General features: G+C 39.5%; 1 protein-coding gene across 2 annotated transcripts; it reads left to right on the forward strand.

The window, feature by feature from the left end:
- Positions 1-15,531: 15,531 nt before the first annotated feature.
- On the forward strand, positions 15,532-111,112 carry unc13c (unc-13 homolog C (C. elegans)). Of its 2 annotated transcripts, XM_019278897.2 has the most exons (34): positions 15,532-16,117; positions 22,133-26,394; positions 34,397-34,419; positions 35,055-35,101; positions 36,111-36,189; positions 38,684-38,689; positions 38,885-38,956; positions 43,057-43,276; positions 44,793-45,020; positions 48,285-48,426; positions 50,171-50,340; positions 51,967-52,082; positions 52,392-52,555; positions 56,631-56,787; positions 57,273-57,341; positions 65,930-66,019; positions 66,980-67,108; positions 72,368-72,501; positions 74,469-74,554; positions 86,196-86,322; positions 87,758-87,854; positions 89,151-89,294; positions 89,531-89,608; positions 91,399-91,476; positions 93,219-93,245; positions 96,367-96,455; positions 96,815-96,952; positions 98,429-98,552; positions 99,076-99,135; positions 101,474-101,554; positions 104,051-104,198; positions 106,991-107,083; positions 108,440-108,599; positions 109,457-111,112. In XM_019278897.2, the coding sequence occupies exons 2-34, from the start codon at positions 22,326-22,328 to the stop codon at positions 109,740-109,742; spliced, it is 7,731 nt and encodes a 2,576-aa protein (XP_019134442.2). In that variant the 5' UTR covers positions 15,532-16,117; positions 22,133-22,325; the 3' UTR covers positions 109,743-111,112. The 2 variants fall into 2 exon arrangements, with proteins under 2 accessions (XP_019134442.2, XP_010730150.3); XM_010731848.3 differs by lacking the exon at positions 93,219-93,245.
- Positions 111,113-140,237: the final 29,125 nt, after the last annotated feature.

The raw sequence follows: 140,237 nt of genomic DNA on the forward strand, positions 1-140,237 counted from the left end.
GCTAGATTATCTATTTATGGTGCCAGTTAATATATTGTAGCTTTGTGAGCATTCTTTCCCCTGGGTCTGTTTGTGGAGGGCCTAGATGCACTTGAACACATTAGAGCATGACCGTACAATCAGTCACCTGCAAACAACATCAGCACTACACATTTACTCTGTTGAACCTGCAATTAATGTACTCTAAAGGTTGCTGTATGCAAGGAGAGAGTACAAAACTTTAGAGTAAAAAATGCAACTAAGATTCATCCATTTAATATATGTATTAATAAAATATCACCACCGCCTCCAGAGTTGATCAGGAGCAAATTTGGCATTGCCGCTGTGTCATCACAGAGCATTTTCACTCCAAAATGTACATAAATTAATATACAAATGTGAGGCAGCTCTTCTTCAACAACATGTTCATTAAAGTTAGCGTGAATTGGTTAGTCACTGACACATACGTAGGAAGGATGTTCTTTACTAAACCTGATTTTCATCGATTTTCAAGGATTTCAATTAAATACTTTAAGACATAAAGAATTAGGAGATTTGATTTACTGCATGTGGAAGGTCACTCCACAGGCCACAGTGAAACGTGCCCAGATTCCATTAAGCTTATTAGACATATGCAGAAAACATGTCAGCTGGATTGTTTAGTTAGCCTTCTATAGCCACTGGCCACTGTGATGGATTCAACCAAGTTCTAATTGATAGTACGGATTCTGAGGGTAAATGAAAGCATATTCAACTTAGGATCAATTGAAGCCATTGTGATGATTGAGTGAGCTGGTAAACTCCTTTTTTCCAAATTGCCAGAGCAGTGAGTGAGTGCGGTGCAATCAATTGATCAAAATTTCTGGGACATGCAGTAGTTGAAGTGGTGGTTATGTGAGAAGGCAGCCTATGACTAGTATTTGAGTGTAGTGGCACTTGACCACAACAGCAAGTTAACAATCAAAGTTTCTAAAAACAAAACAAACCAAACTTGGCCTGAAGAAAAAATGTATAAAAAATATATCATAAATATAGTAACCAATGTCATACAGCATAGTTTGTAGCTTTATATACACATACAATATAGAAAATAATTTCAGTACATGTTATAAAACTACTGAACACCACATGAGGATGGTGGTAAGTAGTTTCAAAGTTATTCTGTTTCGATTTCTATTTAGATAATCATTACAGATTTCCTTTGGTGAAATCAAGTTTAGTAATGGCTTCATGCATCAGTGGTTTTAATAAAATGCAAAGAAGTTCTCAAAGGATTATCATAATTTAGAGAGTTCCCATTTGCTTTCCTCATTCACAAAGTCTTTAACAGGGTTGGTTTGGAGTGAGAGCCTCACAGGCATCTTAATGTATCTTCCATCCTCAACGGCATACCGCGTCTATTTTGTTCGTTCATTTCTGCAACAATACACAAGAGCTTTAAGACGAGGCTTACAATTAGTAAATGTTAACAAGGGGAGGTTACATGTTCAATGAACAAGCTAATTGCTTTAACCTTATGAGGAGTGCCTCAGATCTCTTGTTGTGTGTTCTCCAGCAAATGAAAAAGCTGCTCTATTGCAGATTGATAACAGATTCTGACTTGTCAAAAAAGTCATTTTTGCTTGTTTAAAAAAACGGATAGAATGTGCAGGATGGAATATCAGGATTGTTAGGTTTAAGTGGGGATATTAGAAAAGAGTAGAATGTAAACATTTTTTTTTTATTTTATTATTATTATTATTATTTTTTAAAATAATAGTATTAAAGGTGAGCAGAGCGTGTCACTGGTGCTAAAGGCCTTTACCATTTCTGAGCAAACAAACAGAAAGCTCATCTGTGATTCCCCAACAGGCATTTTCAGTGCAAAAATACTGGCTGTGAATATGTGTGTATGTTGTGTGTGTGTGTGTGTGTGTGTGTGTGTGTGTGTGTGTGGGTGGGTGTGTGTGTGTGTGTGTGTGTGTGTGTGTGTGTGTTCATGAAGCCTATGGATGAAGTCCAGAGAGGCCATCTGTTACGATCTCAGCTCGCCTCTCCATTTCCATACCCCCGTTGTTAACCATGCTCCTCTGTTCATCTCTCAATAGCCTCACTAACTACTGCATGCCAATAAAAACAAATACAAACAGACACTCATTGCATATATATACATAGTAGCTCCAGGGGCAGTGCTCTGATCCCTTTATTACCATTTTAAAATCCCTTATTAATATTATAGAAAATAAAAAAAATGTATATTCAGTTTTCTCTAATTATTCGAACATTAACTCTAACAATAGCTTATATTACATCCTGCACATAATTTTCTGGTAGCTGAGAATGGCTGCATCTGGATATACTAGACTAGAGCCAGACCTACTCCTCTGGAGTAACAGAAACGGAAAGCCAATCCTGGACTTGCCAGGCAACGATATGCTAACAACCAACAGTACATATTCACCTAAACACATATTCACAAAGAAACTCGAGTCAGGTCTGCAGTTGCTTTTTTTGCAATTATTTTCAGTGATACCACATTTCATGGCAGGAAAAATAGTCTGCAAAAATTCTGATAGTCAATTGATAATTCTAAGTCACTTCTTAGGGCAAAATGCCAAATATAATTTGATTCCATATTGACCAATGTAACGATTTGCTGATTATGAACTGAATATCATCAATTTGACTCTAAATGTTTGATTAGTCCAGTTTAAATGGATGTTTAGACGTCTTTTGACCTTATTGTTACCTTGTTAATCACCACAGTTAATTTCCTGTTATTTGATTCTGCTTCTCCAATAGTGGTGGCAAACACAGATGAGTAGTTGTTTGGCTGTGTTCTTCGGGTAAGTTGTTATATACAGTATATAAATAGTATGTTCCTCTTACTTGTAGATATGTGATCGACTATGACAGTTGGCTTAGGTATCTCTGTTTCGTTGACTTAAATCATTCCTCCCTCACACCACACCTGCCTAATAACAAGCACACTCACTCTCTGAGCTTGTGTTTCTCTATAGCATCTTATTTGTGCCTGTAATTATAGGCCCCAGTAAAAATCACTGACCAGGAATGGTTCTGTAAATAACTGCAAAAAGTATTGTCACAGCAAAGTCAGTATAGAGATTAATAACACAAGTTCATACTGTAGAACTCCATGATAATTGCTCTTGGGGGAATTCAACTTTGTGTATGTGTGTGCATGTGTGTTATGTGTGTTTGAAGGAGAGAGAGGGGAAAGGCAGATCATGAATACAGGTAGGGCAGCTGCAAGTAAATCAAAGCAGAGGCACATTTATCACTGAGGCTGAAACATAATTAGCCTATTGTAGTGAGGGCAGACATATTCTCCAATGACAGACGTATGCGCTGACGTTTACAGCTTAATTCCAGTGAGGAACCATCCAGGAGCTTATTGTATATTATGAAACATCCTTCATCTACAATATACTACATGTACTTGTGCATGTTTTGTTTGTGAAGTACAGTATAGTACGTGTCTTTTTGTGCACTTCTGCATGCTTGCAGTATTGTGTGCGCTAATTGGACTTCTACTCTTGAGTAAGGTTATTCTTGCAAAAGTCAGGTCATTTTGGAGCTATATTGGAGTAAGCACTGCACATCGGGCATGTGGTACAGATGTTTAAGGTTAGAGTTAATCACTGACATGGATGTCAGTGGAAGGATCTCGCAAGGACACATCTACTATATGTGTATATGTGTACGTTTGCACTCACTCCTAATGAAGCGGTCTCATGGGTGTAGTGATCTCCCCAATGAAGGCTCTTCACTGTGTGGATAGCACAGATTAGAGAAGCCTCTCTGCTGCTGTGGTAGTTCATGAAAATTGCTGTTGAAGGAAGGAATCAGGAGAAATCAGCAGAGAGCATATCCAGTTGTTATTTTTGAGGAATAGATGTGACCTTATAAAACTAAAAAAGATGTTTCAGCTTTAAACCTAGCATACAGTACAGCTGTAGTTGCATATATGTATCCACTTTTATGTGGATAAAGGTGACCATGCCATTCATAGTGTTCGTAGCTTCTAATTCACACCAACCTTTTCTTATTTCTAAAGGTTATCCATCAACAATGACACACCAAAACAACAATCCACAATTTAAACTGGTTTTATTAGACGTGTATGCCACTTAAGCCAGAGAGTCTTTACACTGTTTATACCAATGTTAAACCATTTTAGCAATGCAAGCAGCTCTATAGAAGGCAAAGACTCAAGAACTAGTGGACAAATTGTTATGACATTTTGTACAGACACTCATTATCCCTAGAAGATGAATCTCATTGATTTTGTTGATCCTCTGACTTTTCTTCTAGTGCCAAAATAAGGTTGACTTTGGTGGTTCAGAGTGAAATATCTTGATTATTGGATGAACTGCCACAAAATAAGCTACAGAGCTTTAAGCTCCGTCAAGGTTTCTAATCACATTGGTGATCTCCTGACTTTTCCTCTAGAACCACCAACAAGTCAGTGTTTTCACTTATTCAGTGAAATATCACAACATCTACTAGATAGATACTTGATTCTCTGATGATTTTAATGACTTTAATTTGGTGATCTTCTGGCCTTTTCTTTACAGCATTACCTTGGCTGACATTTTGAAATATCTTAACTATTGGATGGATTGTTACATTTTAACATTTAACCCTTGACTTTTCATCTAGTGCCGTCATCTGGTTAAAATTTCAGTTTGCATAATTCTTTCTGTTTAGTGCTAATTAGCGATGTTACTGTACTATTAGAGCGGCTATTGACTTTTAGTGTTGCTAATTTATGAACTGATTGGATTCTAAAAAATAAATATAAAATGAAATGTCAGTGTTTTTACATTGTGATGTCAAAAATGTTTCTATGAATGGATCACCAGCACTGTCCTCCTCAAAAGGTGTGTGTGAAGAGGTGCTTTTATAAAGAAGTGTAGCCCTCCTGCAATTTTTTCACAATCCTAAATCTTGAAAATACAGACAAGCAAACCAGCAAGTTTCAAAGACAAACAGAAGTCCTACTGAGCTTGTGTTTCAAAATCAAAAATCCTCCAAAATGGTAGCAGTACAGGCCAGTCAGAGCATCAACAGTAACTGTTGACTAGAAAAACTTTGAAATCCTCAAACTGTATACGACACAATTCATCACACCCTAAAATTTAAGCTGAGAGTCAGCACTTTAACCCCAAAGTCATTGTTTCATTTCCGAATCCAGTAGGCTCTTCTGCAGCCAAAACGATGAAAAATGCCTTACTGTCCTGCTCTGCACTGTATATGAGTATATACACCATAAATAATCCCAGAAGAAGAATAACTCTCAGATATATTGTATATCTAACTTAAAAAATATCTCTGCACACACACACATAACCCTTAGTTTCTCTGTCCACCCATACCAACCGCGTTTCCATGACTTGTATGACCCTGTAATTGGAAATGTGTCTCTTGCTCAAGGCTAGAACAAACCTGACTGACACTAAGTGGCATTTTAAGCACCGGCCCCGAGAATTTTAGCTGATTTACTTGGGATTCAAAACTGGGGTCTATTTTATGAGTCCATCTCTTTAGCCTTGGACTATTACCCTACTACCCTGCTATTATTCTTCACGTCCTTTGGTTTCAGGCAAGACTCTTTATCATAGAAATGTGTTCACTCAACCACAAACATATGGAATAGAAATTCAGTGAGTAGCACGAGCTTTGAAATGGTAGCTGCTTAATGGCTGAATTCAGCATGCGTTACAGAGTCTAAAACAACGAAATTTGTGGTGTTTTGTAAATGTTTAAACAGTATATGTTGACTGTATCACAAACGTACATCTCTCTTCCTTTCGTCTCTTTCTCTCATGTTCTTGGTTGTTTTGAGGGAGTACCACTCTCAGCAGTAATACTGACTGATGCCACATCAGGCAGCGACAGGCACTACGGGGGCCCCAGCACATTTTGTGGCGCTTTTATCTCCCAGCATGCTTTGTGCTGTTGTTATCTGGCGTCTGCAGCCTGCTGTGGGAATAAACCGTAAACAGGAAGTGCTGCGCTGACACAGCCGTGGCGTTACTGCGGCATTGTAGAGAGCCTTTGCAGTGCTCAGAGCTAATTTTAAATGATAATCAGCTATCGTCTCTCTCATTGTTGAAGCATCAGGCATCCACACCTGGGCAACACTGTGTGAGTGAGAGTGTGAGAGAGAGAGCAAATAAAATATATGGCTGCACTATTGCACTGTGTGAATGCTGTTGTGCACAGTTTGGGATTTGGCAGGTGGTTGAACATGCCATCTGGTCTAACTATCCTATGAGCTGCAGTCAACAAACAGTTAAAATAACATTGTGTAACTTTTCTACCATAAAAGTACAGATTTTAAATAATAGGTCTGTAATTCACACTCTGCCTATGCCTGTTCTTGCACTATGTAACTTGTGTTCGATGTCCACCAGTTGTTCCGCTTCAACTCTCTGAGTTTTCTGATGGACAGTAAACAGCTGCAAACTGTAATGTTAGTAGACTTTGCTTGCTCTTGCTGTTAGCTAGTGTTAGTGTTAGCTGGGACTGTGAATCCAGAGCACTGGGGTGTTAATGTTTGTGCGACAAGGTGTTCAGGAGGAACCAGGAGGATTTCAGGCCCCAGATGCACGGGGAATGTTGATGAGGAGCGGAGCCAATGTTACGCCAGAACTGGAGCTGGGCAAGCAGAGAATTAAACCATCAGTTTCGATGGATATAATGGCAGAGAGGAAGAAACCAAAGAGGACATTAATGGAGAAAGGGGAAAGTGGCTGAGCGAGAAGCTGATGATCAAGAGTAAATCTGGGACTGACTTTTAGTCGTTGGCGAGAGCTTCGTGTAATAAATGAAAGTCAGCAGCAGAGCAAAACTGGGATTTTTTTTTTTGTTTTTTTTTTTGCTATGACTGTTGCACTTGCATGATTTGATAATATAATCATAACAAATATACATGTACAGCTGTACATATTTAAGATAGTGGGAGTGCACTCTGAACATACACTTGGTTACCATATTTTCAATATTTTGACAGTGTTTATCAACCTTGTGTTATGATGTTGAGTGTTTCCATGTGTCAGTTATATTCATCCTTACAGGGGTTTTGTAATTTTGCAGGGTTATGATTGTGCAGTGTATGGTAATATTGTGTGTGTTGTAGTGATGAGCTGAGCTGGGGAAACGAATGGAAATCAACAGGTTGTAACCTCTGGGCTTCTGAATGTGTGTGAGAGAGAGCAGGACACACGGACACAGACTGAGAGAGGGAGGGAGCAGTAGCTCCCAGCTCTGGGTGAGGCTGAATCATTAAGTGACACCACTACCCAGAGGTGAGGCTTGCTCACCCTAGCTGGTCACAAGTTCTCAAATATTACGTTCTTGTTCTGCGCCAAAGGGCCACTTCTCAAATTGAGTCTCGGGTCCTCATTTGTTAGGTCACTTCAAGCCAAATCAAGTCACACATTGAGCTTTGCCATCAAGTTAAATTGAACTGATATAAATTAAACTCTAGCGTAGGTTCAGTCAGGAACACTGTTCTTTCCCATATACTGTAAGCCTGCCGTTAATTTCTCTTCCCATCCTGCTATTCACTCCTCTTATGCACGCTCACTCCTATTTCCTTGCTGTTAGACCAGCTGGTCACATCTGTACAATAGAGCCACACACATGTATTGTTAACCTTTCACCTTCCTGCTGTCTTTTTAAAAAATCATTCTCCTGCTGCTGTAATGCATGCTCCTTTACCTCTCCATCTCCGTCCAGTCTTTGCAGATTCATTAGCTTCATTATTTCCTCCACCATCAGCCTCAACAGATTCATCAGCCACCATCATAAGTGTCTGGACTCTGCACCTGCTGCCCAGGGCCAATGCCCCCCAATCACAAAAGTCTTCTAAGCCCCAAGGACTTTTTCCTTATCGACTTTCTTTGTGAAAATAAGATGAAAAGGTCCATACCAGTCTCATGTCTGTTTATTTATTATTAAACTAGACAGAAGATGGTTAGCATAGCACAAAGACTAAAAACATGCGTTTCTTCCCACTACTGAAATCACACCTAAACTCCCTAATAAACACATTATGTGGTGTATTTAATCAAAATATCAAGTTGTGGCTTTGTGGAGTTATGTGCTGGACTATTTCAAATGCCTGGCTAGTCTCTGTTGGTTGCCTGGGAATGTGACAGTGATGAAGTCCCTTCTTTAATGGTCACATTTGTGAGTCAAGTATTCATCATATAGAATGACACAGAAATTCTGCTGCAATCAACAATGAGCGAGGACAGCTGAACATTTAGTTCTTTGTCATGACTCATCAGTATATTACGTGTTAAATGTGAGTAACTCTGGAAAAGATTACATCAGATTTTTGAATAAGTCAACAATTGTGCTAATATTGCTGCAGACATCAGATTGGATTATTCATGCTTGCTAGTGCTAGTTAAATAACAGTGTATACAGGAATGTTTTCTGGTGGTGACAGGTGTCAAACAACACCTCAATGTGTCAAACAACCAAGCCACATGGAGTTACCATCATTAATTGACCATTGCGCATTACAGTTTGACATATCATCTCCACCTCCAAACTGACGGCTTAACACAGTTAGTTAAGGTATAAACAGCATCAGTAATTGAGACAATTCTGCTAGGCAGCGTGAGCAGTAAGAATAATTACTTTGGTTCTAGCTGTGAAATATTCCATTAAAAAATGCCAGGGGTTTCAGAGGAGCAGGACAGTTTGTCGTCTGGGGCATGACATGTCTGTTTTTCAAGGATAAGCTCTTGGTCCATTAAGGATTTCAAGTGTTGAGCCTCACTCACTTTCTGAATACATGCCGGTTTACCTGCTGCAGTCAACAGCAACGATGATAATTAGCTCAGTGAAGCAGCACAATGGTACCGTACTGACAAATTGCTTTGCCACATCTAAATTCTGGTGGTATATATATGCAATTTAGATGTCAAACTACAGATTTTTTACACCTTCAGAATTATCAAAGAGCAGTTTGAACAAACCACATTGTGTCCTTATGAACACCTGAAGGCTTACATTGTGTTGTTTTGTACTTTCATTTAATTTAACTAGTAGCATGTTGCACAGAATGAGTTTATCATCATTGTTATTGGTGTTTTTTTTTTTGCACAGTTACTGTTGCAGCAGTAGCAGTACTTCTTCAGTCTTTTGCTTTCGATATCTAGAAAACCACATTATCTTAGCATTTTCGCTAGCTTGAACTTCTGTGTCAAACTTTTAATCGTGGGCACAGTTGAAACCCCAGAAACTAATATCAAGTTTATCTAATTCCTATCATATTTCAAAATGAGATTTTCCATGAATGCATACAGCTTAACAAATAAACACCAACCCTAAAGTGACAACTATAAGATATCTATTTGAGATATTTTTGTTTCAGTATTCTTTATTATCCACCTACATTATAATGACACAAAATTAAAAATGCCTGCTGTAGTAAATGTGATTAATTTTACATTTATAAATCCAAACTCTTTTCAATGTAAGCATGAACAACTAAGCCTCTTCAGGTATGACTTGCAAAGTTAAACAAGTGAGTGAGCAGGAATAAATAAGCACCAAATTGACTGCTTGAGTGAAAAATATGTAATAATTCTCATACAGTGAGATGATTTATGCCTGTGCAGATGTTTGAAGGGGTTGAAACCCAGCTTAAAACCACAATTATTTTTTTTATATCAAATTGCCACCTCTGTAATGCATATGGACTCATTTGGAGTCACTTCCATTAAGACCCATGACGGATTACAGCTTGTGTATTGTGATTGTGATACTAAATGGGCAGTTATGGCAAGCACTCAACATTTTTTTGGTTGGTGTACTGGATTTTCCCGGTTTCATATATACTAAAAATGACTTCTGAAAAATATACCCTCTAACTGATAGTGTGTCATTTATTGAGTATGGGACGTTAGCTGGTCCCTGTTGTGTGTAAAAGGTGTCTGGCAGAGCAGGGTTTTTTATCTGCAATGCAGCAGTTGGGTGAATTGAAGAGAGGACTCTGACTCTGCCAGGGACTTAAACACCCTCTGATTGATCCATTGCATCTCTCTTGACATCTTGTGAACCCAAAGACCACTCTCTTTCTCAAACTGTAGATTGGAATCCAGACAAGATGGTGGTGTTTTGTGAAACACAAAAAAGAATAAACACAGAAGTGCAAGAAATCCATATTTTCACAAACTGAAAAATCTTAACACAACCCTCTTCATCTTTATCTTGAACTTGACACCAAAACACTTACTTGTATTCAATGGACTATCAATGATTCCACAGAAGTACCCTTTATTAAAGCTTTGAGTACTTAGTGACACCTTATATGTGATTATCAGTCAGATGAAATTGCTTATCTTTCACTGTACATAGGTTTGGGGCAAATATTATAGAAAGAATAAAAAGAAAGGCCATCTTTTACATTCCCCAATGAGCATATTAGGTTGTCTCCATACATTTTTTTCTATAAACACTGAAATATTTCAACAACTATTTGATGGATTGCCACAAGATTTCTCTCAACTTTTCTTGTAGTGGCACAAATAGGTTGGAGTTTTTCCTTATCTAGCAAAAGAGGTCAAGGTTGATATTTGTGGTTTGGGGTAAAATGTCTCAACATCTATTGAATGATTTTCTATCACATTTAGTACAAACATTTTTGTCCCTGTCCTGTGATGAGCTGGCGACTTGTCCAGGGTGTACCCTGCCTCTCGCCTAAACTGAGCTTGGATAGGCTCCAGATCCACCGTGACTCTGATGAGGATAAGTGGTTAAAGAAAATGGATGGATGGATACATGTCTCCCTCAAGATTAAATTGTGATAATGCTGATGAGCCCTTCACTCTGCATCTACCATCATGACCAGGTTCAAATTCAATATTATGGTTTCTGACTAAATTCCTGCAAACTAATGGCACTCCAATAAGCTGTACTTTCTAATTATTTCTGCTAATTAACAAATGCTGGCATGCTGAGACACCAAACTGAGTTGGTGAATATGGAAAACATCACCTGCTTAATACCAACATGTTACCGTTGTCATAGTTTAATCTTGTTTCATTGCTGAGAAATTGTAACAAACTGACAAACAGTGATGGCCATGATCAACATAACTGAGATTTCTTATACAATAAGAATTTAATGGACCTTTTGAAACATGTTATTGGAGTTGCTTCAGGTGTGAATTTACTCGAGAACAATTTCAGACTTCATCAACACAGGATGGGTGACATTGATGGGTGTAAAAAATATTCCATCACCAACATTACTCTCTCGTCTTTTCAATTCACAACAATTCTTCTTTGTCATTCTGCAGACCCCCAGTTACAATATTAAACTCTCTGGTTCACCAGGTGCTCATATGATGAAAATGTGAATCCTCTCCTATAGTGCTGAAGGCAGCGTGAATTGATGCCAGCTGTGTGTCGACAGCTGTGTGATCTGAATCCACTCCTTTAATGTGCTCTCTCTCTTCTCAACATAAATGAAAAGATATTTTTCTTCAAGCTGATGGTCATGCGCTAGATTTAATGCTACATCAGCCCACGGCTATCTCTTTATGCTCCAATGGAAGGATTTTAACTACTAAAGGGCTATATAAAGGCCATCTGCCTATCTCATTGGTGCCAATTTTCTTGTGTTTCTGCCTTCAGAGGATAAAGGTTTGCCATGGGAGATGGCTGAATGATATTTTTGATTCCTCTGGATTAAGATGAAAGCTTTAACTCTTGTGCTATGGTGTTTCTTAAGCATGCAAATCATGTCTCTGCAAAGGTCACATGCACTCAGCAACTCAGTCTTTTGACACTTCTGCAGGTTCAGAAAACAAAACAAAAACATACAAATACTCACAAAAATTTATATATAGTATACTGACAAGACTAGCCTGAGGTATGACTCTCTGGCTCTGTGCTTTATGTGGAGCAGTGAGTTTAGCCAACAGATTAGGAAAGGGGGAACATCAACCTTTGGTAGAAAAAGATAATATAGGGCGAAGATTAATAGTAATAATATTTGCCAGAGGAGGAAAAAAGCAATACACAAATACAGTCTCATAAGAGAGAGAATGCAGAAACTTTTCAAACTGAAGTAAAAAATCAGTTTATATATTTGATCTGATCTCTCTGAGGCTTTGAGGGAATATGTTCAAAAGATTAATATCAGTTATGAAGGCAAACACAACAACATATTTAGCTTTCAGCCTTGACTTTGAAACAGCAAACAGGCTGTGCTCTGAGAGCGTTACTCCTCTCCATGCAGTGCATTGTAAGTCGAAAATAAATGTCTGAAATGCTGTGAGAGACAAGCTACAAGAGAAACCTTGTAATGTATGACCTATTTGCCAAAAGCCTTGCTGTAAAGTTCATAACTGACCTGAGCTGGGGAGAGATGAATAAGCTGTTATGGGTGTAATCTCTGTTTTGTTGGAGTTGAGCAGCTTTTTTTTTTAAAAAGAAATTCCTTCTTTTATCACAGTAAGGCAATTTTGAGTTATCTAGCTTTATTGGCTCATTGTGGTTACATAAGAGGTTCAATAGAACATTAGCGTAACATCAATAATACAGATTGAAATGACAAAATACAGAGAGCAAATACACAGAACAAGATTGGGCCAAGAATTGATCCCTGAGGAACACCACTAAAATAGCTACCGAGGAATCACAATCATTTGAGAAGTGTCAAAAATTTCTATTAGACAGATGTACTTTAGAGCTTATCCAGAAAGATCAATACTGTAAAACGCAGCACTAAAATTGAGTAGAACAGCATGTAACAGCCACCACCATCCATCTACTGAGGATGATTTATGACACAACAGATTGTAGAATTTAAATTGCTAATAACAGATAGGAATTAATTAATTAAGCACTATTTTTTATTCAGTGAATTCTGGATATAACTAGGAATAAAGATACAGTAGACCTATAGTCCTGAGGCAGTGAGAAATCTGTAAATCCTTTTTTATTTCAATAGAAGTGCAATGTTTTATCAATGAGGTTGGGGACACAGCAAGTAACAGGAGGGCTCTTCACATGTGGGCTTGGACCAATAGTGTCAATGACTCTTTTCAGAACAGATGGCAGCCCATTGTCAAATGGGCTAGAAGATGAGTTCATATGTGAAATAATTTAAATTGGGTTAAATTAACTCTGCACAACAGAAATCTACATTGCACTAAACATTGGTCACAAAATGCCATAATTTTAGATTGAATCACTGATTTTTAAAAGCATATTGGCTGCCTGGGAAAATATTCCTTACTTTTGTTTTTGGTTTCAGTCAGCTCACAGAAATAAACAGGTCAAACATTCCTTGATTCATAGTTGTACAAAGCCAGGAGCTATTGCTGGAATTAACAGATGCACCTCAAATTTGTTTCCCTTCTATCAGCACCGTGGCCTGGATGAACTTGTGTTTCAAATGATGCTATGGTAACTTAATTGGGAATGATTGACAACTGGAACAGACCTTGTTTTTGACAGCACATTAGAGTTTGAGGGTTAAGAAGCAATGCTCATTAAATCTGCTTACCTGGTCATCAGGGTGTACAGAGGTTGTTGTAGGTTACGCTCAGAATATTTTTCTGAAAAGCAGATTTACTGTAAAGGGTAGAAAATATTCCCTCATGTTAATCAAATCCACATATATGCATAAAAACAAAACAATAATAATCAGAGACATGGGTGTCTTTGATATGGATTGTGTCCAATTCAAAATAAAAACTAAACATTGTGGGTGATCACTGTCAAAAAGAGGGAACCAGAGAAATAAATGGATTATAGCTGTTACACAAGCTTGGAGAGGCGAGGGCTAGAGAGAGGAGAGGAGGGTGGGGGATGGAGGTGGAGGAGACCTCAGGAGTCTTGGCTAGCTGTCCCTTGGCAGCTGAAGGCACAAACAGTAGCAAGGATCTCAGAGAAAGCAGAAAATGGGAGAGTGAAATACACAAGCAGTGGATGAACAGTAGAGTAGTGGACCAACCATTGTAGTGTAGCTGATTTTTTAAACATATAACTTTTTACTGATAGGAAATGACTGTGACAGACAACACTGGGTGATAAGCTTTGTAATTGAAAGTCTACTATTTTGAAATACTTCGTAGCATTTTCAAGACACTACTAATTTACTAATTCACCCAAGTCTTAGATCACATTAGACTTGAACTGAACCATATCAAATGCTAAAATAAATCAACATTTGCTTTGCTTTGCTATCTTTGGCTGAACACAAGTGCACTGCAGTAATTGGAGGGGATCATTTCGGTCAGATTGCCTCTGAAACAGCTGAGGTTCAAACTTGCGGTTGCTTATATCGCCAGTAGGGGGCGTACAGCAGCCATACACGACACCAGCACCCCCCCCATCCCTCTCCCTTTTTCACGCGCTTGCGCACATTACCACATATCAGTACATCCCTACCTCTCTCCAATGTGACGGAGAGAGAGAGCGAGAGAGAAATGTGATTTCGCTTGGAGGCCAGACAATTAGTGGCTGTTGGAGGAACGCATGACACACATCTCAGCTGAAAAGAGGGAAGCAAGACTGACAGAGTGAGGCAGACTCACGCACACTCACGCACACGGGTGGAGGGGCTGAGAGATAAGAGGAGGAGAGAGATGGCTTTTATTTGAATGCTTAATCACCGCCAAGGCTTGAGGGGGGGCGGTGAAATAATGTGGACTATCATATCACACTTTACCTGCAATGTTTCCATTTCACTGTGTCCGTCTTCATTTGTCCCCTGTCAACATGATATTAAAGTCTCGATTAGCGAAATGTCACACAAGGACAAATTAAAGCAATTGGCTAAAATTGCCTCTCTTCCATTGCCCTGCCATTTTTTGGCGAGGTTAAGTGTATTTTCATTTCAAATAATTGTTTTTTTTTTTTTTCGTTATGACAGCTGTAAGAATTTAGTCACGTGCGTTTTCACGACGGAGTACATCGATGACTAATACACAACGCCAATGAGAAGTCATGTATGACGACATTTGAGCTGAGCGACGTAATTAGATGATGTGTGAGTGTACGCAAAGCTCGGATGCCGGTCTTCTTAGGTTAGCCGGGATTATAAAGTGTGTGTTTGACAGTAAAAGATGAAAGTGCGCTCCTCGTGCCCAGCAGGCATGCCCATAAACCTGTGCACGCGCGCATAAAAGCAGGGGCGCGTGCGCAGCAACGCGTGCACGAGAGCCTGGACGCAAAATTAAAGAAATACCCCCCCCACCCCCAACCCCTGAAACCTAACATTGTTCTTCAGTGTGGATCTGTGCTGTGCTCAAGGTTTATTGACCCTATTACATCACTCCATGTTTCTATCGGAATGTGTAGTTTTTTTTTTGCAGTGGTTGGATCACACAGTTATCCTACACACACACACACACACACACACACACACACACACACACATAAAATACCCCCAAACACACACAGTGTGTGTGTGTGTGAGTGAGTAAAAGAGAGAGAGAGAGAGAGAGAGAGAGAGAGAGAGAGAGAGAGTTTTGGTACAGGGGGAGGGATAGACATCCTCCAGCCAGCGAGCATAGCCTCAGTCTGGGCAGCCCAGAAGCAGCAGCAGCGCTGTCTGCCTCCCCATCAGCGCCACCACCACCCGTCTGCATCCCATTTTGGACTAGACGCCCCGTGCTGTGACACAGTCTACTAGCAGGGGCGTGTGTGCGTGCGTGCGTGCGTTTGCGTTTGCGTGTGTGAGTGTGCGTATGTGTGTGTGTGCGTGTGTGTCAAGCAAATAAAACCCAGCTTGCTGCATTAAAAGGCAGCATCTTTTTTAACACGAAGAGGGGAGCAGAGGTGCCAGTGACAGAGAGAGAGAGAGAGAAAGAGAGAAACAGAGAGGGAGTACAGCGAGGTGGCATGGAGGAGAGGTGTGTGTGTGTTTCTGCGCGGAGGCAGGGCAGTGGGATGTGGCGTCTGACGGACGTGGAGAGATGCTGTGAGCTCTGGTATTAGCAGGCAGCTGCGCACCGAGCCGCTCGCTCTCTCCCCTCCCTCCCCTCCCCAGCTGCCCTCCTCGTACCGACCATTCGCTGAAACCGGGGATTCGGCTCCACACGGCTCACTTGTGCTCACTGCCGCTGGCGTCCTGCGCGGGGATTTGACACAACCAGGTATGTGCAGCGGCGGAGCCCATTTGGGCGCTGGATGCGTTATTGCATGGCGGCGGGGCTGTGATGGGGGGTCTTGACTGTTTGACTTCATCCTATATCTTCTTGTTGCTTCCCTCCCCTTTCCTCTGTGGCCCTGTCAGTGGATTAATGAAACGTTATTTGGGAATGATGCGGTTAGATGGCATCATCTGTCGATGTAGATGGGGTGAAAATTCAAATAATGAAGGTGATATTTAATCGGTCTGTTGTTTATTCTAAAATCCACGTCCGATGCAAAACACAGCCGATTCCACAAATGTCCCATTGCTCTCATTCACACCTTCCCTATGTTGTTATGCATAACGCTCAACATGAACGCATGTGAGCAATGCTGTTGTTTCACACTGAGCAAATTGCGATGAGACTGCTTCTCGTCATGCCGGCCAAAAGAAATGGTAATATTTTGATTTATGAGGGAAGACAATCTGTTGTGATATTGGCTGGTTTCCTAAGGCTGCAGGCAGATATTTCACTGTTGGGAAATACATAGGTTAGGAGAAGGGAGGCAGAATGTAGCTGAGAATGGGCGTGAGGGCAATATGATCTGAGGATGCACACACCCTCACATGCTCATCCACCCCGCTGGTACCATTCGCTTGTCTCTCAGAGCAGCAAATGCATGCTTAAGAGCAACCATGCACGGAGACATGCATGTCGCACATGTGTATGTGTGTGTGTGTGTGTTTGTGCAGGCACGGCTGCACCCACAGAGGCACAGGCATGCACACACCCACATGTGCACTAATCCACACTCGGCCATAATCCATAATCATGTGTTCTGGAGACATGACGTAACACATGAGCATCTCTGATCTATGTGCATCCGTTTCTAAAGGTTTGCACAAAATATCCTTACTCTCACCTAGAGATGATAAGAGAATGAACAGCACATCACAGCATGTAGTAACCTATAATTGCTTGCAGCATAATAACCTCAAATTGGCATACTTGCGTTTTCATTAGGAGAAAAAGAGCAGATTGTACTATTGTGAGAAATAGGTTAGCATGCCTCCAGCTGACACTCATTTGTGGCAGATATTGTACAACTGTGAGGAAATGGAGTGTTTCAGAGCGCTCTGCTAATCTGATGCATTAAGACAAAAAAAAAAAAAAAAAATGGGGGAAATAGTTCCCTGGGTAATAATGCAGGGCCTGGGGAAGCAGTGGCTCAGAGCACAGGGAGTGGGTGTGGTTGAGGTGCTCCCCCCTTCTCTGGAGGTTTCTCTTGTCTGAGTCACAGAAGGGAGGGGCTCTACCTCAGGACCACAGGAATTCCCAGATTTTCTTCTGTCACAACTATTTTTCGGATGCACTTATCTGACTGAGCAAGCAGTTTGCAGAACAAGTTTACAAGATTCTAGACATGTAGTTAAAGAGTAAGTTACATACGTTTGAAGGTTCAGTGCCTTGCTCAATGGCACATAGTTTCTGAACTGTAAATGGTTGAACAAGCAGCTTATAAGGATGGAAAAAGAAACACGAAAATCTTGTATATGATTTCTCTGCCTCATAGAACATATAACATGCTCGATCACATCATGTTTATATCTAAAAGCCAATTATATTATGTGCCAGATTATATGATACAATAACCTCTATACCTATTATAGGGTCTGTTTCTCAGGGCAGAGGGTGTGTGTGAGAGGGCAGATGCAAATAAATGTCTCATCCTATTATAAAAGCCAATAGCTACTGTCCACTCCTCTCTACATAATGAGTTCTATTACACTGAATATGCTTATATCGTGCTTCAATTTGAACCCAACATGCAGTCTTATTTTCACATGCACATGTCACCGTGGCTCTAAATAAATGGTACCATTTCATTTGTAGCACCTTTGCTGCGGAGTCTGCTCACAGAGCCATTTCTTTGTAGATTATGGGGTCAAAATGATAAAACATGCACAAGTGGGATAAGGTGATCTAGTTATCTGTCATCCTTTTCTCTTAATTCTTGCATCATTACGCTCTAATGGGACGATACAGACGATACCTCGTGGGTATTATCAAGTCATTTGCGTATCAACTCTAGCTCTGGAAGAGGATGAATGCTTAATTTGTCAAACCTTAACATGGAGATGTCAGGTTGTTGGCTGTGTAAAGAGAAAGGCAGCTCCCTAATTGGTAATCAACACTCATTAAGCACTAGTACTCTTTTAGTGTGATTTGTCCAGACAGAGTGCAGTCACAGTGCTTTATATAAGTGATGTTCCAGTCACTGCTACACTGAACAGAGACATCCTAGATGCTGCAAGCCATGATTGTAGCCAAGTTTAGTTTAGTTTCATTAAATACATTACAACAATTGCGTTACAAGTGTATTAAGATAATTAGTCCAAATTAACAAGCAGTCATTGTTAGGTACATTTGTTGTAGGGTGTCATATGATAAAGCCATAATGGTTGAGTCATTCAACACGATGCAGCTTTAAAAAAAAGCTGAAAATGTTATACACAACTTACTTCTCTGAAGCAAGATCTATTTTTTTATATAATCATTAACAGAATCTGAACTTATAACTAAATGGATTATGAACTTTACAGAACTTGAAAAATTCCTATTCTAAGCAATAGAGACCCTCAAACCTTGAATGAAGATATGTTCAGGATGAGTGGACAGTAGACCCAAGAAGTAATTAAAGTATTTTGGATTTGCAATTCAAAGAAATAATTTAAGTACAATCTTGAAAACTGAGCCATGTATGGTTTATATCTTAAACCCAATTCTTGAATAAGAATATTCATAAAAAATTCAAAATATTTCTCCTGATCAAATAACATCAACAAACCACACTACGTATATACAATATTAATTTGTCCTTGCATTTGCAGCTATTAATAATGTAGTAAGCCTCTTTTATTTTTTCTTTCTTTTTTAAGCCACGCTAAAACCATTAGCTTGGCTCAAAGCCAGTTCCCCTATGTGCTCCTTAAGCTGCGATGTGTTAATTTTATGCAATGTTGTATGTTAAATGTTTTTTTTTTTTTTTTTAATTTTCCAACCACTTATATACCTTAAATTAGAAACAATTTTTCATAGTGTAACACATGATTTGGTCATGTTAGAGTACTGTTGTAAGCCATATCTGGTCAGCATACAGCACTCTACTGACAACCACAGAGGAAAAGGTTTTCAGTTGTGCATTAGCAGCAGAGTTCTGCAGCTTTAAGAGACTCAGCCTGTGCTAACCCAGAGACAACATCTCCTGCTATGTATCACCTCTGCGAACAGCAACAATAGTTTATTTGATCATACAGAAAAAGATCCAGCATTGCTGACCCAAGAGAAGGGCAAAACGTTGTTCATCTCAGCCTTGACAAACAAACCAGCCCTGCTTCAGAGCCATCCCCTGCTGCTGGCATACGGAGGCCAAAATCAGGATCTACTAACTATATAACATTGAAGAAAACAGTAGTTTGATGACAAAGTTGATCTTAATCCATTACTTGCTCTTTTTGGCTAAGAAAGGCTGGCAGTCGTAATGCTCATCAGCATATTCTTTGTTTTCGATCCATTTAATTTAATTTTTTTAATCTGCTATTGGTGTCACCCAAATGTCTAACTGAGTGGTAAATTCCTTTCAATTTGTCCTTATTGGATCCATTTTAACTTCCTCTACAGCCCATTGATATTTTTTCTTATGCTAATTCTCATGCCTACATTTAATTATCCTCATTATATTGTGTTATTCAAGTGTGTAGATAATATGTAGCATATATTAATTCATTATACAGTCATTTTGGTGTTTCTTTCCATACCCTATGTAAGAAATCACTGGGAAATTAACTCACTAATTTCAGATTGATTTATTATAAGAACTATTTCCCCAAAATGTATAATATTAATATTCTTGTCTTGTCTCTACAATCACAATGCTTATCAATCAGCAAAGCAGTGTGCAACCACGAAGACATTTTTAATTACTTTGTTTGAATAATTAGACATTTGCTCAGGTTAACGTTTGGAAGGGATATGCTAGAAATTAAGTGATGCCACCAAAATCTACTTAATAAGAATAATAACAGTGTAGGTTTACACAATAAGAAACCAACAAAAGGGAGAGAGAGAGAGAGAGAGAGAGAGAGGTGTAGACTGTCCACACAGTCCCGAGAAGAAGTTTAATCAGGCTTGAACAATTATTTTTGTATAGAAATGCCTACATGAACATACCATTGACAAAAATGGAATGTCATATAACATAAGTTCAAAAGTGAAACGGCCATCAGTCCCCTACCCCAACAACTACAGATGTCCTTGATCAAGGCACTTAACTCTTAGCTGCTCACCAACTGACACAAATTGGCTGTGGTTACACTGTGGCATCTCTCTTTTGCAATCCGAGTTTAAAATTCACATGAGACCTAAAATGTAAGTGAGAGTATTTGAGGCAATGTCAGGACATATTTAAAAAAATTCTGATTTGATTTATTTATGGGAGGGACAGTTTTAGGTCATGACCTATCAGTTGCAAAAAACTGCTCTTGGCTTAAAGTCAGTCTACAAGAGAGCTGAGTCATGAATCTCCTCATACAATAAGATAAACTGTAGTCCGTCTTTTCCTAATTGTGACAAATTTGGATGCTGTTAGTTTCTCATTTTCAAGACTCAAAACCATGCTGACCTGTTATGGCATAAAATTCTCTAGGAATATGAAATTTACATGTAAAAGACAGTTATGAAGTACAGTTAGTAGACTGCAGCTCGCTTATTAAAACTGGTACTATTTGAAATATGAAGTGTACAATACAGAATATATATATAGATATATATATATATATATATATATATAGATATAGATTATATAGACATCGATACATAAAGTTGTCCTTCACGAACGTTTCTGCCCCAGGCCTGCCCCAAACCTTATCCTGTGAAGTTAACAAGTACAGTAGTCAAGCTCCTGGATTCATTCCTTCATATGTGATTCTGGCAGAACTACAACTATGCTGGCAACCTATTTGCCTAATGCCTGGTCCTTCTTCAGAGCCCAGCCATAAAAGCTAACTGTGATGCTGTGTTTCACAGCTCATTTGAAGTGAGCATGTCTCTGTGGTCATGAGACTGTAGACACATCGAGCTCTAAACCCCAGAACTAATGCGAAGCAGCTGTCAGATCCTCTACACAACAAACATCCCTCTTTCAACTCAGTTGGCCAGCACAGCTCTCTAGAAAACACACACCTCTCAGACCCCTTCCAAGATAGTGAAGTTTTAACACTACTGCATCATTCAAGAAGTCTCTGGCCTCTTTTCCACAAGGAAAAGGTGGCCATTTTGTCCTCTTTGTAACTCAATAGTCTGTTGTACATACAGTATGCATTATGATACATGAACAGTTCAGGTGTTGAACCATTCCAATTAAATTAATTGGAACATTAAATGTATGACAACATAGGCCATTAACTTAATTAGTGAAAACATCTGCATCATCCTCATCACTGTAATTAATATATGGAAAACAGCCAATAAACACTGTCTTGTGCTTGAATCCAATTCTGGAAATTTGATATGTTGAGCCACTGAATGAAACCCAAATATCATCCAGGTACTTTAGCTTATCATGAATACACTGTTGAAGTGTAATCATGGTTTAGTTTGGCGTTTCACACACTCTGACAGGAGTATGGTAGTACTGAGACAATTAGAATAATTGGCTATTTGCTGCTGTAGAAGGTGGATACATCAATACAGGCAGCAGGCCTATTGACCTTGACTGACACACACACATCCATGAATGCACACACAGTCATATAGACATGTAATTGATTACCCCTCAAACCGCCTTACTTGCAACCCACAAAAATACAGTATACACACAACACTTTCTTTTGACATTATGCATGTTAAAGACATTTGTCCACCGTCTTGGTGATTACAAAGTAATAGCTCAGTATGGGTTCTTCCTGCTTGTGTTTAAATGAGATCTGTGAACCTGTAACCAAATTATAAATATTCTTATTTTTGTTTGTCTTTCAGAGAGATGTTCCTTTTCTGGAGGAAGGCCACTGGATTTAAAAGTATTAGTGAGCCTCTACGTGGACTGTGGTTTTAGTGATTGTGAGCTGGTCCCACTGTTGAGCACAGGTTGATTGTGCTTGGCCCACCACTGCAGTATTCTCAGCCAATTTCTTTCACTAGATGATAAAAACAGTCCACAGGATTGCCATCCATGGTTTCTGCCCTAATAAAGACTATATCATCCTACATTAATAAGATTTGCAAAGGAATGTTTACAAAGAAATTGGCAAACCCAATAAAGAAGAAAGAAAGAAGCGAAAATAAAGAGCCCAAATTGACTGCTGATTTGCAAGCACACAATCTAACTCTCTCTACCACACTGAAGACGACAGTTAAAAAGATTTCCAAATGCTCTTCGGCACGTAACATATCGCTTGAAGAAGACGACGGAAAGAACGACTGCTCATCCCTGTCACCCACTTTCAGTTATCGTGTAGCAATTGCAAATGGACTCCCAAAAAGCAGTCTTTTTTTAAATAATAATGAAAGTATCTTCACTGAGGTTCTTTCAGTTGATAGTAGTTACTCTGACTCCTTGAGTGAGACAAAACCTGTCAGGCGACTGGATGAGCATAAATCATACACCATGCCAGTAAGACGAAACAGGAAGAGCCTCATCAGTTTGGCTCCTTCTGATGGCAGTTCTGAGGGTGAACGAGTGGAGCGCTCCAGTCTACACACACTTAGGCTGGGTGCACTACGCAAGTTAAGAAAATGGAAGAAGAGTCAGGAATGTGTCTCTTCAGATTCCGAGGTGAGCAATTGGAGGAAAACCCTAGGCATCCGGAGCAAGTCCTTGGACCGTGCTGGGCGGCAGCAAAAGAGCTCGACCCTGGAGCCCGGCTCCTCCTCCACGGGTTGCATCAGTCAGACCCAGGATGTCATGGAGATGATCTTTAAGGAGCTTCAGGGGATCAGCCAGATAGAGACAGAACTGTCTGAGCTACGTGGCCATGTAAATGCCCTAAAAAGCTCCATTGATGAGATTTCCAGCAGTGTGGAAGTAGTTCAGAGTGAGATTGAGCAGCTTCGCTCAGGATTTGTCCAATCTAGAAGAGAAACACGGGATATTCATGACTACATAAAACAGATCAGCCACCAGGCCAATAATTCAACCTTGCGTTTCCTCAATGTTCCTGAAGAGAAGCCAGAGAAAACAGAGAGTCTAATATATAAAATACTAAAAGACAAAATGGGTTTCATTGATGCCCATAAAACAATTAAAATTGAGCTTGCTCATAGGTTAGGGCAACAAAGAGAATGTTCTAATGCAAAACCCCGCCCTATTATTGTTATTTTTTCAACAACCCAAGATAGGGATGTAGTCTTGAAAAAATGCTATAAACTTAAAGGAACAGGGATTACAGTTTCTACTGATAGCTTAACTCATGATGGAAAGGAGAGGAAAGACAAAACAATGTCTTCCTCACAAACCTATGAAAGCATGGATATAAAGGTCTCAGGAAAGGATAAAGTAGTGGAAAGTGATGACTGGGATTCAATGGACAGTGATAAAGAATTAGATGAATTAAGCAGAAATAAATATGCAATGGTTATTTCAAAGCCTGTACACAAGAGCAAATCAGAAAAGAGACGATCCCATGACCACAGCCGGTCAGGAGAGGAAGCAGGCTACTCAGGAGCAGTTCACTATGCTGATGACTCTTACTATGACCCGGACAAGCATGCAAAGGCTTACTACTCTGATTTGACCCCTGGTTGGCTTTCACAGAGTGACTATTCCACCCCTAAACTCAGCCGCTCTGAGTCTGACTGTTCAAAACTTTGCCAGTCATACTCAGAAGATTTTTCAGAGAGTCAATACTTTACACGGGCTAATGGCGGCTCCCTGCTGTCCTCTTCAGATCAGGAACTGTGGCAGAGAAAACAAGAAGACATGGCCTCCTCTTGGTATGCTAGCCCTAGTCACAATGAGAATCAAACGTTTGAACACAATGAGGTTGAGACTACAGAAACAATTGATAGTGGGGTAAGCAATGGACTTGTCTGCATGTCTGGGGACAGAAGCCACTACAGTGGCTCCCAACTCTCTTTGCAAGGTGATTTATCACCCTGGAAAGACTGGCATCATCTGGAACAGGGTGCCGACTCTGGCTTGGAAGCCTCCATAGAGGTTAGCAGTCCCTTTGACCCATCAACCATCCCTGGTTTCCCAGAAAATATCACTAAATGCCAGGAGGTTGATTTACAATTTGAAGGAGATGAGGAATTCATGATGCTTGACAGAGAACCCTCCCTACCACCTATAACCACCCACATTATTCCTCCCATCACAGAACGGGAGCCTGTCATCAAGACATCTGCCCGGCAGTCTAAGGAGGGATGTAAGCTGACCACAAAAGAAAGCACGAAAGTGTTGACTAAAGATGCTCCCAAAGCAGGTTCTAAAGTGACCCATAAACAAACTAAACTGGCCCCTAAAGAAGAAACCACCAAAACATTGCCAAAGGAAAGTTCCAAGGTATCTGTTAAGGCTTCCTCTAAAGTGACCTCTAAAGCAGCTCCAAAAGAGTCGCCTAAAGATATTCAGAAATCAACAGCTCTCAATCCTCAAGCCCTACCTAAAGAAATTCCTAAACCCGCACCTAAAGATGCCACCAAGCCCACTGTTAGAGAAGTATCTAAAGTCACATCTAAGGTAACTTCAAGTGAGGCTGCTAAAATCACTCCTAAAGTGACCCCAAAAGATAGCCCCATAATGACTCCTAAAGAAAGTCCTAAAGAGTCACCTAAAGAGAGCCCTAAATTAACCCCACTAGAGAGCCCTGCCTCAACCCCTAAAGACTCCCCTAAAGAATCCCCTAAAGAATCTCCTAAAGAATCACCTAAAGTCATTGCTAAAGAACACATACAAATTGCATCTAAAGAAGGTCCAAAAATTGTTGCTAAAGAGGTTGCCAAAGAGGCTTCAAAACTAACCCCAAAAGAGGCCCCAAAAGATATGCCCAAAGTAGCATCTAAGGAGACTGGTAAAGTACCGACTAAAGAAATTTCTAAGATTCCACCAAAAGAAGCCCCAAAGGTAGCCCCTAAAGAGAGTCCTAAGGTGCCCCTCAAAGAGACCCCTAAAGCTGCCTCAACAGAAGCCCCTAAAGAAGCACCCAAAGTAGCCTCTAAAGATGCCCCTAAGGAACCCCTAAAAACACTACCTAATGAGAAATTCCCTGAGCTGGATGTCAATCATAGCTTTCACCAGACCCAGAATAAGTCTTCAACTATGTACCGCAGTCAGAGTGAGATTCGAACAGAGAAGGTTGAGGAGGTTCCAAAGTCTTGGAGCAGCAGGCTCAGCATAGATCTCAGTGAGAAGTCCTTTGGTTTTGGTTTTGGCTCTACACTGCAGAGGGCCAAGTCAGCTCTGGAGGTTGTTTGGAAGTCTGGCTCACAGACTACTCCTGCTCCACCTGAGGAGCCCACCAACTCCTCTTCTTCATTTATGGGCCGTTTCCGCACATTGTCCACTTCCACTGTAAGTAACTCAAATACAGCAGACTTAGATGCCGGCACAGAGCCTGTCTTCTTCAAGGCAGAGGACAAAAAAACAAGTACAGAGGCAGAAGCTGAGGAACAACCAGTGGACAATGAGACCCACTATGTTGAAGTGATGGAGCAGGTACTAGCTAACTTGGAGAACAGAACTAATGCTAATGAGACAGAGGAGATAGATGAGCCTGCACAAGAGTGTGAGTCTTCTCAGGACTATGACGTGTCAGATGACATTGAGCCCTCTCAAGACAATGATGCTTCTCAGGATTTTGAGGCCTCTCAAGATTTTGAAGCCACAGAGGACTATGAGGCAAGTAAAGAGCCACATGTTCTGGAGTATGATTGCAGTTTGGATGAGCAGTATGATGAAGAGTACTGTGAGGACTATGAAAACCCACTCACTGAGGACACTGCTGAATATGATGCAATGGTGGAGTATGTGGATGTAGAGGAACCAGATGACGACAATGATATAACCGAAGAGATGGATGATGCTGATGAGGAGTTAGAGGAGGTAGAGGAAATAGCAGAGGAGGCCACCGAGGCAACTGCAAAGGATGAGCAACAGCAGGAGGATGAGAACAAAAATGTTACAGAGGAGAAGCCCATAGAGGCTCCACCCAAGAAACGTGTTCGACCCACATTCAAGGAGGCAGCACTGAGGGCCTACAGGAAACAGATGGCTGAACTGGAGCAGCAGATCCTGGCAGGGGGTATGACTCTCCTTTTTGTTTGTCACAGTGTCACTTTGACATCTTTGTACAAGGCTTAACATTGGCAATACATGGCAGGTCTAACTGTGTTTCTCTGTAAACATTTCTCAAAATAATAGTAACGGTAGCAGTAAGTAGTTGTCAAAACCACCTAGGACTATATCATTGTGTTTCAACATATTTACTACAAATTGTGAAAACTTAACATGACTTTACAAAAATCAACATCTCAGCTGCAGCTGTTTTGGAAAGTCTTGGTTTTGTTGGTGCACTGTTGGTCTATTCAAATTGCTGTCTGAGATTTGACAGCAAAGACAAACAACAAGCAAACATGGGCATCTGGAAAGGGCAATGTTAAATTACAATGTCATGTCTTGCACTAAGAAGATACAGTAATCAACTCTTCAGATGCTGGAGCATCCCTTTTACTTTATACAGTACTGAATATTAATTATTATTAGCTAAATTTTGTCTGTGATAAAAATTATAGCATGTTTTGGGAAATAGTAGGAAGTATGGTATAATATAGACATTTAATTAATGTTAACATACAAAAACATTGTTATGTGTTGTTCTGTGTTCCGAGTAGAAGTCTGAATTCTGACCGATTTCTTCTTTTGTGAAATCAAAACTGAATCTTGGTTTAATATTGTTGGATTTATGTGAACCTCAGGCTTTGATCCACTCAAAGAATCTCTCTTTGAATTGGTAATTTATTTTGAGTTGAAAAACTGAAGCGGGGTCTGAAGGTGGATGTCAGTGTTGTTTGTGGCATTGACTTTGTATTTATATTCCCATGACACAGTGCTAGAGTCTCTTGTGAGAACTGTGGTTCAAGGGATAAAACTGTCAAACATGTTTTCTGTAGGTTTATCATTTATCATTAAACTTTAATACACCTCAAAAGCTACACTAGGGCTGGCCTCCAAAACTACCATCAATTCGGCACAATGAATAAAAACATGAATACAGTCTGTCATTGGGTGTCATTGTGGTGGCACAGTTAAAGACAGTATGAACATATAGTCTGCATTTTGACTTACAACTGCGAATGTTCTTTATGTCACTGATGTTTTCACTTCACTGCCAGAATATTGGGCAATACTCTCATTTGTCTTTTTGTATCATGCGTACAGCCTCAATGTAGTAGCTCCCTTCAATCTAAATTATATATAGGTGATGGTCAAGGCTTACCCGCAGATATATAAATGGTTAAGATTGATTTATTGAAAGGAAAAGTTTTTCAACTGGAATGAAAAAAAGAGAGCAGGGGATTTCCACTCTTACTTAAAATGAAAAAGCTTTTGACCTACATATACAGTAGCTGCAACTGTAGTTCTCATGGTGAGGTAGGTACTGTAGTTCAGGGAATACAGGCTATACCTGAATACTGTGAGGCTGTGTGACACAAGTGTGCACACACCTTTTAAGTGGCCACATTCACCAACAACGCTGCAGAGAATAAACTGAGTATTGTTCTTTACTAAAAATTTCCTTCTCTGTCATATGGCTGTATGTGACCATGCATACCAATCTTCAGGACCAACAAACTGCTGCTCATATGAGGTATTAGTAGGGAAGATATAAAAGAAATTTAGTGGGAAAGATATAAATGACAGAACACATTACCATCAAAATTATTACCTTAGGCTTATATACACCGACATTAAATTCAGTTTACTTTTAGGTGTCTGTTAACTCATCCATGTCAACACGAGAATAAATCAGAAGCGATGCATCAATAATTCTAAAGCCCAACGGATTTTTGAGGCTAATACTAATATTGATATTTGAATATAAAAAGTCTGGTCCAAAACATGGGCATACATTTTTTTTTTTTAATCACACCTAACAACCAATACATACTAAGCAGGACATTTTACAACTAAAACCAAAATTGTCAGTGCTCTCTGGTGGATAATTTATGTAATGATGACATAAATCTATATGCCTTCAAAAAAATCTTTCTTTAAAGTTCATGTTATTTATTGATTGTGATTGTCCATTGTGATTCTTGGATATTGCTTTTGCTGGTCTAACAGGCGAGAAGAGTAAAGAATCAATCTGACTGTCTGACTCATTGACTGATTGACTAGCTTCTCATTGTTAAATCATGCATGTGCAGAGTTAGGCGTGTAATAGACTCCAGGCATATGACTCCAAATGAAAATGTGACCAGTTTGTCCTCAGTGTCTGATGGATTTTGGCTATTTTCTTCATCTTTCTATAAATGAGTTAGTGGCCTTGTCTCTAGCATTCTATGGTGTTTCTGTATTGATCCTTTCCGGTCCTGTGAACAGTGACCCATGAGGCCAGATGACTTACTGTAGCTATTGTTAGTTTTCGCTTACCCAACAGCGCAAACACATAGTGAGACAGGATGCTGAGATTAGGAGACGAAATAAAAAGCACAAGTGGCTATATATATAAAAAAGAAAGGGTAATGGTTGTTTACACTGATCTGGTGTGGAGTCCAATTTTTGGCTCCACATATTATATAGCAAAAAATCCAGCCTCGCTCACTTATCCTGTACATACAGTGATCTACTTGGCTGTTTAATTAATTTGTTTATACTTGCGTTCATAATAGAGATCAATATAAATACTGAAGCGTGCCACTACTGGACATTTTTGTGCTTATTATGTGGTAGCAAAGCTTAAAATCCTACACATGAGACTCAAATATCACTAAGTAGTTCATGCTCTAAATAGGATATTGTCTCACATTTTTGAAAAACTTACACCAAAAAAAATAAATAAAATACAGCTATAAATGAATGACCTGCTGTTTCCATTGTCATACGAAACACTCACAATGAATTAGTTTGACACAGAAAATAGTAGCCAATGCTACCTGACACAAACTCTGACAGTCTGCTCAGTTTTAAGCAATCCTTGAATGTTTCATTAACACAGACTTTCCTGACATTTTGCACAGTTTCACATGTTCTCTTTACTTATGGAAGCAATTGTTTATAATTCATTATACTCATGATGGAGACATAGCCATAGATAGAAGAGCAAACAAACCCCCTCTACCCATTAGCTTTATGCCTTCATCTCTTGTAGCTGATGTGTGCTCGTCATACTTGTGCTCTCAAGCGTGCTCGCTGGTCTGTGTTGGAGCTGTGAAGGGAGTCTCAGTAGTACTGCCACTCTTGCCAGGCCTGTCTTCAACTGGCTACAGCAGCGTCTGTATTCAGATGCTAATTCACACTCCCAAGGGCATTCTGTAACCAGGTCAGCCTTGCTTGGAATATTTATAGAGGTCTGCTGCTAGTGAAGTTTGCGGCTTGCTCCTGGGGGAGCAAAGGAGGTAGACCCTCTTTATGCTTAGTGCACCATTTCTCAAGAAAGTGTGGTTATGAAAAATGCAGATACAGGGATTGAAGAGTCTCTGCTGTTGTTTTAGGTGATCTCATGCAATTCAAAGTTCTGACTGATTTGATATCGCTGTGTTTAGCTGGCAGTTGTAAACAGGGAACGTCTCTCCTCCACAGTTCAGGCTCATAACTTGAAGGAGCTTTGATTCTAGTTTGAAACACATTATCTGGCTTTAGCCACTTAAAATACTGTACTCTTCTCGGATTGTTATAACATCCTCATTATTACCATGATTGCACCTTTTCCCATACACTTGCACTAAAATAATTTCACAATAACTCTTATATTAAGGCAATAGTTTTGCCTTTATTTGACAATTCAGTTTCCAAATGAATCAGTTGTATCTCTGATTAGACGAGGCGATAACTCATTTTACCCCAGTGCTCTATTTCTGGTTCATGCCCACAGGGTTTCTATTTTTGTGCTGAAATTGAACTAAATAAACCCTTTTAAATCAGCCTACAACAGCCTCAAACATTTAGTCATAGGTGAAAAAAACAAGACCCGAGGGGAACAGTTAGTGCTAATATTGCTCATATACTGTAGTTGTGTTGTGATGTTTTCTCCTATAGTAGGAAGTGGTCTGGTCATGTTGTTTGAGTCATCAGAGGGACAAATAGCTAAAAAGCACCCAGGATGTTCACCTCTCACTCTGAGCTACCACATTTCGTCATATCAACACTTGGAGAGGGCTGCAACCTCTCACTACACTCATCTCCCTCTGGTCTTTCTGTTTTATCATAAATCTTTTATCCCGTGAATAATATCGTTATTAATGAAGCAGCTTTCAAAGTGGCTAAGATATGATAAAATAAAATGCTATATTATATGTTATAAAGACAACAAATAGACATAAATGGTGCATGCTGTGAAAATTCTGTATTACACAATAAATAAATAAAACAAGACAAATAAGTTTATGAACACATGAATATAATGAAAAAGTGTTTCCAGTATTTCAAGACTCATCAAACAGCACATAAGAATAATCATATGTCTTATACTCAAGTAAAGTAGTTACTTTGTAGACATGTTACTTAATTAGAAGTGAAGTTACTTGTGCATCACTGCCTGACTGGTAATGGCCATGTGCAATCCTCAACAAAGATGGGACGGAAGAAAAATTGCCTCATTAGTTACTTCCATTGTCAGTTCTGGGAAAAAATCTGTTAGAATATATTATTTATTTTTTTATGTAAAAAAAATCCCTTACTTCTCAGTTTTAGCTAAGGTAGCATTAATAACTTGGCGCCATTTTTGCTAACGTATTAATTATCTTAAAACTCTTCTATCACTACATATAAACATGTATGACTGCAAACATTCATTCATGCTGATACAAAAGATGTGATGAACAGATAAGTCAAGAATCGTTGTTTCTGGAGCTGTAGTAGCTGATGAGTGTGCCATCTTCACTCCTTCACATCCTTCACATCTCTGTTGAGGGTTGTACTTGCTCAGTAGCAATCAGGGAAGTGACACTCATTGGTCACACCTGTTGGTCAACATCTTGGGTGTGTTTGAGTTGAGTCACGTAGAGTGCTTGGTAGGTAGGTAGAGTTTTTTCTACATGCTTGGAAGGCGAGGGTGAGGCGTGGGTGACTATTCATTTGGTTGTAAATCTGTAACTTCACTGCTAGGTGTCACTAAATCCTACACATTGGACCTATAATCTATGATGTGGTACAGTAATTCTAACCATAGCCCATTGGCTATGGCAAACATCCTTAATTTCAGTGGATTGTTCATTGGTATTGTGTTCACAAATTGCTAGGGATGTCCAGGTAAGACAGCACTTACACTTGCTAGGCTAGTGGGCGTACACATTCAGCACAGTGTCTCCTTTCCCTTTTCACACTTTTGATGCGAACACTAATAACACACAAAAAACACTTTGTTGCTTCTGCTAAAGATAACTAAAAAGCGTTTATGATTATGAAGCAATGACAAGTAATGTAACGTTAGCTAATACTGTTGGGTGATAGACCATTTTCACGGTAACATTACAAATTTTGAGAATAAAGGAAAAGCAGAGGTGTAAGTAATCACATCATTAATGGCTTTATTCCAAGGTGAAATAATTAAATGGAATTCGACATTTCTGGCATGAAAAACATCAGTTGGTAATGTGATTGTTTTCAGTCACTTAGTACAGCGCAATTTATTAGGGAATCGTTAACTAATTACATTTTAAAGTAACCTGAATTTGCCCAGTTTAGGCAACCAAAACTGGTTGACGTCATGGAAAGATTATAAATAAATCAGTGTTGACTGTTGGTAGCAGACACACGCCCTGGTCTCTAGGTAGAAGTGGAAGTGTTGAATGGCACTGTTGCAGCGCTACATGAAGGTCAAACTAATTCCTGACTTGGCACTGAATGGAAATGCGGGCCATATTAAGCAGTTTGAACAGGGAACAACAGCCAGCCAGAGCAAAGCTGCTTTTTTGCTGTTAATTGGTGTGCCTTTTATATTAGCACTAAACCCTTCCCTGCATTTTTGAGTAATCATTTTGACAAGTTGTTACGTAATGATAAGAAAGCAGGACATATAAATACTACTAAATATATATAGTTATTTGTCATTAACCTTTATGTGATTTAAAAAAAAAAAAATTAAATGTTTGTTGTGAGTTAGCTAATGGTATGGTAACATTATTCCTGGCATGACTTGAAACTTGGAAATATGGACTGGACTTTGGCTTTTCTGCTCTGGTGATCTTTGATCTAAGTATAACTTGTAAATTAAGAATGACAGGCAAAGATGGTCACACTTGTGGTGGCCAGTGCTTCAGCCAGCAAACTGGTGGTCGTGTCAGCCTCGACCCCATGTCCAGTCTCAACTGTCCTGCTACAATATTTAGATGTGAGAGATCCTGCTCCCCTTTATCATTTTGATTTCTTCTGTTTCTGGGAAACATCCCCATGCTCTCACAGTGTTGGACTGTGTTCATGATATACTTGTTCATTCAGCTGAATGCTGAAAACAGTTGGTTAAAACAAGCTTCTCAACATTGATTTCTTGATTTTTATAATGATTTTTGTACTGGAGGACAGAGGATTTTCATCTTTCGCTGTGTAAATTCACTGTGCGACAGTGCAACTTTGTGCCTGAATGTCCATCTAAGAACACATGTTCCTGTGTGTGTTGGAGCAAGAGTTAGCTGGTTATACTATCAGCCACGTGCAGGTTTTTCTGCTCCAGTGAGCTCTGATCTATGTGTGGTGTGTGACCATGCATGTCAACACCGAAATTCAGGATTTACTGCTACTGTTGATACCTCTACACTTTCCCTACACAGCACACACACGCACACTCTGGAGTTTCCTACCAATCAATTGTATTTTTGTTCCCCAGATTTAAGGCACCTGTGAAATTAGGTTTATATCAGCAGCCTATAGCCTATCTTTTTGGTCTGGCTTTATCTAGTGCAGCTGCAGACTTGCTGGTAGAGGAGATGGCTCTATCATGTGTAGCCGTGCTGAAAGTAGCTTAGCTGATCGCTGTCCATGGTACCCACTTGCAGCTTAGCTTCTCTTTGAGTGCTGTCTCTCTGTGGATGAGCAGATTTTGGTGTTGCCTCACCGAGTGACTATATATATATATATTGTACTTACACCAAAAGTGTACCGTCTCTACAAAAATCAACTGGTTGCAATTGGTTTCATGTTGACGAGAAAGCATTTTTAATGTTTTTAAAATATCAGTGACTCCATGAGGATCATCATCATGAAAAGATTTGCACTTGTGGTGAACGCTAATGGCACTCTAAAGCACTCTGGGTAATAGCATGAACCAAACCCTAGCCTATGTACTGTGTTTTCAATGAATGCACAGGTCCAGAATTATTGATATTTTAATGGCTATCAATTCATATTTTCATGGTGTGTGTATGTGTGTGTGTGTTTCTTTTAACTGGTGTCAACATTCAAGTGAAGAGACAAAACTAAATTTAATAGATTGCAGCAACATTTCAAAAAGAGGCTAATTTATCATTGTCTTATGCTGCATTAGAGATGCAGTAATGGCATGTGTCACCAGTGTGTCGTGTCGTTTTAATCTGAGCAGCAATTTGATCTTTCTCTAGTTAACAGCTGTTTTCTGTTTGTAGCACATTAGATCATGATTATGCTGCCATTTATCACCCATGGATCAATAGCACAGTAATTACACCTCTGCTTATGTAAAGGACTTGCCCTCTTCCAGTTCATCTCTAAAATGGCAATGTGATACCAACAGTTTATGCTTACCTAATGTCCCATGTCTCCATACCTATGACTGCTAACTGAAGTAATGTCATCAATCAGAGACTTAATTTTTAATCTATGCTGCACTGACTTAAAATATTCCACATGCACAGAATGACATTTAACCTTTAGCTGTGCGCTTTCTGTTGTATAACCGAGCTTTCTCTACTGGTTCTACTTTGTACAGTATCCCTCTGTTTGAAGCCATTCTCCCTGAGGCACATGTTGACTCGGTCTCCATTTCTGCATAAATTATTTGGCAAAACAGAATGGTGTCATCAGGCGGTAATAGCGTGCTAACTAAGTGTGTGTGTTTTCCAGAGAGCTGCCCTTTCCTAACACTTCACCCTCCTGTCATTTTCTCCTTTCAGACAGCAGTGCTTTGGACACACAGGTTTTAAGTCATTGTTTATCATCCACCATGTGAACACTTGTGATTTCCTTGCATGTGCATGTGTTTGTAAAAATGCTTTATGGTGTGATGAGTGTGGATTTTGGATTTGAAATAATACCTGAGTGTATCTGTGAGTGTGTGTGTGTGTGTTTGTTTCTCTGTAGATGAATTGAAGTGATATCTGTAGGTATAAAAGAGAATGCAGCATGTTCCTTTTAGCCCTCTTATCGTGACATTTTGTGATGGTTGTCCTTTTATTCCTCTGAGAAAGTGATTTGTGTTTCAAACTGACCATTTTGGTAAGTGAGGAGTGAGTGTTGCAACATAGGCAAATCTGGCCTGAAGCACCAAGAGCGGCAAAACTCTCAGTCTTGAGCCCACAAATTACATTGATGTGGAATAATTTGGTCTTTTGCCTGTAGTGCTTCCCTCCCTTCTCGCTGTGCTGTACTCCTCCTCTCCTATCATTTATCTTATCCTGGATTGACCTCCAAATGTACTGTACTTTCCCAAGTACATTATGTTATACTGTATGTTTCATTTGTTTTAATTTCGCTGCTGTTTGCTTTGTGTTTTGTTGTGTGCACTTGCCTTGTAGTTTCTCATTTTACAGTGTGTGCTTCTTCTCTCTGCAGCCTCGAAGTGTTTTGGATCCCAAAGTGCTCGGCTTGCAGTCTGGAGGGTGAGTTGTGGCTCACTTCCTGATCTGATCGGTTCACAATTACACAAATCGGAGCTGCTGCGCTATTTTGTACCTCCGCACTGAGGCACATGTAGCAGAAATATTGCAGACATGCTGATTCCCTGGCTGGCAGCCCCAGTTAAGTTCGTGAGTTCTTTGTTGTGTGCTATACCACAAAAAGAAGATGGATATACATGATCAAAACATCTGGAAACATATATATGAATGTATGAACGATAAATAATGAAATTCTAAATCTAAATTGAATGAAGCCAACTGTTGTCATATGAAGTCATGGGTGGAAAATGGCTAATAATCATATTTAGCCTCCATTAACCAGCATGGCTATGCCAACTGCAGCATGCATTAGGCATAAAGGCAGCAAGAGCCAGGGGCCCTATGGCGAGGGCCAGCACAGCTTGTCACGTTGTGTGTCTTCAGGGTTGTACCGCTGATGCCGCTGAGAGGGCTGACAGAAAAGCTTGAGGAGCTTTATCTGTGTGGAGGCACTGGAGTCTCCATGTCATGCTGAGGTCATTAAAGAGGCTTTGAGTGACAGTTGAGGTGATGCCACTGAGAGCCTCACGGGAAAGGAGCAAGACTGGTACACACAAGAGATTTGGAAGATGGAGAGAGCAAGTGAAGAGGAACTGAAGTGTTGTCCTGACAACTGAGAAAAAGTCCTCTTAAAGTTGGAGCGTGAGATCTGATGGTCAATATTCACAGTAAATCAAGGCATCATTGCAGCAATACATGTAATATGTAAATAACAGAGAGATGGGGAGTCTCTGGGAACAGCAGCAGCTGAGAGGGATTACACGAAGCTCCATTGTAGGTGGTCGACACCATGCGAAGTGAAGAGCAGGGGGTGGGACAGGTTAGGCAGGATGCATGATCCATGGTGTTTGCCGGCTGTGTAAATCAAGGCTCCCCTTTCACCGTAGTAATGTCTCCCCCAGCATGGCATTATTATGATATTAATACACCTTAAATCTGTCTGCTTCTCCAGGGCTGGCAGTATTCTTTATGGTATTGACAGCATGCCAGATTTACGCCGCAAGAGGACAGTGCCTCTTGTCCGAGACCTGGTGAGTCATCTGCCTCAACAAGGTTATGTGTGATTTATGTGAAATGTATCCGAGTGACCCCCCCACCCCATTACACCACATTGGTGGAATCCTACTCCGTGTGAGTATGGATCCCCGCTGAAGACAATAATAACTTTACTGTGAATCTGATGAAATGTGCTAGTGCTTTAGAGTGACAGTGTTTGTTTCTTATCATTATATAATATCATAGGGCTTGCACATCTGAGCATAGCCTTAATGTAATTTCTGCAATGATATTGTTAATTAAAACACAAGTTGATTTGTGATTTTAATTAAGTGTGTGATAGCACACGGTTGGAATTTAAAATACTTTCCTCGCATACATGGACTTGCTGTGTAATTTCCAACTGAAATGACTTTTATAAAATCACATAAACCTTCATTGTGATAAAAACAAGACTGTGAGGAGTTGATTGGTGATAAAAGCAACCACTTAAAACTCTGGCCATTTAGTGTACAGCGCTGCCTATTGGGAATTTTAAAAGTAACCTTAGCCGTAACTCTGTGGCTTGATTAATTAGCCTAGAGAGGGTGTTTAAGAGATAGCATCACAGTGATGTTCTCCCATTTGCTTTTATTGTAGCATAATGTGTCATAACATATCCCAGAGAGAGGCCTGTTGCAGTGCAGTCCACTTTAGCACAGTGCCACATGGTTAGTCTCTGCGAAAGACAACAGGCTGTTGTGATGAAAATGTCTGTTTATAACTGTTTGTCCTTTATGTGCTGCACAGTCTGTGTCTGTCTTGTGTACGTTTGTCTCCCATCTTCATGTATCTTAGACAAAAGGATGCAGAACTCTTAAACAAAGTTACTTAAAAACAACCTGTTTGATACTTCAGCAGTCTACTCTTGAAAAATTTTGAGATTCTTGTCAAATAATATGATTATGAAGGATGATGTCGTACACGTAGATGCTGATGAATGTTTATATCTCAGTGAACAACATGAGTTGATGCTGTATTTGTCCATATCTCTCATGAAATTAATAACCAACAATGTCTTGGTAAGTATGGGTTGTCGTTTTTTATTTTTTATTTTTTTGGATTTTGCGTGTATATTTTCCATTCCTACATAGACCCATAACAGCTATGGGTGATATTTTTCAGTGAGTTGTCAGATTTCAGCCTCGCCGATGCTTGGACATTTTTCTTCCTTTCTTTCTTTTTTCCTTTCTTTTTATTTTTTTGTTGCTCGGCAGGTGACGAAAAATTACATTTAACTTGAAATGTTGACAACTCAGCCCAAAAATATATCCGAGAGACTTCATTGACTTGTGATTTAACTGTGTGAGGCTTTTAAATCATGTAAAAGTGACACTGAGCAAGCCTTTTACACGTGGGATGAAGTCAGTAGTCAGCAAACGAATTGGTCCCCTTTTCATGCCTCTCCTTTGTCAATGTCCCCCATTTGCTGTGTGATTGCTTCAGGGCAGCAACAGCGTTTGATTGGAACAGACAGCAGGGTTCCCCCTTACTATGGCGGGATGCAAAAACATAAGCGAACAAAAAATGAAAGTCGAAACTGGATTCCCAAAGCATTGAACACTATATTGTAGCTTATGAGACAATATCTGGACATACAGGGTCATATTGTATTGCCCGTAGCATCCTCAGCAGTACTGGTGCATGTTGATAAACTTACATAAACACTCACAGTTCATGTAGAGGTCACGTTCCCTCTTACATTCTCCATGGCTTCCATGGATCTTTACCATAGCTGGGCTGTACAGACAAGGGGGTCGTGGTAAAGACTGATCCAATATTGTCAGCTGTCCATGTCTGCATTCCTCTATTACGTAACTTCCTCCACTATGGGATAAATGGTTTATCAATCTCTGGTCACCAAACTCAATGGATATTAATATAACATCTAATTTACATGTGTGTGTATATCTGTACGTCTGTGCGTGTGTGTTTCCTGTTTTGTGTTTGTGAGAGTGCCTTGTGTGGGCGTGTACTATTTAATGTTTCAGTACGTTTGTGAATGTCTGAGCACTTGCTTGTGTGTGTGTGTGTGTGTGTGTGTGTGTGTGTGTAAGAGAGAGAGAGGGTCGGTGTCGTGCAGTGCAGCTGGCTTCACCCATACGTGAGTGTGTGTGTCTTCAGTGTTTCTCTGTTTGTGTTAAACTAATGTGCAGAGCAGACAGCAGAAAATATGATCAAAGCTTCATCCAACAGAGAACTTAATATAAATGCCAAGCATGACTGCAGTTTAGTAACTTCCAGTGCATGAGTGGATAAAGAATCATGCAACGGCTGTGTAATCTCTCTTGATGGATAGTTGAATCTTTCTAGAGCTCTATGCCCTAATCAGCAGTCCTGCATGGCAGTTGAGACACCTATGCGCTCAGTATGGATAATACATACAATTCCTCTGCTGTTTGTACTTTCAGCATTCAACCTTCCGCTCCTCTTCTAATTCAATTACTTTCTTTCTTTCATTCTCTATTAATTGCCTTCTGGAAAACACAGGCTTTGGTAAGATAATGTTTCATCTGTGTTTGTGCATATATTAAGAGCAATAGATGTTCTGTCTCATCAAGTTTTTTCTGTAATTCATTTCTACTCAGGCTTTGTCTGCTCAAAAAAAAAAAAACTGCATTAAACTGCAGCTAAAATCTAAAAATCTCTCTTTTCTTTTTCTTCTTCTTCTTCTTCTACTACTTCTCTCAGACCCTCACTGCTCGAAAGGCAGGCATCTCGTTTGCTCTGGTGAACCGGTCCACCCTCAATAATGAGGACCTGGTGAGTATGAGTACTAACATACCTACAATGCCTGCATGGAAAATAATTGTCTGTTTATTTCAGACTCTTGGTGGGTAATGGGGCACAGGGTGGTTCTGTAGGGATGTGAGGTGCTAAACATGTGTTCTCATTATAGTTAAGGTGGTGTTTGAAGAGAAGGGCGCTGAGAGCCGGACATTCTTTTATAGCTGTGCTGTTTTCTGAAGCCGCTGTACTTCCAGGCCTGGGATCATGTTGCCAGGAACACGGGGTTCCAAAATGAAAATGAGCTGGATGCATTAGTTACTTATTTCTTTAGATCTATAAATGCCATGCCATCGTTTGTCTGTCTGCCTGTCTCTGTGTATAGTACATACCGTAGTTTATTAAATTAGTCTCTGTGGCCAACAGCTCAGTCCTGCTTCTTCAGTCAGATCATGTGGCTTAATTCAATAGATGGCCCCATCATTTCATTTAGACAACACCCTATGATTAACAACAAGCACTTGCATTGACGAAGACAGGGCTATAGAAAAAGGGTAGAAAGTCTCAGTCGATGGTGTGAGACACTTCTGTGTTGACCTCTAAAGCTCTCTCTGCATTAATTGATTGCAATTCTTCCCTCCCAGAGGGAAGACTGTGTTATAGGAGGCAAACAGCAGGGGAAAGCGGTTTCCCAACAAGGCAAATAAGCAGACAATTTCATATCCACCGATGTGCAACCAGGGGCTGCCTAAGCCTACAAGATTACACTGGGTTTAAATCTGCTGTGTACATCATGCACAAATATTTCACCTTTTCAAATGAGAGACGTGCCACTCAGTTTGTGCACACTGATTTGTGTACACGTCCCTATCACTTATCTATACCACATGCTTGACTTCGTCTTTGTGGTCCACATGCCCAGTTGTACTAAAGTGACATTGTCTTGATTGCTTACTAATAGCAATGGAGTTGATTAAAGGGGCTTTAGGGATGAACAACTCATGTCCCAGATGAGAGATGAAAGATGCTCTGTTCTAATTAGTGTACTGCTTCTTGGGCAAATTTGGAGATTGCTCCACAGCAGAAAGTAAGGAGTTGAACTTTAGGCATAGATGTCCAATAATCTGATTCAGGGTAAACATGGAAGAGCTAAGAGAGAGTTATAATTGGTGGTCGAGGGGAGTTGAGTTCCGAGCAAAGCTGCATATTGTGTGGTCTTGGTAAGTAGGACGAGCAGATGTCAGAGTTTTATCTGCTGCATTAAATCCAGGAGAGTGCTTTCCTGTGAGGACTGCGAGAGTACTCTGTAAATGACCATATGCTGTTTAAGAGTGTAGAGGAATTAGGGGAAGAGAAGAGAAAGAACAGAAGTGAAGGGTGAGAAAAGGAGGGAAATGATGAGAGGAGATCAGAGCTAAGACTGATTTGCCATCATGACCTCATGGCCCTGATGTCACTGATGAGGCAGCCATGTTAAACAATCAGCACTCTCCTCCCTGAAGAGATGTTTGAACCTGTTTAGAGTGCTTCCTTCTTTTATCCTCTTGCTGTCTCATGTCTGGCTCACCTCTTTCATTTTGTTTCTCTTTCGACTTAAGACGTTTTAATTTGATTCAATTGTCTTAGTCTGTCATTGCTGACATATACAAGTATCTCTCTCTCTCTTGATCATGTGCTCTTTTTGCATCATGTTTCCAATGTATCTGCTTTTTAGAGCAGAAAGGAACATTATGTGTGGCCTAGCTAACGACACGTGTGTCTGCTCAATGTTCTGAGCTGCATGTGATCTGAGCACCAAAGCCTTTTAACAGTGACTGTCAACATACATCCAAACTTACCTGCTTTGACAAAGACAGGGGCAAAGAGAGGAAGCCACGATCTGACACGGGTCAAGGACTGTCTGTAAATAAGATGTGATGCTGTGTTGCTCCGAGTCAGTTCAGCTATCATCACGCAGATTGTTAGCTTTAAAAATACACTACATTGATTTTAACTTGCTTACCTGTGACTTCTGTAAGTAATTCTGGGATAATTTTGTGAATGTTACCCGACAGAAAAGAACATTAGATTGAGTGTAAAATCTTGCAACTGACTAGATTTCATGCCAAGACAATGTTCTTTGTGAAAACACGGATTCTCTGTTAGGGCTGAGATGTTACAGTAGTTAAAGCAAAAGATTAGATGTGTCGAAGGCTGGAACAGGATGAAGGAGGATGGCAGTGTCAGTGAGGTGGTTGACAAGGACAATAGGTGGTGAAATTGGAAAGGAGGGGTGAAAGGAGGAGGAGAGATTAGATTCTTCTCTGTCATGTTGCTCTCAGGCAGAGGCTGCAGCTGTCAATCAATTCTAGCAGTGTCTTGCACAAAATCAGTAACCGGTGTTACCTCCCAGTGTAACACATGAGACTCACACATGCAGCACTCTTCCCACATCTGCCGCACAGTGTGACACATAGTGTCAGGACTGGGAATGATGAGACCAAAAAGAGAGAGATAGATAGAGAGAGAGATAGACAGAGAGAGACAGACAGAGAGGTGAATGTAAAAAGACAGAAACAGACTGTGTCAGTGGAAAAAGCTGAATCGTAAAATACTATTCACAAAGTGCTCAAAGAAAATGCCAAAGCTCAGCTAACATGCCCAGCACCATTCAGAACATTTAGTAGGCTGGTAAAATAGAGGCTGAAAAGATAGATATTTACCTGATAATTTAACTCACCGAAGAACGAAAACAGATATTGAGAGGTCTCTGAGATTTCCCACGCTCATAGAAATTTTGGCTCACTCAGCTCCTGCAGTTAGTATCAGACGGTTCAGTATTAAATTTAGTGAGGAGCAGGCTTCCGGGTGTGGCCCCGGTCTGGCTCGCATGTAAGTTGTGGATAAATCTCAGACATCTGCTTCATCTCATCGTTCTAAGATTAAAAGAGAAATCTCTCTGTCTCCCTCTATGTTTCATTAAAGGTCCTCCGGGGTTCAGCAAGCCTCTCTGTTGCATCAGCAAGGTTTCACAGTGTTAGATAGCCTTGTTGTCCTGTCATCTGGTGTCATTTAATCTTCCGTGTAAGTGTATGTGTGTGTATATTTGTGGGACCAAGTGAGTGGTGCAGTAGCCTTCGCTGTATAGTGCAGAGCTACTGTTCAGGTGTTAAAACTTTGGGGGCTGTCAGTAGAGAGAGGAGTGGAGGAGAAGGGTGGAGTGGAATGGAGAGCAAGTACCACTTGAAGATTTATTTAACCACCATACATCTCCCTCTCTTTCTCTGTCACTTTCTCTCTTGCCTGCTCTCCCTCTCTCTCAATCCGGATAATGCTCACTTTTAAAAACCTTATTTACAGCATCCATTGATTCTGCCTTCAAGAATTGGCAAGTCCCGGTCCGTTTTCCAGTCCTTGTGGATGGCAGGGCTGCTGCAGTAAAGCATTCAATTTGAAGAGGCTTCTGTTACACAGCAATCGGTCCAGACAGACCTCTAGTAGACTTAGTCAGTAAACCACTCCATGTGAACAAAGTCTGTGGGCTAAGGATGCTGTTAATCTAAGTTCAATGAGATGTAAGCGTGATTTACTCTCATACAGCTTATCCATGATAAGGTAATCAGAAAAGGATCAACAAAACCCCCTCTACGTTAAGCTCTTGGAATAATGTAATCCGTTCGATCGCTCGCCTTAATAAAAGAAGCTGAAGATTGCTGCACTTTTGATGAGTGATAACTGCAGCCAACTTACATAATTGCCAAGATTATTGTTATGCAAAAGTATATTTTAAATTTAACTCAGACTGCAGATCAATATGAATTAAGCCCACTGAAGCTGTTTCTGTTAAACTTCAAAACTTAAACTAGGACTTTATGTTATGACATTAGGCTATTGTGGTCCCTCAGCAGGAAGGCAAAAGTATTCCTGTTTTTTATTACTTATCTCAAGATGTATTCAACATTTCTGAAAAGCAATTTATGTACAAAGTTGTTTATTGACTTTTGGAGTTTTTATTAAATCTTTTTTCCTCAATCTCACGGTGCCTTGAGAATTTAACAACACATCCTCTGTTTCTGTTTCCCCCTATATTGTTCATCATTTTGTCATCATACCTTATTATTTCTTACACTTTCGCAATGCCTTTTATTTCTTTTCAGAAACTACATGTCTTCAAGAAGACTCTCCAGGCCTTGATCTATCCAATTTCATCCACAACACCCCATAACTTCGAGGTGTGGACGGCGACTGCACCCACCTACTGTCATGAGTGCGAGGGGCTGCTGTGGGGCATCGCCCGTCAGGGCATGCGCTGCTCTGAGTGTGGCGTTAAATGTCACGAAAAGTGCCAGGACCTGCTCAATGCAGATTGTTTACAAAGTAAGGAACAAGGTTCATTCTTTATTACTTTGATCTCCTGTTCACAGAGACTCAATCTCACTTGCCTTTGCGAGGAAAGTGCTGCACGGGTTTGTGTGAAAGTATGAATCGTGGCTTGAAGGGATAGCACCTCATACAACACCACTTCAAAAAACTATGCCACTAGTTACTGTGTTATCTACAGTAGACAGCATTCAGCATGCTCCCGAATTGGAGAAGCATATCGAAGGACAAAGGACTGCTATGGACTGGGTCAGCAGACACATGTGTTTTAGCCACATGAAAAAGGTCCACCTAAAGAAATCAGTATCTGTTTAAGTGTACAAATGACGCATGCGTATGGTGAGCATACTCTCACGGCTTTACAGTACCTTGCTGTCAGATCTGTGGCAGCTGTGCGTGGCACAGTTGTGCTTAGTTCTACAATTCTACGGTTGTGACACAATGTAGTACAGAGAGAAAGCTAAGATAAGATGAAGATTAGATAAAGCAGTTGTTTCTTTACATGACCAAAATACGTTTTTCTGCTGACCCTGTCCACAGCCGCACAGCTATCCTTATCATATCTAACATGTATTTAAATTTCTAGGCTGCATTCATGTTCATTTTGCTACATGTTTTTCCATAGTTCCATAGTGTATTTTGTGTTGCTGGCTAATAGACAAATTATAAATCAATGTTAAAATCTGTTAACATCCTGCTATTTCACAGTGCTAGTGTGCCACTTCATCTGCAATGTTTTAGTGTTACATATTTCTTCTCTATATTTCTATAAATACCAACACTATACTGTAAATCCTACACATGAATGCTCTTATAGGGATTTGTGTAATGCATATTGCATATCCCCTCACTCATTGCACTACGAGTGACATGGTGCGTTTACCTTCCTCACTTAGTCACAGGCACTCATTACATTCTCCAATCAGCTTTTCCAATCAGGCACAACCCTGTTGTTACAGTGTACACTAATAGGAACAATGTGACATGCAGGATTCAGGATGATCCTCACGGCAATCCTCACACACTCTAAGTGGATTAGCTGCACCCAGGCTCTTATGAAATGCAGTGTTTATAATAGTTTTATTCTAGCATAACTATGTTTTATAATTCAAACTGCGATTCATCTTTATCACATTTCAATCTGCACTCATGAAGACACTCTAGTTACATGACACTGTGATCAGATACAGAGAATTAACCGCCAGATGTGCTACTTTTGTCTTACAGACACACATAAATGAACACACACACATACACACAAACATTAACATTCATGAGTTCTTATCTTACGCACACGCTCATGCACTCACACACACACCCGTCATAGTGGCACATATTAGATGAGCTGCTAGATGCTGTAACACAGTGTTGTACTCTTCGATATTTAAAAGAAATAAAAGTTTGCTTACCACAGTCATTTGAAAAATAAGATACCGTACATATGATATCAGTGCCTTGGTATTAAATATGCAGACTACTTGGGCACAACACTCAAACTCTTTGTATGTTTCAGGGGCAGTGGAGAAGAGCTCCAAGCACGGGGCAGAGGACAAAACCCAGAATATTATCATGGCTATGAAGGAGCGTATGAAGATAAGGGAGAAGAACCGTCCTGAAGTGTTTGAGGTGATTCAGGAGATGTTCCACGTCACTAAAGAAGAATTCAACAGCCATCTGAAGACAGCCAAGCAGGCTGTGCTGGATGGGACCTCCAAGTGGTCTGCCAAAATCAACATCACAGGTCAGCTTGTGATTATATCTGTGATTATGTCAGAAAGGACATTGTTCAAAGCATCCATTGAAATATGAATTATTCATAAGACAGTCTGTCACTTATGATTTGGAGTTTTCATTAGCCCTCATTTTGAATCATCAATCAGCTAAATAGCGTTAAATGCTTTGCAAGTAGCGATGTATTGATACTGCTGCAGGCGACCCTTCACCTTTGGACCATGACTTATAACCCTTTGTTCAGGCCTCCAGTGCCAAATCCACAAAACTGCCATTACGAGTCAGGCTTATCTCAAATGACAAACACTATTATTCTAATTAGTATTTACTTATTATTAACCTCACAATCCTGGTCATTAACCTCTGACACTGAATCACAAGCAGCAGTGCACATGTGATTAGATGAATTGGATGAATCTTACAGAGATTTTGAATTTTTTGACTCGTGTGATATCTATCTACTATATCTACTCTACTCGACTCATATACCTAGATAACGACTGACATAATTTTAATATCACATTGAGTAGTTTTCATTAGCGCTCCGTGACATGTGTCCTTAATGAAAACAATATACAAGTTAAACAGTGGGAGAGCTTATCAGCTTGCAGCAATGCTTTCCAAATGTTAAACTGTGACACAGTAAATACAAAGCAACAGAGAAGCAGTAATGAAGAGGCAATAGTAACTATTAAAGTGGAAGAGTAGTTGCTGCAACTGCCAGAGATCTTTGTGTTTTTTCTATTTTTTTTTTGTGTGTGAAATGAACTCCCCTGTAGCTGCACATCAAGCTCTCTCAGAGCTGCCAATCATATTCCTGTGCCCGAGTGCAGTTTGACAGTACAGCATTTCACAGCACGTTCTGAAGGATTTTTTTTCTTTGATTAGGTGCATTTAACACCTCAGATTAAAAGGTTTCTCTTTTCAGAGTCTTAAAGGGAAAATGAATAGGAAGCAGTTCTTCCTTATCAAACATCTGTTGTCTCTGGTTACCATATTTTAGTTACAATAGAACTGAACCCCATATGTGCATCTCTAATATAATGTTATATATTTTGTTATATTTCACACAGTTATGTTTTATCACAAAACTTTACTTTATCCTACTTTTGAAAACCATAAACCTAAAAATAAGTCATCATCCTTGGGGATTGCAAGGCTTTATTTTCACATGGTACATGCTATCACTTATTTGCTGTGTCTCATTTTATTTCTAGTTAACTGGCAAAACGAAGGTCAGGAAGTTATCTTTGTAACCTCAACCTCAGACTTCAATCCATCTCTGTGGTAACTGTGCCAGGTCCAGCTCATTTATTGCTCACCTTGCGTTTCTCACAGTGTCAATACACCAGAGAGAAATAGAAACAGAGACGGAGGGAGACAAATAGAGAGAGAGATGGAACGGATGGGGAGGAAGAAGACTGTAAGAGAGGAAAAGGTGGAGAAAAGAGAGAGAGAGGAAAGAAGGGAGTGAGAACGACATTGGAAAGAGTCAGGGTTGCCTCGATCAATTTTCCAGGAGCTTATTGAACGTCCCATTTTAAAATGTAGTTATTGAGTTGTTATTTATTCACCATTTATTAGATGGACACCGACTGGCATTCACTCTGCAGCACTGACAGCGACCATGAGATATTCTGTGTTTGGTTAATGTGCTCACTACAAGGTCCGGCAGTGAATATGAAACTTGATCTGACATACAGTAGCTACTATAATAAGCTATTCAAAAATTTCAAAATATTATCACACAAACATGAAAGGTATATAAGTATATTACATTATTGTATGTATTATATACTATTTGTCTTCTTTTTCTTTTCTTTTTTAATTATATTATTTTCTTATAAAGCCTTGTGCAAACTCATCCTAATAGAGGTCAATGCATTAAATGGTAAAACAGTGTATACTTCACAAGTGTACTTCATCTGGTTATGCTTCTGGGTATGCTGGCTGATCTTATGTAATCAATATAAATCTTAAATTTTTCTTACTTTTTGTAATTCTTCTGTTATAGTGTATTTGCTGCTCCAGATGGGAGAGAAAACAAAGTGTCAAGTTTCTCTCTCTCTTTTTTTTTTTGTTGCTAGAAAAAGACAAAGTATACCAGGCAGTCATGTTGGTTATTTCCAACTTTTGTTACTTAAGAATTGCGAGAACATGAACCAAAATAGACTCAATAAAAGATTTAGGGATATAACTCAATAAAGGATTTGATAAGCAAAGCACTCAGAGCAGGGGGAATGCTCAAAACTCTGGAAGTCCGGGCAAAAAGCTGCCCTTAAAGAGGGGTGAGAACCGATAATTGTGCGCATTTTGACACATGTCGTTGCACTTGTTTGTACATACTGTAGGAAATGTGACAGAAATAGTTGTTTGCATACTTTTTCACCTCTGTACGTCAGACCGTCTTGAAAAGTTATAAAAATATTGGATGCAACATCCAATTCCAATATAGAAAGGTGTGTGGGTGGGGGTTTTAGATGCAGTTGGATACTTTGAGCACGATTTCAAGCATAATGACTCCTCTATATATATATTGCTGCCTCCTTTACTACAGAAGGCATTTGATCTTGATTACTACTGGAGCAACCAGGCCATGGCTCCTCAAACCTCTATATCCTGCCCACCAACTCCTATCAGCATTGAGCTGGGGGATATATATGTACCCTGAATTATTTAGACTGTCACTTATGCATATTTAATGCACCAGTGTCCTTTTTCCCTTTTATGGCGCTGTGAAATACTACTGTCTCTCCTTTTCTGCACCTTCCCTTTTGTGAGTAAGATTCTCAATCATGGATATTTATTTGAAACTTTAGAGGCTTAGCTCAGCATAGACATGTTGTAACAGTGGGCAGATACACAAGGGTGGGAACCTCATATAGACTGGATAGACAAACCATAGATATACTCAACCCTTCACATTCAGGCAAGAAATAAATCATGGGTGCTGTCAATGAACTGAGCTGTTTTTTGTTTTTTTTGCCTCAGCTTTTGGCAGGTGAAAGTTGTTGTAGGCAGTGATGAGGTCTTGATTCTTCTCAGCCAACTAGGTAGTAAGCAGTGAAATGAAACATAGAAATAGGTAAACCTCATCTAGCAATACTCTTTGATTATATTCTTGACTTAAAAAATAATGTAATATTATAATAAGTTCAGGACAAGGGACCTTCCATCTATGACATCACGTTTTCAAAAACCTCAGATGGTCAAATAAGTTGCTTGTGGTACATATGTGACTATTCACTTTTCTCCAACCCTGTCTTGTCTCCAGTCATGAGTGCACAGGGCCTACAGGCCAAGGACAAAACTGGCTCCAGTGACCCTTACGTCACCGTCCAGGTGGGCAAGACCAAACGCAGGACAAAGACCATCTTCGGCAACCTTAATCCAGTCTGGGATGAGAAGTTCAACTTGTGAGTGCTGTCTATTAATCTGACCTCTATCCAACCAGATAATCTCCGCTAAGATTAAAAAAATCATCTGTTCATCAAAGAAACTGGTGCTTACCTAATTGCTCAGGAAATTGCTATCAGTTATGACATGATAAACACCAGCTGCACTGCAGAGATTTTAGAGATGCATACTCGGCTAAAAAGAGCGATGGCATCTATCAGTATAGACAACACAGGTCTTTGCTCTTTAAATCCTTTAGCGCTTTACTGCTTTAGCAGAACGTGGATTCGCATTCTGAATGACCTCTCCATTGTGCTGACCAGGCTTCTGTCTGTCTGTTTTTAGCCAAGCTATTCTCCTTGCTCAGTACAGGTATGCAACAGCAACAGGAATATCACCACTCAATCTACCAGTTACTTATCAGCCCTGACCTTTTGTTATGCTCTTATTTTTTTCCCCACACAGCTGTAAATAATCTGTGTGTTTTCAGTCAGTTGGTAGGTTTTAAATATGACAAAAGGCATATTGTCAGTGTAATAAATGACTGTGAGTTTCCAGAAGAATAATTTAAACATTCAATTTAGAAAATGTCTAAAGTTGAAACATTTATGAATCCTGTGCGAGCCTAGCTATGCTTACCCCAACAAATCCTATTATTATATTATAAATCCTATTGTCTTTGTTTAGCAGAGTATCAGAACTCTGAAACTTAGAACCAGGTTGAAGAGGAAAAGGTAATTTTCTGTGCTGTAGAGCTCAACCTCGGTGCAAAATAGTATTTGCTGGCAGCAGTTGTTCTAGTTGAGGCACCTGGTTTCTGCATCAGGACAGTCCAAGTAGTAACACTGAGCAAAGATATACGAAACTTCTACAGTCATTTGTTAGATCTTTAGCTCTTCTGGACCTGCCTGCTTTAACAGTTATTAGTAATACTTTACTTTATAATAACTATTTATTAAGTAATAAAACTATTTAGGAACTAAATTGGAACGTGTGTAATACTAAGATTTTCTGTATGTGTGTGTCTGTGCATGCCAGGCTCCACACCTGTAATGAGACTCCAGTGGTGACTGTAATAAAACTCTTTCCCCTTACTACAGGGATGTAGATTAATAGAGCGATACATTACTGTGTGCTTGGCAGAGAGCAAAGTCCTGGACTAGTGCAGCAGCATCTGCAGCCAGTGCTTCACCCGGAAAAGGATTAGTTAAAAAATACTGCAGATACTGTTTTTCTGGCTGTCGCACCCAAGATGTCATTAGAACAAAATGTAATCTGTCGGTTTTAATTCCAGAGCCGAACAGTCTGACCCCCATCTGAAGCTAAGTGATTTGGCCACCTCTTTCTATTTAGCAGAGTCATTATTGCTAAGCGTCTGTCAGCTGCACTAATGCAAGGAGGACCAAAGAGATGGACATAAAGCTTTCACAAATAAATAATCCTTGCTATGAATGCAACAGTCATTGTCGAGAAACACTCTGCTCTTCTCTGACGATTTCAGCATGAATTGGGAGTGAGAGAAATGCAGAGTAAAGGTCATGCAGTATCTTGGTATAATTCTGCCTTTCAGGCAGAGACCCTTCTCGCACACTCACACATACACACCAATGTGCACAAATAAACACATTCTCTTAGAAGTATATTTACAGTACATTGCGCTCCGCTGAATACCCCAACCTGATGAGCTGTCCTTGAATATGTTGCTGCTGTTGATGTTGTTGTTGTCATTGTTCTGACTTGGCATAATCATCTTCCACGTTGCAGTGAATGTCACAATGCCACTGACCGCATCAAGGTACGTGTGTGGGACGAGGACGATGACATCAAATCACGGGTGAAGCAGCATTTCAAACGTGAGTCAGACGATTTCCTGGGCCAGACCATCATCGAGGTTCGCACTCTCAGTGGAGAGATGGACGTTTGGTACAATCTAGGTATGTTACCCATTGATTATGAGAGTCTTCTTACAAGAGATATTGATTAATTGAGGAACTATAATTGAAATCAGTCATTTAAAAAACAAACAAACAAGTAAACAGGACTAGGAATCTGACTACACTTTTGGTGCTGTAGTGCTGCAACCAATGATTTCTTTCATTATTGATTTTCTGTGTGTTATTGAAAAGATGGCATTCTCATATTTTTCTGAGGCATTGGCAATGGCCTAAATTAGCTCGGTTTGTCTTACAAAACAAAGAATCACAAGCTGGAGCCAGGGGATATTTTGCATTTTTGCTTGAAATATGACTGAAATAATGAAATGATCAAATTTGCTGATGCAAAATGTTATAGACACATATTTGTTGGTACCAAAAAAGAACAAATCTCTCTTAATATCTTTGTGTACACACTTTTGTACACATTCCCATTACAGTGTTTAACAGGATATGAGGATAAATGTATGCTCAGGTTGATACTGAGGCTGTTTATGCAGGGTCTTTCACTGTTTCCACTCTCATACACCACTGGTTTCTCCATACTGTATGAGGCTGAATGGCAGCATAATGGGAGCTCCCACTTCTGTTGAAGTATTATGACGGGTGGGTGCTGTCTTTGTTTGCCTCTCCAGCTAAAAGGAAGCAATTTGTGGTAATAGTGACCCTGTGCACTGTTGCTACTCGGTGCTTTTTAAATGTCCACAATGAATGTTTAAACAGGCCTTTGCTGGTGTGGGTGTCCACCCCTACAGCTGCTCTCCTCTCTAAGCCTCTTCAGTTCCTCTTCAGTCTGGGCTTTTGTGTTTACACCTCTCTGTTGCTTTGTCATGTTATTATTTTTCACTTGTCTCTTGACCAACTGAATGTAGAGGTGAATATCACCCATTTGACACATCAGAGATGAACCGTTTATGAGAGTGCAGAGGGGGATCATTTAAAATCGGTAACGAACCCCAGCAGCTGCGGAGTCATTAACTCTCAAACCTGTCAGGAATGTGCATGTGTGTGTGAGCATGTACACATACAGTATATGTGCATAATATTCATATTATGTTATTTATAATATTTGCATGCACAGAATAAACTTAATTACTCCAAACATACAGCCCATCATAACCAGTGATATTGATAGAGCATTTTCTATTATATTAAAAAGCTGTGAGTGTAGATATGATGTCATTTGACAGGGCATGATGTCATGTCGTTAATGTTACCTGTCATTAATGTTTTGTGGTTTATATGGTGTCATTAATGTCTTGTGTTTTTTTAGTGTTTTATGTGTCATTCTGTTATGGGCTGGTCAAGGACAGATTTCTACCACAGGGGACAATGTTGTTGTTCATTGAATTGTACATTCTTTCACTGAATGGTATAAGAATTATAGGAAACCTTTAATCAGTTAGTGTTCATCCACGATAAAGAGAACAGAGATGTTATTGTGTGTTTTTGGACCAGAGACTGTGTTGGAAAAGTTGAAGAATCAGTAAATACAGTATGTTAATTTAATTATAGTGTGTGTAAAATGTATAAAGTTAGCCGATATACTTAATACATGACTTGCAATTAGTAGTTACTTTTCTGTTAATTTCCTCTTGACTAATCAAGCATCGTTCTGTGTTACAGACAAAAGGACAGACAAGTCTGCGGTATCTGGTGCCATCAGACTCAAGATCAGTGTGGAGATGAAAGGGGAAGAGAATGTGGTTCCTCCTCACGGCCAATACACCTGTTTACATGAGGTGACCATCATATTGTGATTCAGCATTAGGAAAAACTTGTTCCCATTCAACTCCAATTGTCTTTGGGGAGCTAACCATTAAGTCGGCAAAGACAGTTATTAAAGAAGACATGATTTGTTGTGATTGCATTGGACAGCAGTCAATATTTATAGCATTGGAGAAAAAAGATGTTGGAGATTTCTCCAGCTGTGATAACAACTTCATTTGCTGGCGTACAGTGCATCACACAAGAAACGTCAGTTTTATTACTTGTTGTGACACTGTGCTTCATCATCGTAACCTGTTCTGTCTTATCTTTCAACCACTCAGAACCTGTTCCACTACTTGACCGAGGTGAAGAGCAACGGGGTAGTGAAGATCCCGCAGGTGAAAGGGGACGAGGCGTGGAAGGTCTACTTTGACGACGTGTCTCAGGAGATAGTGGATGAGTTTGCCATGAGATACGGAGTGGAGTCCATCTATCAGGCTATGACGTTAGTACCACCCTGATCTAAGGCCTTTTACCTAACCAATCTGTCATTGTCTCATTCGGCAGAGTGGAGGAGAGAAGGAGATGAGAGAAGGAGAGTAGAAGGAGAAGAGGAGTAGTAAAGATGTCTCCTCAGCAGAATCAGAGCTTGAAGGACTATCGAGCTCCTAAGTTTGATTGATTAATTGCTGGTCTCCTGGAAAAACTCAAAACCTGCCTTGGTGACATTGATCATGGACACACATAAAAAGTCTAATTTCCCTCTCTCTCTCTCTGTCTCTCTGATCTCCTGTGACCCAGTCCATCCATAAATGTCTCTATCTTTGTCTCCTTCACACGTGCGTCTTTGCATGTCATGCAAAGACGCACTAAAACATTAAAATCATTGAATATTGATCAAGGTCATGCAATGCCATGTTACACTGTGCAGTGTTGAGGCTACCCCTGCAGAAGTCTGCATCATGCATCTAACCTTACATGTATTGATCCACGACTCAAGCCTCTTTTTTTTGTCTTTATACTAAGTCCTGTGTACTTTACTCCAGGTGCAGGTGTTTCTCATATATAATCTTTATAGTGTCCCCTGCTGCTACCCCCTCAAGAAAATCATGAATTTAAAGTGGATGCAAAATGGGAGAGAACTTTGAGAACTTTTAAGATTTTTAGCTTTTACACTTTTTTCATAGACACTTCAGGCAATTCACTATATTCATCAGGACCTCTCTCCATTGTATATACAGCCTCGAGTTTGCTTTTTAAATCATGCAATATGCACTGATGAAATACTGACGTATGAGAATTTTCTACCTTTAAAACAATTTTTAAACCAAATTTAGACAGCGTTTTTTGTGTGCAAGTTATGCTTTATAACCCGCTGCACATCTGGGTCAAATACATATATTTTGAAATGAAAATAGTATTAGTTTTGCATTACACCCCTTATATCTGAAAGCATATGGCTTTTTATTGCATTTAATTCACTGACTAGTAATGAGTTAATCAGTATCTGTGGCATCACCACATTGTGATTGCAGCCTGAAATCACATCTTCAAACTGCACATTTTAAGCTCCTTCCCTTGTAGAATACGCTTGCTGGGCAGTCCCAGTAGCTGACTATGTAATTAGCTGCTGCTGTCGTAAATCAGATGCTAATTACACACAGATTGTGTTGGCAAATTGAATGAAAGGCACAGCTCACATTTGTGCTTTCATGTCCATAAATCTGACCACACGTGTCCCTGAGATGAATCTGTGCCGGGGAATTAAGTTTCTTATGGTCTTGATATAATTTGCTGGAGAAATGTTAAAACTTTAACCACATAAAATGTTCATACTGCTGGGTGCTTTGATGACCTGCAGAAAAATGAGACCACTGATTCTGTCAGTAGGTCTTAAGTTAGTATACCTTACCCTGTTTCTGATTTTTAGATTATTCCCGTTAGGCCCTGTAAACTCCCACTGTTCTGATCCCAGTGATCACACTTTGACCTCATATATTCCACAGCAACCTTTTTATGTATCCTCCCACTGGCTAACATGTTATTGGGTTTCTGCTGAGCTCTGAAAAGTTTAATTCAGCACATGAGTAAAGAGTGAATCTTACTATAACAGTGTGTATATAGCATAAGTGTTGTTGGCGCATTTGATTGTTTTAATGCTGCAAACTAGCGCAGAGTTGCTAGGTGACAGAGTGATGTCAGTGTGACACAGCATTGCAACATATAATGGACTATTGGGTTATTTTATCTACAGATAACTGAAGCACTAAGTAGTTATTTCCAGCTATCTCAGGTAGAGTTAATGCTTCAGGCTTGAACCTAATTTAAACTCAGTGTTTCTCATATCAGCGCTTATTATGCTTCATCAGGAATTTATGAAAGGCACATCCCTTCAGGTTTCTCCATCATAGAACCTTGACTCCCAGTCACTCCTGACGTGATGGCTGCATAAATCACAGAAGCTGGGAAGACACAGTCCCTCCTGTGCCCCCCAACAACAACCCCCAACATACCCCTCCCTCGTGTTCGTTTTTCTTCATCTCACTCTATCACTGCTCCCTACCTCCCATCCTCCCATCCTCCCATCCTTTCACTATTTCTCATCATCTTTTTCTCATTTCTCCAAGCTCCATACAGCCATAAGATATGTGTGCATAGTGCGTCTCATCCACTGGTAAAAAACAAGGCAGGGTAACACTGGGACATACAACATCTTCCTCTTGAAAACTGGCTCAGGAGATCTAGCTCAAAAAGCACCATGGGAATATAACGGATGCCATCATCACTCTCTTTGCTTGCCTAACCCCAAGTGCTCCTGGGTAATTTGGAGGCTGAAAGCAGAGTAATTAAATTGGCCTCCCGATGAGAACATATTTGTGTTTCTATTTGTGAATAGGTGTGTGTGTGTGTGTGTGTTTGTGTGTGTGTGTGCGCATGGGCTGCATTCAGGAGGGGGAGTAAATCTGTAATCATTACTGCACATAACTTTTCTAACACTTGGGCTTTATGAAGCAATGACTCACTGTGCAAGATGTTCTAGTTTCAAAATCTATACACTTCAAACTCAACATCCAGCTTCAAATATTTATTGAAAAAATATCATTATTTTCTCTAATATTATATCATGTCAAAATACCAAAAGCATATTTATATTATCCAACTGACAGTATCTTAAAGTTTTTTTTTTTTTTTTTATCTTTATAGCTCTGTTGATACAAAGCTCAGAAGATTATAGTGAAACTTTTTTTGTAGATTTCAGAATGAGCATTAAAAAACTGCACAGCCTTCATTTTCTGGCTTTAAGCTCTAAGGCATCTTTACTGTAAAAAACAATGCACCCAATCCATTCAGATGTTTGTTGCAATGAGTCATGTTGGAAGCTGAAAAGAAGCCCTTGCGTACATTATTGTCTGCTGCAAATACAGTATACTCTCTAGAAAAAACGTGAATTTTTATGTTCTGTATAAACGAGTATGGAGATGGCAGCCTCATCTCGATGTTCATTGTAAGTACCAGTGAATTATAATATAGGAGGCATTCCACACAGCTTGTGAAGCAGGAGCATGAAGTGTTAAAAGGAGCATATGCTCTTCAGTGAAGCAGAGATCCCTGCTCAAACCAGGTCTCTCAGGCTCTAGCACTTAATTACTGCTGGGTAGCGCTGTTGGAGATGTGTGTCTGTGTGTGCAGGTAAAGAGCGAAAGAGAGATCATTGCAAATATGTAGTGGAAATGGATGTGCCTCTCGCTGTCTGTAGTTTAAGGTTCAGTGAGTTAAAACACTTTCTGGAGACAGGAGAAAAGGAAACCAGATTTATTTAAACAGAAGATATCAAGTTTGAAACAGTAAAAGAGCCCCGCTTCAGTCCCTCTCCTGGGAATGATGACTTGTGTGATTTTAGCGCACTTCATAGTATTGAGATCTCGTTTGTGCTGCGTTGACATATGTGGATTCACCTCAGTGGAGAAGTGAAAGTAAGCATCCTGTGCTTGAGTTGGTCTCAGAGGTATTTGTTACAGAATGAAACAAACAAGCAAGTTTAATGGTACACAGTCAAATTTACATTTCTCACATCTTTTCCTCTGGATATGATTATATCTCAGCCTCTACACATAATCCCTCGGTTGACTTTCTCCATCCATTACTTTGCAGCCCTTGTCCTTAATTGTATGTGTGATACGGCTGTGATTTATGACATTGTTTGTTAGTCACTGAAGACATGCTTTTATTGCATGAACAGGACAGTGAAGTACTTATATACCAGCTTGGCCACCAGAAATAATTGTCCAGAACATTAAAAATATGTTCTCTGTTGAGCAGACAGAAGCTCAAAATAATAAAGAAATACTATACTGCAGGGTATCTGCTCACTTTAGATTTTTTACTGTAGTTGCAGTGCAAAGCAATAGATGAAGTTTGGGCTATTTCTTCAGCTATGTATTTCAAGGAAACGTGTTCTTTTTCATCTCTGTATAATTGTGGATTTTGAGGATTAGTGAAGAGCATGCCAATTACCTGATACGTTTTTCTGTCTGGAATTGCCTAGTTAATATGTATGCTATGTTTCTTCACCCCTGCAGGCATTTCTCCTGCCTGTCCGCTAAATACATGTGCCCCGGCGTGCCAGCAGTGATGAGCAACCTGCTTGCTAATATCAATGCCTACTTCGCCCACACCACCACCACCACCACAACCACTGCCTCCGCTTCTGACCGATTTGCTGCATCTAACTTTGGGGTAAGTGCACCTTTTATTGTCTTGTAGTCTGACATCCGCAGACATTACAGCAGTGATATAGAGCAATATAGTGCTAAATGAAAATGTGGGTTATCAGTGGTTTCCAGTTAGACTTAATTAACGTCTATTGCTGTCGTATAGTCTGCTACTGAACCCCTGACACTGCTACTTTTTGTCATCATACTCATTTAGAGTTATTTGTCTAAAGCGAGTTGCACACTTGAAATCAACAAAATCTCAAAGGTTGCCAGTGCTTTCTGATTGAACTTTTAATAAGCTAATGTTGTAGGGCATCAAATAATATTTTCAGGCAGGAAGCCGAGTCTGGCAATAGAGCTAAACCATTAAATTTTGTTCCAGGAAGTAAAAATGAGTCACTGCCGGCATAGCAATGCTACCAACCACGCAGTGTTGTAAATTTCTAGACACAATGCTTTGGGTGTGGTGACACTTTGGATTGAATTATGAAATTCTCATCCTGACAGAGGGAGAAATTTGTCAAATTACTGGACCAGCTGCATAACTCACTGAGGATCGACCTCTCGAAATATCGGGTATGTATGAACTTTTTGCAAGTGGTGTGTTGTTAAAACCACTTAAAAAGAAAGATCATTCCACATTAACATCATATAGATGGACTACATTTCCACTGGACATTGTTGCTCTGTTTTATACAGTGCAGGGGCAGTTTCCCTCTCTTTGACAGTGCAGTTTGCCATTTAATATGCTCTGTTTGGTATTTACATCATTTAAAACTGACTGCAAGCTTGACAGGACTGTTGCCACCTGGTTGATTTGAAATAGATTTCAAGGTTGATTCAACTCTGTTTACAGTACACTGTGTGCTTACTATATCTGGCTCAGAGCAGCGATCCATTTGCATTTCGATGTTAATGCCAAATGCGTGTCTGTTGCCCTCCAAATGTGGTTATTGACTGATCCTCTTCTTTCTTGGAGACAGTTCAGTTTTTTAGGCCTGATCGCCCCTTTTGAACCAGACTGTAATCACACAGGATTCACACTAATGAAACGGGATTAAGATAAGGTAAATGTCATTCTGAATGTGATGGTGTCATAGCAAGAATGACATTTGATAATGTCACATGAGCCACATTCATGTTCCCATAGTATTAACATAAACATATAGTTTATATATTTATGGTTTTCAGCTGTGATAACTTTGTGTAAAGTGTGATTTGGAAAATCAGATTATAGATCAATCCATATAAACAAAGAGTGATCTCATATCATGCATTGTTGTTCCAACAAAAACAAAAATGACTGACGCATTTCATTTCTAATTAAATGAATGAGGATGAAAAAGGATGAATATGAAATGCTTTTGCCGTTTTGCCAGTGGGGTAGCCAGGCACACAAATATCGATAATCAGCCTAAGGTGTCAAGGGGTCCATCAGCATCTCAAGAAATAGTGCTCCTCATAGTCTAATAAATAGACCATGTCATGATTGTCCAGCACTTTGTTTACCATGATGGTTTATGGATTTAGTACATTGGACGCCTTGTAAACATCTGTAAACTTGACCATGTACTCCCATGTTTCTATCTGTGGTTCATAACATCTATGGATTGATTTAATGTTTTATTTAATATAAAAACTAAGAACATATTGTTTCAAAAGAATTTCTAACAGCTACAGCCCAGAGAGTGCACTACATTATAAACACAATCATGTTTTTGTGACTAAGCTGTAGCATTCGGTGTCAGAACCGTCGTCATTAACTGCGAGCTACCTAACTGAATATACTGCAGCAAAAACCAAGGTGGTGCACTAAGGGCAGTGGAGAGAGGGAGCAACAGTTATAGGCCCCTGCTGCAATGAGGCAAGAGCCCTGTAGCTGATAAATATATATAATCATTGGGGTTGACCTTTTCTTTTTTCACTGTATGGCAAACTTGTTGATACTATGTTAGACAAGAGTTGTCAAATCTGAGGTCATTTTTGAGGTCTTAGTATTAAATTGGACATCATGTGTTTGTAACATTCTGTCTACCCCCACATGCTGCGGAAATATATTTTATATGTAAAACCAGTGAAATGACTTATTCTCCCACTGAGGCAATCACACAAGGTCTATTTGTTGTATGATGTAACTTCATTCTTCATATCTTCTGTGATTGTAACTGAAAAATGAGCAGCTGATGACATGGGTTAGCGGGCTTCACTGCACTGTTGTATATAGAGAATTTTCTGGTTGAGTTGTTACATCTATACCGGGTCTGTCAGTCATTTGATGCCTCAGTAGGCTACATGCTGTCTGTGTATGCAAAGCTCTGCCATTTAGCATGTCTTTCATGACAGGTTGTTTTGAACTTTTTCTTGTTGTTCATTTGATAGATATACTGTTCCTGCTCATTTGTGTACACATTTGAAACTAGAAGAGAAAAGGAGAGTGCGGTCCTCCAAGGGCAAGGCTAATAGTGCAGTTTTCTATGATATCCTAATCTGTAAGAGCAAGCACTATATATGTCTGTATTACAATTAACCTGTGCAAAGTTAACAAAAATGAAAAATTATTTGTGTATCTGCTCCAAATATTTAATGGACTCTGAAAAGACCTGTAGGTTTTCCTTAATCCTGCTGACAGACAGTATGTTTACTAGGACTAGATGTTACGATCCCTTGATAAATCAGCACAACTCTATTGATGGAGATGTCCTCTTGGGTTGGGGTCTGGTTTGGTGGGAAGACCGCCTGGTGCCTCCAGTATGACACATCATCAGTTGTGCACCCTGGCCTAATTAGGTGTTTCGGCCTTTTATCACAATACACCCTCACCCAAGGTTGGCCCACCACAGGCTGATCAGACCTGGGTGTGTGTTGCGCTGGAGGCTCCATGAGGTCACTTGGCAGTCCATATTGTCTCCTTCTGCTTCAACCACAGCCAGTGGCTGCTTCTTTCCACAGCAGTTGCGAGCTCCGTGCTGGTCTTCCAACCTCTTTTAGTAGCCTGAAGGTTGAACTGGCTACAAAGCCCCTGCAGCCCACTTCCACCGAACGCACGAATACATTCCACCGACAAATAAATAAATGGCATCAAAAACATAAATTCCTTGGTGAAAATAATATACTAACTACTACTATGTTAAATTAAAATAAATCTACAATTAAAATGAACAAAAATATAAATGTTTGTTTTTTGCATACTGTATTGTTACTTCTAATGAATAATGACTTAATTTAAAAGAACAATCAAAAACTTTGTTATCCTACACCAAAAGATATGATGAGGTGCAAATTATATCATATTGAACAGCCCAAAAAAAGATGAAATGAAGAAACTGGACTCAGGAATTCATCTCTAATTGCCAAAGATCTTCTACTCACAGGCCACTAAAGGTGCTGCTCTGTTCAGCTCAGGCAGATTGAAATCCTGACACACAGTACGCAATCTTCCAGAACAATCCCAGGAGAGCAAGTCCTGTTAGACACCACACACCACAGCCACACACTCATTTTCCTGATCGTGTACACACACATGTGCTCACATCCAGGTGCACCTGAGAAGCCACACACACACACACACACACACACACACACACACACACACACTTCTCCCCCAGATGGTGGCAGGACACAGTGAACTGTAACTGAAAGATGACCCTCTCACCTTTAATGCGACACAAAAGGCAATGTGTCGTTGAGTGGGTGATTGCTTTAGTTCCCCTGTTCTTTGCCACGGTTCGCTGTGTGAAGCCTCATGTGATTACAAAGACACACCTTGATAGCAGTAGACCCTGCTGTCTGCCTACAAAGAGAGAAAAAAAAGAAGATGAGAGAAGGACAGCAAGTAGATAGCAAGCCAGAGAGAGGAAGAGAGAGGACTTGAGGGAGACAGAGAATGAAGTTTCAAATAGTGAGGGAGCGATAAAGAGGATTTGGAAAAAAGTGATGTGGGTAAAACAAGCAGAGAGAGAGAGAGAGAGTGAGTTGGAGGAGATGGGAATTGGCCAAAGAGGAAGAGGGGTGGAGGGATAGAGAAGTGGGGTTGGAAAGAGAGGAGAAACAGATGAAAGATAAAAGGAGGCATGGTGGGTGTGTGATAGAGAAAAGGGGAGAGTGGTGTAGAGTAACGGAGAGATGGCCTCTTTTATTTTCAGATGGCCTGGCTGTCTGATGATGACACGTTCACAGAGAGCAGTCACAGAATATCACATTGGCTTCACCTGCCAGCATTGCCCTGCTGCTCTCTTGTCAAGCCTGCCACAGACCAGTGGTTCACGCACTCACACTCACACACACACACACACACACGCACACACACACACACACACACACACGGGCAGCTCATACTCCTTCTTTCATTCTCTCACTTTCTCAGTCGGTCCCACAGAGCCAGCCTGCCACTGTTGGACAGTAATAAGATTCAGTTCTAGCTACTCTACCCGTTCACCGTATGGATTTCCCTATAATGATATTCTGAGATAGATTGAATTTGCTTTTGTAAAACGGAGGGCTTGAATCAGCAGAGAGGTACCCGAGGTGCAGCTGCCACTCTGCATTTTGCTACATATGCGTTTCTTCTCTTTAAACTTTATTCTAACAGGCCTGATAAGCGTTGGCACCTTGTATAGCTAGTCTGTCCCAGCTGGGATTTACAGGTTTCTCTGGGTCAGACATAAAATCTCAGTGTTCGGAGCATGTTGCAAGGGATTTGGGCTGTTGGTATAGTTTGGACAGTTTGATATAAAGTGCTGTTTGTTCAGTAAGCACCCCTGGGAGTTGTGTGTTATTCTCCTAAAATAGAACTATGTGCAGTGGACCTTTAGAGAAAAGGTTACTTACTGTAATTTAAATAGCTGTTTGTTGCTTTATACCGTGCAGTAGTTCCTGTTACCTTCTGCAGTAAAAAACAACAATGACCATCGAAAAGTTGTTCCATACTGTACTTGTAGCTCTCCACAGCACGAGTGTGTCATTTTCAGTAACATTGAGCTGTTGGATGAAGCTGATGAAGCATCACATTTACAAAACATTACACTTTTAAGATACAGTAATAACCACAACGCTGCTATAGGATCAGAGAGATATACATGTCACGCTCACACACTATGGCACTACTAAGCACACACCCGGCCTCTATCATCCTCACATGGTAGGAAAGTGACATTTTCTAGTTTCTGGAGCAAGAGGATGTTTACAGGATAAAGCTGTATTTGCATCGTTGCAAATAATTTGGGTAATCTTGTTTTTTTGCAAAGCAAAAACTTTATAATCCAGTGCTAGCTGTTTTAATCTATGACAGTGTAAAAAGCCAAGCACAAGAGACAAACTATTATCACCTTTCAGAGTGCAAAAGATAAGAAACCCCTGTGTCAACTCTGATAGAGAAAAAATGTATTCAAAGGACACAAAACTCAAGTCAAAAATATGTAAAATTTTCTGTTACATGACGTTGCATTAAATCTAGAACGGTGGAACAGCAGAGATAGTTAAACAGCTTTGAACGGACTTTAAGAGAACCCCCTTTTTTTAACACAACATATACCCATTAACTGTCATTTATACCATAAAACTTCAATAGACACACAATCCTGCACACACAGACACAGCCTGTGCCATATGCCTTCACTCAGGATGGCCAGAGTTCAGGGTGACAAGTGCAGTGTTCCTGTGGCAGTTTGAGGTCCGGTGCCTGTCAGTGCATGACTGTTTTTCATCTCTTTTTCCACATCATTACTTGCACTCGCTCCACTTGTTGCCCCAGTATTTGACCAGCAACTTGTTTTTGCCATTAGGCTGCCTCTGTCATCTGCAAAGGAAATAAAAACATCATCTATTCAGATTTTAACCATCAACCCATTGTATATTGGGTATATACTGTACTTTATCCAGCATATACTGTGTAGAGGAATGCGCTGACCTTGTTTGATAATAAGTAGTCACTGCTTTGGCGTTGTGCACTCAGTGTAGGCACTGGCCCAACATAATATTCAATGTAGACTAGAACAAAGACAAAGAACTAAAAGCTCATCAGCATCACTCTCTTCGTCCCATCTCATAATGGACTTTCTGTCATCTTTGGAAGGCGGTGCTGATGTTGTCTCTACTTTTGGCTCAGAGATGGATGCTTTGCTTTTTTAGTATGCATGCCTGCTTCTGGGCAATAAATCTGTTTCTTCTCCCTTTTGTTTTTCCACTGATGAAGTTGAAGTTTCTCATTTCATCTTTGCTTATGCAGACAGAGTGCCTGTTAGAGGCAGTGCCCATGGCATGCCAATCAAACATTTTCCAACAAAAACAGACAAACACAGATGTCTGTTCAGTGTGCCATGGCTGTCTGTTCTTTGTTTGAAATTATTTGGAGATGTTTGGTTAGATTCAAAATATTTAATCTATGTTTGTTTGTGTTTGATGAAGTTTGATCGGTTTGCTATGCTTTCAAATGGACAATTACCCCAACAGTCAGCATATGGTACGCATATCCATATGAACACAGCTCACACATGCCCAGTATTAGAGGTAAACTCACTGGACCAGCTCTGTATTTGTTCTTATATTGCCCACAAGGCACATGCATTTCAAAATGTGTGTATATATGAAAGGTGTGTTTAGTGTACATACTGTAACCCCCTGTTTTTATTTATATTTTTTTAGTTGTGTAATCTTTTTCAGTAGCCTGTAGTACTGCTCCGGTGTGACTCCACTGAAAACCAGACCATTTTCCAGCTCACTATAAAAAATAAAAAAAAATCCCCAGTGTTGTCTTCTTCATTTAAATTTAAATAAATATTAAATATGTTTAAATATGCCTTGCTGTTTTAAGTATTTTGAGTGTTTTACAGTAGATATCCTCTTTACCCTCCATTTTAAGGTCAGCTTTTAAATCAGCTGTTTGTTTAGTCTTGTTTGTTCTGTGCGCCATGGGCAGCTAGTTTTCGAATAAGGCAGTTGCCTGTTGGAAGATGTTTGATTGGTGTGCTATGGGCTATAGACAAGGTTTTACACCACTGTCACTACTTGTAAACTAAAGCACTGGATTCACTATCTATCTATGTTGGTCAGCAAAAGTGAGTTTACCATTTCATGCTGTTTTTAAACTATTTAAGTATCCCATACTTGGTTTCCAGCCTGATGCTGTGATTGTAATACAGATAAATTCCTTTCAGGGGCTTCTTGCCTTACACAGAAACAAATGACAAAATGACTCATTGTTAACTAGATTGTTGTTAATAATTAATTCACTTCTGTGCCCCCTTTCCACCTGTAATCAAAACAGGCTTGAAATATCAAATTAGATTGGTATCTGAGATCATAACATTTTGCATGTAGACATTTGGTTTTTATGAGGAACCCACCTACCTGATTTGCAGCAACCATAATGAGTGTCAGTGAGCTCTTGACTTTACTTGATTTAAATCACTGTAATTACACCGCTAGATTACCTTTCGATGTCAAAGAATCCACTAATTAACAGATCTAAAATACCACACTGTAAAGTTTATTCCATTTATATATATGGGACATGTTTTAAGATTTTATTGTGCTTACAATTTGAATTAAACATTTAATTTCCAAACCAAGTAGACTCAGTGGATCAGACTCCCACTATCACTGAAATTCAGTTCGGCAGTAGTGAATTTTGCACAGTGTTTTTCCAGTACAATTTCAGCTCTTCATGGGTGATTTTGCTCTTCTAGATAAAAGTGTTAATGCCCATATTGGAAAAGCAAGCACAGATTAGGTTGACATTACTTGAGGAATGCAGGAACCTTAGTGGATTAGCTGTCTTTCTTTTTCAGAGTTACTTTTTTAGCAACAAAATCACACCACGGTCTTAATTATATTCACTCTATAAAAGTTGCAGTTGCAGTTCCTACATAGAAAACAAGATAAAACATTCTGTGTTTTATCTGTTCCAGCACAGTGCTTTCAAAAGGTATACAACAGCATTCAAGGTTGCAGTGGAAGCTATAGAATCCATGTTTCAAATAGACTGATTGTTTCACTTGTTCCTGAAGGCTACATATTATATATGTGAGGTTATTGTAAGAGAAATATCCCTGTCAGCAGAGAGAGAAAGGGTAGTGACTGATGCACCCAATGCTGTGAATGAGACGGGTGGTGGTACAGTAGCTTCAAAAACATCTTTGCCTGTAATTGAAGGTTTTAAATTTAAACTAAATATAATATTTCATCTAGAAATAAACTATGAAATACTCCAACAACTATATACTTCATAGAAATGGCAGTCATGCCAGCTGTATTTTGTCTGAAGCAAAAAAACCCACTTTCCATTTTCTTTCCTTTTTTTTTCATCAGCAGCCAAATATAGTATAACTGGTCCAGATTTGCTTATGCAGAATATGTGTCAAGCTTGTTCACCTGGAGGCTGTTTACCTTTACCTTTATTGGGGACTACACATTCACCTCTACAGTAAACTAGACCGTTCCTACTAATTAGTAAGCTCTCAGTGGAGTGCTAACAGTCTGTAAGCATTAAAAGGCTAACTATATATATTTTTGTTTGTTTCCAGGTTGTGCAACAATTATTCTTAAAAACTCAACTGTCCATTTTGTGTTTTTTGCTTCTTGTTTAAAAAACAAAACAGCCATCTTGAATCATTTATCAACCCAATAAGAAATCCTCTACGCTGCTCACGTCCAAACGATGTCAGAGTTTTTTTTCTAATGCTGATCGGCCTTGATCTTAGATAGACCTTGTGCTGTCAAGCTGACAGGCTGCTGTGAAGATTTGGCTCTATTTCCTGAATCTCTGTCGTGCATTTATTGACAAGGTAGAGGAGGGATAGAAAACAGGCAACATTTTATTAGAGCACTGAGAAAGTAGGAGAAGTAGGATAATGTATGGGGCAGTGATGCCTTTCCTCAGGGCTGTCAGGGCTTTATATGCTCCCCGTCACGGTGTTCTGCACTGCCTGATGACTTCATGGCCCCGAAATAGAGGTTTTCATCAACAGAGACCTCCCTTGTCCACTAAACGATTAGACAGACAGTCATTTCGTTATGATTGCTGGGCGTTGCTCTGTAATCAATTTCAATGTTTTGGCCTAAGCGATGTGGTGTGGTGGGTGTTTGGAGGGGGATGGCGGTCGTGGTGTTAAAAGGCTGCTTTCAACAAGATGTCCTCTCTCTGTCTCTGTCTCTCTATATTCATCCAGGATAATTTCCCAGCAGGAAACCCAGAGCGTCTCCAAGATCTAAAGTCCACTGTTGATCTGCTGACCAGCATCACCTTCTTCAGGATGAAGGTAGCTTGTGTGCATATGTGTGTGTAGGTTGTACAGTATGAGTGAAGTACAATTTGAAAGAAAGAGGGCGGGGAGTTTGTCAAATTTAAGACAAATTGAAAGAAACATAAATGTTCAAATAAATGATGATGGAGCACCACACGGACTAACCTTTGTAGATGTCTAACATATGTGTAATTCATAACCAGTATTCAATTACAAACATAAACCCTCATTGATTTTAGCTACGTGTCATTTAGGTGAAATCAATTCAAAGTCATAATTCTGAAAACCTGCCCCTCCCTGCACCACAAACCATTCAAAGACAAACGATTTATTGTTGCTGATGCAATGGGGTTGTGTTTGTGTAATGTGTGTTGACCTGCAAACTACAGTAAGCCTCTTTGTTTAAAATGCTTCCAGCTATGTCTTGTTCGCTCTCCCTTCCTCTCTCTCCCCCAACAGTATGCCTCGTCTTGACTTCTCTTCCGCTATATAAAAAGCTCGGCTCCATTCAAGCTGTCTTTTGGCGCGAGTGGGGGGTGTAGTGCTGGAGCACTGAGGCATAGCTAAGATGGCAGCTGTGGGCAAAGGAATGAAAACTGTCACTTTAGGTTTTCAAAGCTTTCACTCTGTGCCATGCCCATGCTGAGCTTTGCTCTGTATACACACACAGGAGCTACAGTGTTACCATACGATATACTGCGCACACACCTAAATGTCAGTCTGGGCACTTGTCAATTATGATATACATAATTCATGTAAGAAGGTTGCCCTTTTTTCCACAAGGAAGTGATATCTTGGAATGTAATATGATATCACCACATTATCACTCCCCTGATACATGATTCTGTACATAGAAATCCATTTAAGACACAATTACTGTCATTGATTTGGATGATTTTATATAGTCTTCACAGCCATGAGAACACCCTCCTGAAAGCATACATTTTAATCGTGTGTGTATTTGTGTGTGTGCAGGTACAAGAGCTCCAGAGTCCACCAAGAGCCAGTATGGTGGTGAAGGACTGTGTGAAAGCATGCCTGGACTCCACATACAAATACATTTTTGATAACTGTCATGAACTATACAACCAACTCCTCGACCAGGTAAACAACTTTCAGATCTTTTCGACTGTCAGTACTAATCAAACTTCAGCTTGTTAAAGTCAGGTCTCTGCTTCTGCACAGGCTCACATGTAGATTCTCAAACCGACAGGTGCTGACTAATAACAGAGCACACTTATATGCCATGCTCAAAGTGAATAACTGCCACGTGTTGAGATCTCTGCATTCGTCACACAGATTTAGTGATGCACACACTAATGTGACACACTGCAATGTGTCACTGTATGACTTTATTTAGTTCAGTGTAATCATAGACAAACAAGATTTGCCTCAAATACACTTTGAGCAAGAAAGTTACTGTACTGTAGGTGTGCGTGCATTTGTTTGTGTCAAGAAAGATGAAGAAGGTGCTGGGTTATAAGGTGAGGATAGTGTCGCTGTGGCACCTATGCACGGCTACTTGCTTGGTTGTGGGTTCGGTCAAGTCAAGTTCCTTTGGATTTTTCCTAAACTCACCACTCATCAGACGAGCCTTGTATTTCTTTTTAAAGAAGAGAGAACAGGAAGGCACACTCTGCTCTGAGAGTTTTACATCTGATGTCCGGTCTTGAAGAATGATGTGTTTTGTTAGTTGGGCTAAATCCTGTCCGAGTGCTTATCGCTCATCTCCTTGCCTACTTTAAAAAACTGGTCTGTGACTGAAGCAATCGACATTTCTACATCATATAGCAAATGTTGAAAAGCTGAATATTGATGTAAACAGTGGTTGTAAAAATGTATTTGTTCGCCCCTGTTTTAATATATTGGCCTCCAGTTCAGCTTTAGTGTTCTTTTGTTTCCTAACCATAACCCAGCCCACTATTGGCCCATCAAGAGTAAACAAACACTCAACATGATATTATATAAAGAGCATTTCTAACAGAAGGGTTCATATTTATGGATTGCTCACAGGATAATGCAGACTAATAAAATTTAAGCTGATGTGTTTATTATTATTGCAAAGGCTTTTTGGTAACACTTTCAAATCTCGATCTGATGAATAAACACTGTGTGAGTAAGAGCTGCTAACCTTTAATGAGAGTAACTCACAGCATACCTGCTCTTCTTATTCATGCAATTACATTTAATCTGCAAACTCGCTACTCAACATCTGGTAATTAGTCTGGCAGATAGGCATTAACTAGATAGGTGAAGCCTTCAGGAACTTAGTACTTGCATCATTATCTTAAAAATTAAGCTGTTTAATTGATGTAGGAAAACACCTGAAGCACCTTAATTACCATCAGTCCATGAAAAGCCAATAGGATTGAATATAGTTGTAACTTATCTAACTCCTAATTCATTTGTAAGAATTTTAAGGTAAAAACCAGAACCGGCATCCCCTCTCACCTCATGCCTTTATCACGAATCACCTTCATCCTGTCATAAACCTGATATTGCACCTTCCCTTTCAGCTTTAGTGTGCTTTGTATTGATGAGGAACCACACCAGAAAATATAAATTCAAGCCAGCATGGCTGGAAATCAATAGCCTCTATATCATGACTGACATTTACCTTACAATAAAAATGTATACTGCTTCTATTGCAAACTTTACATGAAGGACTTCAACCTTCTAAGAAAGAGAGAGTGAACCACACCGTCTCATCTGTTTAGGGTTGTATTGCCTCAAATGTCCAGATGGATAATGTATGAGCACAAAATGCCTCAGTGTGGACAATATACAGAAATTGCCATGGCAGTATCTTGCCATACTGTCTCCTCTTGTAAGAATGTATCACTAGCATGCCCTGAGCAGCTGCAGGCATGTTCTCATAGACTTAATTACACTTTCAAGAAACAGCATTACCCAGTCCACAGTTATGGTTTGCTTCCACAAACCAAAGTAGATTTACATGTGCTAGTTTACTTGCTTTGGCCAAGCCCAAGTAATAACCGTGCAACAGGCAGCTCCGCCTGATTATTTTACGGTTTACTTCCCATGGAGAATGGCCTCTACGCCACACAAGATAATGTCTTTTAAGATAATGGACGCAATCCGCTCAAACGTTGAATAATAAGCTTCTTTGTTTAAACAGCCTGAGGGGTTGTAAGCAATTACCAAACTGGAGAGATAGACACTTTCCTAATTACATCTTCGTCCACCACAGTTTCACAATTGACAGCTTCTCTATCAATGTTTCCTTCACGGCAGAAGAAAAAGGCTTCACCCCAAAGCAAATCTCACTGTGACTATAAATTATTATGTTGCACATGCACTAGGTAGCCTTTGACTCAGCGGACACAACATATTACAGACCCCAATTCTCAAGTTGCTAACATTGACTAAGTGCGGCGACACAAGAGCTGACACGGTGGCCAGGCAGGCAGTGAAATATCCCGGTTACAACAAGACATCTTGCATAACGTAACAACAAAGCTCTCTGCTTCTGCCGGGGCGTAAAACAAATAGGGGGAGGAGGGACAGGAGGAATCTAGCTGAACAGTCCCTTAAGTCCTGGCAGAAAAGGGAGGATTTTGAGAAGAAAAGCAAAGGGGAAATGGAAATGGAAAGAGGGCAAAATGAAAAACAACAATAATTTTCTTTCAGGTTCAGGAATGTGGAGTAGAAATAAGGTGCACAGACCAGAAAGGCTAACATACACATGCATCTATGAAAGAAATATACATATATATGCACATGCATTATGCAGATATTAATGCATAAGTAGACAGATGATTAGAAGATATGTGGTTTTTGAAGAGGTTGGCCATCTTTGACAGACATACACAGGCAGTGATCCACTGTGCAGGAAAGCAGCAGAGGAGCTACAAGACCACTCCACTTCTTACTGAGCAAGCAATTCAAATTGATTCGATAAGTATCTCTCTCACTGACATTATCACATATTTGCCAACAATACCCAAGTGGTCGATTTAAATGTGTTTGAAGAAGACGCTGTTTGTTTTCAGAATGTGTGTCCATACCTACAATGTGCACAAATGCAACCTACTTTCACTAAGCCTTCAAACGCATTGCAACAGCTTCAGTGCTGCCCACAGCTATTTTCTCTCGGGAGTTTGATCACATTTTCTGAGAACATCCTTCAGTCAGAGACTCTGTAATTTACGTCACATTGTGAGAATTGATGAGGCGCCAGTTGTATCCTAATGCTGATTTAACCCACACAGAGACCAAAAGTGCTAAACAATAAACATAACTACCCCCTAGAGAAGTGATAGGCTGCTATGAATATTGGTGTCCCCGCCACCCTATTTGCTGGAAGTAGTGGAACTGCACTGCACTCTCAGTTCAGCACGGTGTTCACCTCCTAGTACAGCTGAGAGTGAAGCCCATGGGTGTGTTGTTAACTGTAAAAAGACAGCAGGCTACTTAATCACCTTTAACAATGTGTTTGTACCTGCTTGAGGTGAATACAGATGAGCAAAGGGAGTCTAAACTAGTTTTAGTAGGATGCATACTGCATCGTATTTAGTAGGCATGACACAACCTTCAGTGTCCTTCATACAATCATACAGCTATGCATGCACACACAGACACATGGTACATGCAGAGACAAGTTTTGCATAGCTGTCTCACCTCCTGCAGAGATATGTTTCATTATTCATGCCTTCACCGAAATTTACTTTGCTGCATGTAGTAGCATATCGCTCTCTGATGGTCCAGTCTTCTCATACCAGGCCATACTTTTTGAAATAAGCATCATTATTCGAATATTATAAACTATGAGTTATGGGATAAATTGATTGCAGGCCTAAACTCATACATTGTTCATTTTCTTTTCACTGGTAATCACTTGTTAACCTCTCAATACTTTGAATTTTATGATTAATGGACCAAGCAAAGCTGTCTTTCGTGCTGCTTGCCTTAATTTATTATCACACAGACCAACGATGCTTCACATCTCAGCCATCTCATACTGTAGATGACTCTATTGGGTACATGTGAACCCAGGTTAATATGCATTCAGCTGATTGAAGTGCCAACACAGTCGTTGAGTTAATATTCTGTACATATAAAGCTCAGACTGACTCCCTGTTGCCTCCATATTGAAAACCTGTGCATTTTTTATGTTTTGCTGCATAGCATGTAAGTGAATATTCAAATTTGAAATTCATGAGCATATGATCAGTTTGATGCCTGGGAGTGAACCTCCCATGGACGGTAGTAGACTCTGTTTTCATGACAGCGATAGACTTAACATTTACATCCCCAGACCCAAATGAAGTAGTGAACCCTGAGTTCACACGATCGACTGTCACAGCCATCTGTAAGCCCTGTCTGTGTTTCTTGTTCCTGAGATTAAATTCTGTAGCTCCTCCGGCTGCAAAGTCGGCAAGACATGTAGCAGCATTACATCCCTTGCATCACCAGATATTTAAAACAAGAAGTACAGGTTGATTATTAAAGGAATTGATTAGATTCTAAGGGCGGTATTTTATTAATGGACTCATTTTGGATTTCCATTTCCCCAGATCTCACTACAACATCATCTCTTTGTGCTGCACCAAAGTCAATACGCTTAAGGTTGTTAAATAATTCAAACTAAATTATTCAATAACTGATTTGAACATGTTTCATTTTTAACACAATTTTCTATTCATCGAACAGTCAGTTACTTGTACATACAAAAATGAGAGAATGTGTATTACATCCTCTTGGGGGGATATGTCCCCCATAGTATAGTCCACAGTATATTTGTCAGTGTGCATAAGCACATATATGTTTGCATTTAATTATGTCTGATATGTATGATACAGATCTGTCAGTTTGTTCCAGTATCTGCACACTGCGCTTGTGGCCTTGCTCATTTTCTATGGAACCTGTTCATCGCAAAATGAAAGACTGACAGTCCTTGCTGACTGGAGATCAGTGTGGGGATCAGTGCACTCAGTGTGGGGTGAAACAGATGGTAGAGTCAGTGAGAGGTTTTAGATTCAACACCTTTCACCCCAGGACAGCCACAGAGATTTCTGCAACAGACTTGGATGCACACTGACATCTACACAAATACATTACTGCACATATTAATAACACTTTTATTTAAGATTTCAGTCACGGTTGATTTGGCGACAACAACAGAAACTGCTGTGATCATATGACATATTATGACATGTAATACAGAAATATATAAATGTATTGAAGTCTAGTGAGTACAACAACCATCTTTACAATCCCAGGCGTCTTATTATTTTGTCCTAATCCCAGAATTCAAATTGTCTTATTGTCCTGTCTCTACGGCTTCCTCAACACAATCAAACTGTCTTCTGACTTTCACCATCCTGATTTCCTTCTCTGCAGAGCCGTAAGCTGGACATTTCACGAGAGGAGCAGGGTCCATCGATAAAGAACCTGGAATTCTGGCCAAAACTCATCACTCTCATGGTGTCTGTAATCGATGAAGACCGGACAGCTTACACCCCAGTCATTAACCAGTATGTACTCCTTTATTATACCACACATATTTTTTGTCCATTAAGCTAATTTTTAATCTAATCAAATGACCCATTTGATTAAATATTTACTTCATTGTTTAGTATTTAGTATATTATTTTTTTTACCTTATTCATTTATTTAGCCTAATTAAGGCCAGTTCTGACTTTATTACTCATCCCACAAATGAAGGAGAGATTTTTTTTCTCATTTCTTTTTTTGAGAATGAGTGAAACCCATCATTTGAAAAATGTATTTACTGATTGAGACATGAATCAGTGCAGTTTTGCACAAGAGGGCTGTGAGGCAGCTTTATTTGTAAAAAAAAAAAAAATGAGGAAAAAAAAATGCTTTATTTGTATTGTGAACCATATTATGGTGAGATAAAAGGAGAACATAGTGTCGCAGAATTATGTAACAGATGAAAGATTTGTTTGAAGAAAAAAGACATAGAGAACTTTTTGTTGTGATAGTGTTGAGGGCTGCAAGAGGTGTAAGATGTTGTGTATGTGTGTCCTTACGATGATCTGGTTAATACAATCAAACAAATTACACCACCTGAAGAAAATGGAATGGAGCTTTATGAGAAATAAGATTAAGCGTGTTTTTTCTTTTTGTCTTGCGCATACATACATATCCTTTCACATTTTCCTCCCCCTTTTTTCTTTTCTACTTCCTCTTGCTGATTTACAACGCTTATTAGGACTCTGTTTATGCCCTGAGCTTCCTCTCCTACAATGTCTAATGATAGATTTGCAATATTTATGCTCATTCCCTCCATATTCCCCCAGTCAAGTTCCAGAGTGACAGCAACTCTGCCGCTTTTTCAAGATAAACCCAGGAATGGACTTGTTACTTTTAAATAATGGGTACTGCTGCCAGGAGAAAACAAAATGTTGCACCGTTTCTCTGTGCTGAGAATATTTACTTGAGAATCTAGCCTGAAATATTTTTGAGCCAACTGATGGAATTTATTTTATGATTGGAATTATAAAAAATGGATGCAGCATTTGTTTTTAAATCTAAAAGGATAAAAAGGTTTAGAAATTATTTCCAGAAATACTCATCATGCTCATTGTAAACCACATAACATCATTTATTTCACCTCATAGAAGAAGACTGTAAGCCATAGATGCACCGTATCTGCACTCATTTTTGCCATGAAGTGTTTTTATTGTCTGCCGCGCCTGCAGTACAGCATGTCGGTGCATGATGAGACTGAAAAATAACAGAGGTCTAGAGAGATTGTGAGAGTGATAGAGATGAAAGTGGGAGCAATTGTTTCTGGGGTTTTTTCTTTTTTTTCTTCTCTCCAGTTGCCAGTGGGAGCACTCCTCCAAGTCTCAGTGTTTGTTCTTTCATAAAAGAATGTGCTGAAGGTTGGGAGAGAAAAGAGAAAAGTCTGTGTGTGTGTGTGTGTGTGTTGCTGGAGTGTCCGGACTGAGCAAATGATTACTGTTTCAATAGAAATCATCGGACAAAATGTGTTTGTTGTTGGAAACAGGGCGGTCTCCTGCAAAAGTAAAACATTTCCAGATAAATTGACCTTCCTCAGGCCTTGGCTCCCGTCATCTATAAATGTCCTCCCGTCACTGTCTGAAGATACGGATAATTAAACCATTGACATTTCACATTCAAGCTTTGAATGAAAATCTATAGGCATTCCAAAGAGCAGATTACTTACCAAACAGATTGCCACCCCGTCTCTCTTCTTTGCTGTGTCATTTCCTCTTCCGTTTTTTTTTTCTCATCTTTAAATCCTGTGCATGAATCTTCATTTCGCACCTATTCAACCAGGTTTGGAAATGATGGGACATTATTAGATTATGAGATTCACCAACCATGTCTTTTTGCACATCTGTTAAGTCCTCTGTTAGAGATTGAGGCTGGGCCAAGCCATCAGGCCACCCAGTCGAGCGTGTCATTATACGGAAATGAGTCTGATTGGAATCCGTTTCAATTCCACCAGGTTTCCGCAGGAGCTGAGTGTGGGCAAGATCAGCTCTGAGATCATGTGGAACCTCTTCGCCCAGGACATGAAGTATGCAATGGAAGGTCAGTAATGCTGCTGAACAGACAATTATCTTTTGCTTGATGGTGTGTGGGTGTGCATAGATGTGTATGTTGTGGTGCATTCCGCTTCCTTTTGGGGGGAAAAAAGTCTGCATAATGTAAATCATTACATTTTAGGTTGAAGACTTGATTTAAGGTTAGAGTAAGGATGGATTCAGCTAAGAAATGGTTAGATATAGAGTTAAGATAAGTCAGAATGTCATGTCAGTGTAATATCCTCTGAAGTGATGGAAATACAACTGTGTGTCTGTGTGTGTCGGTATGTGTGTAAAAAGGGATGAAGATAAATTATTTAAATTGATTGAGTGCTGATGAAGAATTATGGATAGCACTTTACAGCACAACAACATCCAAATAGTTCCCACTGATGTGTAACTACTTCTTAGCTACACACTAAATTAGCAGTTAGTTCTAATTGGTTGCTCTCTCCATCCTGTGTGACTGCTCAGGAATAAGTGTTGAGCATTGTACCTCTTTGTGTCTGAGTGCTGTTTATTGGCTGGTATCACAGTGTTGTTTATCGGACGTGTTTGGCTGTGGTCAGCTCTACTGCCTATCTCGATTACACTTCCGCAGTTTCACTATCTATTGATCATTATAGAGAAACTGGAACTTTTAATCGAGATTTTGATCAATGCCATAATCAAAAACAGATGAGGTGCTCAGGTTTGTGCGGTGTGTGTGTGTGTGGTATGTATCTAAGTCAGTGTGCTCCTGTACTGTAGTATCTACGTATGTGTCCAATTAAAGAATAGACAGTCAGACTTTTTAATTATTTATGGATCATTTAAAGCTGTTTTTTTTTTGTGAAGTGATTTACAATTCAGCACTTGAGCCACAAAGGGGTAAAAAAAGAAAATCTTAATCCTAAATTTTACCATAATAATTTCATAGTACAGCATAATCATTTTCCAGATTCTTACTATGTCCTAACATCCTTACATTAGACAAACTGTATATTGCTATATTACAGCAAATACAGTAAATATTCTACATAATATAACTCACATTTACTGTTTTGTAATCTTCAATATTTAGCATGTATTATATAGTAAATGTAAGTGCAAGAAGTGTTTTTCCAGCAACATTCACAAGAGATTTGTGATCGCAGATCTACTCTGCTGGCAGGAAGACAGATGTGCCTCATTTTAACATCATTTTGAATTCAATCCTCCTCTATCTCCAGCTGACCTCCCAAGAGGCAGCAGATGCCTCCTGGAGGTTATTGAGCTAGCTGTTTTTTTTTTTTTGTTGTTGTTGTTTTTTTAAAAGGGGGGCTTCTGAATCAAACCCCCAGGCTATTGAGATATATGATGGGAAGGTGAAATGCTTAGGAAGTTAATGGACTGTGATCAATGACTGTCTGGACAAAATACATGTTCGCTGTGTAGGAGTTTGTATTTGATTTGGGTGGAGAAGATAGCCGCACTACAACATTTCATTTCACACCATATCTTTCCTGGTCCAGGTTGAACCTGCTAACCTTCTTTATGCTGAACTAGATACTGTCGAGGTTGAGATCTTTGCTGCTTAAATGATGATAGAGGAGGTAGAGAGAAGAGGTAGAGAAAGCCTATTGAGGTCCAAGGCTGTGAATGCTCTTTAGATTATGAGAAAAAGAAAAAAAAACAGAGAAGGAAAGCAAAGCAAAGGCGCTTATTGGTGATTTATCCTCATCTACACAGTACATACCCACTGATTTCTCTGTGCTAAGCCATCTTGAGTTGCTATGGCGACCAGGTGCCAAGTGAAGATACTGCAGACCTGTAGCACACACAAGCACATTGCAAGCATATAGGCTCTATAGATCCTGAGGTATGTGGTGGTTTTAAATGTAATCTGCTTTTGGGGGTACAGATTGCATATGAACTATATGCATATAAATGTGGCCATCCATCAGATTTTAATGAGACATGTATATTCATAGGTGCGCACAGGCGGATGTATATTTCTTTGCTGAGATAGGCCTTATGAGCAGCTATAAAGCAGCAAGAAGATGACTGGATTATGTGAAGTGAAGTTTGTTAAATCACTCATCCTAACTGTTTTTAACGTGTGCAATATTCTTGAGACAAATATGATACCTTGCAAGACTATCAGTAGCCTCTATCTTACATCGGTGGGTTTTGTTAAAGTTCCAGATTTTCAGACTTCCTTCTGTCACAAATGAGATGTTGTTACTTGTTACGTGATCTCCTTCCTCTTTCCTAAAGAATAAAAGCATGGAAATGATTCATCTATCACCTTGTTTCATTATCTGGCCGTGCAGTACTCTCTGCAGCTGTGTCTCTGTTTTGACTGAAAGAACAGTGACAGTATACTGTATGTTGTACCGTGTGGTCAGATGAGGCAAACAATCCACTGACATCTGTAAACTAAGTGCAGAGGATTTTAGTAATCTGGTTCGAGAAATTAAAACAGTCCAAAGTGTTCTGATGATGACAGAAATAAAGGAAAAAGCTAAAGCTAAAAAATGGGTTTTAAAAATCAGCAATTATTGTCTTAGCTATTATCACAAACAAGGCCAGAGCTGGAAAACACTAAAAGCTGAGCTTTATCTGCAACATCTTTACTATGAATGTGAATAATGCATAATCATTCTCAAAAATCACACAAAAAAATAACATGGGGTTGTTTTTACTGCAGCACTATGAGCATATCTGGGACATATGATGGTGCTTTTCCACCAGAGAATAGCATATTGTCAGTGTATAATGTGGAAGGGTATAAAATGCTTTTTGAAGAGACACATTTTCATCTTAAATAAATACGGACAGTGCGTCATCAGCATAAAAATTCACACTGCAGTCAATTAGAGGCATACAAATGATGTTTATTATGATTATTTTTAGATGACAACAAATGTAACCATAATGGAGCACTTTGTATTTCTATCCTAGTTTTAGGAGCAAAGATTTAACACTACCTTCTTGTGAACAAACAAATCAGTACTAAGGGATTATGATTTTTTAAATGATTGCAGAGTTTCTGCTTAACAGTTTTATAATAAAATACGAATCTTTAGAAACAAGTATTTTATAGAAGATAATAATAAATATATCAATAAAGAGACAGAGAATGGTGGATCTGTGTGTGGCATGTGACCACCTAGGGTGTTACTGCTGCTGTCACAGCACGTTGTGTGCGTGAGTGTGTTTGCCTGAGGGTGTCCGCGTTACAGAAGGAGACAAAAATCATGAGTCCCTTCAGTCACATATACCCTCTTTCTCACTCCTTGAGCCTAAAACCTCTTCCCCTGCTTTGCCTCTTCTTGTCAGTACATCACTGGCCGCCCACAGCGACACGTGCCAGGAGGGGGACATGACTGTCATGTTCCTCAAAGGAGCACTTTGTGAATTATTGCTCATTTCTTGCTGGTCCTGGCTGTCGGAGTTCTAGGTTTGGTTTGGTGGAGACAGGCTAGCAGTTAAATAAAGGAGTCTGACAGCTAATAAACCTCGTAACATTGTGGTGCAAACATGCACATTGTAAACCACATAATGTGTTTTACTGTATAGATTGTAAAACCACATAAAAAAACAGATGGTGCCAGTTGAAACTTGGAAAGGAGAGCACACTTTTATTGATTTCCCCATGTGTATTACTCACACTTAATATCCCAAGTATGTGAGTCGAGTGTGTTTTTGTTGCAGGATATGATGATGATGTGCATCTTTAAAATGCTTGGATGTGTGATACGCTGACATTAATATCTGACTATCCTGTCCAATTAACATTACAGAGTGCCTCATAATACATTGCTGCTGTGCAACTTTACTTTTACAAGTGGATGGTGTTCGTGTGAATCACATTATCAAAAAACATTTTTATAGTTTAAAATGCTCTTTATAGCTAAATGGAAATATTAGCCTGCTTGTCGTGATTTACCATTGTTAATAAAAAAATATATATGTCACATAGTAGAGTAGATATAGTGTGTGTGTTTTCACTTTAAATCAAATTGGGCCTCACTAGCTCACATGCTGCACTCGATGGCAAGTCTTTCTACTCACAGGGAGATAGAAGTGCAGCTAATGAATTCTCCATCATTTGATAGAGATCTTTTGATCTTCAATTGATAACACTGACACGCAGAATGAAATGTGCAGTGTAAGCCAATGCTACCCAAATGGAAAAGTAAATAATTACTTTTACTGGCCTAAAAATGCATGTATCTGGCACATCTAAACATTTGTGTCTTTGGTCTTGGTCTAGATACATGGGGCTACAAAAGAGAGAGAAAAAGAAGAAGTGAGAACACATTGGATTTAATTACTTATAATTGCTCACTGCTTTCTACAAAAATCGGTCACAACATCATTCAGCTGCACATCCATGACGAGAAACTGCAGGAGGAACACTAGAAATTGATTGTTTTGGTTGGGTCGTCTTTGATTTCATGTTTTTCATCCAGCATGTAAGAAAATTACTAACGGGCACGCAAGTGTGACATTTCCTGTCTCCACAATCAGATACCGTCAGTGTGTGTGTGTGTCTATGTGTGTGAAATAATCAGTAAAAAAGTTGTTGAAAAGTGCAACCTCACATTTATAATCTCTGCACATTGTACACACATTCATCATGTAGTGTGTATGTACCTATTCCCTCATGCAGTGGTATGTACACAAAGCCTGTCCAATTTGCTGCCCATTTTTCTCATTCAGATAAATGGAAGTAACTCACAGTGACCTGTTTACATAAGAAGGCATGCAGAACTGGCAGGGCAGCTGACAGAGACACCCTGAAGGAGGCGGGCCAGCATGTTCTGTTTTGTCGGCCTGTGTTTCTCCACGTTTGTCTGTGCGTGCAGGCATGCTTGTTTGTGCGCTCGTGCAGCCGCGTATTTGTGGAGGTATTCAGTTGCGCACGTCAGTAAAAAAGAATGAATGGGAATAAAAGAGGAATGTGTGTGTGTAGCGGCGTCTGTGCACACACGTGAATGTGAATTACCTAATGAAGTCTTTGATGCATTCTCTGCTTCCTGCTTGGAGGCCTCCGGTGCCAGTGCTGGTGCAGAAATGGATGCTGCTAATTTTAGCATCTCTGTGAGAATCTCTGAATGTGCAAGAGGGAGAGAGAAAGAGTTGACAGAAGGAGGTAGAGCTAAAGACTAAAAGAGAGAAGATAAAATAAGAAACAGAAAAGGAGGAGGATGTGAATGACACAATGGCTATAGCTGATATCACTGTCAGATTGATAAACACTCAAAAGAGCACTCAGTGATTCAGTGACCACTGACAGACAGAGTCACATGCTATTTAAAGTTCAGATTCAAATAAATCAGCCGTCAGGTGGTGGGGAGCCAGCTCACTGAACCTCACATAAGTTAAACAGAACAGATAAAAGAGGAGGAGATCTCCCATTTCACTAGAATCAAAAGTGTGACTTATTAAAGGGTAAGCGTCAATAACGTCACTGGGTTTACCATCAAACAAGGATTCCTTATCAAGAGGAGAAAAACTAGTGCTGCTACTTGTGGGATAAAGTTCTGCAGTACAGTACATGCTGTATATCCACTGTATCGCTGTTTAATGGCTGTGGTCTCTGGAGCATGTCATTAAAGATCCAATGCTCCAGCAGCCCATTAACTCATCTTCAGCCTGTTGGAACAGCTTCACTCCATAGAATATTTTAATTGAATTTGAATTAATGTACCTTTTCAACAGGAGATTTGTTTCCACAGAAAGACATTGTTTACGGGGCTGGGACGTGGCTAAAGGCTGCGTACTGTCCTGCAGTGTGATTTTAATAAGCTAGTCTCTTCTCCAACTCTTAGTGTCTAATACTTTTTGTGCAATTTTCAGTACAGTGCTGCCCACTCAATCCTGATCTTTCTGTGCCTCAGCTAACCGCATCTGACTTTTTATATTGATGGAGGTTATTTAGCGCTGAGTGAGCGATGCAGGTAGTGCATTTATTTCATGCATGCAGATGTCATAAATTCTTAATAAATTCTCTCCATCAAATGTAATAACTTTGGTCAGTCCCATTTAAAAAAAGATTATCTTGTGGTTTCCATCTGTTGGAAATGATTTTGTGCTACATATGAGTCCTGTAAATTCTCTCTCGTAAAGAAATCCTTGTACAATATGTTATTTTAGTGTTTTTTTTAATAAAGCTGATAAAAATAAATATTGATTATGAACATATATAAAATATATTATAAAAATACAATTCACTTTACTGAACCAGGGTGGACTCTTACGTCAAGATTCAAGAATACTTTACTTGTCCCAAGGGAAATTTGTCTTGGACATAAAGGCAGCCACATAAAAATACATAAAAATATAGTGCAGTGACAGACATAGCACTAAAGTGCATGCATACATTAGTAAGTCATACATTTGGCTGTGTCCTAACACATTAAATGTTTGAGTCACATCAATAGGAATTAGTGTCTCTGTGGGCTCTGGTGTTAGACCAGAGCTGTGTCAGTAGGGCCCTGCGATACATCTTAGGAGGCCCTTTGACAGAACTGGGTCAGAAGCCAAGATGAAGGAATTATGTCACAGAGAGAACTATACTGGCCTGGCTGCCATTCTGATCCTCTAGCCTTTTGTCTCAAGCAAATCTGTCTAACCACACACTCCTATAGATATATTCACTGAATAATAATTAGAAGATGGAAATGCTGTGGTGAGCTGCTGCAGTTCATCATAATATCCACGGCATTTAAATCAATGAGGCAGAGAGTGAGTGAGTCTCCTGTGAGTCTGTCTGTCCCTGTGGGCTGAGTCAGACAAGATGACATCCCCACCAGGGACCTTGAGCCTACTCCTCCCTCAGGACAGCCCACACTGTTTACCACCAGCAGGGCACAAAGGCATACATGAACATAGAACGCTGTGTGTGCACACAAGCAAGAAAAATGTAACACACAGAAATGGACACACAGAGGGCTCTATTTAAATGACCTGATTGTAATGTGAGGTAATATGCATACAGAGCACATTCATGCACATTTGATACTTTTGTTTATATATGGTCGTATATATATATATTGGCAAGAAAGCAAAGAATAAAGTAGATTATGAATAGGATGGGTGTGGCGATTAATCATTAGCCAGTAACATTATCTATTAAGCAGCTGTGCTAATCACAATAACCCATAATGAAAATGTCTGACTAAATGAAGAAGAGAGGTCAGTCTGGCCTCTCCGGGCTTGTTGTCTAGGAAGTAGAGAGTGGCAAGGTATGGATGTACAGTGCCACAAGCCATTTGTGTAATTGCATAAACAGAGAATTGACCATTATACAGTAATGCAGTTTGGAAGACAGGCACTTAAATAGATGAAGTGTAAGTTGTCCCTTCATCACTATAACCAAAACAATTACAGTCTACTTCATAGTCATAATTCTGCTGCATCACATCAGATGGCAGTGAACAATTGCAACAATCACACCTGTTGTTGGATTTTTTTTAAAGTATAGATGTGGGAAAATGAGGGAGGAGGGATCTCAGTGATGCAGAGAAAAAAACTATTTTTTTTATTGAAGTGTGTGCATCCAACGCAGGATGTTAATGTCAGCGTCATCCATGGTTTGCAGTGCATAAAACCAGTGAAACACAGGCTTATGATGTGATGTGCAAAGAAGCCTGTCATGTTGTTAATCTTGTGCATCAATAATGAAAACTGCAAATGAAGCTCATATATGGATGATAAACAATGACAATTTTTTTGTTCATTACAGACCAGAACGCTTTGTGGTACCGTATTTGTATGCAACTACTGTATTCGCTCTTCAATCAGCCATACAAAATGATAAAACATATGTCATTGTACCTCTGCATGTTCTTTGTGGCACCACAGGAATTGCACATGCATACACATTATGTTTAATGCTTTTGTATTTTTTTAATGTTACAATCCATGTAACACCATGAAGAGGCTCCAGGAGGTTGCATGAACAGCATAAATAAATATAAACTGACTTACCTTCTAAAATGACAGATTGCCCGTTCGAAAACTCTGACACTTCAGCTTTACAAAATAATTACTGTTGTGGCGTGAAATTCTCCAATGAATGCTACATTAATCATACTGAAGTTCGGCAGCCTGTAATTAATTTGAGGAGGCCTTGATTGTGTTTGAAAACACAAGAAATGTCTATTACCTTCCAACATTTTAGTTGAACTTCTTAGATATAAGAAAGAAAAAAATAGATGACTCATTCCGACGTCAGGCATCTTCTGTTTGTTTTATTGCAGTATTTTTTAAAACAACGCCCCTTGTGGAGTCCGTCACAGTGGAACCAGTGAATAGAAAATTATATCATTTTCATTCATCAGTATGAAAAGAAGCACAGAATTTTGAAAGCCAAAAACTTTGCAAGACTTTTTTAAATCTCTGTTAGATATTTTTATTTCTATCTTCATACCACAAATTTTGAAGCTTGAAAGAAATGTTAATACAGAATATTGGCACTGACAATTATCCATTCCATTCAGTAAATAAATTCAGTCACAAATAATATTGACATATTTTGCGTGTATTTAAGAGTAATGCACTGAGCAATGTTGCTCTAAGATACTTAAAGAAATTTAGTTGAATGAATGAATGAATTTTGAAGTTCTCGTGACCTCTGTTGGCCCTGACCCTCACTCTAGTGCCACCATCAGGACATTTCCACTTTTAGGCAAGGAAAAACAAATGTCAGAGAATATCAGTTAACTCCAGAGCATTCACTTTTTTCTAAAGGCACAGGAAGTACAAACTTACTACTTTTAGCTCTTTTGCTCTCTAAGTACAATACGAACAGACCTATTTCATACTAGTTTTACTTCACCTTGTAAATGAATTTATCTGTAGAAAAACAAAGCACTGACTGGTGACTCTACTCAGATGCACCAAACTTGTTCTTTTCACTCATGCGCCTATATTGTCTTTGGATTTAAAGATGGATTCATGCAAGTTGTTGAAACCTTCTAGTCAAGGTAACATCAACAAATTCTTACTTTTGGCAGTAGAAACAAATTGAACATGTATGTAAACAGGATATATGTACATGATTTAACACACACACACACTGCAAACACTCACACATAGCAAGCTAGCACATTCTGTCTGACAGCACCAAACAAAACACCTGCTGACCTCTGCTTTTCTGTCTCCAAACTGACCTCCATCTGCTTCCTTTAGGTGACTGTGAGTGTGTGACAGTGAGGGTGTGTATATGTGCAGTCAGAGCTTAGGGCAGAAAGGCTGACAAACTGTGATTGTGTGTGGGTCGATCCTGTATGTATATAAGCTGCCTTGCAGTGCCAGCTCTGTTATTAAAGCGCCACTGCCACAGTGGATCCCTCTGTTCAGATATTACGCAGCCTCTGCAGCCGAATAACTGTGGGTCTTCTATAGTAAAACAACCTTGATTCAATATTCACAATCTTTAAACCACCTGCTCCTTCTATGACAGATTGAATCCAGGCGAAATCTTAAATCTATCAGCAGTTTCAACCTTTAAAACCACTGGGGCCATGAAGGTTACATGTAGATGAAAATAACTGTAAAGTGCTTATTTACAACATTAAATAATTGGATTTATGAAAATATGTTCAAATCTATATGTGCAAGATGAACAAAGGCATTATCTGTATGAGTTCAACAAATCTCGCAAATCTTTGCAATACAGTTCCCACAGTCTTGCCAGAGCTGTGCATTTTCTGCTAATGAATGTTCTATTTATGACTCTGTTACCTACAGTATGTGTTAAGCCATGGTGGCCATGGCAACTATCTACATACGTCTTATACTGTATTATACAGTACAGTATCTTCACACCCACTCTCTATCTGCTATACTGACAGATTTTCTCAAGAGACCAATAATGTCAAACCTTTAAATGAAATTTGCTGAAACACTATTCTGTCCCATCTAGTTATGCAGTTACCTCAAACCTTAAGACAGTGGTGTATACTATATATATACAAAATTGTAAGTTAATGCTAATTCAACCACATAAATGCTGAAAAAAAATATATCACAGCCTCCCTTTGTCATTTTAATGAAATTTAACCTCACTTTGTTCATTATTCATTTGTATATTATTCACAGGTAAATATGTTAATTATAAATATGTAAATATTTTCCTCTGAGCTTAAAGAAGAGTGTAGCCTGGCAGGCGTTGCACTATTCATCAGAGTAAGCGCTGAGGTTCTTATCAGGATTAAGGCACGACAGCCTGGGTGCAATGCGTGGATTTAAACATGTCTTTGATGTGACATGAATGTATGTATCTTTTATTTGCCAAGAGTGTGTGAATATGTGTGTCTTTTGCATTTCTGCTTCACCATTTAGAAGCACCTGCTGTGAAATTCAAAATACATTTTCCCTGCTTCTTTAAATTTCCAGCATCTTTAGCCCTGTGGAAGATTTGTGTCCAGATAGGGCCAAGTCTCAGTACGGTAAAGTTTTGAATGTCATGTGGATGGATAAAAGCAGATTGTGTTGTGCCAGAGACTGTTCAGAAAGTTGTTATAATTCATCTTTGGTGAAACCAGACTGACGATTTAGCACCAACAAAAAGAGGAGATATCTGTGTTGCCAGATCTTGCGAAATTAGAAGTTAATTTTCTAGTGATTTGTCTGTCTGAAAATGACATTTTAGTGCCAAAATGTTCTAAAGATATGTGACTTGTGAATAATGGGTCCATCAGTGACTGTGGGGTGAAAGAATCGGTTATAATCTATAAGTCAGACCTGTGACTAGTCTCTCCCACGTGACACAGATACGCTAAATGACATTTCAGTGTCGTTTCTAAACCATCTCTTGCCTAACTACAGCCTCATAGAGCTGCTGCCATGGCTTTACCCTCTTACAGAGCCTTTGCTCTTATCTTGCATGCAATGTTGACACACTTGCTAGCCTTTGATCTATATTCTGTTTTATATATTACGCAATGATGGTTTCCTTTATTTTATTTTCATCATACTACAAGTGTGCCCATAATCCTCTATGTTGCCATGATATTTCCTCTATGCTGTTTCTTTTCTTTCTTCAGGAATGTAGCAAAGACAATTTAGTTTACCCACCATTGCAGAATTCTCTTTTTTATGATCCTCTTGCTGTTTTTACTTCATTGATTTCCATCAAATCATCACATCCATTTCTCCTCCGGGGGATCCCATGGAAACGTTTAATTGTTCTGATTTACAGTGACTAAATGACTCAACAGCCATGTCAGCTGACATGAAAGCCTATTCCCATTTTCGCTTTCGTTTGTTTCCAGTCATTCAAGGACTTTCTTTCTGTTAAGGGGGGATGGACACGTTTGCAGGCTCAGTTTTATTTTCTTATTCTTTGATAGCTCGAGGCTGTACATAATTGAGCCTGTTAAGATTAAAAGTAACCACTCCCACCCAGGTCTTTTTTATCCTTATTAAGATATCTGCACATTTCTATCAGTGAGTGTCAGTATGTGTCAGTGCTTGTGTTTGTGTGTTCTTTGCAGGAAGGAGCTGTTCTAAGAAACTGAGGTGCATGCAACAAATTCACTATATTATAGACTGAAAATTAGATGCTGCCATGCTGCCCTTCAATTTCACACAGGTGTTCAGAGTGTTTGACCTCCGTTGATTTACATATGATAACATGTTTGCTTCTCATGTTTTTATTTGCATTACAGAACATGATAAGCAACGCCTATGCAAAAGTACTGAATACATGAATCTTCACTTCAAAGTCAAATGGTTCCACAACGAGTACGTCCGTGACCTGCCGGCCTTCAAGGGTGTTTCGCCCGAGTATTCACTGTAAGTGTCCTCTCATTTTTACACATATGCACAGTACATGCAGAGACACAGACAAATGCATAGAGCTTTACATTATGTTATGATCAAAAGTATGTAGATGGACCTCTATTAACAATTAGTTGGTTATATTACTTAACACTGAGTGTTTATTTCTGTGGCTAATCATAACCCAGTTTGTGCTATTGGTGAAACAAAAAATGAAAATCCTTATAATAAAGTCACGTCAATTTTATTTACATAAATGGGAGAAAAGGAGGGACCCGTGTATTGATCTCTGTGGAACTCCACATGAATCTGTTTTGTAAGCTGATGTAATATTTTTCTATACCAAAACGATTTACAGCATCTTGAATAAAAGGAGAAACATTCTGTAATGCTAAGTCTCAGTCATGGTATCTACGATCAATTTCTGGTTCAGACTGAATCTGTAAAACTGTCATGTTCGTATAATCTGTGCTGGCAGTCTTTAAACAAGTTGATCATAAACTGTTTTGAATGAGGAAACAAATTCATAACCTAAAAGGATGCGTTAGTTCTTCTTTTCACGTATTCTCTTCATCTTTTCCATTGTGCATGCATAATCGTGCAGAAAAGCAGGGATAGCTGCAATATAAACGTGAAATGCAAGCAAGGAACGCAATGCCCTCTCTCATCCTGCCAGTCTATCAGAGTAATGACTCTCCCTCCCCGTCTCCAACACTGTCACTCAAACACCATCTCTAGCAGGATTGATTCTTCCAGAGGCATACACATCATACAAGCACACACTTTCACACACACTTTCTCACACACTTTCTCACACACACACACACACACACACACACACACAGTCATTCTCTTCTGTCTGCCTGTCTCTCTTCTCTTTCTCTGTCGCCACGCCCACCTTATTTATTGGCTTTCCCTCCTGTAGCCGATGCCCTTAGCCAGAGTACAAAGCAGTTTGGGGGGGACATCCGTTGCTCGGAGGACAAACTCAGGCACTATATTAAACAAGGAAATGGCAAAGTGAAACAGACAGTACAGCATTATTATTCAGCTAACAAATGTACTTCCTTACCCGACTCATCTGTCCCGGCCTGTCCTGTCCTCTGCTGTCCTCTGTCTGAGCCTCATAGTCTAATCTGTCCACAAACTGAAACCCGATACCATTGCCTGCATGAATTGCAGCTTTGGCCAAAACCCACACTGAACTCTGTTAGGTCTTTTCAGGATACCTTTTTAAATGTAACACAATCTATTTTCATTGATCTCCCATAAATTCTGTGGTTTTCCCTAAAATGTTTAAATAGATAAAAAGCCTTGGTCCTAGGATTGTTCGAATAATCAACATTGACTCATCTGGTGCCCCAGACAGATGAGATGAACCAAATGCTAAAAAAAAATACTTTTAACTATGATTTGAACCTTCAGTAAAAGAGTGCTTTTTCTTTTTTAGGTGGTTCGAGCCATTCGTCATTCAGTGGCTTGATGAGAACGAGGACGTTGCTATGGATTTCCTGAATGGAGCACTGGAAAGGGACAAGAAAGATGGAGTGAGTATACCACTAAAGGTTTTTTTTATATTTAACCTACCAATCCACTTAAGACCTCTTTCTTATTCACAGGAACAGACTGAACATAGCTCTTGATGAAAGAGGGTGTAGTGGATAAAGGCCTTTAACACAAAAGTAAAAAGCACTCCTCTCTCAGAGAAATCACCAGCAGATGAATGAAATTCCAATTATAAATTGATAAAAAAAGGAAGCAAAGAGGAAGCAAAATATGATTTTGAGGGAGGTAAAAGTCATAGAGGCAATAATGAGAGGAAATGGAAATGTGTGTTTGGCCCAGAAATAATTGCAAGTAATAATATTGAGTGTATTATTTTACTTCTATATGTATTTTTGTTCATGTGTGTTCATTTGTATCTGAAAAAAGACATGCATGTGTTTTATGTCATCTCTTGCAGCTAAACACATAAAAGTACTATGCATTGGTACAGCTAAATTTAAACAAAGTTTAAGTTAAACAGTAAAGCTTTTTTATTTCAATTAAACTCATACTTACTTCAAGACAGTATAATACTTTTAAAGCCACTAAGATAAGATGTACTACACTAGTACTGAATACACAAAGTGTACATTTGTATAATATCTTCTGTGGTTCTGTATCACCTTTTCAACTCAATCTCCTCATGAGCTTGAATACTACAAACTTAGAGAGAGAAAAGGGGAGACATGAAGTTTTAATTTTGTAGAGGTTTGTCAGTCTGGCAGGGTCTAAACAAAAGACATGGTGCTTCAAGTGCAGGATCCATTTTTAAGTAATACAGTCTGACTATGTGGTCTGTTTAGTTACACAGTTTATTATCTCCCTAAAGGTCACGTTCACTCTGGTTCACTGTAAGTTGTTGATTGCCATTCGCTGAAAAGTCTAACTCAAAATGTGCAACGACAATGTTAAAAGATAAAACCATCTTGACTTTAACACATGAAACATATGGAGAGCTTTTGAATAAATGCAGGAATTCAAAAGCGTTCAAGAAACTACTCCACATAGGGTGTCATTAGTGCACTTAAGCAGTTACTGAGCATTCACGCATCAAGGGTTAACGGTACATCAACCTGCTAGGGTCATTAGCTCTAAGTGGTCTAGATTCTTGCTCTGAGTGATGTGGTTATGGAGCAACTGGTACATTATTCGAATGTTGTCTGCACTGTCTGAAATAATGTCTCACGATAATGAGCTTAATATCTGAGATTCTACATCTGTCTCTTTCTCCTCACTTTTCTTCCTACTCCTCCATCATACTCCCTTCCCTCACGCCCTTCCCCTCTTTCCTGCAACAGTTCCAGCAAACTTCAGAGCACGCCCTATTTTCCTGTTCGGTGGTGGATGTATTCACTCAACTAAACCAGAGTTTTGAGATCATCAAGAAGCTGGAGTGTCCAAACCCACAAGCTCTGGCTCACTTCATGTGCCGCTTTGCGAAGGTCAGATTCAGTGAAAGTTCCCTCTCAAGCGAATCCTGAATACTCCTGTGGGGAGTAATAACTCACAGTTAAAGAGTTTGCCATTGATCTAAGGAGACTCTGTGGTCTATTTGTTCTATTTGATATTATCTTGTTATTAGGTTGTGACTGCTTTAATTCTTTTTCAGTGAGTCGCAGAAATTCAATGATAGAACAGCAAACAAACTGTAATTATAAAACTGTCTCTCTCCCTACAGACTATCAACAAAGTTCTTCTGCAATATGCCGCAATCATATCCAAGGACTTTCCTTTGCATTTGAGTAAGGAGAACGTGGTAAGTTCCCACTCAAAGTCTGTAAATGTTAACAGCAAAGGCTGGTCAAAATGCAAATATGGTAACTCAGGTAATGGTGTTTCCATGATAACTGTCTCTAACAGCGGTTTGTATGGAGACCAGGTGGAACACATTTCAGACAGCAGCCCTGTCTGTTGAACCCTGCCCTGTCTTCTGTAATGCTCTTAAGAGTGTCTTTATTAAACCCCATGCAATTATTCACACTCACAGCTCATAGCTGATAGGGAAAAAATCATTGGTATTTTCTGTCCATTGTTTAATGTGACAGATGACTAAATGCCGTCTTCTGAGTATCCTAATTATCCACGCAGGTCTTTGTAGTTGAAGTGAGAGATAACACGCAGGGTATGGCAGATGTTTCTTTACAGTGTTGACAGGCTCATTACAATTGGCCAAGAGAAAACATGAAACGTCCTTCCTCCCAGAGACAGGACTGAACAGACAGATGATGAAAAAAGGCAGACGGAGTTGCAGAGCAGCAATATTACATTAAATTTAACCAGATCTCTAATTTGCTACATATACAGCATATGGCCTAAATCATAGCCATCTGTACCAGAAACATAAAGTTTGTCTGTCTTTGCCACCAACACACTGAAACATACATTAAGAGAGGGCAGTGTTATTTTAAACTCAAAAATCAAATCATTACATGCAAATCTCTGCCATAATGTGGAAATGAGCTGTTAAAAGTTTGCTCTTGTTTGCTTTAAGGATAAGTCTAAAGGGGTAAAAGTATACAATATTTACCATAAAAAACACCATGATAATATGGTGATATCATGAAAAATGCTTTTCAAAGAGAAAAACCAATCATCTTAAGAATCCAGATTTTTCTTTGTGATACTAATAATATTTGCAGACAGACGTGTTAGCTTAGCATCATCCTACTCAAACACTATTAACCCACTAAATATTGTAAATGGTAAATAGCTGTCTTTTTTCACTCTTTGGTATCTGCAGCCAGCCTCTCGTTATAACATATCCAGTGAAATTGCTAGCAAACCAAACCCTTTATTCTCTATGTTTCACCCTCTTTCAAGTTGGTAATATGTAGCTGAGGAAAATTTCCATTGTTCTTCAGATCCAATCACTCCAATACAAATGTGTTCATAAATCTAGTTGACTCATTATGTGTTGCCGCAGAGACGCTATTGGCTGCTTTGCGGATTCAAAGACACCAATCATCCTTTGTCTGTGGGGTGCAGAGTGATTATTTTAGTACCACCCATTACCACTGTCATAATTTTGGGGTGTTGTATGTTTGTCAGTTGTTTTTTGGGCCGATAATGAACATAATATGTGAGTGAAAACTGAAGTATTATTCATAGTCTCCATATAAAGCAGTGTGATTAATGTCTGTCATCTGTTAAACTTGTTGTGGAGCTGAGAATCGATAATGCCTGACATATTCAGTGCAGATATTTCTCTCCCTCTTGTATTATGTATTGCATTTCCCAGCTGGCTGTCGACGATGTGTTGAAACCTTGCATCTTTGTATAGATGATGTGTCAGGAAATCAAAACTGATGGGTTTGACAGTTTTTACCCATTTGACGTTTTGCAATGTGTTTTCAATTATATGGGCCAGTCTCAAGCTCACAAACTGTCACGGCACAGTGTCAATAGCTGTAAAAAAAAAAAAAAAAATAGGACATTGAATGTAGGATGTCACCAACATTAAATATATATTTGATGTTCTTGTCACACATACATCATACATGGACAACACAAAACAACCTAGTTATATTTATTCTTGTACTTTCACAGCCCTGCATCATCCTCAACAACATTCAGCAGCTCCGTGTCCAACTGGAGAAGATGTTTGAGTCCATGGGTGGCAAACAGGTCTGTGCATTCCTGTGTAATAAGTGTATATGTCTGCTATGCCTGTGTCAAGTCTTGAGGTAATTCACTTTCAGTTGAGATTGTCAATACTTTAGCAGCATATAAATTATTACATGCAATACTGCATTGATCTTTGTCCTACCACTGGAAGGTCAAACCAGGGGTGTATTTAGTCATCTGGGGGCCCAAGGCAAACCCAGTCATTCGGGCCCTCCACATTCTCGTACCTGGTAACATAACGTAACTAAATGCATTTCTACAAGTGCTGAATTTTAGTTAAATTTTGACAAAAGGTGAGTAAATAATTCAGGCCACTCTGCTTTTGAAATCTGTTACAATTTTTGACAGCTTAATTCACTAATAATATTTATCATCAAACAAAGATTTTGAATCAACTAAACAGTGTGAATTTGTGAAAATTATCCTATTTCCTGAGCTAGATAAAGTCCTTAAAATCTTTCTTGAGGATTATTATCCAACAAGTTAATCATCTCATCGCTTTTACTGTAATTGATAAGAACATTAATCAGAATTAAATATAGTTTACTATTTCAACCGCTTTAATACTCTTCATGATGAAAAGCGCCACTTGTGTCACTCTCCATTTCGTCTCCTCCTCGGCTGACACTGACAGCAGTGCTACTACTGGCAAGAGCGCCTGGTTCTTGCTGTTGTCGAGTACCTAGATTCGGTGTCATTATGAAAAAGGTTGACGCTTTTTGTAGTTTTGATAAAAACTGTTTACTTTCCTCTCGCCTTCTCCTCTTCTCCGCTCCACTGGGATAACTCTGCTTTATTTTTCTCGACTCAAAACCGCGCCAACAAGTTTGTTTTGGTACCGTCTTCCTGAATCAAGCCTGCACATGCGCATTAACATGGAATAGTCCATTGCATGAAAAGGGAGGGAGGAGCTGTCAAAACGATTATGATAGATTAAGCATTTTTATGGATTTTTAAGCGCGCGAATTAACACTAAAACAATATTAATTGCTTTAAATCGAAGAAACCTTTATTAATCAGTTTTTATGAGATGTCTGCGGGCCCCTGGAAATCCTAGGGCCCCAGGTAATTGCCTGTGTTTGCCTAATGGTAAGTCCGCCCCTGGGTCAAACCACAAGGTTAGCTGAAGAACAGCTTCCCCGGGGTTTCAACGGAGTCAGTGTTTTGCTAAAAAACACTTCAACACCGATGCCTGATATTATGGAGGCTTAAACCTCCATGCTCAGATCGGCACTCTGCTGTGAAATAAATGCTTTGTCACGATTATGTAAATGATTATTTCAGATGACCTTTCATATGAAAGTGAATTGACCTCAACAGTGATGTGCTGTAATCCTTCCCTTAGTTCTGTACTTCAGCATCTAATAGACTAACCTGACATGTAGTTCAGTTTGCTAATATCAACTTTTCAACTCCTGCCTCTACTACTATTCCTACTACAACTTTGTTTGTGTCCCCATCATAATTTGCCCACTTCTAATCCCCCTTGTGTTTAACACGTGTGTAAATATTGAGTTAAAACCCTATAAGTCTGTGTGTTGGATTTGAACATGATTTTTTTCCCCTGTCAACCTGTCAGTCTGGCAGTCTAACCTGAGAAGCAGCAGCTTCGGCTTCTTATGACTTACACGCATGTTTCTCTTCAATATCTAATGCCTGTCTTGCCTTGCGTTTTGTCTCCTGTCGTTGTGTCTTCTGTTTCCCCCCCGTTTCCTTTCTGTGCTCTCTCTCTCTGTCTCCAGGAGGAGGGGGTTGTGTCCTTCTGTAAGGTGTGTGCAATAGGACTCGTCAACACCCCTTCCCACCATATACCAAATGATACGAGAAAAACCACGCCCCCTCCCCCTTTGCCTCCCTGCCACCCCTCACGCTCCTATGCTTCTCACCCCACCCCCAACCCCTCCAGCCGCATGTGCCACAGAGCATACGGAATCTGAATTACCCATCACGCCTCTGGACAGGCTGCTCAAGCTCACCATCCCTAGCGCTCTGGGGATAGTGGCTCAACCCACCCGATCCCATCTTTATTTTTAGCTTGCTTTTTTTTTTCCTTCTGCCACTTCTCTATCCATGGCTAATTTCGAAGTGCGATATTTACTTTAGTTTGTTGTCCCCTCCTTTTTCCCCAAAGCAAAGAGCAGACTCAGAGGCTCACCAAGTGGTTGGCTGTGGTTTTGATCATATCTATCCATTCCCCAGGCTGCAGCCACAAAATGCTTCAGACAGGATTTTTCAGGCTGTGCTTAATGAGCTTCTCAAACACTTACAAATGTCTCCAGCTGTGCCCTCAGCTCAAGGTGCTGCTACCTCCCCACCAGTTAGCAGATCTAGACGTGGATCATTACCAGGCCATTATTGTCGGAAGAATAACGACACCAGAAGTCTTTACACCCTGTCAGAAAGTAAAGTTATGGATATTCATTGTTAATGGACAATCAGGCATATCTTTGTCTTATCTGCAAGTCATTTCTCTTGAATACTAATTATACAGCTAAGGTGTATTTCAGGTGAAAGTTTTCCCCATAGTTTCCTCTTTGCACAGTAGCCTTTTCATTACAGAATATGTCCCTATCAGCAATTAACTGCCAGAGAGCCAATGCAATTACCAAGTGCAGTTATCATAGCATTACCAATAACAGAGATTAGCAATAATCTTCTTCAATGCCCACATTTATACAATAGTCATGGAGTGAATCCCCAGATTGGTATCAGGCTTTATTTTGAGAGCTGGCCCTGTTTGTTAATATGCTTTTCTTACTTTAGAAATGGTGGTTTATTAAACCTTTATTTACTTGCCAATGTTTAGGACAAAGTTTGTTTCAGACTAACAGCCTGCCAATGAGTAGATATTGTATTGTTGAAACAGGCAAAGCTGGGCTGCTGTTGATAGGCCGTCAGCCAGGAAAGAGTTTGTACACTCTGAATGTTCATCTGTGTTAAATGAAACTAACTACCATGGCGGAGTGGGGTGCTCCAAAATTTGGGTTTCCTTTTGCATAAAGTTGAATTACCATACTGACAAATGTCTTTAATTACTGAATACATGTGTAAGAATTTCTTGTAGTGTTGTTGTTAGCAGTCAGTATACATTTATATATATAATGACATTTATCATTTTTTTTCTCGACATTATATCCTATTTGCAGGCTAATTCTAGACATTATCTTTAACCTGACATTTCAAAAGATGAATCTTTGATATTTTCAAACTACAATACTCCCTCACTTGGCAAGTCAAACAAATGTCTGTGACTACCTTTGAATGGAGCCCTTTCTGACAAGATCACAGTCTTCAGGTAGACATTTGAGTATCAGGAACCACGCAAAGTCAGAATGGAATTTTCTCCTCTCATGAGGTGACAGGTGTCTTGGTTGATCTAACAGCCAAGTGAATTTCCTGTGCCAGCATTCCCATTAGGACACTGTTCTTGGGAAAAAAAAAAAAGAATCTCAATTTCAGAGACTGCCAAGCTGCAGATTAGAGGCTTAGACTTTCCGTAGGCCAAGGGGAACTGATAAAAGACCAACAGTATTTTTCTGCTATCACTTGAAAATATGTTATCTGTTATTCAAACAGTAAAAAAACAACTCCAACCTCAATGGGCAATTCTTTCTGTGACAGAAAAATCTCACATGCTGCAGTCCTTTTCATTCATTCAGGTGACAGCAGTATGAACACGTGCGCATATGAACAAGCATACACACATGTATACAAATATGTCCCATTTGTCTCGCAGATAGAGGCATGTCTGCAGAATAGCAATGTCTATAAAAGGTGAAACATCCGCTTCCCAGCTGAGCCATCCGCCATTAAAATGTGTGAGATGAGCGGCTCTATGGCTAAGCTTATCGGGTCTAATGTAACGATCTGTTATGCATGTGGTGCGGTGCCTGGCCTCACGCATCCATCTCAGGCACTGAGTCTCAGCGACATGTGTTCTCCACCCCCATCCAAAACATCAATATTTGGACATTTGTACATGGCGGACATGATTCATAAGAATTAAGGCAGACATACATAGATGCACTCATACATGTTACTGACACATAAATACACACACACATACACACAGCACTGCACAAATATCCCATATCCACTCATCCATTTTCTCAGAATATGCCCAAAACCACAAACACACACAAACACAGACATCTGCACAACCATCACATGCACATGCATAAATATGGCACTGCAGAAACCCAACACATGCCATGCATGGGCATATAATCCTGTGAATCAATTTTTGCAAATGTGTTTGTGTGGGCTGGTATTGAAAATTGTTCATTGCAAGCCATGTCTGACTTGTAATTATATCGTACTGTAGATATTCAGGCACATTATAGATGAAAAGTATAGTCACACCTATAGAATAAACAAATGCAGAAAAGTTGCAATCAATCTTGTAGCGTAACCAACAAATGATCGATGGTTTGCCCTGCAGCAACCATTTTCTTCTTGAATATTAAAAATAGGATTTCAGAATCAGAACCTTTATAGATTCATGACAGTAGGTTTTTGTTAAAATGTTGAGGCTGCCTGACAGCATATCCTCTCCACTGTAACTTTTGTAGTAGTGCACAAAAATGTTCCCTTTTGAGAGACCACTAGCCGGCTGTTTCTTTGCTGACACCATGTCTCATGACTCGGCAAGCAGTCATCATTGCAGCGTTGGGAGGTGAGCCGTCCATTTGTATTCAGAACATCGCTCGGCACAGATGGCAGGCAGAATGAGTGGGCTGCCACCAGCGAGGCAGGTTATTCCTGTGCCTGTCGTCCCCACTACCCCCCTAAAACCGCCACCCCAGTTGAGGCAGAGATTCAGAGGTCTAGTCAATGTGGTCTAGTATATGAAATGTAATGATGTAGTAACTGTCTGTCTTTTACTGACAGTTGGATGCAGAGGCCAGTGATCTGCTAAAGGAACTGCAGAATAAACTCAACACGGTGCTGGATGAACTCAGCGGAGTGTTTGGCTCCAGGTGAGCATTAGCGTGACTTAATGTGTGTGTTTCTGTGGGATAATTTTCATTAAGGTTAACATCTCTATGTCTTGTTCTGTGAAAGAGATTGTGCTAAAAGACAGGCAGTTTTGTTATTGACAGGCAAGTACTCAAAATATAATTGACTGGAGTTCATGCTGTGCACCATGCTCAGTGAGCACAGCAAGTTGCTAAACGTTTCAGCTTGAACAAAAGACACCCCTCTCTTAACACCTTTTCAATAATGTAATAGGACCAGCAGGGGTGAGCTAGCACCTTCTCAAAGTTGAGTTGCTGATGCAGCCTAAAATATGAACCTGGTAACAAGGATTTCAAGGATTGTTGTTTTCATCATACAGTTTCAAACCTGTGATCGAGGACTGTGTGAAGCAGATGAACCAGGAGCTGGTTCAGATGAAAGGTTCGGCCAAAGGAAGCAACGCTGCCATGGATGCAGAGACTGTCCTCCGGCCTCTCATGGATCTTCTGGATAAAAAGTAGGTATACACTGAATGCAACCTTAAAGTTTAAACTCTAATCTTACATATTTCTTTAAACTACTCACAGTTGTCTTTGCAGGGTGTAGCAGTGGGGTCCAATTATTTCAGTCATATCACCAATGATTAAAACATTTCCTCTTCCTCTTCACTCAAACTGGTTAAACATTGAATACATTTTAGCGTTTTCCTACAGTACCCACTTGTTCATGCCCAGTCCTCTTAAAACTAAGGACAATGTCCAACTGGACAAAGTGGGAAACTGCCAACGGCCCCAGGCCACAAGGAGCACCAAAAGTCCTAGATTTACTGCATGCTAATTGGTTTTGGTTACTTAATTAATGGCAATGTGTTAGAGACTACTGAAGTACAGTATGAGTTATGGTGAATCCTGCATTACTACCTAATGTTGACCCTGTCAAAATAGTTTTAGCTTTATTGTTCTAATTGAAGCAACAGGTACAAAGTGCATTGAGATTGTAAATGAGCTGTCAGTAGGGGTCCAACAGCATTTTTTCCACCTAGAGACCCCTAACAGGTAAATCCAGCCATGTGTGCCGCTCAAGTACCAGCTTTTACAAAAGTGACTTCATGGAGAATTTTGTACAATTGTGATTATAGTTCTCAAAGTAATGAATGTAGAATAGGAAATCCTTTTTTGTACAACTTGTTCTATTCACTATTTCTATGTTTGGGTTTGTTTTAGCCCCTTGCAATATTGTTCATTCCTGAATGAGAAAGTAAGCTCTATAAAACTGCAATTATACAGTAACAATGTTTCTGAACAAATTAGTTTTTATATCGTACATATAAATGAATTGATTATTCTTTTATCTGCTATATCTGTTATATTAAATGTGTCAGTAACTAACTAATGACACAGAGTACAATGTTTTTGGACAGAGCAGGACTACTTGTGTATTGTAATGATGATGCCATGACTCAGTAGTTCAACTTCCACTCATGATGAGTTTTTTCAGTTCCATTTTATTTCCATTTCTAATTCCAGTTTTGTTTTGATAAATGAATACAAAATCAAATTGCCTAATAAAATGGATACAGTGCAGCAGTATAATAATCACTATTATTTTGCATTATATGTGAATGTCTATTAATTCGCCCTCAGGAGTGTATTTACTTCTGTGGCATTCTTGAAAGAATAGTGATGATATGGTTCAGCTGAGCCTCGAGAATTGCTCTCAACCATTTGTCAAAGCGACATTGAGGCCAATGGAGTATTACAGGGAATCCTCTTAATGATATGGAAATACCAAATCCTTCCTCCTGTCTCTGAAACCCTGCTTGCACAAAAGGGTAAGATTAAAGAGTAAAGCTGCAGCATTTATTCTATGAATCCCAGGTGTTTTTCTTTATTTAATCATATTATTCATGAAGATGTCATCACTTGGAGCTTCACTTCAGCTTGTTGGTTAAGACTGTTGACCTGACGAATGCTCTTCTTTTGCCCCTTTGCAGTTTGATGTTGTTTGCCAAGATCTGTGAAAAGACTGTGCTGAAACGAGTCCTCAAAGAGCTATGGAAAATAGTGCTGAACACCATCGAGAGAACAATTGTTTTGCCTCCACTGAATGACCAGAGTGTGAGTTTGATTACCTGTCTCTTTCTCTTTTTTGTTACTCTTTTCATCTCTCTGCCTGCCCTCCACCTCCCTCCTCTCCTCCACCTGTCTCTCTCTTATTTCCTCCATCTGTTCAGCAATCTCCCTCATAACACTCAATTTACTGTACAGGAGATGAAACAACATGGCATCTCTAAATCTTCACACACGTGGAGTGAATATTTTAGTACAGTTAATCCTTGTGTAAGAGCCAGGTTGACATTTTTCATCTTGGAAATATCTCATTTCCGAGATGGAAACATGAAAGTGCAGTCTAATGCCGTCATGTCAAGCAAGTTTTTAAGCATTTTCCTCTCTTGGCCGCTTGTGAAACACAATGATAGTATGATGAGTTAATGTTAAAGATTTTTCCTATTCATCCTATATTAATTACTTAATTACAATTACACAATTGTTTTTATATTTACTGTATCTATTGAGTATTTCCAAGTTTATTTTCCATGTGTATTTTGCCATAACAATATAATGTTTATCTCTCCAACAGCAAGGAGCTCAGATGATCTTCAATGCTGCCAAGGACTTGGGACAGCTGTCAAAACTGAAGGTAATTTTTGGATGAACCCAAGGCGGGGTGTTGCTAATCTCAGCACACAAATGCTATAATGTTGGATTCCAGAGGGATTTCTCAAAGCTAAGCCTACTTGTTGTCATCTCAGTAAAACATGCATAATGCTTACACATACACTGAGATCTTTGATTATGCTAGCCTTGGATTATGTACTGTATTATAGTGTAGCGTAAACAGCACAACTGAGGTATTACAGATAATACAGATATACATAGACTAAATGCTCTTCAAGAAACTCACTATACAGCATAGAAATCATAGAAATCTGTATTAGCCTCCACACTCCACACAAACCTTTTGTATTAAAATATACCAGTAGAGTGAGTTAGCACCTGAACCAAATTGTGGTCCCGGATTTATTTTATCTCCACATTTGGATATATGGATTTTGTCACTTGGAAGCATGAATATATTGTGGGCTTTTGTATTGTACAGTATCACTCAGTGCAACACTATCCAGGCCGTTATCTAATTGCTGATGTGCTGATGACCCAAGAAAGTTCAGTCCTTGGAGCTCTGTGTAGTGAGGTGTTGGAACAGATCAGTGGTTGCACTGTGGTTTCACTGACAACTGTGGCATGATGATAGTTCAGAGAGGTATTTTAGCCCAAAGTCATACAGGGCATGCTCCTCAATATTTATGTGTGAATGTTTACCTGTGGGCGGCACAGTGGGGCAGTGGTTAGCACTGACAGAGGGTTCCTGGTTCGAACTGTCTTGCTTTGTCGAGATAATGGATGGATGGATGGATGGATGGATGGATGGATGGATGGATGGATGGATGGATGCATGGATGGATGGATGGATGGATGTTTACTTGTTAGTTTGTTCATACCCTGGTTTGTGTTGTGTGTTGTGTGTGTCAGATGTCCTTTGAGGGAACTCCTAGATCAGTACACAGATGGGTGTGTCTTCCTCCTTCTTCCTTATGATGAAATAATGAATTTTTTTTCAAAAGAAAATTAAATTATCCTTTTTTATATATATATATATAGTCCAGTATATAAATTCTCTTTTTGATTTTTTACTCAAGTTAATTATAACTGCTTTGCCGTTTGGTTACAATTAATCACATCCTTACTCACTTATCATTATGTAATATATTATTAAAATATGTATGTAACCTCACTACAGGGGCTACATATAAAATTAATCTGTCAAATCACTTTTTTTCTTTACTTTTTTCAATTACCTTTGACCCATGTAACGGCATGGATTCATGGAACAGCAGAGTTAGTCTGGCTGATATGTTATTATGTAAATAAACAGTATTGTGGCCACCACTTTCATTCGCTTCACAAATCATGTGGTCATTTCAGGGCTGCACTAATCTGCCCAAGAAAATATGTTACAAAGGAGCACTTGTAGAGCTTAATTTCCGTTAACCCTGTAAAGGTAGTTGGAATATTTATTTATTTTAAAGAATATACAATTCTTGATGTATGAGTAATAAAAAACCGTGTCGAAAATTGGGAATAAAATGAACTGAATCCAAAGAAGAGGTCTTTCTTTTCATCAAATAACAAGCACACTGTCCATCATGGGTTTTCATTAGAGAGAAGTATTTCTTCCAGCCTGCAGCCTCTAGTTATTTTGGGGCTCATCACATTGTTTTCACGGAATGGAGAGATTACTGGACCTGAGTCAATACAAATCAAGCAGGCCCAGTCCAATTTTGGCATCAAAAACAGACAACATCTTAGCACAGATGTTGATTAAAGCGCTTTTCGTCTCACACCAGCCTTTTAAAATTAGTTTAAAACAGATTTGTCGCAGATTAAATCTCATATTCTGAATACAAAAGACCTATCAGTGTATTTCATCTGCAGCCTCTAATTTGATGGATGAGATGTGCATTTTCACAGTACTGCACGATGTACACGCCTCTTCTAGTGTTGGGTGCTGATTAAATCTTGGCAACCAATACATAAATTTACAGACTTGTGTACTTTTCACACACGGGTGGCCAGATGCATGTAGCAGTGTTTGCATCTGTGATTTAGTTTCCCTTAAAATATGAATGCCATATTTCAATATACTATTATAGAAATACTTTGGAAATAAGGCAATGCCAGAAGTTATTTACTGTAATCAATTCACAGATGAGAAAAATATCAATTATAATTGACAAAAAAACATTTTTTATAATTAAAATAGATAGAGCTTGTCCTAGACAGCGAGGCACAGACACTCTGCTGTTATTGGTACTGTTCTCTAAGGTGAAAATTGTCTTGAAGTTCCTATCATCTAAAAGCGACTTGTGTTCATGTTTTGCCAGCTGTAAAGTGCTTGACTTGATCTGATATCCTTCCAGGAACATGTCATTCGAGAGGAAGCAAGAAGTCTGACTCCACGACAGTGTGCAGCCATGGACCTTGTGCTTCCCACCATCAAGGTGAGTTTTATGTTGATTATTCTGTTCACTGTACAGCAAGACTAAATCTGACCTTTAAAAAAGATAAGAGAGCCTCATAAGACACAGCGGGGCAGAAATTTGCAAATTGAGCTAAATGAAATTGAAACCAAAGACACTCGGGTCACTCAGGTCTTGGTGTAATATATTCTGCATCTATGAGCTGGTCAAAGCAGACACCTTACAGCACAGGTATGTCTCAAATGGGAAAAAAACATGCTATATTGTGTGCCTGTGTATTTTTATTTCAGTGTCATCAGATTAAAATGGAAAAAGAATAATGTTTCTCCCTGTCACCTCACAAATTTCAAAAGAGACTTATATTATGTGATAGTATGATTTGTTCTCTCTTTTCTATCTCCTTGATGTTTCTTTAAGAAACATGTAGTTGCAAAAAGATAAACCCAATTAAAGTGCTTTCAGCATGCTTGAAAAAAAAATCTATTATATTTTTAAAAACACATGACAAAATGATAGTCTGGACTCCTCTGAGGAGACATAATTAATATCCAGAAAATGGAAAGATTCCCAAAACCTCTCAGCAAAAGAAAGTGTGAAACTCAGCATTCTTAATTAACCACACAACTGTTTGTTGTAAAGGGATATGAGACCAAGCCTCAGTTCTACAGGGACAAGAGGAGAGTTATAGTGAGGTGCCACTGGGGGAACACTGCATCGTAAAGTGCTGAGAAAACTAATGGATTCTTCTGTCTCTAAGGAAACTAGCTGCAGGTTTAGATCAATCATGTTGTTGAATTCCTTTCATCAGTATTCCAATGAGAACAGTCAATTAACACAGTTTGGTAATGCCTAGGGAAATTTGGCCGATCAGATCAAGAAGTGCTACGCATTACTGGCATCATGTTTTTCACATTGCAAGAACAACATCTTTAAACCTGTAATTATGAGATGCGTTCAAGTAGAACCAAATATACAGTATGTATAGACTACTTCAAACATATATGATTAACTATAAGTAATAGACTAGTACGTCCAATTATTATTATTATTATACCCCAAAGGTACACACTTTAGTATAGAGCCAAACATACATTAATGCACTAAAAGGGGCAGATGCCTTCAGATTCACACAAGCAATTATTATAAAGTCTACTTAGGAAATAAACCACAATATGTAGATATACCACAGTGGGTCTACTTGAATAGAGTGCATCTAGTGATTATCCCAATGAACATATTTCATCCAGACTGAACTTTGAACCTGGGGAAACTAATGGGTGGGATAATGGGTAAATGCACTCTCCCATGGAGGACTTCCTATGTGATAAAGATGGCATGCAGTCAGTTTTACTAATTCCCAATAATGCACCATTTGTTCCTTTCTTTAAACTCTGACCTTTGAGTAATTGTAGCAGAAAGGCAGTTGTTTGTTTTTTCACCAAATCCAGCTTTGTTGTTCAGGACTACAATGGACTCCACATGTTCAGAAGAGATGCCATTTTTTGCTTCAAGAGTGTATGAAAAACAAAAGTTCATTTGTGACAGAATTTATATTCATAAGATTTCTTTGCTTTAGGCTACATTCTGGATTGATTATATGTATTTTCCCATTTAGTTTGTGCGATTTTATTTTCTTTCTCTTGATAAACTCCACCCATGACTCACCCACAGCATGCTGGATTATGTATAGTTCATGAGAGGCACGTGGCGGTCAAATGTTGTGGCTCATGAGTCATTAGCAAGGCAGAAAACTGTGCCTCCTACTATACTGAGTCACAGTCACACAAGTCATCCACCCTCTAGGGGTGTCATTCTATGTTTGATGATATGGCTCAAATATCACCTTGCAGCTATATATAATGTGTTGATGTTATCTCTATCTAGGTTTTTCCGGCACGTCTTAGGATATAAGATTAGTCTGTATCAATTTCTTAACTTAGACCACCACAACAGACCCTACACTATCTCTGCAAACAAACAAAACGTGAGCATTGTTCCTGTAATGTAATGTAATAATTCATGTGTTACAGAAGAGAACAAGCAAAGCACAAAAGAATAAAGTCTATAGAGGGTTTGAAAATGTGTCTCCAAGTGCTTATATTCATCCCCAGTTCTTTTTAGCAACTCCTCCTTTCTTAATAAGATCTGTCCATGGCCACCCTCCCACCTTCCACATGTGGGAGTGGTGACAGCACTTGAAAAGAATGCAAAGTCTGTCCTCAGCTCTCAGGCTTATCAGCACAAATGGGCATTAACCATCCAAGCATGGGTTTCGAGTTTAAATGCATAGTAATTAGCTACAAAAATGGCTATTACTGCTGTCTCTTGTCTGGTCTCTTCATGTGTCTGCTCCTCCTTGTAAAATGCATACTGTCTATATAATCCCAGGCTACTCTCTCGGCCAACTGTAACCTACTGTTACTTAAAGAGATCGCCATCATGTTCAAAGTTATTCAGCGTTTCTGTTTACCTAAGAGAATTATAAATCTGCGCAATTCTTTCCTTTTATTTTTGCAGCAATACTTCCATGCTGGAGGAAACGGGCTGAAGAAAACCTTCCTGGAAAAGAGCCCTGATATGAAGTCTCTCAAATATGCTCTCAGCCTTTACACTCAACCTACAGATGCCTTGATCAAGAAATATATATGCACCCAAACCTCTCAAGGTAAGGAGCTCGCCCAGGACATGCCCAATTAGGTTTCAGTAAAGGTAGTCAAATTTCTTCACTAATCAAAAAATGCTGTTTTCTGTGAGCATAAAAAGTGTACTTACAGACTAAAAGAAAGCTGCATGGAAGGCAAGAAATGTAAGCAAAACCAAGTGATGGTAAAATATGCTTAGATAGTGAAAGTAGCTGGAATGGTGTGGGGGGAAAATGCACAGACTGTGGATACTATTGTACTTTAGCAGCTTCTCCAGATGCTAGTTAGTGAACATTTTCTAATTAAACTAGATAAACTCTGGTACTTTACATGTCTGCAGCATTTCTCTGCTTTAACCATATACTCCTGGTAACAAAGCTTTGTTACTACTAAATCATTTACTGCTTCTGTTGGTATTTAGAATTAATTGAAAATGATGTGGCTCCATTCGTGGCTCATTTTAACCTTCTCTTTGTTCTGTTTTACCATCAGTCTCATCTTCCCTTACTTTAGTACGTGCATTCTGGGGAGCTCTCTCTCTGCGTCGCTTTGTTTTCTTTAGGCTTATATGAGCAGTGGATATTGCAGTAATGGCATTATTGCCCTCACTGTGTGAGTCATTTGTCTCTTTCACTGTAAATACATTTTTAAAAACAGAACAAAACAAATGAGCAAAATTGTCTATGACCTCTTCACCCCATACCCCGACTGGCTTAAGGGCTCCCACGCTCATTAGGAACACATGAAACACTATTATGATAAAATTAGCGGATGTGTATGTGTGTAATAATGTGTCTTTCCCTCTGTCTCTCTGTCTCTCTCTCTCTCTCCGTCATGAGCGACCCACTTTTATGTTGTTGTTTCAGTCATCTGTCTCTGTATTGAACTTTTTTTCCCCCGTCTCTCACCCTGTAACAAGGCAGAAACACCTTCAGGTGTCCAGAGAGATTTGTGTGGGAATTCAGACCAGTGGGGCGTTTGAGCTTTAAGCTCCTGGTTACCTCAGTGTGTTCAGCCTTGCAGAACGCTGCACAGGCAGGCGGCAGGAAACAGAATGGCAACGGAAGAAGAAAACAGCTCTAGTCAGCCAGCAGGCCCAACTAGCATTCTCTCTCTCACTGACTGGCAGATGGGCATCATTTCACTGCGTGCTATTTTGAGATTACCCAATGTGTTTTTTTTTCTCTTCCTCACTCACCCCATCTCTTCACCCCTCTGATTTCACACCATGTTTTTGTTCCCTATCTGAGGTGGTCTAATGTGGTGTCTATAAGTGGATGTAGTGAGGTGGTTGATGTGCATTAGGTCAGTAAACAGTGTGGAGATGCTCGATGTAGCACAGTGGACAGCGGCTTCATTAATCAACAACCCCTGTGCTCTGGCAGCGACACATTTAGACCACGACATGCACTAGTCTATTTCTGCCCAAGTGTGCTCTCTGAAGCATACATGTGTCTTTCTGTCAGTTGGGGATTTGGCTGAGGTTGTATAGATGCTTCGTGCTTCAGTAGAAATACAACCCAAATATGGATAAGTTATCTGTTGATTAGTTGTGCATGTGGATGAAGGGTAACATCTTGGTTGTTTAAAAACAGCAGAGGATCAATTCAATGAATAAAAAACCGCAACTCTGCAACAGTTAATACCTCCTTTTACTTCCATTTTTCTCACTTGATCCTCCTCAGTACCACCTTTGTTTTATCGACTAATGCATTCCTTTATCTTCCTTATGTACCATTAATCTTATTCGCACTCTGCTCTCCTATGTCCCTCAAGCTGCCCCATTCAGTGCCAGTGTACATGCCTGTTTATTTTTTCATAAAGGCACTATCAGAGTCTCATCTCTGACTCTGATCAAAAACATACAATGTCTATTTATTTCTTTATTTATTTATCACATTATATCAGTCGATAGCTGAAGTACATTTGCATTTCCCACAAGTCCAGGGCTTAATTGTGTAGCAGCAATGTTCCTCCTCCAGCCTCTCAGGGCATCATTACAATAAATCAGAAGGCTTGTTTCTTCATCACAGCTATAATGGACACTGCATGTTTGGCACATATTGATAAGCTATTGGATCAATGCAAATGCCCCTTCATCAGCCACACCAGCACCTGCCTTCAGTGTTCAACATCTGCTTGTCCTGAACTCAACACAGGCACAAGGCAGCTGAAATGGGCAGGACTTCTTACATCAGGTCGAAGTGAGACACATGGTCAGCAATCAATTCTAATTGTTTCCTGGCAACAGCATATCCCTATGCGATTGAAACCTGGCGTAAGTACGCAGGGTTTGATGACCAAAAGGGTGTTTCCTCCTTTACGTGCCAGTGTTTGCTGCTTTGTTTTGTATTTCTGTCAAGTTGAACAGTTTGATGATTTCATCGTGTAGAACATTATTTATTTAGTGATCCCTTCACACCATTCGCCTCCTCTAAACCAGGGAGATTATTTCATGTTTCTTTTTTGTATCTTTTTCCTCTTGTTTAGCCCCAAGCTAAAGGAAACTCTGGCTGTGCATGCTACTGGGCTGCTATGGGGGTGAAATCATGTCTATTCCCCTACTGTTTTTTATGGGGGGTTAGTATTTTTCAGCTCTGACACACTGAGAAGTGTTTATACACCACTTTTTGGATCACTTCCTTGGTACCTCACCTACAGAAAAAGCTGCACCCACAGTTTTGGATTCTGTCCTTTCATCCTCTCTCTTTTGTTCGCTTCTGATCTCTCTGTTTCTCTCCTTGGCTCCCTCTCTGCCACTCCTCTGATTTTCATTATGCCTCTTTTTAATTCTCTTGTTTTGGTGTGTCTCCAGGTCAGTCATCCAATGGATCGGTGGGGGAGGTGTCGATGCAAGTGAATCTCATCTCTCACCCTGGCACTGGAGAGCACAAAGTCAGCGTGAAGGGTAAGATTTTCCTATACTCAGACCTGCTTTTTTTGTCATTTCTATTTACACGTGTTCACACTTGAAAACATTTAAAGACTCACCATGGACAGCGCATGGTGGTAATCTTATTTGTCTGATGGTACTGCTGGCTCCTGATCAGCAGTACTGGAGTTGTATCTCTCTTTGGGGAAAAAAAAAATAAAGAAATGAACATCTGAAAAATTGCAGATGAGATCATTACAGTCAAGTAATTATACAAAAACAACAACCACAACTGGGGCTGTACTGTAGTGTTTTTCTGTTCTTGTCTAATAAAAAAAAAGGCCTAGTGTCATTTATACAGTAGATCTGACGCATCTGAAACGGATTGAAATATCCAAACTATTTGATGGATTGCCATGAAATTTTGCAGAGATATTCATGTTCTCCAGAGGGTAAACCCTACTGACTTTGGTGATGTGGTTATAAAAGACCAGTGTGTAGTATTTAGTGCCATCTAGTGGTGTAGTTGTTGATTGCAACTCTGTTGTCTCACCCTCTCCTTCGTACCATGAAAAAGAAACTACAGTGGCCACGAAAACGCTGTTGGAAACATGGTGGCATCACTATATATAAGGCTCATTCTAACGTAACAATAACATAATGATTCTTATTTTAAGCTGATTATACACTAATGAATACTATATTTCATACATATTTTTAGAGAAAGATGTTCATAGCTGCAATGTTACCTATCCCGGTTCTGCAGTAGCACCATATTGATTACAGCTGGCAGTCAGAATGTAAAATGACCATGTGACTGTCAGTTAGGTTACCATGGCAATCATATATGCAGTTTTCTATTCAAGGAAAAACCATTATTACACGACGAAGAGCTGCAGTTGAGCTTTTTTTCTGTGTTCCACACTTGTCCATTTCTGTTCCCAGAATTACTTTTGGCAACCACCACAGAAGAAAATTAAAAATAAATGAATAAAAAAGATTCAGCTTCATGGTCTGTTGAAACCACTGTGCCAATCTCTGTCTCTTTAATGGTGGATTTATTTATGTTGTTTTTTGTTTTGTTTTTTAAGGGGTCTGAAAATGCATTCTTGCAGTTTGAATCATTGACACTGACACCCAGAGATGTTTACCGTTAATGATCCAGATAAGAGGAAATGTTTCTGCTATCAAATTCTGTTGTACTCCCTCTGACGCTATCTCAGCATAATATGACATTTTCTACATTTAGCCGGCCCTCTGTGGCAATAAGATAAACACACTTCTAAAAGTAGAAACCAATTGTGCCAGGAATGTATTAAAAAAAAAAAACAGTATTTAACATCTATATCTATATACGATGTCACTGATGATGATTTTCTCTGTGTTTTTCAGTGGTCGGAGTAAACAACCTCATCTGGCAAACCAACGCCATGTTCCGGCCGTTTGTAGAGGTCAACGCTGTTGGACCACATCTGGCTGACAAGAAGCGCAAATTCAGCACCAAGACCAAGAATAACAACTGGTCACCAAAGTACAATGAAACATTCCAATAGTGAGTGCTTCCTTTATTTAAATACAAAAGTGGAGGGAAGAGGGAGCACATACTATATTATTTACTATATTATTTTTATTCAGCATTTAATCTAGCCTGCATGCATGTTGTGTATATGCTGCTATACCTTTAAGCAGTTTGGTATGTTATCTGCATACTTTAAAGGATCTATATACAGTGCCTGTAAAACCTTACATCTAATTGTTCTAAGCAAGTAAGCAGAGTTGCTTTACCAGCACTTCTCTTCATTGCATTGAAACTGTTGAAGACTGCTGTAATGATCTATAGGGTTGTTCCCTCATCGACACTGTCATTGTCTGAGCCAAGCCAAAAAGTGATCTGAGAATGAGTTATAGCAATACCAATATGATCAGTGCGGGCCCAGGGCTGCCTGCTTATAGATACATATTGTTGTTGTTATTGTTATTAAGTTGCTGGGGATGATTAGAAAATAGCCTAAAAAATCATTAATTTCACTTGCAAAATATGACTTTAATTGTCTCATCAGAGCCTCACATACAAGGAAACATCACCGAGCCAGAGCCTCTTACTGACACATTATATTCAGCTGCGAACAAAGCCGAACGTCAGTGTCCAAAAAGCAATTGTTTTGTTCTCATGTACAGTGCTATAGAACGAGACTTTTCATAAATTTTGAACAATAAAAGCAAAGCACATCAAAGTCCGTGTAGAATAGTTACAAGGAACAGTATCTGAAATGTCATAATGTGGTGAACTCTACATTTTTATTACCCACGCAGGTTAAATATTTAATAGTTGACTGCAGTATTACAGTAAATTAAAACATCCCTCTCTTGAATTTGACCTCTCTGATCTTTCTGTCTCATTTCTCCAAGTGTTCTAAGTAATGAACATGGACCGGAGGCCTACGAGCTGCACGTCTCAGTAAAGGACTACTGCTTTGCCCGCGAGGACCGCATCATTGGCATGACAGTCATCCAGCTTCGAGAGCTGGCGGAAAAGGGCAGCTGCTCTGCCTGCTACCCCCTGATGAAAAGCATCTCCATGGACGAAACTGGCCTCACCATCATGAGGATACTCTCTCAAAGGACCAACGATGAGGTGGCCAAAGAGTTTGTGCGTCTCAAGACGGACACACGCTCGACAGAGGAAGTCTCGTAATGCAGTATTAAAAGAGTTGTGTTGTCTTAGAGAGAGTTAAGATGAAAAAAGAGACAGAGCGCTAGCAACAGTTGTTCTTTCGGGATAGAAGCTGGAGAATGAGATTGTCCAAAGAAAAGCGAAGGAGGCCCACATGTGGCAAGACAGCGTAAGAGAGAGAGAGAGAGAGGGGGAAGGAGGGAGAGCGAGAGAGAGAGAGAGTTGTGTTTGTTTGTTTGTTTTTGTGCATGTGCGTAAAACATCTGTTGGAATGTTCATTTTAAAACTACAGTATGTACAAGTGTTTACTTACCGTATGCTTACTATTAAGTACTATATTCTACGAGTTATGTTAACGAGACATGAAATACCTTTTGTACAACATTTAGTCTTTTTGAACAGAGATTTGTTCCAATAAAGTGCCAAACCAGTGAAAAAAGAACAAAACCATCGTATATGAATTATGGTGAACTTAGTATGTTTGAAATTTGCTCGATTATTTTGTCCGGTGTAAGTCATTTTCTGACCGTGTGGCGTTTTGATTGTTGCAGAGTCTATCATTTTGCACCCTCGTTTTTTGGCTTCACGTTCTACCACACAGCACTGTTGTGCATGTCCTCTTCTTGGTCATGTCTCTCCCATGATTCCACAGTGACCACCGAGCAGGGTCCTGTCCCCTTGCCTTCAAACTGTTTGTATTTTAAGTCGACCTGAAAATAGACCATGTTTTTTTAAATGGCGATGACTGCTATGTAAACCTTCATAGGTGTTTGTAATTTTATAACCATGACAACAATGATGACAGCCTCCAGTGCTAACAGTCTTAGCAGAAAGGATGGAAATGTTTTCTTTTTCTTTTTGCTTTTTGTTCTTTCTTTTGGGCCATCAGCTTCCAGCCTTTCTGAATGACCACTGTGAACATGAGCTTTGGAAGGCAAGCTTACATGACATTGCGGACAGTTTGATATTATTGTTTCATATTTTCCGATAACTTTGTTCCTGATAAACTGCCAAAGTTATATAAAATATTTGTACAAAAGCAATCCATTACATGTATGAAAATATATATGTACATGTGATCTATTACTTTTTCAATGCTTAATATTTGACTATTAATAGGGTGGTACTAAGATTTTATTTTTTTTATTTCCTGTGAAGCTGTTAACCAATATGAAAGTTGCACATGTTACTTTACACATTAGGTATATCAGCTTCTGTCACTGGAATTATTTTTCTTCATAAAGGAAAGAGTCTAACATTTGGTAAATATGCAACATTCCTATGTATTGCACTGATGGCGAATTGTATGTCATGTAAATATATTTAGTGAGATATTGTATAAAAGTCTACTTTTCTTCAATGTGCATAAAGTATGTGCAAACGTGTTAAAACATCTGGGTCATTTTGAACAGTTTTCCAGTAATATCTCCTTAACACTTGGCACAAGTGTTACTAACCTGTCAGCTACTATTCATACAAACTAACCAAAACTAATATTCATGGATTTTGCTTTTAGAGGACGGTTTGACAATGTGTGCATGCATGTCTGTCATGTTTAATATGAAATAACCTGGGGGTTATATAACTGTAAACGTTATGGAACCAAATGATGGCAGTATTTAAGAAAAAAAAAGAGGCTGTGTTCAGTGCGGAAATGATTTTCACTGGTTGCTCCCATGTTGGCTATTTTAGGGTGATAACCATGCGGCAGCCTCCATGGCTGTGAAATGAAGCCAACACAAAGTGCCAAATCGATCACTTGAGGCTGGCTACAGAACAAGTCAATCTCCATAAGCCATCAGAACCAGAGCTCTCATCTTTTTTTATTCCACACATTTGTCTTCTTGTCAGGGATCCAGGTGTGTTATGCAAGTAGTGGCTAACATTGCCTCAAGCCACTAGCTTCAAGCAGACTTGAGGAGCAATCTACATATATCTGGTAAGCTCACTAGAGACCGATGTGACATTACTTGAGGCAATCAGGCAGGACACAAATGGTTTTATACCATTCTATCACATATCGAGTTGTACTTGGTCTGACAGACTTTGAAGTGTAGAAGTGTTACAAACAACCCTAAATACACAGTTATATTAAACACGTCTTTCAGTGCTCCTCTGATATGAAATTAAAAGTCCTAATCGTACATATTCAACTGCAGAGATAACCTGATTCCAAGATCATCCATCTATCTTCCATAACTGCTCATCTTTATCAGGGTCTTGGGGAGGCTGGAGCCAATACAAGCTGATTAAACTGATCAAACTTATGCCTAAGAGAATTTTAAAGCACGTAAAGAATATGCAATGAAAGACACTATGCTATCGGATAGAACACGAAGGTTTTACTTTGTCAAAGTTTTTTTGTGATTTCACAGTGGCTGAGATGAGTGTTTTCACATCAGTTCCGCTTTACTTACTGTCACTCATTTGACACCCTAAGGAAGAAATGCACATCTATGGCAGGAAAAAGTCGCTCAAAAATATGTCACCTGACAAAACTTTAATGGCTTGTTTATGTCTTTTTTTATTTGAGCCATCTGTTAAATCTGAAAGAACGGTTAAGTTCTGGCTAAATGTGACAACATAGCCTAAAGCTTAATACTGTAAAGCCCAAAGTAATAAGTCAAATGCTACAAAAAATTGTACTTTAGGGTAATGCAAGCTGTATAATTGTAGATGAAGGTTCTGTTACAATTCAAAACAATGCACAAATATAATTTTAAAGAACCTCTACTGAAACCACATAGGCAATAACTTTTCCTTCAGAGATGACAGAAAAACTACTGTTCATCAAAAGCCGATCATTCGAGCCACAGGCCGTCCTTTGGTCAGAAGCCCACACTGTGGATCTAATCACCTGGAACCAAGACATAAGTGGGCCAGACAAAGTAAGTTCATTTGTCAGTGTCACCGTTTGTCTTTTCTTTACAGCTGTAGTCCAGTTCTGAAGGAGACAGGGAAACAGAGGAAATGAAAGATGCAAAGAGATCTAGAGAAAAAAAACAGGGGCATGAGAGAGCAGTGAACATATAGAGAATCTATAGAACAGAGATGCAGATCTTACAGAAAAGCGTGGCATGTGGGGGATATTTTTAGTTTTGAGCTGGAAAGCTTAGAGACTTCACACACTTCAACTCTTCCACACTGACATAACGACACTGTTAATGTTTAAAAAAGGAACACATTTCCCCACTGGGATTTCATTATTGATTAATAATGATATGTTTATAGTATTTTTTAGTGTACTGTGTTATGTGATGTACGTACATCTACACAATCTTTCAGCTAGTGTTTTTACACTTTCACTATGTCTAATAGACCATCTGACAGAGGGCATTAAACATCTTGTGTATTTGATAGACATGGACATGGATTCTTTGGACACTTGATGGAACCAAACTATTGTTCAGTAAATTTGTTTCATCTGAGTTTCCCTATGACAAGTCAAAATGTCTGCCATGAAAAAGGTCCATTTATTTTCCATTACATTAGCAAAACAACATAATCACGCCGAATAAAAAAACACAGTAAAAATAGGGTGACCTTCCCAAATCAGGCCTCTAAGTATGCTACAGAACAATGCATGTGCACATGTATATGCTTATGCATGCATCATAGGTGTCTTCATCAGGATTGGGGACAATATTTTGAATATATCTATTGAGTGGACCTTTTAACACCATGGAAGCCATGAATGCAGCATTTATGAAGGCTCCCAGAGCTCTAACTTTCTCTTGAACATGACAGAAAGAGTCAGAGGGATCATAGCTTATGTAGTTGGCCTGTAACCAACCTATGGCAAACTCTTTGACTGAAAAAAAAAAAGAAAGAAAAATTGCAGTTCCTTGAAAGGCCACTTGAAGCTGGCTGAATAAATTTGATCAACCTTTATAAACATCTTTTATAAATATGGCCAACTTCACAGAAGAAATAAGTGTATGTGTAATAAGTGTAAAAGCAGACTTACTGCTCCTGGTCAAGAAATAGTCCACTACATATCATCCTGCAGCCTTTGTTTTTGCATGAATAATAAAAACAAGATATGGTTATGTTAATTAGTCATGTTTATGTGTTGCTAGACTTTTTGTTTTTACCTTTGGAGAGAGCTAAGCTAGTTGTTTCCCTCTCTCCCCAATCATCATGCAAATCTAAGTTAGCCAGCAGTGTTATGACAGTGTTCTCTAACTCTCTGCAAGAAAGCAATTAAGTGTATGCCCTAAGAATATTTCTATGATTTTTTTTTTTTTTGGTAGTCAACAACCACAACTCCAAATTACCAAAAGTATTTTTGTGTAACAGTAATTACATGTTGCAATTAAATACGGATTAGGATAAGCTTAATGAAAGAAAATAATTCTTGTCAGTTAAAACGACTGCTGCAAGGCAGGAGACACTCACATACTAACTCTGATGTCATCTTTCTGACATTTTGTCATATTACCATATTCAGGATAAAAACACACTTTATCTGAATGACAAATGAAGTTTATAGGACAGGTAACTCAAGTTAATGACATTACAGGGTAATCACCATGAACATAAAAACTAATTATATAGGTCATTCACCACCATGAAATGTAAAAATAGCTAATACAACAGCCAGTATAATAGATACGTATGTAGATATTAGATTCCTTTCTGAAATGAAGGGTATTAAGTGGAGGACGAAGAAGAGAGCCGAAGACCACTGAGTATATTAATTTAAACATTGTCAGTCATTTGTCAGTAAGTACAAAAGCCCATACCATTAATAAAACATATTTAAATAAATACACTGCAGCTAATAGTGTGACAATAGCGTCAGAGCAAAAATGAATGCAGTGAAATGTGTCTTAATTTAGACTGAATTACATTACAGGAAATTGCATCATGGTTTTCAAAGGAAAGAATCCCAGAAAGATCCAGTCCCCCATCCAACCTGAACCAGTGTGTGCAGTTAATTTTCCATTCTTTTCTTCTCTTAAGCCACTTACAGCAGCTTGTTTCCTCACTGTGTAATCAGAGACTGTAGAAGTAGGAAGTTAAAAGAGGAAAACATACACAAAAGAGCAAAATTTAGCAGAAGGAGAGGAAAAGCACCCTCGCCCATCTACTCCCAGAAGGAAAAACACCAACCTGACTCATGCTACAGTAGAGCTGCCAAGATGCAAAATTACATCAACTTTGACTCCCACAACCTTGACCTCTCATTTGCATATTGTCAACTCCTCCAGGAGTTTTTAGTCATCATCCACTGCACATTTCAAAGGACAAACTGGTGGAAGGCAAATTATGATCTCTGAGGATGAGCTGATATAATTTATGTAAAGACGACAGCCACACTGTTAACCAGTCTGAGTGTGTGTACAGTATGTGTGCACACAACCGGCCTGGCAGGCGGCCGACCTATAGGCGGCTGATTTCTCTCACTGATGATACTTAGGATTATAGTATCAAAATAAAGCCTTGATGAATTCCAGGAAAAGCTAATTGAGCATATGACAGGAGAATAAAACAGCAGTGAAGCTCAATTAGAGGAGGCTACATTATCCAGAAGTTACGGGCCACAGGAACATGTCCATCTGTGTGATAATGGAATGCAGCCAGCTGTTATGTATGAGTAACAGCCTAACAGACATGAAGCATCCAACCTGGACTCTTTCTGTGTCCTTCAAAATAGAGGGCTGTTTATTCTTCAGGGGAAGATTGATGGCACTCACCTCGAGGGAGAGATAAGTCATTCACAGCAGGATGTTTTTCAAGCCAGGCTGAAGATCCGAACTGGTGGATTCCTAACCTTTAGGAACACATCTATAAATCTAATATGAACCTAAATCTAATCACTTCATGTCACTGCTTCATGTAATATGACACAACCTGATCCAGTTCCCTCAAGCAATAGAATAAAACAGTAATACTAGTTTCTTTAAAGGGAAAAATGTCTACCGGTTGCATCAATGCAAACTAAACTGTAATATATTGTTACTGAAGGTTTTCATATGAATGTTTCAAAGCATTTTATGACCTTCAGGATAAACAAAACTTGACTGTATTTTATCATCATCTCTATGCAGCATTTGTTATATACTTTATGCCTGTTGAGAATAAAGTATATACATCAGCACTGTAGTAAGAAGGAATATACTAAGAGCCTCATATCTATGAGAACCAGTATTGTCTTATACATTGCAGATAGGTTTAATTAAACAATTTGGGTTCTATGTGAACAATTTCCTTTATGAAAAGCTAGCACATACATAAACAATTGATTCTCACAGAGTACCAGAACATTTTGATTTTAAGTAGCATGAATTGCACAGGTTTAGAGGCCACGGACACTTATATACTGTAGTTTGTCAAAGCACCACTGGTTTGTTGCTGTGTCATTCAGTGTTAGGGCACTACAGTACATTTACCCTCTGCTATTTTGTTTGACTGCTAATCTTAACCAATATATAGTGCCTTAAAAAAACTTCCCCCGGTGGAATGAAAAAAGGCATGTACACTATTTTCTGCCAGCAATTTCACAATGCAATGTAACTTCATTTTTCAAATGCAAAAGTTACTATTTTGTGACTACACCTGTGATTACATATTTTGACTTGCTACGATTTTCCTGCAATGCCAAAATGTCTTCTCTGAAAAATGTCTATTGAGCAAAGCATTCACTGTCAAGACTATGCTGGAAATTGGTCAGAAAACTTGGAAAGACAGAAAGAAATGATAAAGGTGTACACTGTCCCAACATTTTCATATATGTGTGCTATTAAGCCAGGCTCGTAAGCCAGAACTCACCAATCACACATAAATGGAACACAACCATCATTAATATTATTTGTTACACTTGCCTTTGACAGATGAAACTATCTGCTCTGAGAAAAGCTGTGACCTTACAGTCCGTGCAGAACAGTACCTGGATTCATTGCACTATGAATGCTATATTTTATTTAGCAGCTCTATCATACTGTTTTACTCCTTCAGGTGTATTTACCTGGGGAAAACCTTTCTTATAAACTTGAAAGAGTTTCCCAGCTGGATCCACTCATAGACTGTCCAATATGTGACAAGTTGTTCAGATCTCCGCCGCCCACTTCACCCCCCTCCCCACGCTCACCCTCCCTCTCTTCATCCTTCCTCCTCTCACTGCTTTAATAAATCATCTGGATGATGTCTGGAGACTACCATATACAGTGTGTGCTGTAAGGAAAGGTAACATTGTATGACCTGCATGTTGACGGACTGTGCCTGTGTTCCCAAGAACTTATACAGTATGTCCTTAAATATATGTTGTATGGGTGTACACATGCCGTGTCTTCTCTCCTTAACTAATCAGGCTGAGAGTAATTACAGCTTCATGCGTCTCAGTGGACACAGGGACCCTGCTCCTTCTCTTGCCATTAAACAGAGGAAAGGAATGTCTAAAGCCACACAGGGGAAGTAAGAGGCAGCCATTAAAGCACAGAGGTGAACACTATACCCTACTTGTTGAGCACTAAGTAACGCACCACCATAGTGGCACGAGGTGGGATCTTATGGTCATTAGACATGGTGAGGGCCTGCTGCAGCGATTACTGTAACAGCATGCGCTGACAACAGGGCAGCCGTTTTTCGACCCTGATAGATGAGATGTTGAACTGAAGCATGACACTGACCAGTCAAGCGTTAGCCTGTAGTTGCCGCAAACAATGCTGTAATTGCTTCTGCTGGTTGACAGTTTTATAGCAAACACACATGACGACAAGGGAGGGGGAGACATAATTTATTTCCTTCTGCGATACAGCCATCCGGGTGAGGTTTTCAGTTGACTGCGCACAGTTTCATTTTGCTGCTTTTGATTAAAAGGAAGTGCAGGCATCTAGAATCTGGTCACCGGATCAGTCAAAGGCAAGTATATCACTTTGATTTGACAAATAATTACATCTTAAAGCCAAGAGCTGTCCTATCTCTATCAGGCTTTTAAAAAGGAAACAGTTCAATTGGGTCCCTGAAACAGTAAGTATGTACAGGACAATCCTCTGTTTGCTCCAGAGCTCTGGGGCCACTGAATCATGTGTGTGCTTCTGCTAAATAGTTCACATGAAGCTTTAGTTAAAAGGTATATAAATTCTAAAGACTTGCTTCCTGTTTTTGTCTCTTTCTATACATTGTCTTTTAAAGAATTACTGGAGCTGGACTGAAATATGTTTTTGCTTCTGTCTGCAGTGGGGCCACTGATACACAGGAAACCACAACAGAGGCATTATTTGTATTCCTTACTCGTAAATCACCTGAATGATTTCAAAGAGAGGACAAAGGACGGCTAGCACAGCAAGCATCTATCCTGCTCCATGTTTATCTCATGGGAGACCATAGAAAGACTGCATAGAAACTGCACTGTACAGTATATCATTTTTCTTACAGATGCAGGCAGTAAATGCAACATTCATTTAAATCTGAGAGAAAGTAAATGTTTTCCATGTAAAGCCCTCTGTCCCTATCAATAGAGTATTCAGGTTAAGGGAGGCCTTCTCTTAGGGCTTTCTCAGTGGTATGTGCATACACACAGCTATAGGACTCACATTGTTTTATATACTGCACAAAGATGGTTAGCCATGGGGGGCATGATGGTTTAGCTGCTTCAGTGATGGAGCTCATGACTCCGAGGTAACAGGGCTGCCAGTCTCAACTCCACCATCACCACCCACTCTCCGCATTTACCGTGGACAATAATCTATGTGCAACAATGCTTTGAGGGCTGTGAGAGAGCTCGGTGCGCTGCAGGTAGCAGGTCTGAGAGAAGGAGGGATTGAGGGAGGAGAGGCCTCCAGCAAGGCCATCTGTTCATGTGTAATTACAGCTTTGTGCCTCAGTTAGCTCAGTCTGATTCCAGGGTGCCCTGACCAACCTATAGCCTGGCTGAGAGGTAAATGCTGGCTCTGTCTCCTGCGTTGCAGCTTACATGGTTTTAAGTCAAGAGCAAGCTGTTAATTACTTCTCTAGCTGACTGGATTTGAGCATGAGGAAAATCAGACAGTGGTTTATTATTTAAGACATAATGTCTTTATATGTTGGCTTATGGGCTATTTTCATAAACAGTTTATATGACAAATAGCTCATTTGCAGGTGTTTCTACCCACCAACCATTAAGATCCCCTCTGGGATTTCCTGCCAGGACCATAAGAAAGCGTCACGGATGACCTGCCCATAATGTTTGTAATGTCACATAAAATTCTGTGTAGCATGGAGGCTGTCTAACATGATAAATATTTAAATGTAGAGATGCTTGTATGCATGTGTTTTCGCAAATCCACCATCAGTGTGACAGTGCTCCATAGAATAGAACATAATCTTATATGCAGGCACTCAGCCATAGCTGTTGCACAGAGACACTTTTGCTATTAATCATAATCACTGGAATAGCGCCACCTTTCACACTCCGTTCACACACTGTTGGCAAGTTGCCCATTTGCTCAGTGACATATGGTGTGATGGCTTTTCTTTCCTTTTTTTTTTTTGCATATGTCTATATTTGTGTACAGGGTTAAGTGTATATTTGTATATGCATGAGTATGTCTGTGTGCAGGTATGTGTGTGTGTGTGTGTGTGTGTGTGTGTGTGTGTGTGCAGCATGGCTTGTGGGATTCAGTCAGGTGGTCAGACTGCAAATATCAGAGGTGACAGTTTAAGATGTACAACTTCCTCGTGGCTACATCTCCCACTCTGGCCATCAATAACCATGCAGGGATGTACTGCCCAGTTGGAAAGTGGCAATGTCTCAGTTTCAACATTAGATCGCCACAGTCTGCCCCTGTTCCTGTCCAGACTGTAGACCATAGGGGAAAGCCCCATGGCAGATGGTCGGAGAGAGAGGTCTCATCACTTTTCACCAAACTGCTTAAGTGTCGGTGGTTCTCTAAACGGACACGTGGCACTACAGAATCCCCAGCCGTTTATTACACACTGTACAACGTGTATTTCCACAAGTCAAACTAAGAACAGAAAAAAATAACTCTGCTATACAATATAGATTGAATTTTACAACATTTGTTGGTACAAAACTTTATACAGCCTTTCCCCCTATAGCAACTCCAAGAGGCTGACATTTGTTATCTTAAGAGAAATGTCTCAGCAACTATCTGATGGATTGCCATGAAGTTTTGTTCAGTGATTCATGTCCCCCTCAGGGTTGTTAACTTTTCCTAGAGCTCTATCACAGAGTCAAGAAATTGTATCTAACAATAACCAATTAGTGCTTAGTAGATATTTAGTAAATGTTAGCATGCAAACACACTAAACTAAGTTAAAGGACATGTGAATGGTAAACATTATAGCAGTTAAACATTTCCATTTAATTGCTTGTAGATGTATTATTGTGTTGTTGTGCAAGAAAGATAAACAATCTAGGCTTTTTACTTACATGAACATCAATGGTCATCATCCATCTTAGATTGCAACAAACTTTACACTGCAAAGACTATTCTACAAATAGTTCAAAACACACACCCATTACTTCATACTGGTATTAGAAAGTGAATGTGATTAGCTTATAAGTTCCCTGATCAGCAACTGTCATTAATGAACACATTATTAAACCATTAATCAAACCAATAATTAACAGCAGTCAACATCAGACAACTGTATCACACTTTAGCAGTCAGTGTTTCTCTAAGTGGTGAAAAGCATACATATGTATAAAAGTATACATATTAGTAGTTTAGTAATTAAACTAAAGTCTGTCTTTAAGAAATATGAGCTATTAATGACTCCTTACATGTCTGTAAAAACACTACAAACATAAAATATAGGACATCATATGTCAACAATTTTTTTGTCAGTTCGGCATCAATATAATACATAAAGATAAAGTTTATCACCTTCTTTGATTAGTGAAATAGATACACACCAATTCACTGTCTATTTTTTTCTTTCTTTACACGTAGCTGTCCACTTGCTTCCTTTTGTGATTTGACTGGAACATCAAGATGAGAAGAAGACTATTTCCAACAAAGCGACTGTCAACAGACTGTTATTTAACTGGTTGTATAATGAATGAAAACATACAGATAAATGTTACAAAGGAGCGGGTCTGTGATAAATGCGTAGACTTATAAAAAGTATATAACTTATAACAGTGCAGTCCCAGTACATCTGCAGAACTATTTGTGTTAATCTGTTGTCACTTCTTACTGTTAAACTAATTAACTAATAAATGATGCTTGTAGAACTGTTGTATGAAAGCAAGATCACACAATTCTTTGTCCAGGTGTCAGCTAATCTGCTCCTCAGTAGATGATCTTCAGGCTATGAGATTTACACAGAAACATCAATCCAAACTAATCAACTCCATCTGGTCAGTTTAAGAGCCCTAAGAACATTTTCCCTAGTAATTCATCCATCAATCAATTTACACACCACACTGGGTGCTAATTAGTTAGGCTGCAACTAACGATTATTTTCATTATTGATTTATTGTCGATCATTATTTGTTTGGTTGTTTGGTCCATACACACAAAGATTTTTAGAAAAAAAAAGCCAGATATATTCATTTGGGAAGCCGAAATCTTAAAAATATGACTACATATGACTCAAAATGAATCACATAGAAATAGTATATAAATATATAATATATAAATAGTTGACAACTAACCATAACAGCTCTACTATTAACAGTTTCCACACTTTATCTGCAGGCTGTGCACTGAAATTGACTGGTGCAATACATTACATCCAGATTCCCAGTCACCACAGCCATGGGGAGCCACAGGCCAACTCTTGGAGGGGAAATAATGTCAGACCTAATATGATAGCAGAGTATTTTATGAATGAGAAGGACCTCTACTGTGCCTGAATGCCTGAGTAACAACAAACCTATTCACACTATCTGCACGTATCCTTCCAGTAATCCTCTCTAGGCCTCTCTAACAGTATTACCTCTCACTGTTAATAATGTTTGTATTGTTCCTGTATAGGATTTTTCATAAAGAAAAAGAAAGATGAAAGATAAAAACATATAATCCATAATTTCCTCAAACTTTTTGTTTTGCTTAATTGTATATTCTATATCTGTGTCATGTCATATGACCTGCTGAATAATTTTACTTTTAATGCTATGATGACCTAATTTCCCAGAAGGAATGAATAATATTTGGAGTTATCTTGAACCTACCACTAAACCGAAACCACGATATAGGTGGTGAGTGCACACAGAAGAGTCTGTTGAAGATGCTTGTCCGGTGAATGGGTTGGATGAAAATCTGTCTTGAATTTTTCTTCCCATTTCTTTTTGATCTCCAAAATTTGTATGGTTTACCAATGCTGTCTTCCTTTCAAGTTGTCTGAGTATGCTCATCTTTCCTTCAAATGGATTACTTGGATCTCTCAGTCCATCACTATTTGAATATGCATTTGTTGCTTCTTCTAGGACAGTTAAACAAGCTTCCTGATTGAATTCTTGATGGTGAGATGTGGCTGTGACTACCATTAGCTTAGCTACCATAACAGCCCCAAAGCTTCTTTCTGAGACATGTCCACGCCATGTTTCATGTTTTGATTTTCTTGATATTTTTTCTCCATACATCAGCTTAAATTCAGATTAGTTGTATAAAAAAAAAAAAAAGATCTGTGTGTAGACCAAAAATGCCGTCACATGCTCACTTGTGCCACTGTTATCCAGAATATACTAACGTACCTGTGGGTTTATCAAGGCAGCAGTTGGCAAGGTACTATACTGAACATCCTTGGTGTAATATTAAATATTGAACATGACAGTGAGATACTGAATTTCTGAATAGTTCTCAATAAATAAATAAATAAATAGGGCAAATCATTTAAAAAAAAGAAAGAAATGGTGTAAGAAACATGTGGGCCTCAATAGCGAGGTGGTTAGATAACCATTCTTTGTAAGAGCTTGCCCCAGCCAAACAGACTTGTGATTTAGGGGTCACAAGTCATTGACCTGATCCATATTGCATTGTCTAAAGAATGAGGATTGGTTGCCTTTGTCTGCATTGGAAAGACTTGATGATTTGTGGCATGCTGTGGTTCAGGCTTGTCCATAGGTTTAAATGGATGTTTGGGTCATTAATCTCTATAAGGAGAGGGGATGGCACCAGTATACAGGTCATTTTAAGGAGCTCCATATCCTAGATGATGCATCATCGCCAGCAGCTTACCTTTACACATACTCATCTTTGTTTCCACATCTGACAGGATCCCTTAACAACCACAGAGGCTCAGAGGGCCAGAAACAGTCTAAGTTGCAAAAAGATGAGACCAAAGTCACTCTCTGGCTGAATAACTCTTGTGAATACAGATTACAATGCCATAATCATAAGTTTTTATTGCCGATATAGGGAGTAATATATCCAAGGAAAAGGCGGGGAAAATCTTCAAGTGATTATGGGATCGTTTTCTTCCATCTTACTGCACTGAATTGGACAGATAAATCAAAGACCCAAGAAAGACAATGCTAATATACAGAATGATAACAGAAAAGTAAACTATAAAAACTCTTCCTCATATGATACGATATGATAAGAAAAGTTGAATGATATATGATACTTCATATCATTCAACTTTTTGTGTAATTGTTTTAATTCCTTTTCATCTTATTTGATCTGGTGCAGGTACAAAAGTGAACGCTAGAGGGCAGCGAAAAAAAACAGAAGAGAGATGGAAGGGCATAAAGTGAGACACAAAGTGGAAGAAAGGTGGAGAAATGCTCACTTTGGAGTAGATAGCCTGCTGAATGTTTGTGTACTCCAAGAAAAAACTGTAGCTGAGGACTTAAGCTTAATCACATGTGGGACAAAGGATATATGTTTTGTGTGAGTGTGTCTGTGCTAACTAAGCTAAAGTTAGCGAGTCGCTGGACTTGAGGACACTATTCCTGCCCTGAATTGTTTCCTGACAAGGACTATAGGGCTTTAATTTGGGTTATTATCCTTTCAAAAGATAAATAATATTTGTACTACATTCAAAAAGAAAATATAAGTAAACTGTTGTTCCCTTTGATGAGTTGTCTGGACTCATTTGGTTAAAGTGCAACTAGTTCAAACAGAAAATCTGACGGTTCACGCAAACTTTTATGGTACCTCAGGAAATCAAAACCAAACATTATAGTCAACGCAGTATAAGGTAGCAACTTACAGGTATATAATAACATTTTGCTTTGTTAGAGCTTGGCTAGCTGTTTCCCCTTTATTTTATTTTATTGTCTTGTACTGTCAGTTACTGACTGTAGCTTTACATTTAGTGTACAGGTTGAGAGTGATATCAATATTAGTATTGAACCCTAACAAAAAGGCAAATACATGTAGAGTTTTAAATAACAAGCTGTTGTTTTATTTGTGCTATGTGCAAGACAATTTCTTGTCTTGGAGTCTTGTTGTCAATTTTTTTTTTTTTGGGCCTTTTCAAGCTTTTTATTTGGATAGAGACAGCTGAAGAGTGACAGGAACGTGGGGAGAGAGAGACGGGAATGACATGCGGGAAAGAGCCACAAGTCGGATTCAAACCCTGGGCTGCCACAGCAAGGACTGCGCCTTCGCACGTAGGGCCGCTGCTCTACCAACTGAGCTAAACACCACCCCTGGTTAGCCTTTTTTATTCTGTTTCCAGTCTTTATGCTAAACTAACCCAACCAGCTGTTGGCTGTAGCCATACATTTACAGACCCAAGAGGGGTTTTATTAATTTATTGAACTCTCTTTCATCATCTTGCAAGGCATACCATGTATTTCGGTTGAATGAACACACTTGATTGGCTTATTCAGGGAGACTTACAGCAAAGAGAGTTACCTACTTTCAGCATGTTACATAATATGTCATGAGAAAGGAGGCCTTTAAATATCTGCATCTTAATCATGTTTGCTGATTATTCCTGGGTTAAGGGTGCAAGGGAAAGGGACACAAATGGAAGTGATGTGATGGCATCCAGTATGGAGAGAAGATAATTTCCAAACTCATGGTCGAAGATAAATACAAAAACGGTAAGGTCATACTGTTGGATGGCATTTCAACACCACAAGTCAAGTCCACATTTTCATCTGAATATTATAATATTGTCAAAAAAAAAAAAAGAGAGACATTAGCAAAAATTGTCCATAAGGCTTAAAGATAAAACAGCAGCCTACTGGAGAAAGGCAATTAAGGACTATATGAGCTGTAATATCCAGGAAAATAATTGGTTGTCTAATCCACAAGCAAAGTGCTTAGGTAGATCCTTTTTCTCTTTATTCTGTCATTTTATTCAGTGCAACTGCAAAGCATTGCCAATGATTGAGAGTCAGGATAGGCTGTGCTCTGTTGTTTAGAAAAGTACTGCTTTTACTGCTCAATGGTGATGACTCACCATCTGCACGTTTGTGTTGCCTCCCCCCAAACCCAGCTAAAAAGGGCAGATTTGCATATGTTTAATTTGAGCACACTGGGTGTGCTTTGAATGAATATTGCCTAAAACAGGTTTGTGTTTGTGTTTGATCTGGGAATACAGGGAGTGAAGAAAACAGTGCTTAATGGCAGTTAAGAGACAACACAATACGTGACGACTGTGCTATGCATTCTTAATTGGCCATGTCAATTATCGTACATTTAGACTTGTTAAAGAGCATCTAATATACCCTGCTACTAATACCAACTGAGACCTGGTTGCTAATATAACTTGAACTATCTCTGGCTCAATTAAAAGGCAACCAGGGATGTTAACCCAGAACAGTAAATGCCATTCTGTTCATGAGTAGCTGGTGAGTTTTATTGAAGAATTCAGAGCACATCAATATTCCCATCCAGATGTCAAGAGCTGTACAGTTAGAATAGCTAACTAACTTGTGATAGTACTGTGGTATATTGATATACATTTATTATTAATTTTATTTAAGGTTGGGTCATAATTAGTGATACTACAGGACTGATGCTATACTGGAATAAAGCTTTATTTCTACTGGTGCTGGGAAACAAGTGTTTGCTTTTATCTTTTTGTTGTGGTTATCTACACACAGGTTTAATCTACTGATCTACGGATTGGATTTTTGAAAGCAGTTTTTGTTTAGAGTTATTGCCTTGCAACATAGCTTCATGATCAAATCTTTAAGTTTACTTGCATGTACTCTGTTTATGACATTTTGAAGGTGTCAACATCGCTGAAACTGTAAACTGTTTAACTATTTAATATGTATATTATATGAGGATTAACTAATAATTATCAAATGAAATCAAATCAAATCAATTTTTATTTGTATAGCCCAAAGTCACAAAGTACATTTGCCTCTGAGGGCTTTACAATCTGTACAGGGAGTGACACCCTCTGTCCTTAGACCCTCGGTTCGAGTGAGGAAAAACTTGCCCACAAAAAACCCTTTAACAGGGAAAAAATGTGGAAGAAACCTCAGGAAGAGTCACAGAGGAGGGATCCCTGTCCCAGGACGGACAGACGGGCAATGGATGCCACGTGTACAGGACAGATCAACACAAATATATTGTACAATTACAATGACTGACAAAATGACACTGAATGATAAAATGACCACAGTAGCAGATATGGTAGCAATAATGACAGTAATAAATGTGTAGTGGACGTCGTGCAGAACCACAGCAGCAGCCACGATACACGTAATTATAATAAGTAATTACAGTAATGAGTTGTTACTAGCTTTGTGCAGCTGAAAACCAATCAATGACAAGAGGATTTTTTTTCAAGGTATTTCAGTGCTTCTTTTGCTAGTGGTAACTCTTTTCCAACTGCTATAACAAAATAAAATATGATCTGTATTAGCCATGTTTTGTCTGATGGCTTACAGATGATTGGAATCAGAGGCAAAAATAAGTCTGCAGCATCCCTAAATAATATAGTATCAGTCAGTTCTTGAGTATTCAGTTAGAGTTATTCAGGAACAACTTATTAAAGATTTATTCACATTATTATCAAGTTGGTCTTGTTCCTCACTCGTTTCTTAGTAACGCCTTACAATTTAGTGCACCTTATTTAATAGTTTTACCCAGCTGAAACCATAAAGGGAGTAACCAACTCTCAGTCTATAAATCAGAGAAACTGCTCTCAGGGTCCTTCAGAAACTTCTATTTTAAATCATGTAAAAAAATGTTCCTGTTTTTTCCAAAATGGTTCATGGGTAAAACAAACTGAGGTGTAGTACTGCAGGGCTCAGGGCCAGAGACGCAGAGACGGAGCTATGTACCTCTTACCCAACAGGTAATGTTACGGTGAATTGTTAATGAAGGCATGGCTGATGGTTTGTTTGTTTCAGCTGGTGAAGTGATGGCACATTAGAATGTCATTAGTGATATTGGTTGTATTCAGCAGGGGCTGCTACTGCTGCACGATAATAAAATGCTTTGGAATGAGGCCATGATGCGTTGAAAAAAGTTAGCCTGAGGGAGGACAGCTGTAATATCTTACACTACTATTGTTGTGGTTTCAGAAGTGCTGCTGTCAAAATAAATCGCATTGATGACTGTCTAGCTATTGATTATCCACCACGTTCATTGGTAATAAATTGATTGAATGCTTTGAAGTATACTAAGCCAAAATAATATGTCTCCAGTAATTTACACTTCCATTTTCCACACTGACATATTTCTATCGAGGCTCACCAAAGGTGGGATATAATTTATTAGCATTCAAGCTGCACCACCTCTTTACAAAGATACAATTTGTACCAGTACAGTATAATTTAATTTCCACAATGTTTACACTTTCTCATATTTGCTCATGTTTTCAAAACTAGAGACATAAACACCTTTTAATAGCATAGTTTAGAAAAGGGAAAACAATGGCAATGATTATTGATTTTATTATTTCAAAGAAAAGGCCAAACCAGTCTTACTTCCAAGTCCTGTCCCGCTAGTGACCTCGGAGCACATACAGTATGTGATTACTTGTTAGTTTCACCAAATAGTTCAGGACAGGGCACAGAGCTTGCTCAGATAGAGATTCATTGCCCTTTAGAGTTTGGTCATTTGTCTTCCAAATGAAGATTCCTTTAACGAGCCATTAAAGATACGTTGGTGATCTCTCCTAAGCCACAGGATATTGGTGCAGGCCCAATAAACACGTTCATGGCAAAGAAAATTACTTTACATGACAGAGCATGGGATGATCAGTGAGAAGGAGGGAGAGTCAATCCTGTATTGATTCCCCTCTCTCCCCACAGGCTCAGCACATAGCTCAGTCCTTTGGCAAGAGCTAGTCAGGTTCTTAGTAGGAACCAGTTAGATAGGCCGGTAGAGCCAGTGGCTGTGTTCTGAAAAGGCCTGAAATTAGAAACTTGTACAAGAGAATGTGAAACTATTTGTGCTGTATTGAATTCTGCTGACCGGTTGTATAGAAGCGATACCAAACCCCTTTGTGGGATCCACAATGAGGCAGTTAAAAACTCATCTGTCCACGGGCTCTCCATATGGCTGGATGTGGAGTGGTGGAGCACCTCTAATAACCTTTATGGGCCTGCTTGGGGTCCAGGGAGCTGCCTGCATAATGATCTCAGCTCAGGCTGAGCGCTGAAATCATAAATCAGCTGAGCACGCTCAGGCTGAGCTAGTGTCCTCATGGCCTCATGGCACAAGTCATCTGTTTGGCTGGGAGTGTCCCAGAACCTTCTCTCTAGGACAATGATACTCTGTTAATGTCCCCGCCTGAGAAATCAGTCTGGGATGGGATGCTTGTAAAATGATTAGAGCTTTTCAATATGTCATTCTGTCCTTATTGTGCCGGCTTAAATCAAATTGGCAAATACTTTGTATGACTTTAGTTACCCACGTAGATGTGTAGGAGTTGAAGTTACAGAGCAGTGAAAAGGTTCAGACACTTCATTATTTGGAAGTCAATTTAATAAACTACTCTACTTCTGGACTTGAACTTGCAGTACCTACCACTGTCAAATTACTCATGGTGCTTTTAGTGTAATCTTTGGTTGAATGATTTTTCCTTCGATGGTGTACAATGCTTTGACTTCTAAAATATAGTTGCTCTTGTTTGGTGAGCATGTCAGGGGTGAAACCAATACATTTGCAGTATAACCCAGCTGAGGCAGTGATTTATGTGCATTCAACAGTGTTCCAAATAGCCATCAACACACCATGGAGCACATTTTGTGCCTGTAGACTGTCAGACCTTCAACTAAACTTTTACTCTTCTCTGACAATTACTTTTTCCATTTCTAGAGACATCTCTGATTTGAATATTCCCGATGCAGTGCATGCCAATGTGCGTCTTTCTACATTGTAATATGGAATAAACGTTGGATGTTTGACAGCGCCTCCCTGGAAGATTTGTTGATAACAAGGTGCAGGGTATTTCTCCAGGGTGCCTGGCAGGAGCCAACCCTTGGCTTTACAATATAAACAGAAAATGAGGGTCAAGCCCAGGCCATTCCTACATCAAGCCTCAGAGAGATTGCCAGCAGATGAAATCTGATGAATGGGAAACCACTGCCAAGGCCCATGATTCAAATCACCCAGCCTCTGTGTTTTCTCTTTTGTTTTAATTGTTTTGCTTTGCAGATGCTGTCAAGTTTGACCCAATAGCAGACCGCCTATTCACCCCTTCTGAATTAGAGGTGAAAGACTCACATCTGCACACTCTTCTAAAGGTTACCTAAGATCTCTTGAATCTAAAGTCCACCAGAGAGATGCACAACGATGCAGAGGCAATGCATCTCAAATATGTAATTAACTTCTGCCTCTTGTTTTCTGTATCTTTCCACACAATGTACCAGCTGTTCTTGTCAGGCAAGAGGAAGGGAAGGTGCAAAGCATCTTTTTATTTTTAGAGCTCTGAATTCCACACAAGCCTCCACTTGAATGGGTATTATAATTTTCCATATTTTTCATGCATGTATTTTATTCATTTTCTTTGTCAGCACCAAACAATACCGCATATCTCCGTGTGTCAATCAAGTATGATAATAATGTCAGGGTCTACTGTTGAAATGCTTAGGAGTGACATACTTGTGAAGCTTAGAGAAAAATGAAAATGATCTCATGACTCTCAGGGCGAGTGCCTAAACTTCATGTGGTTAGAGCAACACATGGACCCTGTCTCTGAGTGATAAGCCTTTAGTCAGCAAGGATACATCATCTTCCACCCAGACAGTCTTTTGCATTAGCAGTTTAAACCAGATTAGATATGCACACTGTACATCACACTAAGGAGCTGTTTTCAAAGGAGCACTTTGCATCTCATACATCAAAACAGGCAAGCCATGCTTTAACTATAACTGTCATGTATGCCATTACCCTTAATGATGCAATGACACACTGAGGTTGCCAAGTAACGAGACTCACTACCTCCATTATTCCTACCACTATGGCCACAGTTTAGCCTTGTGTGTGAATGATATAGCTATAATAATAATGGGGCAGATAACGCTGCAATTCCATAACGCATTTTACAGACACGTGGTTCTAAAAGCTCCTCACAGGCATCTAGAGTAAATAAGCCCTGCAATAAACCACAAGCCATTCATAAATTACTCAGTGCTTGACTGCTTTGTGTGGAACCTTTGGGTCACTGCTGGTTCAGTGCTGCTTGAATAGACTCAAATCTAAATGTAAAGCTTACTGTGTAATTGTACGGTCTGCTGTAGCTCGAGAACAGGCACTCAGCCTGCTAACTGAGATTATGAAGGGCTAAAGCCTATGGCCATCTCTGCAGAGACCCAGGGTTATTGGAAAGAAAACATCAGGCTGTGGGATGATGGGAAGCCAGTCAGGGTCTTCACTCTTGGCCATTGGTAATACTCTACCAATTAATAAATCCTTTATTATTCACTTATTCATGGGCACTGGATCTACATGGGAGCAATCCTTTAGTAGGATTAATACATTCTTAATTGTCCTCTGTGGTAAGGACTCAACCTTAGTACAGTACAAGTACATGGTGTAGCAGATGAGTTACCAGGCTACACCATGCTTTTTGCAGATACTGAATCTATACTGATAAAAATGCCTCATGAATACTTATTATGCTGGCAGTGAGTCCAAGATAGTCTTCTTTTACTGAATCAAAACTTTTGTGCCTTCAATTGTTCTTTGGAAACTTTGTATTTTCCATATTTATGAGTTTTATCACAGAATCTTTATATCAGGGATGCATGATTTATCAGTATCGGCCATATTTATTTGAAACTACAGAGACCTTTCTGGAATGGCTATTGTTCCTTCATGCCAGAGACAACGGTTGCTGTGTGCAATTGTTTGTTTGTTTGTTTTTTTTGCTATGTGCTGACATATTAGAAATATACTTAAAATGCTGTTTTATTAATCGGTGGAGCTGTGAAAAGCACAGTTTATGTCGATGCAATATATTATTTGTTACAGGTAATCAAAAGCAAGTGCAAAACAGTGTATTTATGAGACATTGTTATCACTATAGACCCAGTGGGTGTCTGCAGTACATTAGTGTTTATAAGTATCTTATAAGGCCCCTCTTGACTATGAATTAGTGCTTGTTAGAAGTATTTTAATACCCCAGCCATGTACTATTGGGTCACTGAGACAGCATGTCCCAAAGTGTAGAGTTAGCAATAAAAAGAACAGTAGTGCAGAGAGAATTAGACATTTCAGAAAACATGGACAAATGCTTGAGTAATATTTGTTCGCAGACTTGGTTGCCTGTTCTGTATTTGATTATCTTTAATTGAGGTATTTTCACTCCTGAGTAGTTCTCTGGAGTGCACTTACACTGTAGTTGATGTAGTTGAGTTGAATGAAACTTTACTGAACTAACAGTGCTTTGGCCAGTTCAAACTATTTTACTACTCTTTCCAATGTATTAATGTGAAATAAGGTGTTTTTGTGTGTGTGTGTGTGTGTGTGTGTGTGTGTGTGTGTGTGTGTGTGTGTGTGTGTGTGTGTGTGTGCGTGGTATGTTCAACCCTATATGACTATGTTTCTGTATGGAGATCCAGACAAAAAGGACAGCTGTCTGCTGTGAACTGGCACAAATATACTCTATAGGTCTTGTTTGACCCAGTCATTAATAGCTATTGGTAATGTTGCTGCAGGCAAGAAGACACTGTTACAATACAATATGGAAGATATTTGTGGGCATTCATCTCTAGAGATTTTTGAATAAAGTACCGAGTCCAAAAAACAAACATCTAGTGTTGTATATTCAGCTGGTATCTTCTTGGCTCATTATTCCTCAATTCATTTCTCAATTTGGTAAAAGCTGCAAACTGGTAGTCCATCTCATGCTTGTATTCCAATGGCAGCAATGTCACTATATTAAGAACCCTGAACAATCACACAGGTATCTGTCACAAAACAAAAAAAAAGAATGACAACATGATAAGTCAGCATGCCCACTAACAGGAGTGTGAGGCACGCACACATAGTCCAGAGAAGACATCTAATCAGGCAGCATAAGTGAAAACATGGGTTTGATGCAGGTGTGTCAAGGCTTTAAAGGCTAATTTGCAGGAAATTCAGAGTTATTTGAGTAAAAGCTTATTTATTTAATTTTTTTTCATCATTATTTATTTTTTTGTAGGACTCCTTCTTCAGCTTGACGGCATCCCTCACCGCCAGTGTCCACCAGCGGGTTCGGGAGCTGCCGCCACAACAGGCACCGACCACCTTACGGCCACAGCTCCGGTCAGCTCCCTCGACAATGGAGGCACAGAACAAAGTCCACTCGGACTCAATGTCTCCCACCTCCCCCGGGACGTTGGTGAAGCTCTCCCGGAGGTGCAAGTTGAAACTCTTTCTGACCAGAGATTCAGCCAGGCGTTCCCCGCAAACCCGCACAGGCCTGCCAGGTCTGACCACCATCCTCCCCCACCATCGGAGCCAACTCACCACCAGTTGGTGATCAGTTAACAGCTCCGCCCCTCTCTTTACCTGAGTGTCCAAAACATGTGGCCACAAGTCCGACGATGTGACCACAAAGTCAGTCATCAAACTGCAGCCAAGGGCGTCCTTGTGCCAAGTGCACATATGGACACCCTTATGTTTGAACATGGTGTTCGTTATGGACAATCCATGATGAGCACAGAAGTCCAATTACAGAACACCACTTGGGTTCAGATCAGGGGGGCCGTTCCTCCCAATCGCGCCCCTCCAGATTTCACTGACGCTGCCCATGTGAGCATTGAAGTCCCCCAGGAGGACGAGGGAGTCCCCAGAGGGAGTGCTCTCCAGCATCCTCTCCAAAGAGGGTGGGTGGGTACTCCGAACTGCTGTTCAGTGCATAGGCACAGATGACAGTCAGGACCCGTCCCCCCACCTGAAGGCAAAGGGAGGCTATCCTCTCGTCCACCAGGGTGAACCCCAACGTACAGGCGCCGAGCCGGGGGGAAACAAGCCTTCCGACCCCCGCTCTGCACCTCTCACCGGGGGCAACTCCAGAGTGGTAGAGCGTCCAACCCCTCTCAAGGAAACTGGTTCCGGAGCCCACGCTGTGTGTCGAAGTGAGCCCAATTATATCCTCGCACACCAGCTCAGGCTCCTTCCCCGCCAGAGAGGTGACGTTCCACGTCCCCAGAGCCAGCTTCTGCAGCCGCCGGGGGTTGGACCGCCAGGGTCCCCGCCTCCGACTGCCACCCAACTCTCTCCTGTGACCCCTCCCATGGGAAGAGCACCGGTAGGTAGACATGCAAATATAATAGTACACTTTGTACCCTTAACCCCTCCCTCTTGGAGCACCCAGTGAAAACCTCCTAAAATAGTGTCTTAGCCAGAAGCAGTTGACAAAGCCAGGACCTTCTTGGTGCAAGGAAATGTTATCTGAACTGACTTTTGAATACATCAAAACCTACTATTTAAGCCCACATGATGAGGTCCCCTCAAGCGGGCAAGGAAAGGATTAGGGTTAAGAGGCTGCTACCTGCATGTACTTGTATTTTACAACATGTACAGGATGAGAAATGTGCCATGGAGAACTTAAAGGCTAGATTAAAATTGTTTGCAGCCCCCACTAAAGAAGTATGTTTCTGTAATGCTGAACCCCTGCCTTCATTATTGGTTTTACCCTTTCCCTATCAGACCACAGAACCCTCCGTCCTGTGCTCCTCTCTGGTGATGTTCTGGGTTCAACCTTGATCTTCTCCAGCACTTGGACCTTTGGTTTAGTATGTTCTGCACTAATGCCCACTGTTTTTGGTGTCTTTGGTTCTGGTCTTGGTACTCTTCCTGTTTCTTTTAGTGGCCCCAATGTTCTGCATGCTGGAGACCTTTTACTGGTCTTATCAGGCAACACCTCCCTGTTATTTGGTGAGCTTTTTCCATCTTTAACTTGACCTACTGTCCTCTTCTATGGTATAGGTGGGAGAACAAGCTTTTGTTAAGTTATTGGTATCATGGTTTTGGGTTTGGTGGTCATATTGGCTGCCCTGGATTTTTCTGGAATCTGCGGTAGCACAAGGCGGCATGTTTCTGGCATTTTCTTGATTGCATCAGTGGTTCCTTCACTCTTTTGTTGATGAGGTTTGATGTATTTAAAGTGTAACTCACCCCATTGTTCTTGGTAGTGGAAAGAAACATCTTTAAAATCAGCTTCAGGGTATGACCTTCTGAAGTCGATCAGCTCAAACAGATAATCATTTAAAAAGCCAGGGATGTCGGTTGGTTGAGAGAGGAGTGTCGCCCTGGTAATACACTCCACTATGGTCTTGAGTCCGATTTTTTTTGGATCCATCTTCAAGTCTGACGCACAGTCAGACTGTGTGATCTGAAATGAGACTGGAGTCACAGTGCCTTCTCTGATAGACCTTATGAAGTCACAGAATTTTCTGGTTCTAAATTCTGTTGCTCATGGTTTTGTTTTTCTGGAATGTTTCCACCTTTGACCACACACTTCACTTCTAAAAAAACTGTGTTTATAATACATTTATATATATATAACTATCACCAGCACACCTATTTATCACTTCTAATGCTTGAATTTGTCAAAATCTTTGCAGCCATATTCTTTGTTGCCTTTGTGCTCCTACGGTAGAGCAATGAAAACACACATCAACGATTCAAATGTCACTTACAAAACAATGACCTCAAGTAATTGTATAAAATATGAATGACTCACTACTTATTTACATATATTTGTTTTTTGTTTTACTTTGGCCTGAAATCTCAAGTCTTTTCAGGTGAATGAGTGACAGTAGATACTGCAAGTTCACTCCTTATGAAGGCTTCATTAATATGCAAGTATATTGTGTTTTGGAGATTCCTGGTTTAAAGTGTCAATTAACTTTGTTATCAGATATTGGTTTATTTTTATTAGAATATATATTAGAATTTATATTTATTTTAATTACTAACAAATATATGAGGTGTATTCTTAACCACCTTGATTGACAGACTGATAACAATTCAAACCATAGGGATAGTTTAGTTTATTATACTAGTCTAAGCCGCTTTTTTAATATGTTAGCTCCAAAGTTTTGTACTTTTTTGTATTAAATTCCCTTGTTTCCATGAAAAGTATTTCACCGCTGAACTTCGTTGGGGGGGTAGGAATACAATTTCTTTTACAAAAATTTTAACTGGAAGAAGATTGATTTGTTGAATTTTTATTATTCTTCTGAATTTTAAAATGTACTTTTGCATGAATATTTTTATTATGAATGAATCTGTAGATCTTTTTCTTGATTAATTGTTTGGTTTGTAAAAATTCTGAAAATAGTTTTAATGTTTATTTTGTCCAACCAACAGTTATTAAAAATGCTGGTAAATTACTGAATTAATTGAAAGGAAAGGAAGCACATCCTTGCATTTCAAAAGATGGAACCATAAAATGTTTGGCATTCTTGCATGAAAAACGATGATTCATTGACTCATCATTTCAGCTGTTTTGTAAAGTAACTAGTAACTAAAAGTGTAGATAATTGTAATGAAATAAAATGTACACTATTCCCTCAGAATTGCAATGGAGTACTTAAGTATCTCTGCTTGAGTAAATGTCCTTACATTTCAATACTGATGATTGGTTAATTATAGCAGAATAACATGAGCTAACCAATGAGCCAGCTCTTGACGTTGTCCAGCCATGAACACTAACAAGGCTTCTTCATCAGCCCTGTGATGGTAAAACTGAGGCAATAGCCTGTGCAAGATATACAACACATTATTTTTAATGATGTTCTTGATGCTTTCTGGAAAATGACGTAAATGGCTGGCATGTGAGGGAATCTAGATAACAGCCAAGTGCTGTGTGATGTGCAGCGCACACTTACTTGGAGTGCTGAAAAGTGGGTCACCCAGCCCACTGAGATTCAGCCTGTACCATTCACTGATGTGGAAATAAGTCTGCAGCATCAAGCCTTGCTAGCAAGGCTACACTACCAAACACTGCCACAGTCAGCACCCAGCTTTGTACACAAGCTGGACAAAGAATGACTTACCTACCTCTCACCACAGGTTGGATTATAATATAGGATTGCAATCATTGGTTTGTAATTTTCAACACATGCTAAGAGGATGTTGTCTTTTGCTGAGGCATAAATACTTGCTTCTTCAAACTTGGATCAATGGCCTTTTATAGATTCTCCTGAAGATGCCTTGAAAGAAAAATTATAAACATAGACGCTATTATCACAATTTAGCAAAATAATACTGTAATTTGTGATTTAGTTGTCATACTCTTGAGACCTTTCACTAGGAATGGATTAATTTGTGCACTAGGACTTGAATTTTGTTTGTTTGTTTCGTTGTCCAAGGAATGGCTTTATGACCTTTCATATTTTGTCACTGACAAATGGAATGACACGAGTTATTTCTGTAGCATTTTTTGTATTTCCTCTGCTGTCGTGGGAGAAAAATACATAAATGCAAACAACAGAAGTAGGGACAAAAATATAAACAGGGTGCATTGATTTCAATAACTGTCATGCAAGCCACTTGTTTGAAATATTTGAATTAGCCACATAAACTTGGATGTGACTGTTGTTGCTTACAAAACAGTAGAAATGCATAACTTTGTATTACAAGCAGGCATTAATGCTTGAAGATGTGTGTTCATATGACTCCAAACCTTGTGTAATGTATGCATGAGATTTGAACTCTTGCAGCTTTGACATCAGGTCAGACTTATATTGTATCGTTGTATGTATGTTGTCTGTCGTTATATTGTAAGAGCACCTAAAACCCTTGTTGAATGACTGATGGCCGGGTGCCAACACTTCACTCTGGACAAGCCTTCACTGGCAGGCAACACGTAGGCTTTAGTCCACACACATTGCCCAAAGCTTAAAGGTTTTCATTGCCATGGTTGGCTCACAATTATAGGTGGATCAACTCACCAGTGGTACAATGTAAAGCCAGTGAGACAAGCCTGCTGTCAATTCATTACCAGATTTAATGCATCCCTTCATCAGCCATGGGCATGCATGGTTTGGGTTTTAGGTATGACAAAATGACAAAGGTGGAAGTAACTAAATAAAACTACTCACATTACTGTAATTATGTTATTATTATTTGGGAGGTACTTGTCTTTTTTCAAGTCTGTATTTTTACTCTTACATCAATATCCAGTAATCCCCTTTTGCTGCTTTTAAAATCATTACTAAGCAGGACTACCATTTGAACAGTATTCAAACCTTTCATCGTTCGCCTTTCAGGAGGCATTAGTTCTGCAAAGCACCCCAGAGCACTGGTTACTTTCTTTCATGTTAACCAATTAAACATTTCACACCATGGCTGATTCACTGATGGCTGATTTCAGCGTTTCTTCTATTTTTTACATGTGGCGGAAGCATCAGTTGGAGAGGTGACCAGACTGACGAGAACAGCACAGGAGTTAGGAGAAATGTAGGGGCTGAAGAATTGGAGAAACAGAAACTAAACGAAAATAGATAAACCATTAGTTTTTCTTACAGTTTAGTAATATTTCGTTACTAACAAGTGCAGATTTTCAGTACTCTTTCCACCACTGGGAAATGAAGGAAAAGACAGGTAAAAGAAAAGACTAAATATCAAAATACAACACTATATTAATCTTAATATCTCTACAATAACACTTGAATCTTTGGAACTATATAATAAAGCTCCATTATCCAGTCCTCAGACTCATCTGGACAAGGGAGTCAAGGATGCACCATTTCTTCAGTTCAAATAATAAGCGTTACATTTGTCCATGGTTGTAGTACAGTGAGCTTTAAAGCTGTTCCCCCTCTGGGGTCCTATTGTGGCCAGCCAACAGTGAATAGAGGCGACACAACAAAACTCAGGGGAGGGAAGAAGCTGGGGCAAACAGTCCACAGCCATTACTGGCAGCTCCCTGGTTTCTCTGCCTGCCATGCCCCTGTGAGCTCACCTTTTACAGCTACTTTATAAGGCATATTAAAGCTTAGTGTAAAGCAGACAGGATTTAATATAATTCCAGAGATATGTAGTACAAATAAAGCAGATGACTTCCTCCACTTTCATCCTCCTCTCAAACCCCCCTCTCCCTGACTTCATTCACTTATCTACCGCCTTATTCTCCTTCATTCTCTTTCTCCTCAGGCTATGTCTGTTTAGTTTTGATTGGCAGGTTATAACCCGAAGTAGCGATGACATTGAGAAAATGTCTTATCTGCGAGGAGCATTACTTCTTATAGTAATTTCAGAGAATAGCCAAATGAACACAGGGAAAGCGGTGACATGCAGATATTAACATACACAGGTGCAGCGTCATGCATGGGGATGTGGACATGTGTGTCTCTTTTTTGATTTAAAGTCCAACAGTAGGAAAGACAGAGATGGAACGACTTTCAGCTGAGGTCAGGTGCCAGACCTTTAACCATGATGTCATACAAGTACACCCACTACAACACCATCAGCTTTAATATGGAGATGTAAAGCAGGAATAGTCGAAGAAAAAGGAATGCGGTCAATATAATGCTTTTAGTGTGAGAGGTTGTTTGATTGAATGAGCCATTATCCAAAGATAAATAAAAGTTGACATTTTCAACCTTATGCACATAACACTTTGTTTGAACCTACACAGGGGACAAGATTTGCAATACAATGTATGTAAGACAATTGCAGCCATGTAAGAATGTTTTAAAATGTACAAACAGGATGGTCATAATGTTTATTTGTCTGGCAAAGATGATAAAAATACAGTACATCATAGGGATCCAATGAAAGAGGGTCACTGTGGTTAAAATGTCATGTTATAAATAAGCATAAACATTCTTTTATTTTGTACTCATAAACAGGTGCTTTTGTCGAGTTGTTTCTCCTCCTGGAGTTTTCAACCTGATCTTTCTTTTATGTGCTGTGCATGACTAAATACTAGAGCTCCTAGTTTTCAGAATTTAAATATTTGCAAATACATACCGACCCAGTAGGTCTTCTGCTGTGTGCTTTGAACTGTCAAAGAGCACATATAGTTCAGCCGTGAGACAAGCGGAGCTGATGTTGAAGGTGGAGACTGTAGTAGCGTAGTAGCAGAAACATGAAGTGGCAAAATGAATGGGCTGATTCAAGAGCCTTGCACAGTTATTTCCCCACAGGCAGTGAGCTCCACCTCATGAGTCCAGCCCTCACCTGACTTTCAGTGCCCCACTCGCCTGCCTCTCCCATGAAATATGAGGCAAGCTGAACTAGAAACCACTCCGCAAACACAGTGTACACACTGACAGTACACATTCAGAAGGTGCATGAGAGATTACAGTAAAGGTGTATGCATGCATGCGTGTTTGTAATTGTTCACATGCTTGTGTGTGGGTGTGTGATATTTGTTTATGTGTGCGTTTGTGCATATGTGTCCCGTCTTGGAGCTCTGCAGAGGAGACTCGCCCTCTGATTAATAGTGATGAGTGGCTGAAGATAGTGAGCCCGACCCCTCTGTCGCTCAGCGAAAGCTTTTATCTAACTCTTCAGGGGATTCTGCCATGTGATGTCGTCTCAGTGCTCCTGTCTTAACTCTGTGCCCTCATCTCCCCCTCTTATCTCCATCACCTCCCTCTCTGTCTTTTGTCTGTCTGTCTGTCTCCCCTGTGCACACATGCACACACAGACCCACCATACACATGCACATGCACACACAGACTGTGAAGACAAATGCATATATGCATTGTTTTACACATGCACACACACATATATCTCACATGTTATTTAGGATATTTGATGACATTAGAATGTAGTTTTTAAGTGGAAATCAATGATGATGGAAATAAAGGTAATAAAGGAATATATAGGATAATATACATTTGCACATCTGCACAATTCTACAGCCAAGGCAGGTATGAGGTCTGATTCTCAGACAGCATTCTCTGCTAATGGGAGTGGCACCAGGCTTCTTTTCAGGAATCATTGTGAAGAGTCACACTGCCCCCAAGTGGTTTGTAAATGAATGACATAGATAACTATGACTGATTATTATTACCCAGAGGCTATGCTGGAGTGAAAGGGTTGGGGCAGAAAGCATCTGAGGTTGTGTTACCTGGTTGATGTGTGTCCCCAAAGGGGAGCTGGAAGGCTGCTTATCGCCATGCAGGGTTTATTTAACTGTTGCCCCAGCTGTAGAGACATCATTTTTTGTATATAAGCAATTATCCCTCAGTGTAACTGGGCAGTAAATTAAAGAAAGTAACTAATAACATTTGATTCTTTTTTTAAG

Source organism: Larimichthys crocea, chromosome VIII (genome assembly GCF_000972845.2).
Source record: "Larimichthys crocea isolate SSNF chromosome VIII, L_crocea_2.0, whole genome shotgun sequence".
In the NCBI taxonomy this organism is placed as follows: domain Eukaryota; kingdom Metazoa; phylum Chordata; class Actinopteri; family Sciaenidae; genus Larimichthys; species Larimichthys crocea.

Excerpts from the sequence above, each read along its gene's own strand:
- unc13c (XM_019278897.2), top strand. The coding sequence starts at position 22,326 with ATGGTTTCTGCCCTAATAAAGACTATATCATCCTACATTAATAAGATT. Across the intron at positions 26,395-34,396 it reads GCAGCAGATCCTGGCAGGGG|ACAGCAGTGCTTTGGACACA; the intron begins GTATGACTCTCC and ends TTCTCCTTTCAG. Across the intron at positions 43,277-44,792 it reads CAATGCAGATTGTTTACAAA|GGGCAGTGGAGAAGAGCTCC; the intron begins GTAAGGAACAAG and ends TGTATGTTTCAG.